At 37.0% G+C, this 144,179-nt stretch overlaps 1 protein-coding gene and 1 pseudogene across 1 annotated transcript; one reads left to right on the top strand and one right to left on the bottom strand.

The window, feature by feature from the left end:
* Nucleotides 1–31,416: 31,416 nt before the first annotated feature.
* On the bottom strand, nucleotides 31,417–32,589 carry LOC138988276 (protein kish-A). Its single transcript, XM_070372915.1, has one exon. It carries the CDS (start codon nucleotides 32,556–32,558, stop codon nucleotides 32,340–32,342), a length of 219 nt encoding a protein of 72 aa, XP_070229016.1. The 5' UTR covers nucleotides 32,559–32,589; the 3' UTR covers nucleotides 31,417–32,339.
* A 14,682-nt stretch (nucleotides 32,590–47,271) lies between these two features.
* Nucleotides 47,272–128,392, top strand: LOC102267074 (14-3-3 protein zeta/delta pseudogene; annotated as a pseudogene).
* Nucleotides 128,393–144,179: the final 15,787 nt, after the last annotated feature.

The raw sequence follows: 144,179 nt of genomic DNA, 5'->3' as shown, positions 1-144,179 counted from the left end.
CAAGCATCCAGTATCTTGCATCGAACCTGGACTGGCATCTCGTTTCATACATGATATTTTACATGTTTCAATGCCATTCTCCCAAATCTTCCCACCCTCTTCCTCTCCCACAGAGTCCATAAGACTGTTCTATACATCATGTCTCTTTTGCTGTCTCGTACACAGGGTTATTGTTACCATCTTTCTAAATTCCATATATATGCGTTAGTATACTGTATTGGTGTTTTTCCTTTAATCCATTTTGAGTTTATTTTTGTGTATGGTGTTAGAAAGTGCTCTAGTTTCATTCTTTTACAAGTGGTTGACCAGTTTTCCCAGCACCACTTGTTAAAGAGATTGTCTTTAATCCATTCTATATTCTTGCCTCCTTTGTCAAAGATAAGGTGTCCATATGTGTGTGGATTTATCTCTGGGCTTTCTATTTTGTTCCATTGATCTATATTTCTGTCTTTGTGCCAGTACCATACTGTCTTGATAACTGTGGCTTTGTAGTAAAGCCTGAAGTCAGGTAGGTTGATTCCTCCAGTTCCATTCTTCTTTCTCAAGATCGCTTTGGCTATTTGAGGTTTTTTGTATTTCCATACAAATTGTGAAATTATTTGTTCTTGCTCTGTGAAGAATACCGTTGGTAGCTTGATAGGGATTGCATTGAATCTATAAATTGCTTTGGGTAGTATACTCATTTTCACTATATTGATTCTTCCAATCCAAGAACATGGTATATTTCTCCATCTATTAGTGTCCTCTTTGATTTCTTTTACCAGTGTTTTATAGTTTTCTATATATAGGTCTTTAGTTTCTTTAGGTAGATATATTCCTAAGTATTTTATTCTTTCCGTTGCAATGGTGAATGGAATTGTTTCCTTAATTTCTCTTTCTGTTTTCTCATTATTAGTGTATAGGAATGCAAGGGATTTCTGTGTGTTGATTTTATATCCTGCAACTTTACTATAATCATTGATTAGTTCTAGTAATTTTCTGGTGGAGTCTTTAGGGTTTTCTATGTAGAGGATCATGTCATCTGCAAACAGAGTTTTACTTCTTCTTTTCCAATTTGGATTCCTTTTATTTCTTTTTCTGCTCTGATTGCTGTGGCCAAAACTTCCAAAACTATGTTGAATAGTAATGGTGAAAGTGGGCACCCTTGTCTTGTTCCTGACTTTAGAGGAAATGCTTTCAATTTTTCACCATTGAAGATAATGTTTGCTGTGGGTTTGTCATATATAGCTTTTATTGTGTTGAGGTATGTTCCTTCTATTCCTGCTTTCTGGAGAGTTTTTATTATAAATGGATGTTGAATTTTGTCAAAGGCTTTCTCTGCATCTATTGAGATAATCATATGGCTTTTATTTTTCAATTTGTTAATGTGGTGTATTACATTGATTTGATTTGCAAATATTGAAGAATCCTTGCATCCCTGGGATAAAGCCCACTTGGTCATGGTGTATGATCTTTTTAATGTGTTGTTGGATTCTGATTGCTAGAATTTTGAAAAGGATTTTTGCATCTATGTTCATCAGTGATGTGGCCCATCACAGCAGGATCCTCTATGACCCACCTCCCAGAATATTGGAAATAAAAGCAAAAATAAACAAATGGGACCTAATTAAACTTAAAAGCTTTTGCACAACAAAGGAAACTATAAGCAAGGTGAAAAGACAGCCTTCAGAATGGGAGAAAATAATAGCAAATGAAGCAACGGACAAACAACTAATCTCAAAAATATACAAGCAACTTCTACAGTTCAATTCCAGAAAAATAAATGACCCAATCAAAAAATGGGCCAAAGAACTAAATAGACATGTCTCCAAAGAAGACATACAGATGGCTAACAAACACATGAAAAGATGCTCAACATCACTCATTATCAGAGAAATGCAAATCAAAACCACTATGAGGTACCATTTCACGCCAGTCAGAATGGCTGCGATCCAAAAGCCTACAAGCAATAAATGCTGGAGAGGGTGTGGAGAAAAGGGAACCCTCTTACACTGTTGGTGGGAATGCAAACTAGCACAGCCACTATGGAGAACAGTGTGGAGATTCCTTAAAAAACTAGAAATAGAACTGCCTTATGATCCAGCAATCCCGTTGCTGGGCATACACACTGAGGAAACCAGAAGGGAAAGAGACATGTGTACCCCAATGTTCATTGCAGCACTGTTTATAATAGCCAGGACATGGAAGCAACCTAGATGTCCATCAGATGAATGGATAAGAAAGCAGTGGTACATATACACAATGGAGTATTACTCAGCCATTAAAAAGAATACATTTGAATCAATTCTAATGAGGTGGATGAAACTGGAACCTATTATACAGAGTGAAGTAAGCCAGAAAGAAAAACATCAATACAGCATACTAACACATATATATGGAATTTAGAAAGATGGTAACAATAACCCTGTGTACAAGACAGCAAAAGAGACACTGATGTATAGAACAGTCTTTTGGATTCTGTGGGAGAGGGAGAGGGTGGGATGATTTGGGAGAATGGCATTGAAATACGTATAATATCATATATGAAACGAGTCGGCAGTCCAAGTTTGATGCACGATACTGGATGCTTGGGGCTGGTGCACTAGGATGACCCAGAGGGATGGTATGGGGAGGGAGGAGGGAGGAGGGTTCAGGATGGGGAACACGTATACCTGTGGTGGATTCATTTCGATATTTGGCAAAACCAATACAATATTGTAAAGTTTAAAAATAAAATTAAATTAAAAAAAATAATGAATTTCATTAATGCAGTGATTGTCTGCCACTTATAGACCAAACTTTAAATGGTAGCTGAATGACAATAAAGCCTGCGTATGCTCTATATGTACCAGACTCTTGGACACAGAGAAAGGGGGGAAAGGAAAATTGGAGACTGGGTCTGGAGGGGCACATTTGTACAGTTTAAAATTAAATAAAAAAGGTAGGGCTTCCCTAGTGGTCCAGTGGTTAAGAATCTGCCCGCCAATGCAGGGGACATGAGTTCGATTCCTAGTCTGGGAAGATCCCACATGCTGTGGGGCAGTGAAGCCCATGTGCCACAGCCTCTGACCAGTGCTCTCAAGCCTGTGAGCTGCAGCTATGAGCCCACCTGCCCTAGAGCCTGCACTCTGTCACTAGAGAGGCTGTCTCAACGAGAAGCCCGAGAACTGCAACAAAGAGTAGCCCCTGCTCACCACAGCTAGAGAAAGCCCGCAGCAATGAAGATGCAGCACAGTCAAAAGCAAAGAAGTAAAAATAGATAAACCTTTCAAAAGAGAGACTTTAAAAAATACAATAACTAAAAAATGAAGTGCGACAGCCAAATCATGACGATTGTAGAAAAATAGAGAAGCCAATCAAAATTCAACAACAACAACTAAAACAAAACAAACTCATATTCTCACAATTAGAGATAACCATCATGTTCAGTTTGGTGAAGAATATTTCAGAACAAAAAAGCTTAATCACTAGAATATTTTCTATTCAAATGTCCTGTGACAGAGCCAAAGAATAATTACTACGGTATAATATTTGTATTTAACTATCTATGTGAGATGTTCTTTAATTAGCAATAGATATCTTTGAAGCAATAGATATCATTATTCTCAGTAGAGAATAATGTCCGCATCAGCATAATTAGGGCTTTCCTAATAGCTCAGATGGTAAAGAATCTTTATGCAATTCAGAAGACCTGGGTTTGATTCCTGGGTTGGGAAGATCCCCTGGAGAAGGGAATGACTACCAACTCCAGTATTCTTGCCTGGAGAATCCCATGGACAGAGGAGCCTGGCGGCCTACAGTCCATAGGGTTGCAAAGAGTCGAACACAACTGAGTGACTAACACTTTCACTTTTCACTTTCAGCATAGTTAAATGTGTTCTATAGTACTTTTAGATATGAATGCCAAAATGATCATTTTAATCAATGAATGCATATATACACCTATGCACATATGTGCATGTGTGTTGTGTATATGTGTGTGTATATATATATGTATACACACACACACATAAATATGCATGGACCATTTTGATTGTTTCTAGTTAACTTCCAAAAACATTAAGGTGAAACACTGCTTAGATATAATCCAAGGACTCAACTGTTTCCTCCAGCTGTTGCGGTGTTTGCATTTTCTTTTTTAAAGATTTCCTTGAAGAATTAGAGCTAATACAACAATTGAAGCAAGAGAGCTGCCTGGGTGACCAGGCCTCTTCCACTTAGACACAGCATGCTTGATCCTGTTCTTATGCAGACACTAGTGGGAGCTTTGCCTGTGTACCAAGCAGAGGAGCATATTTTCAAATTATTGTGAAGAGTTTCAGGGTTGTATGACAAGATAAAGTGGTATCAAGTTGTTTATTGCAGAATGCCCTCTCCAGGATTTTAGCCAAAGTCTTCACACTTCAGGTAGCTTCTCCAGCTTGCCAAGAGAGGAGGAATTTCCCCCAGCTGGGTGCTGCCTTTTCATGGTTGCTGCTGACAGTGAAAAATAATATCTTGTTTTAGAACTTCTCTCCTCAGTATTATATCCCTATGTCTTTTTGATTTTTCTTCACCCCTCTTGAATTTAAATGGAATCAGATCTCTGTTAAACACTTTCATTCTTTTATAAAGTATATCTTTGATATAAAACATGGTGATAATATTGTTAAAAGTGAATCTAGCATAATATTTAATTCAAATTTTCCTTGTTCTTACATCTCTTCATTTTACGTGTTCTCTTTTCTGTCTGCTTTCTTCTCTCCTTCCAATGTCTACCTCACTGAAAGGCATCTTCAGTCAGCCAGAGAGGAGAAAAAACAGAGATTTAAATGGGTACTTGGTAGCTTAAAGACTCAGTTTCAGAGCTGACCTTTCCTCTGTTTCCACTCTTACAGAATCATGCCAGTCTGATTAAACTAAGTGAAGCAAAGATACTTTTTAAGACCAACTCAGAAAATCAACAGTGCAATACAAAGTTTCTCATAATATTAATATCAAAGTTATTGGAGGTATTGCTTCTCTTCCACATTCTCTAACTGGGAAAAGGATTAGCAGTATCTGTGAGGGATGAGAGGAAGTGGCCTAGACTCACTGGATGAGGAAAGCTGTTATACCCATATGATGTGATACCCTTGGGTAGGTGACATTTGGTATCCTATGATATTCCACATCAGACCGTGTGAGAAAATAAGTTTTCAGAAAAAAGCATTTGTATTGTTGCTTATCAAGATTATTCATTACCTCTCTATTATAAAATTTTTGACATTCCCATGTCCACTTCTAAGAATGCCCTTTTGTATTTATTTATTAAATTAAGCTAAACAAAAATATTTTAATTTCTCAAGTTGAGATTTCTGCCTCTCTTTGAATAATAGGAGATACATTGGGATTGTTCAATATGAGGGTTGGAGAACATTTGGTTCTAACTTTCAATATATTTATTTTACTTTTAAGTGATTTACAGAAAATATATATTCATATTTCAAGCTCAGCATTGGGCTAGACACTTCTGGTTTTAATTTATACTTCTCTAATAATGATGAGGTGGAATATCTTATCATGTAGTTTGTCATTCACATACTATCATTAGTGAAGTGTCTATTTAAATCTTTTGCCTATTTTTTAAATTGGGTTGTATGTTTCCTTAATACTGAGCTTTGAAATTCTTTAAAAATTCTGGAGACAAGTCCTGATTAGATTTTACAAGTATTTTTTACCAGACTGTGGGTTGTCTTTTTATTTCTGTAACGGTGTCTTTCAAAGAGCAGACATTTTAAATTTGGTAGCGTCAATGTTGTCAGTTCATTCCCTTCATGCTTTTAGTGTAGTATCCAAGAAATTTTGTTTTGTTGGTTATGCATGTCCAGCTTTCTGCGATCCCATGCACTGTAGCCTGCCAGGCTCCCCTCTCCATGGGATTTCCCAGGTGAGAACACTGGAGAGGTTGCCATTTCCTTCTCCAGGGGATCTTCCCGACCCAGGGATCGTATCTGCATACCTTGTATCTTCTGCATTGGCAGGCATTTCTTTACCACTGAACTACCAGGGAAGTATAGCTTGCTCCTGCTTTTCAGCTGTCTTCAATTATTATTTTTCTTTTGGGAGAGTGTTTCCGTTGATTTTTTAAATTTTTTACAGAATGGTCAATAAAAGAAGGAAAAAAGAAATGGAGTCTCTTAGTTGTTAAGTGTCATGTGAATGTTCGTGTGTATCCTACGTATTTCAGAGCCATAGTTTAAATATGAATAGCATATCTCATTATTTATGTTTTAGTCATTGATTGATTGAAGTGGTGAAGAATACTAAAATCACTAGCAAAACTTAGCTGAGTAAATGTTTTACATGTTTAGTAAAAGATATATTAATCTCATCACATGGGAGCTGTACAACTAACTAACCATGGAGTTGTAAAATGAGCTGTAAAATGGATTTGATTTTAGAATATTACAAGCTGTGTCATTATAGCTAAGATTAACTATATAGCCTATAAAGGTCTATTGCAGTGATGTCACACATAGGAAACTGTTTGATAATTATAGCTGACTTACTGGAATTTAAAGGGCAGAAAAAAGGGCACCTTTGAGTAATTATCAGTAGTAGAAAGACAAATGATTTGTGCAAGGTAATAGAGAATAATGATTTCATAATGATAGATGATAGAAAGGGTTAAGTCCTAAGCAAGTTAGAAGCTTTAATGGTGGAATAAAGTTATAATTTCTTTTGATCCAGTTGAGTGATCATCTAGAGCCTGTATCAGTTAAACAATTTTACTCTAGTGCTCCCTACAAAATGGGATACTCTACCCTAATGATGGAATGTGCAAACTTTAAGTTTGCATTGCATTGTAGGTCTTTGAGATTTAGGTCTTCCTTGTTGATTTTTATTTCATTTACTGAGGGGTGAATGTATGTATTAAACTCCAACAATAATCAAATCTGTATGTCTTTTCTGCTGGCATTTTCTTCTGTTCGAGCACTGTTTATAATAATTAAGTGTTGGGTGATATATTAGGTTTTCCAGGCTACTGTAGGCCACATAAAGCATGGTAGATTGAATTCACTAAATTGTATTTTCAGAACTGACTAGGAATACCATCTCCACTCTTGACCCTCAGTATACTTCTTAGATTTTTTTAATCTATAAAATAATATTACGAAACCCAATGGTTTTCCTGGCAAAAATCTAGATTAATGACCCCCTTCACTTGGTCCCTTTGTCAAACTGAGGAGTGATCATTAGTATGTACTCTTTTTCACTCACTTGAAGGTCAGGAACTGGCAAAGCTAACTCTTGGAACAGTGATTACCTCTGGGAGAGCACAAGCTATTGACCTGGAAGGAGCACATGGAGACTTCTGTGTCAGAACTTTTCTACATCTTGATGTGGAAGTTGATATAGTATGTGCAAAAATTTATTTACCTATGCAGACACAATTTATGCAACTTACTGTATATATGGTATACTGAAATATATATTTAAAAGTATAACTTACAATAAATATAACAATGATATATACATATACACACATATACACTGAATGATTCACCAAGAACAGCACCGAATTATATATGACAAATATTTAAAAATGCCACAATAAGTTGGTAGAAACTCACATTTATACTGCAGAACTTAACATTCCCCTATACAGCAATTAAATATATACAAGATAATGTCAAACTCTAATCACTGCATTAATGCCAGAACCAGAAAAAGGCAGAAATATGATTTTCACAATTATAAGTTAATAGAGTACATTTACAGAATATAATTTAATCCATTTAAAAGTCCTAAGAAGAATTTGGTAAGGTAATGAAATGTAAGAAATTATATATTTCTTATAAAAAGTAACTGTATATAAAGTGCTTTAAAATATTTTCTTATTTGTTAGTTAAAACATAAAATGGGAAAACATAAGACTAATTTGAATAAAATAAAAAATATGAGAATAATCTAAACAAGGAATAATAAGATTATGAGAACACTATAATTTCTTTTTGAAAGATATAAAATGAGTTAATTTGATATAAAGATTTATCATATTTCTGAATAGAAAGAGTCAGTTAAGAGATTTTTTTAAAGTTCATAAGATTTTCCTCATTTCTGATCAATATGTTAGCAAATTTAGAAAACTCAGCAGTGGCCACAGGACGGGAAAATGTCAGTTTTCATTTCAATCCCAAAGAAGGGCAATGCCAAAGAATTTTCATTTGCACTCATTTCATATGCTAGCAAGATTATGATCAAAATCCTTCAAGCTAGGATTCAGCACTATGTGAACTGAAAACTTCCAGATGCACAATCAGACTTTAGAAAAGGCAGAGGAACCAGAGATCAAATTGCCAACATCCGTTGGATCATAAAGAAAGCAAGAGAATTCCAGAAAAAAAAATCTACTTCTGCTTCATTGACTAAGCTAAAGTCTTGACTGTGTGAATCACAGCAAACTGTGGAAAATTCTTCAAGAAATGAGAATACCAGACTATCTTACCTGTGTCCTGAGAAATGTGTATGCAGGTCAAGAGACAACACTTAGACAAGATTGGGAGTGTTCAGGGTGGTATGAATGGCTGGGTCCCTCCACTGTTCACCTGAAATGGTCACATCTTCATTAATTGGCTACGCCTCAATAGGAAATGTTCTTGGTGTTAAAAAACAAATAAACAAACAACAACAACAAAAATCCAGAAGCAATGGTTAGAACCAGACATGGAACAATGGACTGCTTTGAAATTGGGAAAGGAGTATGTCAATGGTGTATATTATCAGCCTGCTTATTTAACTTATATACAGAGTACATTGTGTGAAATGTACTAAATGAACTATTCCAGGCTGGATGGATCACAAGCTGAAAGCAATATTGCTGGGAGAAATAGCACCAAACTCAAATACACTGATGACACCACCCTAATGGTAGAAAGTGAAGAGAAACTATGGAGCTTCTTGACCAAGGTGTTGGAGAAGACTCTTGAGAGTCCCTTGGATGGCAGAGATCAAACCAGTGGATTTTAAAGGAAATCAACCCTGAATATTCATTAGAAGGGCTGATGCTGAAGCTTTAATAATTTGACCATCTGATGCAAAGAACCAACTCATTGGAAAAGACCATGATTTGGGGAAAGATTGAAGGCAATAAGAGAAGGGGGTGGGGCGGTGCAGGGATGTGATGGTTAGATAGCATCACCGACTCAATAGACATGAACTTCAGCAAACTCCAGGAGATAGAGGTGCACAGAGGCGACTGGCATGCCACAGTTCATGAGGTCACAAAGAGTTGGACCCAACTTAATGACTGAAAAACAGCTGTACAGAAAACATTAAAATGAATAAAAATACAGGTCATTTAGGAATATGCTTTTATAGTTTTTTTTTTAAATAATGTCCATGTGTGACTATACACACTTTTATTTCATAAAACTTAAATCATAATGCCATGAAATATAACTATATTCTACTTCTTTCAAGTAATATTATGATCAATTTCCTATAACATTAAAATGTTCAGAGAATATTGTTAGTGGCAAAACAAAGTTACATTTTGTGGGTCATTTATAATTCACTTAGTCATTTTATCAATTTGTACATTGTATTAAGAAGTTCCCTATAAATGGAAACATGGATATCAAAGGTCATCCCCAAAAGAGCAGAACAAAATGACTTACAGAGACATTAAAAATCATCATGGGGCAGATGAAAATGGCTAGAAACATTTTGAAAATAGTTTAAATTTCTATTAAGAATGGAAACACAATTTAATGATGAAATTACACTTTACCCCACAAGTTTGAGAGAAATTAAAAAAAAAATAGCTACTGTTAGTAGAAATGCAAGGAAGGACAAGGTTATTTTTACATAATGCTGATGGCCAAGTTAATTTTTACACCAACATTTCACTAGAAGCAACATTTTGAGAGTGAATTATTCTTGTTCAGTCTCTCAGTCATGTCTGACTCTGCCATTTCCATGAACTGCAGCACGCGAGGCTTCCCTGTCCTTCACCATCCCCCGGAGCTTGCTCAAACTCATGTCCCTCAAGTGGGTCATGCCATCCAACCATCTTGTCCTCTGTCATCCCCTTCTCTTCCTGCCTTCAGTCTTTTCAAGCACCAGGATCTTTTCTAATGAGTTGGCTCTTTGCAACAGGTGGCTAAAGTATTGGAGCTTCAGCCTCAGCATCAGTCCTTCCAATGAATATTCAGGATTGATTTCCTTTAGGACTGATTACTTTGATCTCCTTGCAGTCCAAGAGACTCTCAAGAGTCTTCTCCAACATGGTAGTTCAAAAGCATCAATTCTTTGGCTCTCAGCTTTCTTTATGGTCCAACTCTCACACCTATAGATGACTACTGGAAAAACAATAGGGTTGACTATATGGACCTTTGTTGGCCAAGTAATGTCTTTGCTTTTCAATATGCTGTCTAGGTTTGTCATAGCTTTCCTTTCAAGGAGCAAGGCTCTTTGAATTTCATGGCTGCAGTCACCATCTGCAGTGATTTTGGAACCCAAGAAAATACAGTCTCTCACTGTTTCCACTGTTTCCCCAACTATTTGCATGAAATAATGGGACCAGATGTTATAATCTTTGCTTGTTGAATGTTGAGTTGTAAGCCAGCTTTTTCATTCTCCTCTTTCACCTTCATCCAGAGGCTCTTTAGTTCCTCTTTGCTTTCTGCCATAAGTATGGTGTTATCTGCATATCTGAGGTTATTGATATTTCTCCCGGCAATCTTGATTCCAGATTGTGCTTCATCCAGCCCTACATTTCACATGATGCACTCTGCATATAAGTTAAATTAGCAGGATGACAATATACAGCCTTGACATACTCCTTTCCCAATTTGGAACCAGTCTTGTTCCATGTCTAGTTTTTTTTTTTTAAACTTTACATAATTGTATTAGTTTTGTGAAATATCAAAATGAATCCGCCACAGGTATACATGTGTTCCCCATGCTGAACCCTCCTCCCTCCTCCCTCCCCATACCATCCCTCTGGGTCGTCCCAGTGCACCAGCCCCAAGCATCCAGTATCGTGCATCGAACCTGGACTGGCATCTCATTTCATACATGATATTTTACATGTTTCAATGCCATTCTCCCAAATCTTCCCACCCTCTACCTCCCCCATAGAGTCCATAAGACTGTTCTATACATCAGTGTCTCTTTTGCTGTCTCGTACACAGGGTTATTGTTACCATCTTTCTAAATTCCATATATATGCGTTAGTATACTGTATTGGTGTTTTTCCTTCTGGCTTACTTCACTCTGTATAATAGGCTCCAGTTTCATCCACCTCATTAGAACTGATTCAAATGTTTTCTTTTTAATGGCTGAGTAATACTCCATTGTGTATATGTACCACAGCTTTCTTATCCATTCATCTGCTGATGGACATCTAGGTTGCTTCCATGTCCTGGCTATTATAAACAATGCTGCGATGAACATTGAGGTACACGTGTCTCTCTCCCTTCTGGTTTCCTCAGTGTGTATGCCCAGCAGTGGGATTGCTGGATCATAAGGCAGTTCTATTTCCAGTTTCTTAAGGAATCTCCACACTGTTCTCCATAGTGGCTGTACTAGTTTGCATTCCCACCAACAGTGTAAGAGGGTTTCCTTTTCTCCACACCCTCTCCAGCATTTATTATTTGTAGACTTTTGGATCGCAGCCATTCTGACTGGTGTGAAATGGTACCTCATAGTGGTTTTGATTTGCATTTCTCTGATAATGAGTGATGTTGAGCATCTTTTCATGTGTTTGTTAGCCCTCTGTATGTCTTCTTTGGAGAAATGTCTATTTAGTTCTTTGGCCCATTTTTTGATTGGGTCGTTTATTTTTCTGGAGTTGAGCTGTAGGAGTTGCTTGTATATTTTTGAGATTAGTTGTTTGTCAGTTGCTTCATTTGCTACTATTTTCTCCCATTCTGAAGGCTGCCTTTTCACCTTGCTAATAGTTTCCTTTGATGTGCAGAAGCTTTTAAGGTTAATTAGGTCCCATTTGTTTATTTTTGCTTTTATTTCCAATATTCTGGGAGGTGGGTCATAGAGAATCCTGCTGTGATGTATGTCAGAGAGTGTATTGCCTATGTTCTCCTCAAGGAGTTTTATAGTTTCTGGTCTTAAGTTTAGATCTTTAATCCATTTTGAGTTTATTTTGGTGAATGGTGTTAGAAAGTGTTCTAGTTTCATTCTTTTACAAGTGGTTGACCAGATTTCCCAGCACCACTTGTTAAAGAGATTGTCTTTAATCCATTGTATATTCTTGCCTCCTTTGTCAAAGATAAGGTGTCCATATGTGCGTGGATTTATCTCTGGGCTTTCTATTTTGTTCCATTGATCTATATTTCTGTCTTTGTGCCAGTACCATACTGTCTTGATAACTGTGGCTTTGTAGTAGAGCCTGAAGTCAGGTAGGTTGATTCCTCCAGTTCCATTCTTCTTTCTCAAGATCGCGTTGGCTATTCGAGGTTTTTTGTATTTCCATACAAATTGTGAAATTATTTGTTCTAGCTCTGTGAAGAATATTGTTGGTAGCTTGATAGGGATTGCATTGAATCTATAGATTGCTTTGGGTAGTATACTCATTTTCACTATATTGATGCTTCCAATCCATGAACATGGTATATTTCTCCATCTATTAGTGTCCTCTTTGATTTCTTTCACCAGTGTTTTATAGTTTTCCATATATAGGTCTTTAGTTTCTTTAGGTAGATATATTCCTAAGTATTTTATTCTTTCCGTTGCAATGGTGAATGGAATTGTTTCCTTAATTTCTCTTTCTGTTTTCTCATTATTAGTGTATAGGAATGCAAGGGATTTCTGTGTTGATGTTATATCCTGCAACTTTACTACAGTCGTTGATTAGTTCTAGTAATTTTCTGGTGGAGTCTTTAGGGTTTTCTATGTAGAGGATCATGTCATCTGCAAATAGTGAGAGTTTTACTTCTTTTCCAATTTGGATTCCTTTTATTTCTTTTTCTGCTCTGATTGCTGTGGCCAAAACTTCCAAAACTATGTTGAATAGTAATGGTGAAAGTGGGCACCCTTGTCTTGTTCCTGACTTTAGAGGAAATGCTTTCAATTTTTCACCATTGAGGATAATGTTTGCTGTGGGTTTGTCATATATAGCTTTTATTATGTTGAGGTATGTTCCTTCTATTCCTGCTTTCTGGAGAGTTTTTATCATAAATGGATGTTGAATTTTGTCAAATGCTTTCTCTGCATCTATTGAGATAATCATATGGTTTTTATTTTTCAATTTGTGAATGTGGTGTATTACATTGATTGATTTGCGGATATTGAAGAATCCTTGCATCCCTGGGATAAAGCCCACTTGGTCATGGTGTATGATCTTTTTAATGTGTTGTTGGATTCTGATTGCTAGAATTTTGTTAAGGATTTTTGCATCTATGCTCATCAGTGATATTGGCCTGTAGTTTTCTTTTTTTGTGGCATCTTTGTCAGGTTTTGGTATTAGGGTGATGGTGGCCTCATAGAATGAGTTTGGAAGTTTACCTTCCTCTGCAATTTTCTGGAAGAGTTTGAGCAAGATAGGTGTTAGCTCTTCTCTAAATTTTTGGTAGAATTCAGCTGTGAAGCCGTCTGGACCGGGGCTTTTGTTTGCCTGAAGATTTTTGATTACAGTTTCAATTTCCGTGCTTGTGATGGGTCTGTTAAGATTTTCTATTTCTTCCTGGTCGAGTTTTGGAAAGTTGTACTTTTCTAAGAATTTGTCCATTTCTTCCACGTTGTCCATTTTATTGGCATATAATTGTTGATAGTAGTCTCTTACGATCCTTTGTATTTCTGTGTTGTCTGTTGTGATCTCTCCATTTCCATTTCTAATTTTATTGATTTGATTTTTCTCCCGTTGTTTCTTGATGAGTCTGGCTAATGGTTTGTCAATTTTATTTATCCTTTCAAAGAACCAGCTTTTGGTTTTGTTGATTTTTGCTATAGTCTCTTGTTTCTTTTGCATTTATTTCTGCTCTAATTTTTAAGATTTCTTTCTTTCTATTAACCCTGGGGTTCTTCATTTCTTCCTTTTCTAGTTGCTTTAGGTGTAGAGTTAGGTTATTTATTTGACTTTTTTCTTGTTTCTTGAGGTGTGCCTGTATTGCTATGAACTTTCCCCTTAGGACTGCTTTTACAGTGTCCCACAGGTTTTGGGTTGTTGTGTTTTCATTTTCATTTGTTTCTATGCAAATTTTGATTTCTTTCTTGATTTCTTCTGTGATTTGTTGGTTATTCAGCAGCGTGTTGTTCAGCCTCCATATGTTGGAATTTTTAATAGTTTTTCTCCTGTAGTTGAGATCTAATCTTACTGCATTGTGGTCAGAAAAGATGCTTGGAATGATTTCTATTTTTTTGAATTTACCAAGGCTAGCTTTATGGCCCAGGATGTGATCTATCCTGGAGAAGGTTCCATGTGCGCTTGACAAAAAGGTGAAAATCATTGTTTTGGGATGAAATGTCCTATAGATAACAATTAGGTCTAACTGGTCTATTGTATCATTTAAAGTTTGTGTTTCCTTGTTAATTTTCTGTTTAGTTGATCTATCCATAGGTGTGAGTGGGGTATTAAAGTCTCCCACTATTATTGTGTTATTGTTAATGTCTCCTCTCATACTTGTTAGCATTTGTCTTACATACTGCGGTGCTCCCATGTTGGGTGCATATATATTTATAATTGTTATATCTTCTTCTTGTATTGATCCTTTGATCATTATGTAGTGACCATCTTTGTCTCTTCTCACAGCCTTTGTTTTAAAGTCTATTTTATCTGATATGAATATTGCTACTCCTGCTTTCTTTTGGTCTCTATTTGCATGGAAAATCTTTTTCCAGCCCTTCACTTTCAGTCTGTATGTGTCCCCTGTTTTGAGGTGGGTCTCTTGTAGACAACATGTGTAGGGGTCTTGTTTTTGTATCCATTCAGCCAGTCTTTGTCTTTTGGTTGGGGCATTCAACCCATTTACATTTAAGGTAATTACTGATTAGTATGATCCCGTTGCCACTTACTTTATTGTTTTGGGTTTGAATTTATACACCGTTTTTGTGTTTCCTGTCTAGAGAATATCCTTTAGTATTTGTTGGAGAGCTGGTTTGGTGGTGCTGAATTCTCTCAGCTTTTGCTTGTCTGAAAAGCTTTTGATTTCTCCTTCATACTTGAATGAGATCCTTGCTGGGTACAATAATCTGGGCTGTAGGTTATTTTCTTTCATCATTTTAAGTATGTCTTGCCATTCCCTCCTGGCTTGAAGAGTTTCTATTGAAAGATCAGCTGTTATCCTTGTGGGAATTCCCTTGTGTGTTATGTGTTGTTTTTCCCTTGCTGCTTTTAATATTTGTTCTTTGTGTTTGATCTTTGTTAATTTGATTAATATGTGTCTTGAGGTGTTTTGCCTTGGGTTTATCCTGTTTGGGACTCTCTGGGTTTCTTGGACTTGGGTGATTATTTCCTTCCCCATTTTAGGGAAGTTTTCAACTATTATCTCCTCAAGTATTTTCTCATGGTCTTTCTTTTTGTCTTCTTCTTCTGGAACCCCTATGATTCGAATGTTGTAGCGTTTAATATTGTCCTGGAGGTCTCTGAGATTGTCCTCATTTCTTTTAATTTGTTTTTCTTTTATTCTCTCTGATTCATTTATTTCTACCATTCTATCTTCTAATTCACTAATCCTATCTTCTGCCTCTGTTATTCTACTATTTGTTGCCTCCAGAGTGTTTTTAATTTCATTTATTGCATTATTCATTATATATTGACTTTTTTTTATTTCTTCTAGGTCCTTGTTAAACCTTTCTTGCATCTTCTCAATCCTTGTCTCCAGGCTATTTATCTGTGATTCCATTTTAATTTCAAGATTTTGGATCAATTTCACTATCATTATTTGGAATTCTTTATGAGGTAGATTCCCTATCTCTTCCTCTTTTGTTTGGTTTGGTGGGCATTTATCCTGTTCCTTTATCTGCTGGGTATTCCTCTGTCTCTTCATCTTGTTTAAATTGCTGAGTTTAGGGTGTCCTTTCTGTATTCTGGCAGTTTGTGGAGTTCTCTTTATTGTGGCATTTCCTCACTGTGCGTGGGTTTGTTCAGGTGCCTTGTCAAGGTTTCCTGATTAGGGAAGCTTGTGTCGGTGTTCTGGTGGGTGGAGCTGTATTTCTTCTCTCTCCTTTCGAAGAGCTGGGTTGCTTTTCTGGGTGCCTGATGTCCTCTGCCGGCATTCAGAAGCTGTTTTGTGGAATTTACTCGACATTTAAATGCTCTTTTGATGAATTTGTGGGGGAGAAAATGTTCTCCCCATCGTACTCCTCCGCCATCTTGGCTCCTCCCCCTCTTGTCTTCTTACCAAGGTCTGTGTTGTCATTCACCTTGCATCCTCAGTCCAGGTCCTTGATCCTATGAACTGTGCAGTTTTCTGGTTCTCTGTGTTTTGTTTGTTTGTTTACATTTCAGCTTCTGTGGAATACTTCTAAGTTGCTCCTCATGGAATAAACCTTGGGCATGGGGTATCTCTTCAGGCTGCTTCAGCAAAGCGCAGCCATTGCTCCTTACCTTGGACGAGGGGTATCTCCTTACCCCCATGTCTAGTTTTAACTGTTGCTTCTTTACCTGCATACAGGTTTTGCAGAAGGCAGGTAAGTCATCTGGTATTCCAATCTCTTTAAGAATTTTCTACAGTTTGTTGTGATCCACCCAGTAAAAGATTTCAGCATAGTCAATGAAGCAGAAGTAGATGTTTTTCTGGAGAAGGGAAAGGAGAAAAGGAAAGATATATCCATCTGAATTCAGAGTTTCAAAGAATAGCAAGGAGAGATAAGAAAGCCTTCTTAAGTGACCAATGCAAAAAAATAGAGGAAAACAATATAACAGGAAAGACTAGAGATCACTTCAAGAAACTAGGGATAACAAGGGAACATTTCATGCAAAGATGGGCTCAATAAAGGACAGAAACAGTATGGACCTAACAGGAGCAGAAGATATTAAGAAGAGGTGGCAAGAAGACACAGAAGAACTATACAAAAAAGATCTTAATGACCCAGATGACCACAATGGTGTGATCACTCATAGAGCCAGACATCTTGGAGTGCAAAGTCAAGTGGGCCCTCGGAAGCATCACTACAAACAAAGCTATTCCAGCTGAGCTATTTCAAAAGATGATGCTGTTATAATGCTGCACTCAGTATGCCAGCAAATTTGGAAAGCTCAGCAGTGGCCACAGGACTGGAAAAGGTCAGTTTTCATTCCTATCTCAAAGAAGGTAAATGCCAAACAATGTTCAAACTACCCCCACAATTGCACTCATTTCACATGTTAGCAAAGTAATGCTCAAAATTCTCCAAACTAGGCTTGAACAGTACATGAACCAAGAACTTCTACATGTACAAACTGGATTTAGAAAAGGCAGAGGAATCAGAGATCAAATTGCCAACATCCACTGGATCATAGAAAAAGCAAGAGAATTCTAGAAAAGCATTTACTTCTGCTTCATGGAGAGTGAATAATCTGGATAATGCAGTAGAATAAATCATTGTGGCACTCATTCTGTATAATACTACATAAACATTCAGGGATCTTTAAGATCTATAACCAGTTCAACTAAACCAATGGGTATAGAGCAACTACAAAAATACTCATTCAATTATTTAAAAAAATGTAAAAACGACAACTATTTGTTGTCCTGGCTTGAAATTGTAAACGTATAAATTTTCCCAAGTGTTCTAAGCTTTTGGTGATTTCTCAACTTCCTTGCTGTATGTGGAGATTTTCTTCTCACCTACATACAATGAAGGTGCCAACAGATAATAGGACACATGTCCTTAAAGATTTCCAACAAAAATTTGAATTGTGTTCATGGTTTTTATGGAGTCAACAGACTTAACTTCTTGCTATATCTTGTCTGATATATATATATATACATATATATATTAAAATGAAATATCTTTAGCTTCTATGTCACAAAGTGAGTAATTCTTCTTTAGATGTGTGTCAAGTAGATTCCCTGATAATGGGTTTGGTATTATTCATATAATTATACACTTAATATTTTTCAGTTTTCACATTTATACTGAGAGTAAGTAAAGTTTAGCTAATCGCTGAAAGTTCAGTTATAAGATTTGAGATTTAAATTCAAAAATCCTTCAAAATTCTGGACAAAGACTTCCTACTCTTGCTACACCTTTTGCTGCTCATGCAACTTTTAGCAAAAGCCTCAACTTAGCAAAGTGAAGGCTTGGGGACTCAGGGTATGTGGGATATAGGGCTGGGTAGGGATGGGGAGTAACGAGTCTAGAAAGAGTCACCCTACAGTTTATTACTGGTTTTCTTTGAATGATGACCTCACAGATGATTTTAACTTTTTCTTTGTAATTGTCTGCATTGAGCCTGATGGGCTGCCGTCTATGGGGTCACACAGAGTAGGACACGACTGAAGTGACTTAGCATAGCATGATTGCTATTATGATATAACAAAAAGAAGAAATATTTTCAATACTAACAGCAGCAACAGAAAGATGTGTCCCAAAGATCTAAGCACTTTAGGGTGAGGAGCTGGTTAAAGAAGTTGACTCTAAGTGGTCTGCTAATATGGAAAAACAGTCTGGTCAACATGCCTAACACTACTCTTCCTTCTCTTTCATTTCTGTGACATGCTGACAAGAGGAATCATATATCCACTTAGTTTTTGCTTACACACATTTTCTCTTTGGTGCCTTGGATAAGAAAAGAGCATTTTAGTAATGTTCAATTTTAAGTTTAATAAAGCATGAGGGATCCCAAATGAACATTATTCTCGGAGTTGGTTAATTCCTGACATAGTTATCGGTTTAATCATACATTCCTTTTTTTGTTTTGAGTAGAAGAGTGATGTTAATGATTTAAATGTGTGTTTGGTTAGGCTCATGGTTTGGAAACTGTCATATTGCTAACAACACAAATTTGGACGTGAATTCTGAGTCTCAGTTTTGAGTCCGAGTACAGAGATCATTTTCATTCCCGTTAATGCGGCCAACATTGTGATAGTATGCATGAGATTTTTAATTATCGCACTCTTTTTCCTAGTTTTATAGGACTGCAGTGTCTTTGTCTTAGCACCGTATTGAGAGCTTCATAATAGAGAGGAATAAAAACTCTCAGGCACACGGCTTTGGTAGTAATTAAATGGCAGCACATTTCAAAGCTATGGATATTTAATGTCACCAAAGTATCAGTTTCACATTTGGTTCAATACTGTGTGTGGGAATTAAATGCAGAACAGGGTGTTATCACCGCTTAATCATGTAAATCGTATTCACATGTTAGGCCTCTGTTCTTAATTGAATTTTTGCTTCTTTATTTAGAAACAAAGATTTCTTGATAAGTTTAAATGGTTTTAAGCAGAAGCATATTCTTAAGAAATTAATTTTCATATTTTCTTACTGGTACTCAGTTGTAAGTGAATGTCACGGTGTGTGGTGTGACAAGGCTGAATATTTTATCTTTATTCGGGAGATATAGTATAAAGCTGATGAGCAAAGCTGATGCTGGAAATATACTCATGGAAATTCCTATGGCAGTACTACACATTCATTTTGACTTTTTAAAACTAAAACGGTTTATAGAATTTCCCTCACAGTCTAGTCGTTAAGATTCTGCACTTCCAATGCAAGCGGTACAGGTTCGATCCCTGAAATCCCACATGCCAGAATGGTGTGGTCAAAAGAAAAAAAAGTAAGTTGGAAGGCAAATAAAAGACAACTTTAAAAGAAAGCAATGAGATTTTATTTTTAAAAATAACTTATTAAAAATGGTTTATAAACACCCACCATTAATACAAAGTTGGCACTTAAAATTCTTTTGTAGCTATGCTAATCATTACTTTATCATCTCTCAGTCATTAACTCCAAATGTATTTCCTATGACTTAGTAATAGAAAACACTGAAATGCTTGGGTCTTTTAGGCAGCAATGTTTTTAGTTCAGTTGCATCTAAAGGACATTTCTTAGAATTTAATAAAATTATCTCCTATAGAAGTTACTTTAATGCAAGTGATGAAAACCTTTACGTTCCTGAACTTGATTTATTTTACTTCTTCATCATTCACAGCAGTGAATTGTGAAGACTTGATCAATTGGACTTCTGAAATTCTTTTAGAAAACAATATAAAAACAAACAGATAAAAACAAAAAGATAATTCTTTCATTATCTTACACCAAAAATGCTGCAGAATATATTACAGGCTGAATATTTTACAAGAGAGTAGGATTTTGAGGGATTTCTGAATTCAATTTCCAAATCTTTTAACTGACCATGCAGTTATTAGATAAACATTACTTATTCTCAGTGCAAATGTGAAATCTGAAAAATACTAAGAATAGAATTAAATGGATAACATCAAACCCATTTGTAGATAAATCTATCTGATGGGTGTCTAAAGAAATCAGAACCAATTTAGGACCTACTTCTTTTAATATATTCATTTGGGTGAATCCATGTATTATCCAAGATTTCAGATTCAGAAGCCATCCTCATCCAGGGCACTTTTGAGCTCTGTTAATTTCTATCTTACAGATTTGCCTTTTCTGCTAGACTGAGAGATTTTTATAAGCAGTAACTTTCTCAATCATATCTGTCCTGTAAGCACTTATTTTATAGTACTTCATAATAATAAGTGTTCAATTACTACTCCTTGGCTCTAACTCAAAATTGCTTGACCACTATTTAGTGACTTTAAACTCCTAGGCACAGGAAGTTTTAAAGATCCTTTAGAGCTTCAGGAACTTTCCAAGAAACAACCACAGGAGCAATAACAACCAAACCAAGTGAAATCAGACCATCTGTATTCTATTACCCTCCATCCTCACAAAAGTGGCTGCCTTATGAGTCCAGGAGAAAAAGGAGGCTCTTGGTTGGTTCTTCAGAGAATTATAACTCTACTTCCAGATAACCTGAAGGCAATGTTGGTAGAGAGAGCAGCTGGATTTTTTTTTGAAGTCATATTAAGTATAAGGGAATATGGAGATACTCAGGAATAGGTGGCAAGTTCAACTGCCAGTCTGGGGCACAGGAGAGAGGACTGGGCTGGACTTTCAGATCTAGTCACTATATGAACCTTAGACATGCTTAATTTGTACTCTTAAAAATATGTACGTGTTTTGATAGATGGAACTTGTCTAAAATATATAATTAAACTACCATGTTTATCTGCTTTCTTTCAGGATAGAAATGGTGATAATACAAATAATTTCCTGAGGAATAAACTTTTTATTTAAGAAACAAATACCTTAATTTAGTCTTTTGAGCTAGTCATTTCTTGAGAATTCTTGTTACTTTTTATGCTAAATATAAGGTGTTACCTAGATGAAACCTCATACAAAGGTTAAATATCACAAAATACAAGTGTATAATTCTCCACCAGAGACAGAAAACAGTGTTAGACCAGACCCATCTGTCCTTTAGTTTTCGAGATGCAGAAGTTATCCCCCGTGTTTAGATCACACAAGGAGGTAGGAAAGACACCTTCCGCAGCGACCAGCAGAATCATGGCCAACATGATCAAAAAAGCAGTAGATCTTTTCCCAGGCTTTGGTTTCCCTAGTACTTGAATTTAAAGGCCTGTCACCTGTACCGTCCTCTTAAGTCCTGGATTTATCATTTCAGGCACCTTCACATCCAAATGTATGGGAGTGAGGTCAAAATGTGGATGCTCTTCCTTTCAATAGTCAGAGTGGTACAGTTAGTACTTTAAAATACACTGATGCAGTAGAGAATTTGTGTGTAAATATACACAATACACATTTCTTCAGAAAATTGTTTTCTATAACTGGGTTAGTAGTTCAGTAGCTCAGTAAAATGGGTACTATCAGATTCTTTGTATTTATTTCAAGGGTTTAAAAACACAAAATGTCACCTGTACCCAAGAAGTTTTCTTTGGGGGAAATGATAACTCTTAAGATGGGAAAACTCATTACATTTATTATAAACATTGGGGCTCATCTTGAGCAAAAAAAAATGGAATTATGATAAGGTCCTCTCTGAAGTACATAATGACTCATTTGTTAAGTTATTTAAACTGCTTTAAACACAAGTCACAGTGTAAACTGATCACTTAATAATTAAGCACATTTTAAATGTTTTATTTATCTATGGTTCTTTCATTCTAGCAATAAGTCGAGACAGTGGATTTGGCACATGTAAACTACATATGCGAACATGTTGATCTATCTCTTTAAAATATATAAAACACCCTGCAGAAAGTCTCAGATATAATGTGCTAAAAATGGTATCTCTTATGATGATGATAAAAACAATTACATTCAATAAGAATTTATTATATTCTGGCTTCATGAGAAGCTATATCTTACTGTGTCTTTAAAGATATGAATGGATATTAGAATAGTGACTATGCAGACTGAAAAAAGCATCTCATCTTATAGCAGTTGTGTAATTGTACACTCATACAGGATGAGTCAAGAACTGGAACAAGAAGCTGTGGTGCTGGAAGGGATTCTGTCCTACTTGGGTCAGAAATGGAAGATTAATAAAATCAATGTGAAAATTTTAATCATAAGGAAACTTCTTACTTTAGTCTATTACACAGGGCAAACAAAACAAACAAAACTTTATAAACACAAATTCTTGTGACATTTGCCGAAGAAGTGGGGATAGGCCCTGGCCACAAAACCAGAAGTAGACTGTGCTGCTGGTCTGCTGGAACTGAGCAAATATTCCATTTCCCTTGCTCTCACAACAAGAAAATTCTCTGTCAGGAAACCAAGACTCTATTACAGACTAGGTAGACCTGGTCCTTAGAAGCAAAACATTAGAGAATCTTGAAATCAGAGAGATCTTAAGTGTAAACAGATCTCTGACCTACCTAGGAGATTAAATAGCATATAAAACAATACTGAGATTAAATAACTTCAAAACGGACATATTACAAAGAACACTGAACTCTCTCAATGGTTCCATGTAATTATTTATAGCAAAAGGACAGGGCAAGTTCTTTAAAATCAACAACCTATTTCAACTTTTCAGGGTGGATAGACAGAGCCCCCATCATCCAGAATCTCGCAAGCCCATATGAGGGAACGCATGGAGAATTCTGACCTCTCACTTCCAAGCAACGAACAGGAATGCTAGAGGCGGCACGTGATCAGTTGAGCATCACACAATTAATTACTGGCAGATTTAGTGTAAATCTCAAATACACCAGAATGTCCCTCAAGCCTCTCAGTTCTATTTATTAATGCCACTGGCTTTGGGTCAAAAGAATTCTTGGGTTCTGGTTGACTTTTATTTTTTTTAAATGATGTAAATTATGTTTTTTAAAGTTAAGTTAATGATAAATGAAGTTCTCCTGGAAAGTAAGAAATGAAATCATGAGAAGTGACTTTCTCCCAGCTCTTCACAGCCTGCAGATGCTCACGGGCAAATGAGTCCACCTCAGAGTGTAGATTTCTGAGCCCACTCTCACCTGCCAGCTTTCTGCAACCCCTCCCTCTTTCCCAGTAATAGATCTTAGGAAACATACACACTGCATCTTTATAACTTCTTTATAATCATAAATATCTACCATGCACATTCTGGACATAGCATCATGGGCCCGATTTCCAAATCGTTAGAGAAAATAAAGAATTAAATTATTGAACTGCTATTGTACACAGGCAAGAAAACTCAAAGACAATTTTTGACAGGCATTTCACCCTCTCACCTCTACTGTTCTTAATGGCAGACCAAGACACTATGCACATCACTCTCAGAAACACTATTCACCCATTTCTCTAGGGAATGGCTTCTCCATGTCTAGTGCTTTTTCTCAAATACATCAGTACACTGATATCATTTATTATTTCATTTAGTATAAGCATGGATCTGAAAAGAAGACTAATAAAAGATTAGGTTTCCTTATAAATGCTATTTTTAAATGTTTAGCAATAATTTCATAATAAGGTATATCTGTATCTGCAAAGACTGAGCTGGTTTATCAGGTCAATAAATATGCTCTTCTAACAATGTTTACTTTTGCCTTTAGCTGTCTACCTGTTTCCACTTTAATATATTAAAGTAGTGTGCACTGATGAATGATATGAAATCATGTCAAGGAAATTGTGCCAATGCTAGCAATGTTCTCTGAGGAGCATATGGTGATACAGATTGGATAATGAAGAACTGGTATGGACTAATTACAACAACAAGGGACATACGTATGTTTTAATATCTCAATGATTATGAACCTTTGCAATCTGTTTCTCACATTTATCACATGGGAAAATCAGGTTAGTTTTAATTATAGATATGTGACAAAGAGAGTTGGCTAGGAAAATGGAAAAGTCAGAAAATCAGGGGGAATATCTTTTTTCTCTCCAAAATGAGAATGGTAAGAAAATATATGGTGTTAAATTGAGCATGTGTAAATAGGTTCACATATTAATGCACCATATTTCCATTAATGCCTTTGATTTATGAGAACTAAAATTATTTTTGGGGGGATATGAATTAGTGAGACTTTTTTAAATTAAAACTTGTGCCACAATCTTTAATATGAATCTTACCCCTTTGTGTTTTAATATTAATATCTTCAATTTAAATATGTATATCACACCATTGAAAAATGTATTTAATATGAAATCAAGCTGTTCTTAGAGAGGAAGATGACAAATTTTACCCTCACAAACTTCTGTCCATGGTAAAAAGCAAGTACAAATTTGTGGGAAAGATTTACATTAAAGACAATATTTCTGGAGTAAAACCGAGGATCTTAGGAAAGTTTCTTGATGTGTCCACTCCTCAGTTACACTAGCAATACTTTCAAAATCTTCCTAAAGAGAAAGAAAACCAAATAATTTTGCAATATATATCAACTACTGTACCTATACATAGCATCCCATTTGTCAATCAAATTCCCCATGTGATATTTGCCCCTGTATTAGAAAATTTACTAAGCCATTTTATACTCTACTTAGCATTTTAATAGAAAATTTAGTATCTAATAGACTAAATTTCTCTATGCTTTTATACAAATAAAATAATAAGCTAATACATTGTCAGCGTCCCTTATAATTTTTGAAGAAGTATTTTTAATAGTGTCTATCTAAAAACACATATAATATTAATTAAATATAAGTTTCTTTGAAATACCTTTTAAAAATTCAATAATTCAACAAAAATTTTAGTGGCCACTATGTCCTTGTACTCAAAGATTTTGCAAATTGTGAAGTTGTGAAGACAGACATACAAAAAATTTTACATATTATGCTAGGTAGTATGTTATAGGTACCGTACTGAAAACATTGTCATTTCAATAATGCAGAAAGGTTAATGCTAATAATTACAGAAATTAATTTACAGTTCCAATATGCCTTAAGCATGACTTTTATGTATAGGATTCAAAGTCATGAGCTTTTATTTAACATGTGCTCAACTATTTAATATATATTTAATGGGCTTCCCAGGTGGCTCAGTGGGTAAAGAAGCCACCTGCCAATGCAGGAGACATGAGATGCATATTTGATCCCTGGATCAGGAAGATTCCTAGAGGAGGACGTGGCAACCCACTCCAGTATTCTTGCCTGGAGAATCCCCATGGACAGAGGATCCTGATAGGGTACAGTCCATGGGGTCACAAAGAGTCAGACATGATTGAGTGACTTAGCACGCACACACAACTATTTAATAATTCTTGATAAATTTCCACAAATTCTATAAAAATAAAGCTTACTACTCCAAAATCACTGCAGATGGTGACTGCAGCCATGAAATTAAAAGACACTTACTCCTTGGAAGGAAAGTTATGACCAACCTAGATAGCATATTCAAAAGCAGAGACATTACTTTGCCAACAAAAGTCCGTCTAGTCAAGGCTATGGTTTTTCCTGTGGTCATGTATGGATGTCAGAGTTGGACTGTGAAGAAGGCTGAGTGCCGAAGAACTGATGCTTTTGAACTGTGGTGTTGAAGAAGACTCTTGAGAGTCCCTTGGACTGCAAGGAGATCCAACCAGTCCATTCTGAAGGAGATCAGCCCTGGGATTTCTTTGGAAGGACTGATGCTAAAGCTGAAACTCCAGTACTTTGTCCACCTCATGTGAAAAGTTGACTCATTGGAAAAGACTCTGATGCTGGGAGGGATTGGGGGCAAGAGGAGAAGGGGACGACAGAGGATGAGATGGCTGGATGGCATCACTGACTCGATGGACATGAGTCTGAGTGAACTTCGGGAGTTGGTGATGGACAGGGAGGCCTGGCATGCTGCGATTCATGGGGTCACAAAGAGTCGGACACGACTGAGCGACTGAAATGAACTGAACTGATTACCATTTTCAAAATAAAGACACATCAATAAATAGATTCTTGTTGTTAGGATATCTTTTCTTTCTCTCTAGGGACAAAAAATAGGGTAAGGTGGCTCAGAACTTATAGAGCCAATGAAAGGATCTCAACTGTCTTTACATGATTCAATCGAATCTTTACTCTCTGGCCAATCAGTCAGTTCAGTTCAGTCACTCAGTCGTGTCCAACTCTTTGCAACCCATGAATCGCAGCATGCCAGGCCTCCCTGTCCATTATCAACTCCTGGAGTTTACTCAAACTCATGTCCATTGAGTCGGTGATGCCATCCAGCCATCTCATCCTCTGTCATCCCCTTATCCTCCTGCCCCCAATCCCTCCCAGCATCAGAGTCTTTTCCAATGAGTCAGCTCTTCGCATGAGGTGGCCAGAGTATTGGAGTTTCAGGTTTAGCATCAGTCCTTCCAATGAACACCCAGGACTGATCTATAGAATGGACTGGTTGGATCTCCTTGCAGTCCAAGGGACTCTCAAGAGTCTTCTCCAACACCACAGTTCAAAAGCATCAATTCTTCAGCGCTCAGCCTTCTTCACAGTCCAACTCTCACATCCATACATGACTACTGGAAAAACCATAGATTTGACTAGATGGACCTTTGTTGGCAAAGTAATGTTTCTGCTTTTTAATATGCTATCTAGGTTGGTCATAACTTTCCTTCCAAGGAGTAAGCGTCTTTTAATTTCATGGCTGCAATCACCATCTGCAGTGATTTTGGAGCCCCAAAAAGTAAAGTCTGACACCGTTTCCACTGTTTCCCCATCTATTTCCCATGAAGTGATGTGACCACATGCCATGATCTTAGTTTTCTTAAAGTTGAGCTTTAAGCCAACTTTTTCACTCTCCTCTCTCACTTTCATCTACTGCATTAGAAAAAAAAATTATGAATATAATAGTTTATCGTACTCAGTATGTACTGCTTCTCATCTATGTAGCAGAGAGGATTTATATACCAGAAAATCTTGGTGAAAATTACATTTAAATTCATAACAGCAGTCAGTTGAATTATACCCTCAAAAAGTAGATTTACAGCTTGGTCAAAGAAGAAATCTTCAGAGAAGATTTGTAAATGTTTCTAATTTATCTTTATAAAGGACTACACAGCTGAGAAAAGATTCAAACAGCTCAATTGTGATTCACACCAATCTTATAAATTATATAGGGACAGAATCAGGCAATAAGACCAGTGGGTACACCCTGTTTGAATACGTCTTCCCAGTGCTGACAGAGCTTTTACACTGGAAAGCAGAACATCGGGAGAAGAAGATAAATGGCTGGCTGACAGATCACAGAATCAGGGACAATTTGGAAAGAACTACAAGAAAGGTGTCTGATCTCTTGCTTCTGTGTTGATTTAGAGGAAATAAAGAGCTCTCAGTGTTCTAGCTTTCTAAGGTAAGTGCTAAGTTATGGTGTGTGTGTGTGTGTATTTAAAGCTTATAGAAAAGACTAGCTGTTCAAGTCACTCCCTTCTTCATCTTTCAGATTCTTGAGAGATATAAACAAGATTCCATTAAGTTTTTTCAGGCATATGATAACACATTTTTTCAAGTGCTATAAATGAGAAATAAAAGGAATCATATGAGATTGAAATGGGGGCATTAATGGCTTAATTTGGGAAGTTGTAGACTTTATCTGAGTAATGATATTAAAATAAATATCTCAAGAATGAGAAGTTATTCAGGTGAAGAGTGAGGGCAAGACTATATGGCAGGTCAAGCTCAACTAAATGAATCATGGGAGGCCCATGTGACTGAAGCACAGACAGTAAGAAATAGGATAAAAAATGGGTCATAGAATTGGAGCAGGGGACAGTGTATACAATGTCTGATGGCTACAGTAAGGATTTTGAACTTATTTTATACTAAGTTCAATAGGATTGTATTGAAGAGCTTTATAAGAGGACTGATATGATAGGATTGTCTATTAGAGAGCGTACTCTGACTGCTGAGGGGAGAATGAATTGTGGCGAACAAGGGGAAACAGTATAGTGAAGACATGAGACATTCCCTTCCTTCTCACTATAAGAATTTTGATTTTATCTAGGGTGAAAATTTCCCCAGTCTTCCTTGCACTAAAAGGCAACCATAATACACAGACCTAGCAAAAGAGATGGGAGCAAAGCTGCCCAGTGAAACATTTGGGGAAACTTTATAATATGGAAGATTAGACGTAACAAGCACTTATTTAAAAACAAAGGGATATTTTCGTTCTTTGGTCTCCCTCTTTTTCCTAATGGAATGCAGACATAATTCCTGAAGCTCATGTCTGTGAGCTAGCTTAAATAACGTGAAAATCTCAAAGGATGACAAACAGCTGGGAGCAGCCTGGCTTCCTGATGACACCAGGAAACCACTGTACAAGCACTGGGCTGCCTACCTCTGGGTTCTTTATTTTATGAGAAAAATAATCCCTTAATGAGTTTAAGCCATTGTTCAGTAGAGATACATATTACAAAAAGCCAAACAAGATCCAAATGGATACAGAATTTGGTAACAGGAATTCAGTTCAGTTCAGTCACTCAGTCGTGTCCGACTCTTTGCAACCCCATGGACTGCAGCACATCAGGCCTCCCTGTCCATCACCAACTCCCGGAGCTTGCTCAAACTCATGTCCATTGAGTCGGTGATGCCATCCAACCATCTCATCCTCTGTCATCCCCTTCTCCTCCCACCTTCAATCTTTCCCAGCATCAGGGTCTTTTCAAATGAGTCAGTTCTTCACATCAGGTGGCCAAATTATTGAAGTTTCAGCTTCAGCATCAGTCCTTCCAATGAATATTCAAGACTGATTTCCTTTGGGATGGACTGATTGGATCTTCTTGTAGTCCAAGGGACTCTGAGGAATCTTCTCCACCATAACAGTTCAAAAGCATCAATTCTTTGGTGCTCAGCTTTCTTAATAGTCCAACTCTCACATCCATACATGACTACTGGTAAAACCATAGCTTGGACTAGATGGACCTTTGTTGGCAAAGTAATATCTCTGCTTTTTAATGTGCTGTCCAGGTTGGTCATAACTTTTCTTCCAAGGAACAAGTGTTTTCTAATTTCATGGCTGCAGTCACCATCTGCAATGATTTTGGAGCCCAAGAATATAAAGTCTATCACTGTTTCCATTGTTTCCTCATCTATTTGCCATGAAGTGATGAGACCAGATGCCATGATCTTAGTTTTCTGAATGCTGAGTTTTAAACCAACTTTTTCACTTTCCTCTTTCACTTTCATCAAGAGGCTCTTTAGTTCACTTTCTGCCATGAGGGTGGTGTCATCTGCGTATCTGAGGTTACTGATATTTCTCCCAGCAATCTTGATTCCAGCTTATGCTTCATCCAGTCCAGTGTTTCTCATGATGTACTCTGCATGTAAGTTTAATAAGCAGGGTGACAATATACAGCTTTGACATACTCCTTTTCCTATTTGGAACCAGTCTGTTGTTCCATGTCCAGTTCAAACTGCTGCTTCTTGACGTGTATACAGATTTCTCAAGAGGCAGGTCAGATGGTCTGGTATTCCCATCTTTTTCAAAATTTTCCACAGTTTGTTGTGACCCACACAGTCAAAGGCTTTGGCATAGTCAATAAAGCAGAAGTAGATGTTTTTCTGGAACTCTCTTGCTTTTTCAATGATCCAACGGATGTTTCCAACTTGATCTCTGCTTCCTCTTGCCTTTTCTAAATCCAACTTGAACATCTGGAAGTTCACAGTTCACATACTGTTGAAGCCTGGCTTGGAGAATTTTGAGCATTACTTTGCTAGAGTGTAAAATGAGTGCAATTGTGTGGTAGTTAGAGCATTGTTTGGCATTCCATTTCTTTGGGATTGGAATGAAAACTGACCTTTTCCAGTCCTGTGCCACTGCTGAGTTTTCCAAATTTGCTGGCATACTGAGTGCAGCACTTTCACAGCATCATCTTTTAGGATTTGAAATAGATCAACTGGAATTCTATCATCTTCACTAGCTTTGTTTGCAGTGATGCTTCCTAAGGCCCACTTGACTTCACATTCCAGGATGTCTGTCTCTAGGTGAGTAATCACACCATCATGATTATCTGAGTCATGAAGATCTTTTTTTGTATAGTTCTTCTGTGTATTCTTGCCACCTCTTCTTAATATATTCTGCTTCTGTTAGGTCCCTACAATTTCTGTTCTTTATTGAGCCCATCTTTGCATAAAATATTCCCTTGATATCTCTAATTTTCTTGAAGAGATAGATCTCTAGTCTTTCCCATTCTGTTGTTTTCCTCTATTTCTTTGCATTGATCACTGAGGACGGCTTTCTTATCTCTCTTTATTCTTTGGAACTCTGCATTCAAATGGGTATATCTTTCCTTTTCTTGTTTGCCTTTTGCTTCTCTTCTTTTCACAGCTATTTGTAAGGCCTCCTGAGACAACTATTTTGCCTTTTTGCATTCTTTTTCTTGGGGATGGTCTTGATCACTGGCTCCTGTACAATGTCACAAATATCCATCCATAGTTCTTCAGGCAGTCTGTCTATCAGACCTAATCCGTTGAATCTATTTCTCACTTCCACTGTACAATCGTAAGGGATTTGATTTAGGGCATACCTGAATCGTCTAGTGGTTTTCCCTACTTTTTTCAATATAAGTTTGAATTTGACAATAAGGAGTTCTTGATCTGAGCCACAGTCAGCTCCCAGTCTTGTTTTTGCTGACTGTATAGAGCTTCTCCATCTTTGGCTGCAAAGAACGTAATCATTCTCATTTCGGTATTGACAATCAGGTGATATCCACGTGTCTTTTCTTTTCTTCTTTTTTTTTTTTTTTTTTAAAGGTTTAGTCTTATCTTTATGGCAATTAATAGCTGACAACAGTATCTAATTAAAACTGTAACAGGCAATTTTTAGCTAAGAAGCTCTCCTTCGTTTTGAAATTTTAACTGAATTTTGGTTGAACCTTAAATGTTAACCATAAATGTGTAATAACTGCTCTACTACAAAATCTGTAAGTCACATTTCCAAAATTCCTGTTGCCTGGATGAAAATTACTGAAGGTTTTCCTTTATCAACAAAACTCAAAGACATTTATGTCATGGCATATGGTAAGTAGACTTGAAAGCTGTTTATCATCACTTACTAAGTTACACAAGATTCCAGTTCAAGTTGATATAGAAAACATAAACTAGATTGAGAGCAATGTATTAAATAAACAAAAACACAGTTTGTATTTTGGGGTAATTAAAAATGTACAGACCTCACACTAAAAAGAATGAAAAACACATCCAAGATTATCATTCTGTAATTGTTCTGTTTAGCTCTTTTTACTCTAAGCATGTAGTCTTATTTGGAGAATGACAGCTGGTCAAATTTTTGCTTAAGACATTTATCCATACTTAACCAGAGGTTTCAGAGATAATAACACCAGTCAGGTATTCTGAATTATTTTATGTTAAATAGGAGCATTTTCTCAATAGTCTTAACATTTTCTCTGAAGTCACATCTATCTTCCTCCTTAAGAACTACATAGGCTTGTTTTAAATAGTTTAAACACCTGTAATAAACTACAGATTGCTAAGAGTAGAGGTACTCTGGTTAATGCTCAAAATGGTATGGCCAGAGGAAAAGCCAGCATTATTAAATATGAATGCAATCCTTATACCAACACAAATTGAACCTTTTTTTTTCAATAAAAAAGCTAGTCTGAAAAAAAGGTCTCATTCTATAAAGATTTATCATTTCCAAATCACAGTGAAAGGAACTTGAATAATTTACCAATTTTGTTTTCTACTATGTGCCTTAAAGATACCTCACTAAAGACTGGTATCTAGCACAAAAGAATGACATATGCAGAATGTAATATTGTAGCGACAGTACTGAGGTTGATTGTTACAGACACATTTCAACTCTGCGTATTAAATGTTACATCCTAATTATTTATATAGAACATTGGTCCAATAACAAAAATGGAGAACAGCAGCTGAAAGTGTAGCTCATTCAATGTTGAGAGATAAAAGGGTTAACCATTCTTTCCACTATTTTCGGCAGATCAGTCCTTTTTTGTCATATTTAAATCTGATAGCGACTGGAATTCTGGCGTTGTTCCAAGCTACTGTATGAAAAGGATGCTGAAGGCCATCACGATACAGCACACTGCAACATACGGACTCTTCCGTTCACCAATTCTGGCACACTTCCAAAATATACCCAACAACCCAGTTTTATTTCTGTCCAGGAGGCTGGGTGCCAAGGATCGGATATAAGCACAGGTACATATAAGCAGCAAGATTACAGTCAACAGACTCTGAAAATTGAAAATGGCAGACATAGTGAGGCGCGAAGCCCCAGCCACATCACCCTTCCGGCCCAGGGCCGAGTCTTTTCTTCTGTTGTTGGAAGAGGGTGTTTTCTATGACCAGTACGTTCTCTTGGCAAAACTCTATTAGCCTTTGCCCTGCTTCATCCCGCATTCCAAGAGCAAGTTTGCCTGTTACTCCAGGTGTTTCTTGACTTCCTACTTTTGCATTCCAGTCCCCTATAATGAAAAGGACATCTTTTTGGGGTGTTAGTTCTAAAGGTCTTGTAGGTCTTCATAGAACTGTTCAACTTCAGCTTCTTCAGCATTACTGGTTGGGGCATAGGCTTGGATTACCGTGATATTGAATGGTTTGCCTTGGAAACAAACAGAGATCATTCTGTCATTTTTTGAGTTTGTATCCAAGTACTGCATTTCAGACTCTTTTGTTGACTATGATGGCTACTCCATTTCTTCTAAGGGATTCTTGCCCACAGTAGTAGATATAATGGTCATTTGAGTTGAATTCACTCATTCCAGTCCATTTTAGTTTGCTGATTCCTAGAACGTTGATTCACTCTTGCCATCTCCTGTTTGACCACTTCCAATTTGCCTTGATTCATGGACCTAACATTCCAGGTTCCTATGCAATATTGCTCTTTACAGCATCAGACTTTACTTCCATCACCAGTCACATCCACAACTGGGTGTTGTTTTTGCTTTGGCTCTCTCCCTTCATTCTTTCTGGAGTTATTTCTCCACTGATCTCCAGTAGCATATGGTTACCTACTGACCTGGGAGTTCATCTTTCAGTGTCCTATCTTTTTGTCTTTTCATACTGTTCATGGGGTTCTCAAGGCAAGAATACTGAAGTGCCATTCCCTTCTCCAGTGGACCACATTTTGTCAGAATTCTCCACCATGACCCATCCATCTTGGGTGGCCCTACATGGGCATGGCTCATAGTGTCATTGAATTAGACAAGGCTGTGGTCCATGTGATCACATTGGGTAGTTTTCTGTGACTGTGGTTTTAAGTCTGTCTGCCCTCTGATGGAAAAGGATAAGAGACTTATGGAAGCTTCCTGATGAAAGAGACTGACTGAGGGGGAAACTGGGTCTTGTTCTGGTGGGTGGGGCCCATGTTCAGTAACTCTTTAATCCAATTTTCTGTTGATGGGTTCCCTCCCTGTTATTTACCTGGGCCCAAACTATGGTGGAGGTAATGAAGATAATGGCGACCTCCTTCAAAGGGCCCCATGCATGCACTGCTACACTCAGTGCCCCCAACCCTGCAGCAGGCCACCCCCAACCCACACATCTGCCGGAGACTCCTGGACACTCACGGTCAAGTCTGGGTCACTGCTCCTTTCTCTGGGTCCTGGTGCCCACAGGTTTCTATTTGTGCCCTCCAAGAGTCTGTTTCCCCAGTCCTGTGTAAGTTCTGGCAGCTCTTTAGTGGGGTTAATGGTGACCTCCTCCAAGAGGGCTTATGCCACACCCAGGTCTGCTGCACCCAGAGCCCCTGCCCCTGTGACAGTCCACTGATGACCTGTATCTCTGCAGAAGACACTCAAACACAGTTCTGTCTCAGTCTCTGTGGGGTCTCTGGGTCCTGGTGCGCACAAGGTTTGTTTGAGCTCTCTGAGCTTCTCTGGCGGGTATGGGGTTTGATTCTAAATGCAATTTTGCCTCTCCTACCATCTTGCTGAGGCTTCTCCTTTGCCCTTGGACATGGAGTATCTCCTCAAAATCTCTCTAGCACCGCACAGCTGCTGCTCCAGAGCCTACCATCTTGCTGGGGCTTCTAACAAGATTTAGATGCTGAAAATAACAGAACCAAAAATGTGAAATTGGTTTAGTGTATGTATCCAGTCAAAAATATTTAGAGTCTTTTTTTGTTTGTTTTTTGCCTTAATGGGACCTCGACTGACATAATAATTGAGTCTAAGAGCTATCCCAGGAAACCAAACCTTGATGATTGAAATTTGGGACCTTTTGTCTAATTGGATTTCAAAGCATTCAATTACAAATGGAGGCTTCTCAGCAGTAAAGAATCTGCCTGCCAAGCAGCAGACCCAGGTTCAATCTCTGGGTAGGAAAGATCCCCTGGAGAAGGAAGTGGCAACCCACTGCAGTGTTCTTGCCTGGCAAAATTCATGGACAGAGGAGCAATGGCAGGCTACAGTAAATGGAGTGGCAAGGAGTCAGACATTACTTAGTGACTAAATAGCAGTGGCAGCAACATTACAAATGGAAAATATGATAATGACATCATATGGCATTTTGTGGTAAAAATTATTATCTGTGACTATCAGAGATTGAGTGCCTATTGCTAGCAGGGCTTTGGTAAATAGGGTGGTTGCCATAATGGTGAAAATGAATTCCTCGAACATTCAAGTGACATGGTTGCTTCTGTCTTCACTAGAGGGTTCTCAGGAAGAACATGATAAACTCAGGGCTTTACCTTCTCAGTTTAAGTCAGAGAACCAGAGAGTTTCTATGATGGATTAAGGAAGTGGTTTGCAAGTTTTCTGTAAAGGTCCCGATGGCAAACATTTTAGGCTTCAAGGACTGTGTGGTGGACTGTCAGAGCTACTCAACCCTGCTATTATGATATGGAAGCATGAGTGTGGTGGTTAAACTTTATTTACAAAAACAGGTGGCAGAGAGATGATATATTGAATCATAATATAAAGTTTAAAATAAGATGTGAGTTTGAACTCTTACTTTATGGACTCAGCATGTTTCCCTCATCAGAGTACTCTGCAGCCTTGTTAACATGGGGCCATGTGAAATTCAATCATCAGGCTTGCTCTAGAATTTTCCAAAGGACCCATGACAAAGGAAAGTGCCAGAGTGTCGAAAGTACCCTTATGAGAGGAAATTTATACCATGCTGGTTACAGCAGAAGGATTTCTGAAGGAGTTTTGACCTCTGGGGATTAGAGATCCGAGAAGACTTTTTTTAGGAACTGACATTTTAAGTGAACTCCAAGAGATGAGTAGAAATTGATTGAGTGCTCAGTTACTCTGTCCTGTCCGACTCTTTGAGACCCCGTGGATTGTATCCCACCAGGCTCCTCTGTCCATGGGATTTTCTAGGCAAGAATACTGGAATGGGTTGCCATTTCCTTCTCCAGGACATCTTCCTGACCCAAGGATGGAATCTGGGTATCCTGAATTGGCAGGCAGATTTCTTTTCTTTTTAACCACTGAACCACCTGGAGTAGAAATTACTTGGGGTGAAAAATAGCATGTGTGAAGGCCATGAAGGATGAAAGAGCCCGGAGTGTTGAATGAACTGAAGGTTATTTGGAGAGCTGAACTGTTTATTTGATTTATGGTGCACTTCAGGCACTTTAGTCAGGATACCAAGAACTTGCATAGCACTTAATATTAATCATATATGTATTTCCACATGGCACTAATGGTAAAGAACCCACCTGCCAGTCAAGGAGACACAAAAGACTCGGTTTCCATCCCTGGGTCAGGAAGATCCCTTGGAGAAGGAAATGGCAACCCACTCCAGTATTCTTGCCTGGAGAATCCCATGGACAGAGGAGCCTAGTGGGTTATGGTCCATAGGGTGGCAAAGAGTCAGACACACTGAAGCAACTTAGCAAGCATGCACACATGCACATGTATATATATACATATATATATATATGTATGTACTTATGGCTTCCCTGGTGACTCAACTGGTCAAGAATTTGCCTGCAATGCAGGAGATCCTGGTTCAATTCCTGGGCCTGGAAGGTGCCCTGAAGAAGGGATAGACTACCCACTCCAGTATTCATGAGCTTCCCTGGTGGCTCAGATGGTAAAGAATCTGCCTCCATTGCAGGAGACCTGGGTTTGATCCCTGGGTTGGGAAGATCCCCTGGAGAAGGGCACAGGCAACCCACTCCAGTATTCTTGCCTGGAGAATCCCCATGGGGTCGCAAAGAGTGGGACACAGTTGAGCGACTAAGCACAGATGGAACAGTATATGTATGCATATATGTACACATACATACTTCACTTTGATTATACTTCTCTTTATTCAGTTCATTGTCTTTTGTTAATTATGGATTGGAGTTTCTCAGACATTTTCTACCCTACAAATACATGCTTGGCATGTATTCCGATTGGTCAGATGTTAAATATTTATAACAGTCTATGCAATGATCAAGATATTTTTCATTTGTACTTTGGTTAAATTATGTTATTTCTTTATCATTATGCTGGAATCTTGTGTAAACTTATTAACTATTATGTACACTTATTAATTAAAACAATATGAGTTTCATTGACTAAGTATAGTATAACATAATTATTACTGAGCCAGATACCTCTCAACAATACAATGTATGTTTATCGTTGCAAATATCTAAATGATAAATGCATGCTTAGCTTTTTTGAGTACTTTCCACATGCTGTTTTAAGCACTTTATATGTGTTTTCTTCTTTTATCCTCAAAACAACCCTATGAAGAAGGTAAAATTTTTATCCCCATTTCCCAGATGAAAGTAAGAGGGACACAGAGATGTCAGATACCATCTTGCAGTTCACACAAGAGCTAGGTCTCACTCTCATACTACATATGTAGTCATTTTATAAACTTTTAACTCCTTGCTGCTGCTAAGTTGCTTCAGTTGTGTCCAACTCTATGCGACCCCATAGACGGCAGCCCACAAGGCTCCCCCGTCCCTGGGATTCTCCAAGCAAGAACATTGGAGTGGGTTGCCATTTCCTTCTCCAATGCATGAAAGTGAAAAGTGAAAGTGAAGTCGCTCAGTCATGTCTGATTCTTTGCGACCCCATGGACTGCAGCCCACCAGGCTCCTCCGTCCATGGGATTTTCCAGGCAAGAGTACTGGAGTGGGGTGCCATTGCCTTCTCCTTATTGGGCTATAATTGCATTTTATGATTTTATAGCTAGGCTTTGGCAAATCAGATTAATTACCTTTAGAATAATTGTTCTCCATGTCTTTCTCATGAAAACCACCCACAAATAATTGATCCTGCTTCTCCCATTCTTATTTATCTAGAACTTGTGAATTGTTTCCACTTCTGTCTTTCTTTTTATACCTATTTTGTGTGTATAAAACATTTGGTCAAATAGAGTAATATATCCCATTAGGCCTATTTGAATTTGCTTCAAATCTAATAGGTTGCAAGATGAATATAAAAATGTGCATATTAACTCTGAAAAAAAAAAAAAGAGTTAAGATTTAACATAGAGTCACTCAAGGAACCAAGAGCAGAGCTCAGGTAGATAGTTCATGGCTTTTTTCAAGACTGTGAAATGCATTCTTTTACATATGATCATATACTTAGTAGGGACTCAGTAAACTAAATGGATGTGACTTGCCAAATATATCAAATCCATAACTAACTTTATATACTTAAACACCTTCTCTCCTACAACTTCTCTTTCTTCAGTATTCCTTAATTTACAGAACTGCCCTATGCTACAAATATGGCAGCCTTCTTGACATTCTTCTCCTTGAGGGCATACCACAGAAAATGAAGAATAGATTGTTGACCTTTGCCCCTTCCTAACAAAAGGCTCACACCTGCTCAGCCTGTTTACATTTTGGGAAAGAAAAAAGTGTTTATCATACTTAGAGATTTTATTGGGTTCTACCCAACAAGAAAGTGACTGTGATTATCTATAATGATATAAAACAACTGAGAATGAAATGCTGTAATATACAAATACTTGGTTACTTACTTTGAAGATTTCTTTAGTTATAAACCACTATTTTGGAATGTATGCATGTGTGCTTGTGTGTGTACGTAAGTATTCGCCTAGTCAAAATTTGTTTTAAAAATAGCTACAGGGACTTCCCTGGTGGTCCAGTGGTTAAGACTCCATGCTTCCACTGAAGGGGGTGTGGGGTTTGATCGCTGGTTAGGGAAATAAGATTTCTTATTGCATGATGTTGCAATAAAAATAAAAATAAATACAAACCACACAAGAACGTTCATCATAATATTATGAAAACATAGGTACAAATTACTAGAAAGTTTTTGGAGGTAGGTTAAGGGAAATAATGGAATTAAAACCAATATATGCAATGATTCAAATGCGTAGGTGTCTTTATGAGAGGAATCTTGCAAAATCCAGAAAAGTTACCATGGTACAAAAATTAGTCAGGTGAACTTTTTTGGATAAAATTTTGAGTCTCAGTGACTCAGGTACAAATTTATTTGAATCTTCTGGCACTGTTAGCCAGCTTTTGAAAGACAAATATATTACCAATGTGATAGATATTTCATTTGTATACAAACTATTAAAAATATTTGAGTTCTTCTCAAAGTTTCCTGTAACAAAAGTTAATGATGCTATGATCATAAAAAAAGAAATAATGATTGTTTAAAAAGCAGTTTGGAATAAATGCTCAAAACTACCTTCATGTGTTATCTGTCATGGTTTATCCCTATAAATAGTAAAAGATTCTATTTCAGCCATTCTATGATATTTTTTTCTTATATATTTTCTGCTATGTCCTTTTCCCACTCTCCTTTTTTATCCTCTTCTATCTTCTTCTGTTTCTCTCTTCTCACTTTTTTTCTTTTTCCATAAAATTTATGCTGAAGTGATGATTTTAATACAGGAGATTTCCTGGGCCTACCACGAATGCCAAAGGGCAAAAAAGAAAAAGGTACACCTTGAATTTCAAACAACATGTACATCGAACTCATTTTTGGTATGAAATCTTATGTTGAAAAAGTAGAAATATTTGTTGTAACAAAATAGAATGATTTTGTCACACTATTTCCTGTGTACTTATTACCATAAGGATGATGAAAATGCCTCTAATGATAAAATAAATGGGAAGAAATTATTGTAGCTGCTAGGGCTGGCTGCTTATACCTTAGCATAAGGCAAGTGAATATCTATAGTAACTTAGAGGAAACTGGGACTCTCTCACTTTTTTCTATCCTTCCTCAGGATTATCTATATTCTTTAATACTGAAGACTGGCTTTCTCCAAAGATGATAGACCGATATCATCAAAAATTACCATATGTAAACTATATGACCAGTGCAAGTTTGATGTATGAAGCAGGGCACCCAAAGCAGGTGCTCTGAGACAACTCAGATGGAAGAGGGGTTCAGGATGGGGGAGACACATGTATATCTGTTGATTCATGTTGAGGTATAGCAAACGCCATCACAATATTATAAAGTGATTATCCTTGAATTAAATTAATTTTGATAAAAGAAAGTAATACATTATCTCATCATAAGACTTAATTTAAAAGAAAATCTGGGGCTATTTAGGGACTTTGGCTACCAGAGAGGGCTCCAGTCCTTCTTTTGATAGCTCCAATTCAAATGTTACATTATGTTTAAATTGAGTCAGGTAACTATCACATGACCAAAGGAGTTAGAATTACAAATCATAGAGAAGACTCTCGGAGTACCTTGCCTGTGTCTCAGGGTCTGTTGCAGAGAAAAAGGAAGTGCTGTGAGCTTGTAACAGAGACAGTAATCCACTCCAGTATTATTGCCTGGAAAATCCCATGGATGGAAGAATGTGGTATGCTACAGTCCATGGGGTTGCCAAGAGTGGGAGATGACCAATCAACTTTCCTTTTTTTTCTTTTCTTGTAACAGAATAAACCTGATCCATATTGGATCTATTCTCCAACTCTAAACTTTGTGCTTGATTGCCTATGCTTAGTCATGCTGACTCTGCACCTTTGTAAAGGAATGTTGCCTATGGCTTAAAATAAACATAATAGCCCTTTCTCAAGGTTCTGCTGCCCAGGCTTGACCTTTAAAAGGGTAGTACTTTTCATTCATATAGAGATAAAAAGTTGCCAAACGGAGAATAACATTTGTCTTGATGGTTGTTTATAGGAATGTCTTGAACAAACCTCCATGGACAGTTGTAAGAACCAAGGATTATCACATCCCCTCCAGGGTCTTGCTGGCACACCCTCCCTAAGAAGCCCGAGTTCTAACTTGGGTAAATGTTTCTTTGGGACACTACACTAGTTTGCCTTCTTCTCTGTCCTCTAGCTTCTGGAATTAAGTCACTATTCCTTGCCCCCAAATCTAGTCTCTGGATTTATTGCCCTGTCATGCAGCCAGTTGGTAGGAGCATGGACTAGATAACAAGTGTTGAGGTACTACTCTCTTGGGACACCACAACCTTCTTCTTCTTTGCTTTCTTAATTATAATTCATGTCTTTTCTGGCCTACTTTTTCAAGAAGGTTGTGAGTAGTGGTATGTTGTGAATCCTTGGACATTTTTGAATGTCCTTCAACTACCTCAGCACAAAATTGCTGCTTACTACTCTGAAAGTTCTAGTAGATTCACACTGTGAGAATGTGTGCTTGCTTCTCAGACAAGATTTAAGATATTGTCCTCAGTCTCATCTTTTCTTGAAGAAATTTAAGTTTCTGACATATTAATGGTATTATTTTCCACTTTCCATAAGCAACATAAAAATTCCCTTTGAAAAGAAATTTTCTAGTTTTTAGGCCATTCAATAAAAATACATGTCATCATAGAGATAAATGTATGTATTTTAATCATTTATATTTATACATTAGATGACTTTAATATGAACAGAATATACGAGAGGGATTTTGATGTTTTTCACCCAAATTAAGTTTTTTTTTGTTAGATTTTTTATTGATTAATATTTATTTATGTTAAAATGTTTCTGTTTAGTCTTACCATATCATCTTGTTATATAATTTCTGACTTTTTTTCTTGCTCTATTTCTTCATTTTACTCTCTATTTTGATACATGGATTCTGTTTATCCTAGTGAATTTTATTGTTTCACAGCAGCTATTTGGGAATTATGTGTTCTGTCTTTTTCTCTTCCAGTGGATTTTCTTCAGGTTAAAAAATGTGTGTGTTTTATTCAACTAATAATTAAAAACTAAAACACAACCTACTATAATCAAGATGTATAAGTCATTCGCCTGTATTAGTTGAAATCCTTTGAGCAGATGTGATAGAAACAGCTCAAACAACATTTATTTGGAAAAAAAGTTACTCAATTGGTCATGTCGTTAAACTTTGTGAAAAGTTGAAGAAAACTATTAATAGCTTAGAAATAACTTTAACCAGGGACCTACACACTGTCAGAATCCTTTCTTGTTTCTTTTTCTTTCTAAATACTGGATTATTTTTCATGATAGATATCCCTACTTGTTTGCAACTAATATTTTTAAGTGGCTATGACTCTAATCCTTACAGTATCTTGCCTATAAAAAAGGAATCTTATCCATTAAATTTAGAAAAAATATCAGGAAATTATTCTTTTTGGCCCCAGTTAGATCATGCACCCTCCCCAGTAACTAGAGACACAAGTTTCCTAAGACTGCAAGGCTGTCTATTGTAAATTACAAGAAGGGCATTGACATAAAACCAGAGAAAGGGCTATTCTCTTCATGATAAATGCCTAATGACTTTCCTACAGTTACATAGCTGATAGTTACAGAATGTGATCTGGACATGGTAATTATGATTGTAAAGTCTATAATCTTTCAAAACTAAATTGGCCATCCTCAAAATTATGATCTTTTCTTACATAATAATTGATGTGCTTATCTTCTACCACATCTCAACTTAAAACTGCTTGAGGGCCAGATATATGTTTGATGTCTCTTAAAAACTTACTGCCATGTTACAAAATACTTTGCATTGAGAGTCAGTGTACATATTTGGAATTGACCAACAGCATTGGAAAAGACCCTGATGCTGGAAAAGACTGAAGACAGGAGGAGAAAGGGATAACAGAGGATAAGATGGTTGCATGGCATCACCGACTTGATGAATATGAGTTTGAGTAAGCTCCAGGGAGTTGGTGATGGTCAGGGAAGCCTGGCATGCTGCAGTCCATGGGGTTGCAAAGGGTCAGACATGACTGAGCAACTGAACTGAACTGACTAGCATAATTGTAAAACTTATTTCTTTGGTGTATCTGGAAATTTTCTTATTTATTTTATGCAAGTTTTAATTTATTTCTTAAATAAGGGAAGAGTAAAAAAATAATATAGAAAATATGTTTGTTTTGGGGTTCAAATTCAATAATAATTTGAATACAGTCCACACACAGAATAAAATATGCCAATTTTAAAAAATATTTTCTCAAAACACACCTAAAAATAATTAATATCCTTTGTTCAAACATCTATTTTAAAATAATTTAATATGTGTGTGACATATGCATTAATACACAGTAGGACAAGTTTATTTTTTTTCTTACTTCTCCAGATTCAAGTTACATCTATGAAATCTTAGAAATATAAAACTTCCTATTTCCACTCAATGGTGGTAGAAATGTTCCTAAAATTAATATGTTTTGATATAGAATATCTGTACCTAACAAATCTCCATTGCAGTTTCCAAGCATAGATATAAACCCCACCAAATAAATATTTCTTGGCATATTTCCTCAGTTTACATTAGTCTGCAAAACAACGATTTTTGTGCATGTGTGTTTGGTTGCTTTTATTTCAGAGGTCACCATACTTCCATGTAGCATGGGCCAGGTTTTCAGTCACTGTTAAACCTGTTTGAATATATCATGGCGTTGCCTGAAAAGATTTACTTTTGTGAAAGGCTTTGAACTCTTAACACTGGGACTGGAAGCTTTATGCAGTACATGGGACGGGGGGGGGGGGGGCGGGGCGGGAGGCGGGGCGGCGGGGACGGGGCGGGGCGGGGCGGGCGGGGACAGGGGTGGATCTGCTGCCACGCCAATTGCCAGCTTCACTGCAGCTGTGACACAAAATCTGAAAGCTTGTGTTGGAACAGCAGCAATCAGCACAGATGTTGGAAATGATAGAAAGCACTTTTCAGTCACCCTTATGGAGATGACAACACACACACATACACACACACACACACACACACACGAGCTTGCAGAAGAAGCTGTTTCTTCCGATGATCCCCATCTTGTGGGGGTTGGTTACTTAAGAATTAGAGGAGTCTTTGTCATTACTGGACTCCTTCCTGCCTTTGCAGGGACTGATGACTTGGAAAATCCAAATTGCTTGTTTTGTATCTTCCAAGTCTACAGCTGAGGTTGGGCATGCTTTCAAGATGAGCTACTTGAACAAATAGAACCGCAGGCGCTGATCCAACATTTCCCAGGGTGCACTGCAGTCTATTTAACAGAGTGAGCTTCTTAGCATACAGTGAATGGCAGGGCATCTTATTTACCTTCACTTCGGCTTGTATGTTTTATGCACCCAGAATAGACAAAAGGCAATATGACTACTAGGATCTGATTCACATTAATTTGTAGCAGATGGGAGAACCCGTGTTCTTCCAAGATGTTTGTGGTAAAGCAACCCTTACTGTAGAAGAAAAAAAAAGAAATATGGTATTCAGCTGTTTGCTAAATTGGTCATTTATATTAATGTATTTTAGAAGCAATTATTTTATCCAATGACTTTAATATAGTGGGTATATGGGATTAGCGTGGTGTTACATTCAGCTGGCCTAAATTAAAGCTGTGCAAAACCAGTAAAAATTTGATGTAATTGGCAAAATGTCTTTTCTCCCCTTTGAATGAGGTTTTGAAACCTACCATGTCTTTGTATTTGCTCCAAATGGCCTAGGAAATATACATTTTAGAAATGTTCATGCTGAAATATCAGTGCTTATGAAACTGGAGTGACTTCCTCAAGGGCCCCTCTGATGTCTTTCAAATTTTTTTTGCCTCAGCTTTTTGTCCTGTAGCTTGCTTGGCTCAAGAATCTCTAGGGCATCTGGTTGGCATTGCTCTAATTACACAAAAACCATAGATGTATGAGTTAGTAGCATTTGCTACTAATCCTGACCATTCAGACATAGCATTAAGTCAGCATGCTAAAAGATACCCTAATCCTGCATTATAGCCACCAAATATATATGAAACAGTTGGAAAAGTCTCTGCCCATTAAGTGATCATTAGCAACACAGACACTGAATTTATTTAGCTATTCTCTCTACAAATAGAGGGAATTTTTAGTGTAAATTATTTATTACTGAAGAGTCGTCTTAGGTATATTTATTCCTAAATATTCACATCACAACCATGTTGTTAAAGCTTTCTTATATGATTATTTTTTCCATTTTCGAGTAAGGCCAAAACTAACTCTCATGTTCTTTATATCAAACCAACAGCCATTATTTAAACATATAAGTCATGAAGTGGTCCATTTGTTTTTAGAATTCACAGTGTCCATAATTAAAAAAAAAAAAAGATTCATTTGCCTTAGGGGCAATTTAGTACATTATAAAAAAAAAAAAAAAAAAAAGATATTTCTTAGGGAATGAAGTGTTCTCCCCCTGAGTGAACTAATACTGATCAGCTTTATAATACCAAGTGTGCAAAAGACCTATAATAATCATAACAAGTAATTTCTACATCTTGTATCACATTTATTCTCAGAAAACCCAGATAATGTTGACTGTCGTATCTTTCTTTTGTAAATGTGTCCACCTACAACTCAACGTAGAGTTGATGTTCAACAAGTTGACCTCCCTGAAAGATGCTGGTATTCCGCATATTCTTGCACTTTGTATATTGGTGTGCTCAAGAATTTAGTCTTTGAACACTTCTGTATGTAAAATGGCTACCTTTGGGGTTTTGTGCATTCACTTGAAGCCATATGATCCTATCAATCTCTTCTTCCTGAAACATCTTCTTTAAGATGCAGTAACATCTGCTCAGTCCTTGGGGTCTCGAAGAGTCGGACACAACTGAGCGACTTCACTTTCACTTTTCACTTTCATGCATTGGAGACGGAAATGGCAGCCCACTCCAGTGTTCTTGCCTGGAGAATCCCAGGGACGGCGGAGCCTGGTGGGCTGCCGTCTATGGGGTCGCACAGTCAGACACGACTGAAGCGACTTAGCAGCAGCAGCAGCAACATCTGCTCACCTGATTAGATACTCTCCTCTCTTTATTTGCCCCTTCTCACTTTGCTTTCCAAATTTCTCTTCTTTGACTTTCCCATATGAAATGGTCCTACATGTCTTGTCATTGTCCTCTCCTTGGCATATCTTCTCTACAACATGGCATCTGAAAGTAAAAGTGAAGTCGCTCAGTCGTGTCTGACTCTTTGCGACCCCATGGACTGTAGGCTACCAGGATCCTCCGTGCATGGGATTTTCCAGGCAAGAGTACTGGAGTGGGTTGCCATTTCCTTCTCCAAGGGATCCTCCCAACCCAGGAATTGAACCCGGGGTTTCCACATTGTAAGCAGACGCTTTGCCGTCTGAGCCACCAGGGAAGTCCATGGCTTCTGCTGCTCTCTATATGCCAAAGAATCTCAACTCTATACTGATGGGTCATTGTTTTTAGCCTGAATCATTGTAATAAACTGCTATTTGATGAACCTACATCACTTTTGATCTAATACAAACAATTCATCTCCTGAGATAAAAGTGATTTTTCAAAACTGAATTCTGAGTATGTTAGTCTATGCCTAAAGTCCTTCAATGAATTCTCTTTGATCATATATAAAATTTTAAATTTCCTAGCTATTCTTTGGAAATATTTCCAGGGACAAAAGAAACTGCATCTACACACTAAGGATTCAAATTGTTGGAAGAGAAAGATAAGAAAATGTACTATTAAAAATAAAAGAAAGAATAAAGTCCTTGAGATCAAGACCAGAGAGTGTATTTCATTTCAAGCCTAAGTGGAGGACTAGCTTTTAATACAAGAGTCTCAAGTCCTCTACAGGCTGTATGAAGTATGAGGTTGCTGCTGCTGCTGCTGCTAAGTCGCTTCAGTCGTGTCTGACTCTGTGCGACCCCATAGACGGAAGCCCACCAGGCTCCCCCGTCTCTGGGATTCTCCAGGCAAGAACACTGGAGTGGGTTGCCATTTCCTTCTCCAATGCATGAAAGTGAAAAGTGAAAGTGAAGTCGCTCAGTCGTGTCCGACCCTTAGCGACCCCATGGACTACAGCCTACCAGGCTCCTCCATCCGTGGGATTTTCCAGGCAAGAGTACTGGAGTGGGGTGCCATTGCCTTCTCCGGACGTATGAGGTTAGTGAGAGGAATATAGGAAGTTAAAGAAGTTGCAATAGACAAATATATCATATCACTTATATGTGGAATATAATACACATGAACTTATTTAGAAAACAGAAACACACTCACAGACTTAGAAAACAAATTATGATTGCCAAAGAGGAAAAGTGGGAGGAATAAAGTAAGAATTTGAGATTAATATATGCACACTACTAAATATGTAAAATAGATAATGAGCAAGGACCTACTGTACAGAACAGGGACCCCTACTCTATATTCCTCAATAATCTATATGGCAAAAGAATTTGAAAAATAATAGATGCATGTATATGCATAACTGAATCACTTTGTTGAATATCTAAAACTAAGACAACGTCATAGATCGACTACACTCCAATATAAAAGAACACTTAGAAAGTTTTCAAACCTAAAAAAAAAATGTTTTAAATTAGAATAGAAAAAAAAAGTGTATTAGGTTGATGCAAATGTAATTGCAGTTTCAGACCTTGGATTTTAAATCATTATAACTAGGCTCAAGCACATCTTTATTAATCAAAATAAGAACCATTACAATCAACACATTTTTTGCCAAGGAAAAATAAGTTTATTCCTGTAGCATAAAAATCCATGTTTCAGGATTCAGTGAACACTTGGAAAACATTTTCTGCATCCTGCTGGTTGTGGAAGTATTTTCCCTGCAAAAGTTTTCAAGAAGCTTAAAAAGGTGGTAGTCGGTTGGTGAAAAGTCAGGTGAATATGGCGAAAGAGGCAAAATTTCATAGCTCAATTCATTCAACGCTTGTGTGCGGCATGTGGTCAGGCATTGCTGTGGAGAAGAATTGGGCCCTTTCTGTTGACCAATGCTGGCTGCAGGCCTTGCAGTTTTGGGTCTATCTCACTGATTTGCTGAGCATATGTCCCACATGTAATGGTTTTGCCGGGATTCAGAAAGTGAGCCAGACTGACAGCGGACCACCAGGCAACAGTGACCATGACCATTTTTTTGGTGCAAGTTTGGCTTCGGGAAGGGCTTTGAAGCTTCTTCTTGGTCCAGCCACTGAACTGGTCATCTCCTGTTGTCATGTAAAATCCACTTTTTGTTGCACGTCACAGTCCGATACAGAAATGGTTCATTGCTGTTACACGGAACAAGAGATGACGACATTTCAAAATGACAATTTTTGTTTGTTTGTTTGAATTCTGGTGAGCTCATGAGGCGCCTACTTATCAAGCTTTTTCACATTTCCAATTTGCTTCAAATGCTGAATTACCATAGAATGGTCGATGCTGAGTTCTTTGACAACTTCTCTTGTAGTTTTAAGAGGATCAGCTTTGATGATTGTTCTCAATTGGTCATTGTCAACCTCTTATGGCCAGTTACTGCTCTCCCCATCTTCAAGACTCTTGTCTCCTTTGCAAACTTCTTTTTTTTAAATTTTATTTTATTTAACTTTACAATATTGTATTGGTTTTGCCATATATCAACATGAATCCGCCACAGGTATACATGTGTTCCCCATCCTGAACCCTCCTTCCACCTCCCTCCCTCTACCATCCCTTTGGGTCATCCTAGTGCACCAGCCCCAAGCATCCAGTATCGTGCATTGAACCTGGACTGGCGACTCGTTTCATATATGATATTATACATGTTTCAATGCCATTCTCCCAAATCATCCCACCCTCTCCCTCTCCCACAGAGTCCAAAAGACTGTTCTTGAACCAACACTGCATTGTACATTCATTAGCAGTTCCTGGGCCAAATGTGGTGTTGATGTTGCAAATTGTCTCCGCTGCTTTACCACTTACTTTGATCTTGAATAAGAAAATCTCTCAAATTTGCTTTTTAACATTATTTCCATAGTCTAAAATAAATATAAAATACACAGCAAGTAATAAGTCACCAGCAAAAAAAAAGCAGGAAGCAAGAAATATGCATTAAAATGATGCATAACATAACCACATGTATTTAAGAATTCCAATATCAAATGGCAAATTTCAGCAGTGCAAAAAGACTGAAATTACATTTGTATCAATCTAATAATTAATCAGATCAGATCAGATCAGTTGCTCAATCGCGTCCGACTCTTTAGTTATCACCAAATTAATAATAACTATCAGAGGAAAAATGACCTATTTATAGAAATGTAATTGAGCTTTTGGATTTCTAGGCTATGTTGAAAGAAACTCAATGGGAAACCTTTAGACTTGGGTGTGTGATTTTTCTCCAGCTACAATTAAGCATTTGGGTGCAGGCAACAAAAAGGCAGATCGCTGAATTAGTCCAGAATACATTTTGAAAACACAATGTGATAAATCCTCTGCCTAGAGGCAAAAGAAGGCCAAGTAATTCATATTGCTGGGGATCAAAGAGGTCTTTCGAAACTCCTTTGGGGAGTTTTTTTGGTAAAGGAGGGTTTGAAGAAAAAGTATAATGGGGCATTTCAAGCAAAGGAATGCACATGTGGCCAGATTCAGGCACGGAATGGAGCTTGACATGGTCCATGATATGTAAGGAAGAAAGCTGGGATGCTTGGAGCACCATCATAAAGTGGTGGAAAGCTATGAGTGCAGTGGCCAGATCCTAAAGGACTTTTAAGAATGTGTTATGGAGATTATACTGATACCGAAGATACGGGATGCTATTAAAGGATTTAAACAGAAGAGTGATGCTTAGAATTGCTCTGGCAGTGGGGTATAAAATGAATTTGAGTGCAGGAAGCATGTAAATGGCATAACTTCAGTTGTCCACTTAGGGGAAAAAAATGAGAGGAATTGAAATAAGGTGATGATGATAGATATTATGATGATGATGACGATGAATTGGATTATACTGAAAAATTCTCAGAGAGATTAAATGATTTATGTAAGATCCCACAAGACAGTGGGGAAAGTAAAAGTAATGCACAGTGCTGACTCCAAGACCAGTGCTCTTCTCACTACATTAATGGGAAGTTCCTCAAAGTTGGAAATGATATATTATTCATCATTTTTATTAATTTCTATTAATTCATTTTATTTTTTAAAGCAGTTTTAAATTTATGGCAAAAGTGAGCAGAAAGTACAGATATTTCCTATACACCCCCTGTTTCTTGTTGTTGTTCAGTAGCTCAGTTGTGTCCAACTCTTTGTGACTCCATGGACTGCAGTACACCTCCCTGTCCTTCACCATCTCCCAGAGTTCACTCAAACTCATGTCCATTGAGTCAGTGATGCCATCCAACCATCTCGTCCTCTGTCATCCCCTTCTCCTCCTGCCCTCAATCTTTCCCAGCATCAGGGTCTTTTCCAATGAGTCAGTTCTTCACATCAGGTGGCCAAAGTATTGGAGTTTCCAGCTTCAGCATCAGTCCTTCCAATGAATATTCAGGATTGATTTCCTTTAGGATTGACTGATTTGATCTCCTTGCAGTCCACAAGGGACTCTCACGAGTCTTACTCAACACCACAGTTCAAAAGCATCAATTTTTCAGCATTCAGCCTTCTTTATGGTCCAGCTCTCACATCCATACTTGACTATTGGAAAAACCATAGCTTTAAGTATACGGAATTTTGTCTTCTGTATAACTTTCCTCATTATCAGTATCCCTCACCAGAGTGGTGCATTTGTTACAACTGCACATCTACAAGTGTCTACAAGTGACACATCATTAGCACCCAAAGTCCCGACTTTACATGAGGGTTCACTTTTGATATTGTACATTGTACATTTGGACAAATGTATCCACAAGTAAAGTTATCATCCACAGCAATTTCACTGCCTTAAAAATCCTCTGTGCTCAACCTGTGTATCCATCACTCCCTCCAACCCTTAGCAACCACTGACTATTTTATTGTCTCAAAAGTTTTGTCTTTTCCAAAATCTCATGTACTTGGAATCAAACATTATTTAGCCTTTTCAAATTGACTTCTTTCAGTTAGCAATGTGCGTTTAAGTTTCCTCCGTGTCTTTTCCTGACCTGATAGCTCATTTGTTTTTAGTGCTGAATAGTATTCCATCGTCTGGATGCACCACAGTTAATTCATTCAATCACCTTCTGAGGGACATCTTGATTGTTTCCCAGCTTGGGCACTTACGAATGAAGCTGTTATAAACATCTGTATGCAGGTCTTTGTGTGGATTTAAGTTTCCAATCCCTTTGCATAAATACTGAGTTTAATTTCTGGATCATATGGTAGGCATATGTTTAGTTTGTTAGAAATTTCTAAACAGTCTCCCAAAGTTGTTGTACCATTTTACATTCCCCCCAGCAATAAATGAGTTCCTGTTGCTCTACATCTTCACCAGCATTTGATGTCGTCAGTGTTCTGTATTATAGCTGTTCTAATAGGTGATGTCTTTTTAGTTTAATTTTCACTTTCCTCAAGACATAGAATATAGAGTATCTTTTTATGTGCCTTATCTTCTTTGGTGTGGTATCTGTTGGAGGTCTTTGGCCCATTCTTCTAATTGGATTGTTTATTTATTGATTGTTGAATTTTAAGAGTTCTTTGTACTTTTTGAGTAAAATAGTATTTTATCAGATTTGCCATTAAATAAATATATATATATAATTATATATATATGTATGTATATTTCCTCCCAGTCTGTGGCTTTTCCTCTTATTCTATAAACATTGTCCTTTGCAGCCTTACTTTTATCCTCAGTGTCCAACCCAGGCATAGACACAGAAGAAACTGAATATTAGGGAAATAAATTATTCTATGCTGTTCTGGGCAGAAGCTGCAGAGATGGTTTATGTATAGTTTAACAACTATTCTTTATCCTGAAGAAAGAAGCACAATACTGCAATTTGGAGTCTTAACATAGAAGTGAAAGTGAAGTCACTTAGTCATGTCCGACTCTGTGACCTCATGGACTGTAGCTGGCCAGGCTCCTCTGTCCATGGGATTTTCCAGGCAAGAGTACTGGAGTGGGTTACTGTCTCCTTCTCCATATAGAGGAATAATCTGATTCTTCTTTATGTAATAAAGTAATACAACTTTATTACAATTACAACTTTTAAGAAGAATAATTTGATTCTTCTTTATGTAAATGAAGTATTACAACTTTATTTACAATTTTTAAGTAATACAAATTAAAAATATCAGATGCACTTTATTTTTCTGCCACTTTTTGTTTCTACTGAATTAAATAGGGATATTTTTCTACCATATGTATGTTAATATCTATGTGGAATATAAAATTCAAGCAACACCATGTAAACAAAGAGGAAAGCTTTAACTAAGAGCGTGGACTCCCTGGTGGCTCAGTGGTAAAGAGTTTGCCTGCAATCCAGGAGATTGCCTTCAATGCAGGAGAAAGTGAAAGTTGCTCAGTCATGTCTGGCTTTTTGCGACCCCAGGGACTATACAGTCCTTGGATTCTCTAGGCCAGAATACTGGAGTGGGTAGCCTTTCCCTTCTCCAGGGGACCTTCCCAACCCAGAAATCGAACCAGAGTCTCCTGCATTGCAGGCAGATTCTTTACCAACTGAGCTATCAGGGAAGCCCACAATGCAGGAGATGAGAGTTCAATCCCTGGGTTAGGAAGATCCCCTGGAGGAGAAAATGGCAACCCACTCCAGTATTCTTGCTTGGGAAATCCCATGGAGAGGAGCCTGCCAGGCTACAGTCCACAGGGTTGAAAAGGAGTCGGACACTACTTAGTGACTAAACCACCGCCAAGAATGTTCAAATGTTTTCAGATATTCTACAGTTTATCTATTAGTTTTTGCCACTCATTTGTTCACTTACTTTTCTGTCAGATACTACTAAGAATCAAGCACTAAAAAATGGAAAAGGTTAAAAGGTAAAATATGCAGAAAAATAATTGAGAAATTCTAATGCCTTTATTTTTTCTACAAGTTGGAATAAGACTTTTAGTATTCAATTTATATTCTATTCAAGTCAAGGACTTAATAGTATTCTGTTATAGTATAATTTCATAATTACTACCCAAGGAAAAGTCAGGTCTATAAGGGGAATGTGTATTCATACTTTGGATATGTTTTGAAGATTTCTAGTAAAAGAGAAATTATATTAATTAATAGCTGTCACAGTCATAGTGTTTACTATGTAGCAAAAAATTTAATTTGTTTTTCATATGATTGTATACATGAGTTTGCTCAAGCTCTGGGAGACAGTGAAGCACAGAGAAGCTTGACATGCTGCAGACCATGGGGTCACAAAGAGTCAGACATAAATGAGCAACTGAACAATAAAAAATTTTTAATACTCATTAAAATGAGTATTAAGAAGTACTATGAGTAATATGAAGTAGGTATCCAGTTCCCCTCTATAGGCTGCAAATTTTCAATTTCACATTTTAACTTTATTTTAGATGAGAAAACATATATTAAAGAGGTTCAGCACTTGCTTAAGATCACATGCAATAATAAAAAATGAGTAATAGAGACAGGATTTGAGTATAAGAATTTCCAATTCTATAAATATATAACATAAAAAAACTATTTTGCAACAACATAAAATGATTTTCCACTATGATCTGTTATTCAAGCAGAGAAATATCTAAAGAATGATTTATAAAATATCCTTCTGAACATCTGAGCTGAAAAATGTATACAATTTGACTGACTGACATCATTTGGTCAGAGGAAAATAATGTGACATATAAAGGTTTACCAAGCGAGGTCCAAGAAAGAAAGTATTTGATATTGGAGTGTCCTGTTCAAATATCTCACTTTTGAGCAATAAAAAAATGTCATAAATATTATTTTAAATATTACACATTTCGTTAATTTGTGCATAGTACTCGCACTGAAAGCAAGATTCTTAAAGGTGTATAAAGTTATACAAACATAACATCTGTGAGGAAGGGGGAAAGTGCCATTATAAGACCACTAATAAGTGTGAAGCATTCTATAAGAGCATAAATTTTTTTATCTTTCTGAAATATTATCTATAATGTATATGTACGAGTTTTCAGATTCCTAATATAACCCTACCTGCTCATTCTATTTAAGAAACATGAGGCTGAAATGGAATTCTACATGAGATTAATAGAAAAAAAGATAATGAAACTGTGACTTCCATACAAAAGTCATCTGATCTGGAAAGAAATAGAGCCTTGTAGATTTGCTGCTTTGTGCTTATGAACGTTATTTCTTTTCAACCTAGAAGTATCTATATTATTAATGTGGAAAGAAATATTTCTATGAAAAGAATGTACAATAAATGAGTCACTTTGAATGAGAATTCTCTTATAAAATAATCTACATAATAACCAAGCAGAATGTAGAGGGACAATAATATTTATTAGCTTAAATGTGGAGAGAACTTTTGTTATATAAAATAACTTTTTAAAAGGAAATATTTTTGATACAACTAGGACATCAATATTAGATAAACCTTACAGATTTTATGGGCTTCCTTGGTGGCTTAGAGGGTCAAACATCCGCCTGCAATGCCAGAGACCTGGGTTCAATCCCTGAGTCGGGAAGATCCCCTGGAGAAGGAAATGGCACCCCACTCCAGTACTCTTGCCTGGAAAATCCCATGGATGGAGGAGCCTGGGGGGCTTCAGTCCACGGGATCGCAAAGAGTCAGACACGACTGTGCGAATTCACTTTGACTTTGACTTTCACTTTGACAGATTTTATATTATATCAACCAAACAGTGGGGGCTTCCCTGGTGGGTCGATGGGTAAAGAACCCACCTGCAATGCAGGAAACATGGATTTTATACCTGGGTCAGGAAGATCCCTTGGAGAAGGGCATGGCAACCCACTCCAATATTCTTCTCTGGAGAATCCCATGGGCAGAAGAGCTTGGCAGACTACAGTCTATAGATTCTTTACAAAAAGTCAGACATGACTGATGTGACTGAGCAAGGATGCATGCATGCATGCAAACCAAACATTATGGTATAAAGGTTATACATTTAAACAAACCAAAGAATGAAAGATCAATTAGTGTATATATGTCAATCCCAATCTCCAAATTAAGAAAACATTGTAAAGCAACTATACCCAAAGTTTTTTAAAGAAATGAAAGACCAAAGCTGTTATAACAGGAAATATAAATAAATGACTCACTTGAAAATCTAAATAGCATAGAAAAGTTAGAAATTCATGAAATGTTACCAGATCATCAAAAACATGAAAAATTTTATATTGGTTTCTGTGGTATTTACAAAGTCAAATTTTGTTTTACCTCTCATCTTCATTAATTTTATTTTAAAAAACAAAATGCAGGCAAGAAGGACTCAAATATCCACTTTATTTTCCAGCATTCTGGAATCACAAAAGCAAACCAATTCACCCACATAATCAACTAAAAGAGTACTTACAATAATTCATAATCAAAGAAATACATAATTCTAAAGCTGAAGCACCAAATTTCCTGAATGCAGTGAAAAGTAAGTTTTTCATTGTTAAATCTTAAAAAATAGTTTGCCTTTAACATCCAGGATTTCTTCTATTTTATAGGTATAACCCATAAAATATCTCAGATTTCAAACTCAACTCATTTTAGTCCTATTTGTGATTTCCAAAATGCCTTAATTGATTTCAAATTAGAAATAAATGTATTTCTGCTTCAAGATCTGAGTTGCTCTATTATGTGTATTTTAGTTCAACTTAGTATCTGGACAAAACATGGAATTTTAATTAATTTAATCATAATTACATATAAACTATAAAATTAGTTTCTTTCTTCACTGACCAATTAAAATAGTGAAATAACTAGTAAGAAAAAAATTTTATGTAGCTCAACATTTGTTCCTTAAGAACATAGGATCCTTTCAAATTATATCTTCCACTGCAGTTAAAATTAATAGGACAAATTATAGACTACTACAGCTTAAAAGAAAATTGGAAAATCAGTTTGCTCACTCTTACCTCTACACACTTAATATATTTTTAGTAAATCATTACTAGACATTATAACATTTTTAGCTATCTACTCTTACCATTTTACTACCATGAAATGTGTTGCTGCTGCTAAGTTGCTTCAGTCGTGTCCCACTCTGTGCGACCCCATAGACGGCAGCCCACCAGGCTCCCCTGTCCCTGGGATTCTCCAGGGAGGAGCACTGGAGTGGGTTGCCATTTCCTTCTCCAATGCAGGAAAGTGAAAAGTGAAAGTGAAGTTGCTCAGTCATGTCCGACTCTTCGCGACCCCATGGACTGCAGCCCACCAGGCTCCTCCAACCATGGGACTGGCTAATTATAATAGTGTGTGTTAGTCACTCACTGTGTCCAATTCTTTGGGACTCCAGGGACTGTAGCTTGCCGGGCTCCTCTGTCCATGGGGTTTTCCAGGCAGGAATACTACTGTGGGTTGCCATTCCCTTATCCAGGGGATCTTCCTGACCCAGAAATCGAACCCAGGTCTCCCTGCATGGCAGGCAGATTCTTTACCATCTGAACCACTAGGGAAGAGACAAAAGATAATAGAAAACTTCCTAAATGTTGAACTACAGACAGTTTTAAAAATCATGTTACCTAACATGTGTTTCCATGAAATTATTAATTCTGTAGGACATTAAAAGGATTTACATGAAAAAAATAGTCATTGACAAAATAAAGGTGAGAAAGTCTGGGTAATCAAAATTTAGACAATTTCTTCACGCAGAAGTACATGATTAATTTGTATCCCATGAATCTTTAAGAAAGGGATTATATTATGGTATTTTTACAAGTGTATGTAACCAAAAAATATATTCCCTTGTCTTTTTTTCCAGAACACCTTATGGGTTAATGTTTTGGCAGGACTTATTTGGATGAAATCAAATTCAATAACCTATAGCACATGAAAACAATGACACATTGGACAGTCATTAAAAACTCAACAGAAAATTTTGTTCATTAGTTAGGTTGATTACAATGTATGGTAATATTTATATTTACTATGTATCATATAGTATATGCTTATATATCTCTATTTCTATCAAATCTATCAATTTCAATTTCATAAAATTGTACAGTTCTCTTTTTAAAAATGCATTAAAATAAATGACCTACACACTAGATTAAAAAAAATTCTATTTTAAATCCTGATATTAAAAACATTCAGGAAGTTTCCACTGAATTCAAGGTTCAAATAGTAAGCATGGGATAAAATGACATCTACATTCTTTCCATAAAACTGTTCCTTGGATTTCGACTCTCCACCTAAGTTTTCACTCATTTGCCACAATATGTTAGAGATTATGTTTTCCTTTACCCATTTTCCCTTTAAAAGACAAAACCTAAATTCCCTACAGCAAATTCTCTCCAGTTTTTGGAATGATATTGTCTGAAATTATTGGGGACAGATTTTAATACTATATGTTTATCAAGTTACATTTTATTTGTTCCCATAAGGAAAACTGAATCTGGAAATAATTTGAAATCACGTATATTAGAAGGAAGCTATTAATCTAGATCTGATTTCCAAGTTGAAAAAAAATCAAAATATCATGTTAAAACAAGTATTATTATAACTGAACATGAGTACTTCAGTTGCCAAATTTAACTTTTCTTCTTTCTTGTTTCATTTTTTATAAAAATGTGAAAAGTGTAAATGGACATCTTTGTTTGAAAAGTCCTGTTACATCAATTTTCCTGGTGTGATTATTAGCAGCATCCTTTTTCACTTTCATAAGTGTCCTAGCATGGATGATGAATTATGTGGTCATCTGAGTTAAGAAGAGCCACTGTTCCCACCCATGACTGATACATGCCAATGTATGGCAAAACCCACTATACTATTGTAAAGTAATTAGCCTCCAATTAAAATTTTTAAAAATGTTGTAGAGACTTTATAACCTGATCAAATGAGCTTAGGAGCCATTATAATTTATTATTTGTTCTCTAAATTACTGCCTAAACTGTGCATCTAATAATTCTGTCAGGTAACTTATTCCTAAAAATACAGAAGCAGAAACTGGTTAAAGAATTTCAGATATTGCCTACTCCACTACCTCTATTATAGATACTATTCATGGTGTATATATATGTGTGTGTGTGTGTGTGTATGTGTGTATTTATGTATATATATTATCTCAGAATAAATTTTTTATCCCAGTAACCTCCTACTTTTCCCTTAGAGGTATTCCACTACTTACAATATTTTTGGTTGGTTTGTTTCTTTGCTTGTTTTGACTTGTTACATTGCCTCAAAGACAACTAGCAAGAAGACTTTAATGCTACTAAGGTTTGAAAATGTTAAAGAGTGTCTTTCAGTGTATTTCTGCTCTGCCATTTCTCTCTGAGGGCATAAATCCCAAAAGAACAATAAAATTAAAGAAGTCAGGAAAAGGGGAGGATAAGGAGAACATACTGAATGAAAAACCAATATTTAAAGAATTATAGTTCTACCTCATATTTTTTCAAGCAAATACTTTTATCATCAGGCATAACAAATGGATAGAGTTTTCCTATTGAAAATAGGAAAAACAAATATGTGAATAAATTTTGCTTAAAGAAAAAATTATAGCCATAAAATACTTTAAAAGAATAGTTTGTTGGTAATGAGACTTTTGTTTTAATTGAAAAAGTGTCTTGTCACTAAGTGCAGTTATAGTAAATATTCAAATAATTATTATGAGATCACTACTGAAATGCAATGTTTGCCATCATGATTGTACTAGTTAAGATCTTTTGGCTACAATAAACAAAGAATCCTTGTAAGGTTTATTCAAAAAGGTTTTATTCAAAGTAATTTTGCTAGTAATTCCCACACTCCATCCTCTGTACTAGATATTTCATCTATTAACCAAGATGGACCATCATGCAGCTAATCACCCTTATTTGGAGCGCCTAATAGAATTAGTTTTAATCTATTATACTTTGGTACGTTGAGGACTATTTTAAGAGATAGGTCTATGAATTCTTAGCCATAATTTACATTATACTTGCTATTTACATCGGATATTAGACTATATATTATATATATTATACTTACTTTATATTTATCATATGCATTACACAAAAATTTACTTTTAAAATTCTATAATTTTTAAAGTAAAGAAATAATACTGCAGTTTTATAGAACTAATTTAGTCACTGTCTTAATTAGCATGCCTTTACCAAGAAACATTTATAGCAACAAAATTGATTCTAATGTTCTTGTTGTAGACTGTAAAATAGCACTCCACGTGGAGGCATATCTAACAGCTGTCTTATGCCAGGAAAGCCTATGCATTGTAACTTCTGCCAGCTGGGGTGTAACAAAAGAAAAAATGTGTGTAAGAATAAACATATATATTTCATGTTTACATATCTTTTGCCTTTGTTTCTTCAAGTGAAGTCATTGCTACTATTCCAAGAACTAGAATAACAACTATCAGCATAACTTACTTTGATAACTCATAACTCATGGCTTCTGCTTTACTATTTAAAATGCCTTTGTTGTTACCTCTTTATTGCAATTGGACCTTCAATATGAGACTCTCTAGAGAGTCCAAAATTTAATAAACATAAAATTAAACCCAATAATTCTAATTAAGTAAACAACTCATAATGATGGGCACAATGACAAGTGCCCACACAATTCAGTTTGACAGATGGTTTATAACCATAAATAAACAGAATAATGCATTTGTCTATGAGGGATTGGATACTCCTGATCTTTCTACACGAGTTAACATGCTTGGGTCACTGCTTATGGAACAAGAGGAGAACAGAGCTTAATTCTTACTGTGGTGGGTAACACCGGCCACACTTTGATGCAGAGCACACATTTAGATGTCTGCTTTAGCAAATAGTAACTTGAAAGCAAAATTTTGTTTGAACATAAATTCTCAGAAAATCATGTCTTGTAGGAAGATTTGAAAATCTCGACTTCTTTATGAGCAACAAGAGAGTATCCAAATGTGGTGGTAGTCAAAAAAATAAAGATTATTGACAATCTATTCTTTAGTCCAGCACATCCTCCTAGATAGTGGTCACTGTCAATGCATCATCTTAAAATAAAATCAAGACCTTATAGTTCATGCAAAGACATGCATTTAAATGTTTATCAAGAATCCATATTAATATCTCCTAGAACTCCTACATGTTCAAAAATAGCCCCAAAACAGATGAGGATTATTTTATCATCACCATTTTACAGATAAAGAAAACTGACTTTATTAAGTCCTAAATCTGAAAAAATAGCAAAGACTTAAAGATGCTTGAAGACCTAATGAATGACACGGGCCACATCACACAATCATCTGACCAGCATCCCCTTGCAAGACAGATTTCTAAACGCTGTTTGTGGTTACTTTACGTTGGAAGATAAGGAAAAGATGGCAAGTGTCTGTTTTAGATGAATCAAAACTACCTCACTTAAAAAAGAGCAAAAGTTTAACATATTGTATTCATCAACAAGACTGCTGCAAAATGTTTTAATTTCTGGTATTACTAAACTTTGTCTCCTTAGGCAGGATAGAATAGATTGAGCTAATTCCAGAAACATCCTCACTTTTAATTAATGTGTCTGATGTGTAGATAAGCCACCAGCATTAGCTCATGATCTTGCTATACTTTCCCATCCATGCTTCCTCCTCGAGTCCCTTGTCTATTCTAAGAAGATCATATTTGCCAAATCACTTATACAGGAAACTGAATGGATATCTTTAGTTTCTCCCTTTTCCTTCTCACATGCAGTCTACGTTCAAATGGCCCGAAAGCCCTGTTGAAACTACTTTCTAAACATCTCTCTAGTTTCATTGTTTTCATTCTGGGTTATGTCCTCATTGTCTTGCATCTGGACCGTAATAAAATATAGCATCCCAAATGTCTCCTATCTCCTTTTTCTAGTCCATATTCCCAATACTGCTGGTATTATCTCCATAAAACATAACTTTAATTATGTGAGTTTTATATTTAATGAGTGCCTGTGTAGTCACTCAGTCATGTCCGACCCTTGGCAATCCCATGGACTATAGCCTGCCAGGCTTCTCTGTCCATGGGATTTCCCAGGCAAGAATACTGGAGTGGGTTGCCATTTCCAGGGGATCTTCCCAACCCAGGGATTGAACTTGAGTCTTGCATTAGCAAGTAGATTCTTTACCAATGAGTCACCAGGGAAGCCCGATGTACCATCTGCTTACTGACAAACACACACACATACAGTTAAAACATTGATAATAAGTAACTTTTTTCATTCAAGTTCCTCATCATGCTTTATATACCAGCCATTCTTTTCATAAATGGTGTCATCAGGTAACAGTCTTTCTTAGAGCTACATGATTCATTGAGAAAAACAATCAAGACTGCCAATCAGGTAAGTACCTTGTGGACATGACATAACTAAATAACTACACAGAACCAAAGTGCATGTTCTTACAAATAGAACTGTTCAACTGGGGTATATATGTTTAGGAGTAGAATGGGAAGGATGTATCTGGTATTCATTTGGAAAATACATTAAAGAGAAGCTATTATTAGAGGTTATGGTTTGTCTTCTTCAAATTTATAATCTTTCTGGAAGAACTCTAAGTTGTCAGACTGAACTGGCATATTTCTCGCTATTTTGAATCAAGGAGCTCTAGGCATTTCTGTTATCCTCCTCAATGTGTACATCTTATTTCTGTTTTTTGTGAAAGTTGATGTCTAGAGCTAGGCAAAAATGGCATTTCAATTCATGTGTTTTTGTTGATGGATCTGGAAAGGGAAGAAACAAACTTTTTCATGCTACAGAACTGATTGCAGCCATATGATTTTTTCCACACTGATGTGATGAACGGAGCGGGAAGCATGGTTAGCTTTATACAGAAGAGATTCCATTAAAAACATGAGCTGGGCCATCCATGGTGCATAGCATCAGGTACTAATCACAGGCACATACTTCGCAGGTTCTGGTGTTTTTGTTTGAAAGCTCAGCTGCCACAGCATCGTGCAGTCGCCGCCTGGACATATTGTTGACAAGAACTGCCAGGCACTTCAGCTTCATTTCTCACACAAGAAAGTGACAGAGGGTTGGAAACGCTCTCCGGCATGACACCGCGTATACTTTTTTCAGCTGGAGCACAGATACTCCTCCATTTGTCCCCTCTTCACTGACTCCCAGACTTTTTCAACATTCCTCTAGTTCTAGGAAATGTAAATAAAATAAGAAATGTGTGGCTGTGACACCATTTTAAACATATGTCATCCATTTCATACTGAAACTCCTATTTTCGGGGGACTTTGGGATATCACTTTTGTTTTGTTTTTAAATATTCTTCAGGTACAAAATATGAGAGTGAATTTGCACAAACTAAACAAAATATTGCTTTGTGGATTTTTTGATTGTGATTGTGAAAAAAAATGTTTCGCAAAATATGGATTATGTGATTTACTTATGAATTTGTAACTCTAGATGATTTCTTATACATATTGGATATACCCAATTAACTCTGATCCTAAAATGAAAGTGAGTCTTCTCTAGTCTCAGACCTTTTTGTCTCCCAAAGCCAAGATTATTCTTGCTATTGAATAGAATTTCTCTTCCAAATAAGTCGCCTGTGCAATCTTGGAAGTGGGCTAGGAAAGTGTCCTGGTGGGCAAGGACACTCCAGGATACATAACTCAGAGTTTTTCACCCCTAATACCTAGGGCACTATATGATATCAATCTGTGTTATTGCATTCATGTATTGACTATCTTAGTAATTTAAAATAGTCAATAGAACAATAAAATATTCAATACAAAATAGATGTGGCACCATTTTACAATGACTTTTTTACTTTTGTCTTTTAAATGAGGGACAATATAGTGATGACTACTAGTGATGACTACTTTCTTGCATCAGGTATTAAGAAAATATTATAAACAATATAATGGAAAAGATTAGAGATCTCTTCAAGAAAATTAGAGATACCAAGGGAACATTTCATGCAAAGATGGGCTCAATAAAGGACAGAAATGGTAGGGACCTAAGACGAGCAGAAGATATTAAGAAGAGGTGGCAAGAATACACAGAAGAACTGTACAAAAAAGATCTTCACGACCCAGATAATCACGATGGTGTGATCACTCACCTAGAGCCAGACATCCTAGAATGCAAAGTAAAGTGGGCCTTAGGAAGCATCACTACAAACAAAGCTAGTGGAGGTGATGGAATTCCAGTTGAGCTCTTTCAAATCCAAAAGATGATGCTGTGAAAGTGCTGCACTCAATGTGCCAGCAAATTTGGAAAACTCAGTAGTGGCCACAGGATTGGAAAAAGTCAGTTTTCATTCCAATCCCAAAGAAAGGCAATGCCAAAGAATGCTCAAGCTACCACACAATTGCACTCATCTCACACGCTAGTAAAGTAATGCTCAAAATTCTCCAAGCCAGGTTTCAACAATACATGAACCGTGGACTTCCAGATGTTCAAGCTGGTTTTAGAAAAGGCAGAGGAACCAGAGATCAAATTGCAAACATCTGTTGGATAATTGAAAAAGTAAGAGAGTTCCAGAAAAACATCAATTTCTGCTTTATTGACTATACCAAAGCCTTTGACTGTGTGGATCACAAGAAACTGGAAAATTCTGAAAGAGATGGGAATACCAGACCACCTGACCTGCTTCTTGAGAAACCTGTATGCAGGTCAAGAAGCAACAGTTAGAACTGGACATGGAACAACAGACTGATTCCAAATAGGAAAAGGAGTACGTCAAGGCTGTATATCGTCACCCTGCTTATTTAACTTATATGCAGAGTACATCATGAGAAACACTGGGCTGGATGAAGCACAAGCTGGAAACAAGATTGATGGGAGAAATATGAATAACCTCAGATATGCAGATGACACCACCCTTATGGCAGAAAGTGAAGAGGAACTAAAGAGCCTCTTGATGAAAGTGAAAGAGGAGAATGAAAAAGTTGGCTTAAAACTCAAAATTCAAAAAACTAAGATCATGGCATCTGGTCCCATCACTTAATGGGAAATGGATGAGGAAACAGTGGAAACAGTGGCTGACTTTATTTTGGGGGCTCCAAAATCATTGCAGGTGGTGATTGCAGCCATGAAATTAAAAAACACTTACTCCTTGGAAGGAAAGTTATGACTGAACTAGACAACATATTAAAAAGCAGAGATATGACTTTGCCAATGGTCCATCTAGTAAAAGCTTTGGTTTTTCCAATAGTCATGCATGAATGTGAAAATTGGACTACAAAGAAAGCTGAGCACTGAAGAACTGATGCTTTTGAACTGTGGTGTTGGAGAAGACTCTTGAGAGTCCCTTGGACTGCAAAGAGATCCAACCAGTCCATCCTAAAGATCAGTCCTAGATGTTCATTGGAAGGACTGATGGCTGAACTTGAAACTCCAATACTTTGGCCACCTGATGTGAAGAACTGACTCATTTGAAAAGACCCTGATGCTGGGAAAGATTGAAGGTGGGAAGAGAAGGGGACAACATAGGTTGAGATGGTTGGATGGCATCACCAACTCAATGGACATGAGTTTGAGTGAACTCTGGAATTTGGTGATGGACAGGGAGGCCTGCAGTCCATGGGGTTGCAAAGAGGGGACACAGCTGAGTGACTGAACTGACTGACTGACTGATTAACTATTTCATATTGTATAGATGCGTTAAATTAAATAATTACTCAAATCCAAAAATGCAGTACTAGTGAATGAAAAGAAATATGGAAAGTGCACAGGAGGTTCCCAGATTTGACCTGGACTAGAATGAAAAGGTAAGGAGTGTTTCTTATACTTCTTACAAGTGAAGGAAAGAAGATGCAAAACTGGCTAAGGGTGGATTTAAGTCAAAACAATTTCCAAAATTACCTGTGAACATTCCCATAAGGATCTGAGTTCAGCAACATAATGCTCTGTAACTGCTATTTTTTTTTTTAATTTGTAGGAATGAATGAGATTTAGGAAATAATTTAGGCAGATAATTGTGTATTTGAAACCATGCTTGTGACACAGAACCTTTTTTGCCCTCTCTTCCCTTTATTGAAAGCCAATCACAGACCATATTCCACTAAGAACTTCTTTCAAATCGATGGCATGTAGTTCCATAAGATACAAAATGTGCACCTATGCTTGTGAGAGAACGTTTTAGAATCTGATGTTTACTTTTATCAATAGCTTTTTCTCCTAGTGTTCCTTACTGATGGATTGTAACTTTTTACCGCTAGCTTATTTTAGACTATAAAATATATTCTTCAAACACTGATAAATTCTTACTATGTATTAGTAGAGTCTTAGAATATTACTTTGATTTCTACCCTGTGTTGGTTATACAAATATACAAATGAGCTAGCCTTGAAGCCACCCACATCCTGGTACATGCTAAACACAAATCAAGCCTCCATTATGAAACAAGAATCAAATCCACATCCTCTGTGCCACATATTGAAATTCTTGCCTTTTTTAGCTAATATGTGTGTCAGCTCTTTTTCTTTTTTTCTTTTTGTGAACTTGCAGCCTCAGATGTTAGTTAAGTTTTACTATTCTTCAAAAGCATTTATTTGAAAAACATGTGAATGGAAAATGAACATGCTAAACTAATTAGGATATGCAAATGTGGTTGAGTGGGACTGCTTTTTAAGTGAATCATACTTATTTGAATACACAAATAAAAGAAAATTTGTTTCAGTAACAATCTGGAAGTTAGTTCATGTGGAACGAATAAGGGTTTAAATTATAAGGATTAACTTTTCAGAATCTACTTTGCAGTTTACCTTTTTAATAGAAGGAAATGTAGGCTTGAGCCAGAGGCCCCTGTTGGCATTCAGAGAGGTTTGATGAGCCACAACATACTTACCAAATTCTTGTCTTCATTTAAAATGAATGAGGAGACTGAGGAAAGGGGGCCTTCTGAGGATTTATTTCCTTTTTTTCAGAACAGTTTAAAGACCAGCAGGTGCAAATTTATAACTCTAGACCATAGGTACTTAAAACACCTTTTTGAAAAAAAAAACAATATTTTAAATCATAGGATGGAAAATATGTGGCATGTTCATTCCCAACACTCTGTTCCTGATGCAGAAAGAACCACACAGGATGTTAAAAGAGAGAAATAACATTAAAAGAAAATGGAAAAGTGACATTAAAAATGAAAAGAAATCAAGGCAAAATCATATATGGAGGAAAAGGATTTTGAGGATATTGAATACTGAAAACATACCCCCAAAGAACGAAAGTTATAATTAGTATTTTGGATTCATTTAGCACATATAGAAGGATTGGAATTTATTAAGTCATGGTTAAATCCAAGAATAAACCGGAATGACTAAAAATGTTATTCTAGGTCACTTACCACTTAATCACTGTGTACCTTTTTTGTAGGGGTACTCTAGTTTTACTTGTGGTTACTTAATAAAACCTGTTTAATTTAAAACATTGCATTATTTTTATGAGATAATCCAAATGCTTTATATTAGATCACCTACCTTTAGAATTTATATTGTTTCATTTGTTCCTCATTCAAACTAGAAATATTTGTTCAGCTCCAACTATCTGCTATTCATTCTCAAGGTGCCTTAGGGAATACAAAGGTGAGTATGACATGCTCATGACCCACTCTTAGCCAGCAGTTTTCATGGAGGAGACCATGTAGAAAAACTTATTCTCCAAAGAAACATGCTGAGCTGCAAGTCTCTATGTGTCTATCTATTCGAGTTAATATGTTTGAGGACCTCCTTTTTGACTGGATGGAAGTGACAGAAATATGGTTATACACATGGCTGGAGGACAGAGGAAAATAGAGCAGTGGCAGGTAGCTAACTAGCTAACTTGTTGATTACCTGTTGGTACCAGGGGCTGATTTTGAGTCCCTGTGGAGATGAAGAATACAGAAGAAATCAAAGGAAATATTTCCAAGAGACTCAGAGAGTTTGGGACAAAACAATGTTGTCTAAAAGCACAGATATAAAAATGTAATCCAAAGTTAGGGAGAGTCCAAGTCTTTTCCTTGGAATATTAGGATTATGTCCACTCAGTGGCCCCAAATGGGATAGGTTGCATAGAGTTGAGAAGTCCTAGATTTGGCCTTCTCAGTACAGGGAAGCCTGGTGTGCTGCAGGCCATGGGATTGCAAACAGTTGGACACGACTGAGCAACTGAACTGAACTGAGGTTAGTTACAATAGACATGTTAACATACTGACATGGCACATCTGCTGCAGAAACTTAGTGGATAAACAGGAGAGCTTAAAGTAATAAGTGTGCTAGAGAGCACTCAGAACCCCCACCGCCCCCTCATGAACTCTCTGTCTTGACAGGACAAACTCTGTAGGATGAGATTGACTTGAAGCCCTGAAGTCATGCAGGACTAATCAATTCAGGTCAGTTCAATCACTTAGTCATGTCTGACTCTTTGCGACCCCACGAACCGCAGCACGCCAGGCCTCCCTCTCCATCACCAACTCCCAGAGTTTATCCAAACCCATGTCCATTGAGTCGGTGATGCCATCCAACCATCTCATCCTCTGTCATCCCCTTCTTCTCCTGCCCTCAATATTTCCCAGCATCAGGGTCTTTTCCAATGAGTCAGCTCTTTGCATCAGGTGGCCAAAGTATTGGAGTTTCAGTTTCAGCATCAGTCCTTCCAATGAACACCTAGGACTGATCTCCTTTAGGATGGACTGGTTAGATCTCCTTGCAGTCCAAGGGACTCTCAAGAGTCTTCTCCAACACCACAGTTCAAAAGCATCAATTCTTCGGTGCTCAGCTTCCTTCACAGTCCAACTCTCACATCCATACATGACTACTGGAAAAACCATAGCCTGGACCAGACAGAACTTTGTTGGCAAAGTAATGTCTCTGCTTTTGAATATGCTGTCTAGGTTGGTCATAACTTTCCTTCCAAGGAATAAGCATCTTAATTTCATGGCTGCAATCACCATCTGCAGTGATTTTGGAGCCCCCAAAATAAAGTCAGCTACTGTTTCCCCATCTATTTGCCATGAAGTGATGGGACCAGATGCCATGATCTTAGTTTTCTGAATGTTGAGTTTTAAGCCAGGTTTTTCACTCTCCTCTTTCACTTTCATCAAGAGGCTGTTTAGTTCTTCTTCACATTCTGCCGTAAGTGTGGTGTCATCTGCATATCTGAGGTTATTGATATTTCTCCCCCTGCTCTAGATTCCAGCTTGTGCTTCCTCTAGCCCAATGTTTCTCATGATGTACTCTGCATATAAGTTAAATAAGCAGGGTAATAATATACAGCCTTGACATACTCTTTTTCCTATTTTGAACCAGTCTGTTATTTCATGCCCAGCTCTAACTTTGCTTCCTGACCTGCATACAGATTTCTCAAGAGGCAGGTCAGGTGGTCTGGTGTAAGAATTTTCCACAGTTTATTGTGATCTACACAGTCAAAGGCTTTGGCATAGTCAATAAAGCAGAAATAGATGTTTTTCTGGAACTCTCTTGCTTTTTTGTTGGTCCAACAGATGTCTGCAATTTGATCTCTGGTTTCTCTGCCTTTTCTAAAACCAGCTTGAACATTTGGAAGTTCATGGTTCACGTATTGCTGAAGCCTGGCTTGGAGAATTTTGAGCATCACTTTCCTAGCGTGTGAGATGAGTGCAATTGTGTGGTAGCTTGAGCATTCTTTGGCATTGCCTTTCTTTGGGATTGGAATGAAAACTGACTTTTTCCAATCCTGTGGCCACTACTGAGTTTTCCAAATTTGCTGGCACATTGAGTGCAGCACTTTCACAGCATCATCTTTTGGATTTGAAAGAGCTCAACTGGAATTCCATCACCTCCACTAGCTTTGTTTGTAGTGATGCTTCCTAAGGCCCACTTTACTTTGCATTCTGGATGTCTGGCTCTAGGTGAGTGATCACACCATCGTGATTATCTGGGTCATGAAGATCTTTTTTGTACAGTTCTTCTGTGTATCCTTGCCACCTCTTCTTAATATCTTCTGCTCGTCTTAGGTCCCTACCATTTCTGTCCTTTATTGAGCCCATCTTTGCATGAAATGTTCCCTTTGTATCTCTAATTTTCTTGAAGAGATCTCTAGTCTTTCCCATTCTGTTGTTTTCCTCTATTTATTTGCATTGATCACTGAGGAAGGCTATCTTATCTCTCCTTGCTATTCTTTGGAACTCTGCATTCAAATAGGTATATCTTTCCTTTTCCCCTTTGCTTTTCACTTCCCTTCTTTTCACAGCATTTGTGAAAATTAGTGGGAGTAATGGGTCAATGAAATACAAGCCTAGGTGTTTAAGTGAATTTCAAGTTTACAGTTATTTAACTTGACTGCAAACTATGATGTGAATCAGAGTGCATGTGGTATGAACTGTGAGATGTCTGATACCAAACACCTCGTGTTTCCAGAATGTTTCCTTCCTTGCCGAATGATGATTTAGACTAGGTCACTTTCAGCACAAAACCTCCCAGCAACATGGAGCTCTAAGTTTAGCACATAAGAGAACAATTAATAATCAAATCAGGAATGGATAAGTAATGCCAACATTGAGTGATATTTATATTTAATAAATTTTGACAAGTAGGCAAAGAAGGTAATATGCTGAGGGAGGAGTAACTGCAAATGAAGAAGAGACACACAATTATGTTAGGTGTGGCAACAGTCTCACTATATGAACTGTGGACCACAGGTCACAAAAAAGATAGATTTGTGCTGAAAAAGTAGGCTAAAATCAGCTCTTATAGTTACTTGACTGCCATTCTCAGTACTTCAAAATTAATAGTATTGGTAGCAGGGGATTTTGAAAGTCTTTGAGTTGGCAAGTATGAAAATTTGTATTGTAGGAAGAACATCTTTTCTTAGTGGAAGGTGGCTATTGTAATAATTCAGATAACAAAAATTAGATAACGATCAAACTTCTGAAATGGGATCTACAGTGCTTCCATAGGTATGGGGATCGAAGAAAGGGCAGAAGATAAAGATAACTACAAGGTCATCTGGGGGACTGGAATCCACACTCATGACTTTGTTAGTTAAGTTGGTGTGGAAAAATGTAGGTGGTATTTTGGGGGAGGTTTAAGTAAAACACCATCTTGATCTTGCGATGATCGAGAGAACATCCAGCTCTGATGCACATTGCTAGCACGAGAATTTCTAGCTCTTTGAATCTGTTTAGAACAGTTGGCATCATTTCCATCACACTCTCCATTTTCTGATGGAGGTGGGCAAACAAACAACAACAACAACAAAACGAGGTCATCTAAAGTTGTTACTTATTATGGATCAGATTGAGCTCAAACCCTTAGGCGAAAAATAGATACAGGACGTGTGTAAACCCATGGGATTCCCTAATTTGCCTACATTAACCACAAGCCTAAACCTCTTACATGATTATGCATATATTTGGAGTCACACTTCAAATGTCTCAGAGTGAGAACTGGTCCTGAGTGGGAATTGTCCCCAGGTTTGTTTCATCATTTTAACCGCACACAGTTTCTGAAGGGAAAATTAGAGTAGAAAATAATCATCAAAGACAAAAAGCATAGCAGGCCCAAAGAAGTGAATAGAGACATTGATAAATGGCTGCAAGAGCCTTTTAATACTAATATCAATACCAATAGTTTGGTTTAACAGTTGCTTGACCTCTATCCCTCTGTAAATCAGTATACCTTCTCTTTATATGATAAGAGGCTTCCCTCTTAAAAGTTCTAAGATCTGAGCTGAAACTGTATTGTACTTCCTTATCCCCAGGCACCTGGGAAGGCGGAAGTCAAAGGTGCAAGTGCATCCTATAATTTTTAGAAAGTGTTTGCATTTAAGGTTCAAAGTTCAAGGTGATGAATCCAAAGAGTAAGGGGCACAAGCCAGACAGAAGTAAAATTAATCAGGAAGCACATCAAAAAGAAGCAAGTGACTGTAAATGCAGATATAATATTTGAGCTCATTTTTATTGACAACCAGAGCAAGGACCATGGAGATATGGACAGGCTCAAATGTAGAGAAGTAAAGCAAAACTTAGAAAAGGGAGATGTTATTGAAACTCAAGGTAGAGTTTTGGGAGCTCATTCTCCCATTTGATGTCTCTCCTTAATATTTATGGAGGAATTCCAAAAATAAAAATATCCATAAACAACAAAACATGAAATTTATAAACTGAGATGTAGATTTAACAATTACTAGCATATAGATAATAGAACACATAGGAAAGAAATATGTTGATGGAAAGAGAAAAAACTATATGAGATATTTTATTTCTCTCTAATAGGATATGGATTATGTATTTATATTTTAATCATTTATTTGAGAATGGCTAAAAAATCCCTAATCCTTGGTTTAGGGATTAGCATAGAGATATAGCCTTCTGCACACTGGGAATTCCATGGCAATGAATATATAATCCTAACCATAAAATCAAACATGCTCAAATAATAGGGATGCAGAAAGGATGCATACCAAATTTTAAAACTTTACCAACAAAATTTGGCACTAAATGGGTATTTAGAGTTTATTTTACTATATTGATGCACGTTACATGATCAGAGAAAAACAACAGTCTGTGTCCAGACCAATAGATGAGCTCAAGATGTCTTCCCGTGTGGCAAACTCATGGGATTTTCAGAGCACTATAAAAGAATTTTTTTGTTGTTGTTGGTACACTCCACCGCTGTCATCCACAGTTAGCTAACAAATATGATAGGTTTTTAATATAATCCAACCCGTCCTTGCCAGTGCTCCTTGTCGGTTACATCATCTTCTGTGGGCCAAGAGTTTGTTTTCCCCAGATGGCCCTTATGAAACTGCTGACAGCCTTTCTGACTGAGAAACTGTAGAACAGCAATCTTCCGATTCATTTGGTAGTTCTGACAAAGAGAGAGCTGTTGATATCCTGATGCAAAAGCGCTCTATCAGGCATTACATAGTGTCTGTGTTCTCAGCATGTTTGGGGCGTGATAAATCATAGCACATGCTTTTTGACATCTCTCTGCATTTCACTGCCGTGTAGAGTTTCCTGAAGTTGAAATTGGGGTGACAGAATGTAGAAAGCCAAGTGTGACATCATCAGCAACTGGTAGCAGTCACTGTATCATAAATAATATTTTGCAGACATGTAAAAAAAAAGGAACTTGTGAAGAGTTCCCTACAACCCCTTTGAGGAAAATTTGAAATCAACGGTTTCACTCATTTCCACACACTGATTTTTGCCAAGTAATGACAACATACAAAATATCTGTAATGTTTTACATTGATAAGTCAAAGGACCAAAATCTTGGTAAATCTACTCAGAGAAAGAGCTGGGATTTTCTTTTAAGCAAATTGAAAAAAAGTTTTATTTTCCTTTGTTTTGTTAGAAATAGCTTTTCTCTTTAAAGTGGGATCATATATCTGCATCTATAGGTCCCACAAAGCAATGGGTGGCACCGCACAGGAGGTGGCTCTGCCGTGCACGGAATGTCTCCTGATTATGATTACGCCTCAGTATTAATAAGGATGGCAGCTGCAGCAATCTGTTCAATTTTATGCAAATTAGCCCTGGCCCTCTGGCTTCTGGCTAGTGGCCAAGGCAGCCTTTGGCTGGGCAAAGTTTGGATTTATGCTTTATTCTACTGCTGCAAAGGTTTATTTAATTATCTGTATTTATTTAAAGCAGAATAGTACAAAGCAATCGTGCATGTTGGTCAACTTTGTGATGGCTGAATTGTGTAGGGTTTCCCACACAGCCACAAGCTAGTTTGAATCACTGACTATGTGAGTCACTGATGGCGACCCTGAAGAACAAGTAGGGGTGACTCTTCTCGTTGCTTTCTTTGGTAATAAAGGGCTCCAAGTGGTTTCTCTCTGCTGTACTACTGAAGGTCTGTGAAATCAAGTAAGGCAGCTATCTTTTAAATGACACTGTAAATCTTTAGTAGCTGGGACTTGGTGGGGAGATTATCTGAATTAGAGAATTTGATATACATGATATTTTAAAAGAAATGGGTGAAAGTGGTCAAAGCAGTAACCAAACAAAAAGATTTAGGTATATAATACACAGACTAGAGACTGCAGTTAATAGTGCTGTATTATATACTTGGAAGTTGCTTAAAGAGTGGATCTTAAAAATTCTTATCACGAGAGAAAAAATGTTAATGTGTGGTGGTGGATGCAAACTAGACTTATTATGGTGATTATTTCACAGTGCATACATATCATGAATATGTTGCACTCCTGAAATTAATATTACATGTCAATTATATCTCAATAAAAACATTTTCAAATAAATTCATGTCTACTATTTCCAAATATATGTACCTAGCAGGCCAAAATAATCTAGCAAGATACGCTCTTAGTGGCCATTTTCATGATAATGATTTGTAATTTTCATCTCAATTTCATATACCTGGTATATAAAATGTTAAAAATAGTTTACTGTCATCTTGTGTGAAATAATTATTCCCTTTTATACTTGCTTATAATAAAATTAATTGGTCTACCAAACTGATTTCTTCCTGAAGAGTATATAAGAGAACCTGGGCCCAGCTCACATCTTAATCCTCAAATATCAGAATTAATGAGGTTATAGCAAATTTTTAAAATGTAGTTACTGGATACCTACAATTCATTGATTTTTTACACAATCAGTTAATATGAGACATGGGTTGGCAGCCATTTCTGAACTTGCTCTACATGTTTTATGGTAATTTTATTTGTGATCCTTCTTGGTTTTCATAAACTCAGTTTTCATAAATATTACCAAGGAAATATTTCATAGAGCACTTGGGTTAGGGAAATTCTATCTCCTATTTTATCAGCTAAGTCTTCTGCAATCATATTAAAAGCCACAAAATATGCAGAGATAGCACCCACCATTTTCAGCTACTTGTACTAAGGTTTCAGCCTCAGATCGTTCCTCCTTCCTGTTAATCTAGGCTCTTATGAGCCTCCTTTTATTTTAAGCACAGATTCAGCTGACAGCCAGCACTTGTTCTGGTTTTGAATCAAACGCTGGCAGTGTTCCCAGAATATGAACCAGTTGTTTCTTTACACACTCTCTCATTGTCCCTCACCATCCCAACTGCTTTCAAAGCAATGTGCCATAACCAAACTTACACTTGCTTTAATGAGAATTAAAGTGCATGAATCAAAGCAATGCTTCCCATGTGGCCACTGACTATCTCTGGGGTAAATTAAGACAGTTGATCTGCAATGTAGTAAAAGAAAAGGCAGAAAAAAAAAGTGCGTAGAAGACATCTCCTCTTTCAAACTGAAGCATAGAAATTATGTATGTATAAATAAGTTTTCTCTGAATTATCCAGTACCCGCTCCCCCACATTTTAGCTATTAGAAACTTGATCTAAGAGTTGCTCTAACTATGCTCACTGGAAATAATAACAACTTTTCCACTTTTGCCTTTAAATATCCCACCATTCTTTCCTTCTTCTGATAATGACCAACATCTTATTTCCAATTTCCCATCCTCTTTATTGCTAAAATTTCTTTTTAGTACAAAATTATTTCTGCTCTTATGGTTGGTGAAGTTTACTATAATCTGTGTCTATTCTGGATCCTATTCAATGAGACTACTTTCTAAAGTTCTGAGAAGATATTTTCAAGTAAGATATTCTTGGGCAAGGATTTGGAAGACTGTGTAATAACAAGATCTTATGGAAATATGAATTTATACTTTGATGCTAAAATGCTAACCATTATTTTAATTAATAAGCTTTTATGTATCTAATCCTTTAATTTTGTGAAATACCACCATCTAATTTAGCTTTTGAAAACTGCTGATTTTAGAATGTTCACACTTATAAAACAAAAAAGCAAAGAATATAAATGTCTAACAAGAGGATTAGTTAAATAAGTATGGCATATTTAATATATGATCACATAGACCTGAAACTAGAAGACATAGACAGACTGTGACATTTTACAAACTGAAAATAATAAGTTCTATTAGTTTTTATTTTATATACACACACAGAAAGATTCACATGCATGTATTGGAGTTGCATACTGAACCTCTGCTCCACAGATGGGAAATAAATTTAACTTCTTTATTCTCTACAAGCAATCCAATTTCCGCACTATTTCCCGTGCTGCTGGGCTGGTGGAGATAGATATATCAGGATAAATTTACTTGCTAATAGCAGTGAGGTTTTCCACTTTGAGCCCATTCAAAAGTTCTAGTATCTTTGGGGCAAATGCTTAGCTTTTGGGATTTTCCTCTTCTCCCTCACATCCCCATGTATACTGATTCTCTGTAGGAGATATATGGGTAGATGGAAAATTATATGACTTTCTGGCTGTTTAGGAAAAAGACCTCCTCTTCCCACAATGGCTTTTTATCTGTACTGATCTCTGCAGCTCAGTTCTTCCTGCCCTTGCTCTGGTGTTCATCATGGAGACACTAGTCCCATCTGCTCTGTTGGGATTTCAGGTTGTTAGCAACCATTCATGTTCACAGCCTTGACTACTCATGTTGAATTTCAGTGTCCCTGATCACTGTGACCTCCTTGTCCATGCACCTTGCTTCTACCGGTACACCCAACCAATCTTAAAATTATGCATCCCTTCTAGGAAGCTCACTGAGATTTCTGCACCCCAGGTAACCTTTCAAAGGCCATGGGAAGCCAGCAGTCCTGTGACAGGGTCATCTCTTACTGTCAATGCTATGTTACTGGTCATTTACTTTGTTGGTCATGGTACCAATCTGGACATGGGCTTCTTCTAGAAGGTTGCATGCTTTCCTACATTTGCTTAAGGAAGTGGACACCAGTTCTGATGACCTCAAGATCATCCCATCCCATTCTTTCAAGGTATGTCCAAGGTGGGATGGGAATAAAGTGCTACTCAAGTTCAGAGGAGGTGGGCCTTATAGTTCCTCCTCCTCTCTAAAAGAGATATTTCCTCTTCTTTGGGAGCATTAGACCTCACAGCTTGTCCTTAGTAATGGAAACTCTTTGAGACTCCATGGACTACAGCCTGTCAGGCTCCTCTGTCCATGGGATTCTCCAGACAAGAATACTGGAGTGGGTTGCCATGCCCTCCTCCAGGGGATCCTCCCAACCTAGGGACTGAACTGGGGTCTCCTGCATTGCAGGCAGATTCTTTACTGCCTGAGCCACCAGGGAAGCCCTATAATGAAATACCAAACTCCTAATCAAATAAGTTCTGCTCTTATGATCAATGTAGTAAGAAAATTAGGAACTAGGGATTTCTAAAAACAGAAACACATAGTTTGCAATAAAAATTCATCAGACCTATTACAGAGAGGCATATTTACATATACATTTATATATGTGAGTAGAGGCATATATAGGAGAAGGCGATGGCACCCCACTCCAGTACTCTTGCCTGGAAAATCCCATGGACGGAGGAGCCTGGTAGGCTGCAGTCCATGGGGTCGATAAGAGTCGGACACGACTGAGTGACTTCACTTTCACTTTTCACTTTCCTGCATTGGAGAAGGAAATGGCAACCCACTCCAGTGTTCTTGCCTGGAGAATCCCAGGGAGGGGGGAGCCTGCTGGGCTGCTGTCTATGGGGTCACACAGAGTGGGACATGACTGAAGCGACTTAGCAGCAGCAGCAGCAGCAAAGGCATATATATGCCTCTACATATATAACATGCTGGTATATCATGAAAGGCATATTATATACATTTTGTATTTTATGGCATACTGAAATGTTACCACTATTCAATCTGTGGATAAGATTATAAGTGATTTTTAATTTTCTTCCTTATGCCTTTTTAAAATATACTTTAAATTTTCTAAAATTAGTACATATTATTTTATAATAAAATAATTTATCAAACAAAATAATGTATTTTGCAAAAATACCTGTACTTTAGCCTAAGAATTTGGTCTCATTTGAGTGGCACTTTCCATAATATTTAAAATCTTTCTATTAAAGCATCAATAGAAGAATCACTTTAAAAGTCTAATTTAAAATTTTCAAGGGCTTAAATGTCTGCAAACGATGACTGCAGCCATGAAATTAAAAGATGCTTGCTCCTTGGAAGGAAAGCTATGACAAATCTAGATAGCATATTAAAAAGCAGAGACATCACTTTGTTGACAAAGGTCCACATAGTCAAAGCTATGGTTTTTCCAGTAGTCATGTATGGATGTGAGAGTTGGACCATAAAGAAGGCTGAGTGTTGAAGAATTGATGTTTTTGAATTATGGTGCTTGAGAAGACTCTTGAGAGTCCCTTGAACTGCAAGTTGAACCAGTCAATCCTAAAGAAAATCAATCCTGAATATTCATTGGAAGGACTGATGCTGAAGCTGAAACTCCAATACTTTGGGCACCTGACATGAAAAGCTGACTTATTGAAAAAGATCCTGATGCTGGGAAAGGTTGAAGACAAAAAGAGAGGAGGGTGGCAGAGGAAGAGATGGTTAGATAGCATCACCAACTCAATAGATATGAATTTGAGCAAACTCTTGGACATACTGAAGGACAGGGAAGCCTGGTGTACTGCAGCCCATGGGTCACAAAGAACTGGACACCAATTAGTGACTGAACAACAATAACAACACAAATATTTAAATAATTCCCCAGGATGCATATAATGAGTTGATTATAATATTTGATTTTGCATTTTACACTTAGCAGAGTTAGCCCCTGCTTTCCATTTGAAGATGGAAGCTCTGGGTAGTTACCTATGGATGTGTCTAAGAGGCTCCTCTATCTTTCCTGCAGCAGCTGTCTACAGAGATTATTAGTCTTGCAGACTGGGCCTTAATGGGCAGTTGTCAAGAATGTGGTGTCTACCAAGGCTACCAATAGCTGATCTGCATGTAGAGCTTTGGATGCATTCGGCTTCCCTCTTATAATCTTCCTCTCCTAGGTACATACTTAACTGGATCAAGACCGCTAAGTAGCCCCATCTTAAAGCCAAATAGCCCCAACATAAAGGTCTTCTTTCCCATCTGTTCGCTTTGGATCAATAGCTTAGTTCTATAAACGCATTTGCATACCACCAAAACAAACCTATGCTATGTATAAATTGTACACTGAAAACAGATTTTAACAAACCTTTCAAAATTTGAAACTAAGCAAGTCTAATGTGCATATTCAAGCTTAAGTTTGGTTTCTTATAGTTAATCATTATTTTCAAAAGAGAGAAAGTTAAGTCTAAACTTAAGAGCTAAATCTCATGAAAAGTCTCTGAAGTCAGGCTGAAAGATTCATTTCAGATACCAAATAACAGTACTAAGCTGTGCTCTTTGAAAATAAAGAATATTTTTATTCTTTCAGATCAGTAAACATTAAAATATACAGTGCTCTGTCCCTATAGAAATCAAGCAGAATATTACAGTATTTCATTTTGATCAAAAATTCTACTTTTTGGAAACACAAGATTACTTTCAGCAATTATTTGAAAATTCACTTTATACAGTATCTGCTGGACATCTTATATTTCATAGAAAACCATTCTGTGAGATAGTCTGGAGAGAGGGAAGTAAAAATTAGTGCAGTTTGTGGAAATGCAAAGTTTTATCTTAAGAAGATATACCCCGTTCTTTAGTATACATGGATGACTATCTGGCATTTCAAGCACTGTGTCAAGTGTGATGAAATTAAACTGAATCCAGCATTGTATTACTATTTGAACAAAGTTTTTTGCTCTTTGGTGCACAATCTCGAAAATAAGTCTATCATTCCTGGGTGGTCACTGTAGATAGCTTCAAGCATACAAAATACAAAAAGCATGCATGAAATATGCCAGTCTATTAAATTAACATCTTGCAAAAGCTCCTCTCCAGAATCCAGATGCTTATATTACTTTTGACAGACTGTAGGCAGTAAAGTTTTAACTTAAAAGAAGGGGCTTTCCGTTTCTGTTTTCAAGTTAAAAATAATGAAAGGAAAACACACTGAAATTCCCACATTATTAAATAAAACATTTAAGTGGCCAAGGGCCAATCATTGTCACGCCATGAACAAATGCCTTACGGTAATATGTTCCATAACTGTTCGCTAAAAAACTACCAATTTTAACACATTTGCACATGATTAAACACCATAAAAAGTTGCTTATTGAAGCCAGTGTCATAACACTGTTACTCATGCCCAAGGGTAGGGAAGCTTCAGTGCAAACCTGAACAAGAAAGGTGGTGTGAAATAAGTTCCACGTTGTGAAAACAGATCCTAAGCAGATTTGCCGAATAGCTGACTCCATTCAATGGTCAGAAGTTCATATCATCATCACAAGACTGCAGGGCTAAGAAAATGTTAACCGATGAATTTTCTCAGCAATGAAAATATGCAAAGATAGATGATTAAAATTAAGTTTTGAAAAATCTATTCGACCCCTGTAATCTCCTTACCAAAAAACATAAATGCTTACTGAAAAAGTAAACTGGAGTTGGCTTTCTTCAGGTAAGCTCTTGCAAAACCTTTTAAAAGGCAAAAGAAATCTTGTATTAGAGCTAGTAATTAGTATGCTAAGAGAAAAAAACATAGCAGGAAGAACTTTTCAAGTTTTAATATAATCAGAAGTTACAACTTTATAAAAAACAAAACAATAGCTAAGTGAAAAAGTAATCCTTTGGGACCTTTAGTGTCCCTGTGCTCTCAGCTCCATCACAACAGTCTCTGCCTTCATCATCATGTGATGTTTTCCTGTGTGTCTTTGTCTTCATGTGGCTGTCTTCTTATAGGGACACCAGCCATATTGGATTGGGGATATATTCTACTAAGTATGACATCATCTTGACTAATTACATTTACAACAATCCTCCTTTCAAACAAGGTCAAACTCTGAGATACTTGGGTTTCTTTTTTCAGGGCACATGACTCCACCCATAAGAGTTAAGTATTTGTGGAGTTCTATGTTGGTGTTCTAATTTTGCTGCTGCTAAGTCGCTTCAGTCGTGTCCGACTCTGTGCGACCCCATAGACGGCAGCCTACCAGGCTCCCCCATCCCTAGGATTCTCCAGGCAAGAACACTGGAGTGGGTTGCCATTTCCTTCTCCAATGCAGGAAAGTGAAAAGTGAAAGTGAAGTCGCTCAGTCATGTCCGACTCTAAAAATCTCAAATTCAGTGAAGTCCATGCTCAATGGATGAATGGATGAATGAGAAATAGTTAAGTGACAGAATTACTTCTTTATAAAGGAGGACTACTAATTAAACCAATTTAGAACATGTGTTAATTTATATAGTGTTACATTATAAAATCGGAGAAGGCAATGGCACCCCACTCCAGTACTCTTGCCTGGAAAATACCACGGGCGGAGAAGCCTGGTGCGCTGCAGTCCATGGCGTCGCGAAGAGTCGAACTCAGCTGAGCGACTTCACTTTCACTTTTCACTTTCATGCATTGGAGAAGAAATGGCAACCCACTCCAGTGTTCTTGCCTGGAGAATCCCAGGGACGGGGGAGCCTGGTGGGCTGCCGTCTATGGGGTCGAACAGAGTCGGACACGACTGAAGCGACTTAGCAGCAGCACATTATAAAATATTGAACATTTATTTTCAAATCATGGAAAAATAATTTTAGATTTGGGTGGCAGATCTTTAAAAGTTTTATTACTGAATTGAGATGCCTGAGAAGAATTTCTAAACATAATTGACCTGTTGAATTTCTCTACTAGGCAATGTCTAGATAATTAAAGCTTCTACATTTCTGAAAGATGGGTGCCTTGCAAAATTACACCTGTTTAGGTTGTACAGTTAAAAATAGTGTTAACAGAGTCCAAAAGACTGTTCTATCCTGGGAGGGAGGAGGGAGGAGGGTTCAGGATGGGGAACACGTGTATACCTGTGGCGGATTCATGTTGATATATGGCAAAACCAATACAATATTGTAAAGTTAAAAAATAAAATTAAAAAAAATAGTGTTAACATTAAAGTACAGCCCTAGTTCCTTCATTGATGAAGTAAACATATAATTGCTACTTTAGTTTCTACATTTGTAAACTAGAGACTCTCAAATTGACTCCAGATATTTATTTAAGTCTGAAGATAACAAATACTTTACATAGTAAGATAAATTTTCATAAATGATTAGTAGTACAATTCAGTTCATTTACCCCAGCCGCCCCAAGAGAAGTCCTGTTAGACAAGCAAGGGAGAAGTCTTTCAAATAGAATTGAAATTCTATTTGAAAAGAGGGGATTGTCTCTCTATTCTTTTCTCTTAAAGGTACAAACATCAAATGTTTAAAAGTGGACCTACCCAGGGGAGTGAGGCTGGAGCTGCCCACGCCACCTTGCCCCCTCCAGGGGAGAACTTTCTCAGGCCGGAGGATGAAGCAAGCAGTGGGGAGAAGCAGGGAGAGAGCGGAGTCCTAGTGGGGTCAGCTGAATGCCTGCATTGAGGCTGATTCATGTCAATGTACGGCAAAAACCTGGAAAATCCCATGGACAGCTCAGCCTGGTGGGCTGCCGTCTATGGGGTCATACAGAGTCGGACACAACTGAAGCGACTTAGCAGCAGCAGCAGCATGGCATAAACCACTGCAGTAGTGTAAAGCAATTAGCCCCCAGTTATAATAAATAATTTTTAAAAAGTGGACCTTTCGGGGGGCGGGGAAGACTTTAAGAGTTATTGTATGCAAATATTTTCTCCCATTTTGCGGATTGTCTTCTCATCTTGTTTATGGTTTCCCTTGCTGTGCAAAAGCTTTCAAGTTTCATTATGTCCCATTTGTTTATTTTTGTTTTTCTTTTTTATTACTTTCAGACGTGGGTCAAAAAAGATCTTGCTCTGACTTATGTCACAGTGTTTTCCTCTGAGTTTTGTGGTGGTTGACCTTACATTTAGGCCTTTAATCCATTTTGAATTTATTTGTGTTTATTGTGTTAGGGAGTGTTCTAATTTCATTCTTCTACATGGAGCTGTCCAGTTTCCCAGCATCACTTATTGAAGAGGCTGTTCTTTCTCTATTGTGTATTCTTGCTTCCTTTGTCATGGATTAATTGACCATAGGTGTGTGGTTTTTTTTCTGGGCTTTCTACCTAAATTAATTTTTTAGTGAGGCATGAGACAAGACTTATGGTTCTTGTTTTACACAGAGACATTCAGGGTTTCTAACACCATATGTTGAAAAGAGCATCGTTTCGTAATTAAATTATTTTGGGTGAAAGTCAACTGACCACATGTATGTGGATCTACCTCTAGACTCTATCATGTTCCATTGATTTCTTCATCTTTCCGGTGGCCAATACCACACACTCTGGTTTATTGTAACTTTAAGCCTCTAAACAGTTTGTGTTTGCTCAGTCGCTCAGTCCTGTCAGACTCTTTGAGGCCCCATGGACTGTAGGCTGCCAGGCTCCTCTACCTATGGAGTTTTCCAAGCAAGAATGCTGGAGTGGGGTACCATTTCCTACTCCAGGGGATCTTCCTGACTCAGAGATGGAACCCTCATCTCTTGCATCTCCTGCATTGGCAGGCAGATTCTTTACTACTAGCACTATCTGGGAAGACCTCTAAACAGTATAATTCACCCATTTTTTTGTCCTTTTTCAAAATTACTTCAGCTATTTGTGTTCTTTTGCATTTCCATGTAAAACTTTGACTCAAATTGTCATTTTCTTAACAGGAAAGAAAATGGCCTAATGATTGAGATGGTATTGAATTCACAGATAATTTGGGGAAAAAAGGGCATCTTAGCATTATTGAGTGTTCCATATTTCCTCTTACTCCCTATTATTTCCTTAATAGCATTTTGTCTTATTTTCAGGTTTGGATAATTATGGCTAATGCTGCCATAAACATTCTTACATAGTTAATTTTTCTTTTTAATATAAATCTAGAAACATCAGTTAATTCTATTTGATTAGTATTTAATTCAAATCTATTTACTTATTTTTTGTCTGTTTGTTCTAATAATAACTGGTAGAAATTAAAATCTGAATCATTGTGGATTTTTCTGTTTTTCTTTCAGTTCAGTTCAGTTCAGTCGCTCAGTCGTGTCTGACTGTGACCCCATGAATTGCCCCACGCCAGGCCTCCCTGTCTATCACCAACTCCCAGAGTTCACCCAAACTCACGTCCATCGAGTCAGTGATGCCATCCAGCCATCTCATCCTCTGTCGTCCCCTTCTCCTCCTGTCCTCAATCCCTCCCAGCATCAGTCTTTTCCAGTGAGTCAACTCTTCGCATGAAGTGGCCAAAGTATTGGAGTTTCAGCTTTAGCATCAGTCCTTCCAAAGAACACCCAGGACTGATCTCCTTTAGAATGGACTGCTTGGATCTCCTTGCAGTCCAAGGGACTCTCAAGAGTCTTCTCCAACACCACAGTTCAAAAGCATCAATTCTTCGGCGCTCAGTTTTTCTTTAGTTCTTTTAAATTTTTGCTTTATGTACTTTGAAAAACGGTGATTAGGTGTATGCACACTTAGGAGTCTTATGTCTTATTGGAAACTATGTTAGTTATTAATTAGAAAATGATCATTTGTGATTATATTTGATTTATTCGTCTAATTATCTGATATAAATATAGGCAACTCATCTTTTATAAGTGTATTGTTTTTATGGTAAATCTTTGTATATCATCTTAATTTATTTGGTGGTATCCTTAAATTTTAAGTGTCTCTTTTGTCCTTGTGGGCCAGTGGCTAAGACTGTGTCCTCAGTGTAAGGGGCCTGGGTTCAATCCCTGGTCAAGGAATTGGATCCTTCACGCCACAGTCAAGATCCAGCACAGCCAAATAAATAAATGTTTAAAAGATATTAAGTAAAAATCTGCACTTTTTTAGAAAAACAAATTAAAGTATCTCTTTCGTAAATATTCTTTACATTTGTCTGTTATTCATTTTTCCCTTGTTCCTTCTTCTTTGGATTAGTTGGGCATTTTCTTTGAGTATTTAGTTGAGTATTACCTTTCTAAGTGTATCTCTTTGTATTATTTTTGGTGACTTTTCTATAAATTGCACTCTGAATTACAATTTATCACAATATTATATTTTAATAATATTATAACATCAAATGTTTGATATAAGAAACTTAAGACAGCAGAACTATATTTCCCTTTCACAGCCTTCCGTTTTTATGTTGCTATTGTCATTTACTCTATTTCTCTACATCTTATGTACTCCATATGCTTTGTTAGGTTTGCTTTATCTAAGCAGTTGAGTTTTAAAAGAAAATTAGTAAAAGAATATTTATTATTATTTCTTGTGATCTTCCTTTTTTCTAATAAATCCAGTTTTCCATCTGGTATCATTTTATTCTACCTGAAGAACATCTTTAGCATTTTTTTTTTTTTATCATGTATCTATGCTGGTGACAATTTTCCTCAGCTTTCATGTGAATGCTGAAAATTCCTTATTTCACATTAATTTTTTGAAGGTTTTTTTTTTTTCCAGGGTAAAAATCCTATGCTGATAGGTTCTATTTTTCCTGCGTTTTAAATATGCCATTTACATTTTTTTATGCTCTCTATTATTTCTAATTCGAAGTCAATTATAATTCTGATATGTTTCCCTTTATTTCATTTGTCCTTTCCTTTTGACTGCTCTTAAGACTTATTTCTTCAGCTTTTATTTTTAGCAATTTGACTACAGTGTGTGAAGGTGGGGTCTTCTTTATGGCTTATCTAGATACTTTGCTCCTTGGGATGGTATTTTTACCAAATGTGAAACATTTTGGCCTATATTTATTAAAATACATTTTTTTACATCATTATGTTTCTTCTCAACTCTAGGAACCAATTATACAAACGTTAGAAAATAGATGCACATTACCTCATAAGTAATAGATTGAGCCTTTGTTTCCTCTATGGTAAGCATTTGCTGAAAAATCTGTTCCCTTGGACTTTTGGGTTCTTGCCCACGTGTGCATAATCTACAGTTGAAGACACGGATTAGAAGAAAACCTATACTGACATTTTGGAGCCCTTTCCTCTGTAACTCCATTGTATCCAGATGATCCTTCTTTAATTTCTAACTGCTTTTGCAGTTGCAAATATCTCCTGTTACTTCTATGGCCAATAAAACTGGCTTTCTGTTTAAGTTCTAGCTGATTCATTTATCTGTGTTGTGAAATGCCCTTTCAACCTACATATCATTCATTACAGTTTTCTTCTTTTAAGGGTTAAACAGAATACAGTTTCTGCCAGATTTTGATACCTTCAAAGAGTTGTTTTTTATATTTTGTCCAGAGTTTATAATTATTATTTGTGGGAGAATTAGTCTAATAAATGCTTTCCCACCATTATCAGAAACAGATCCTCTGGGCCAGTGATTTATAAACCTGCTCCTTTGAATCATAAGGATTCAGAGAGGATATACCACAGTCTGGTAAGAGATGTTCTGCTACCCTCCATCTATATTTGTGGATCTTTAAATTATCTATTTACATATTGATCTTTCTCTTAATGTTTTACTAGAAGAAAATATTCTACTATTTGATAGTCATGTTTCCAGTCTCAGATTAGTTTCCAGGAAACAAAATAATGTTTTTAAATCTAATTTTTTTTTAATTGTGTATGCTAACAAAGATTATTTTATGCCAGAATCTTTGGGGATGTTGTTCATTCACTCCTGGGTTATCCAGAAATGTTTCTGATTCATGTTTGGTTCTAAATGCTTGAACCTTATTAGAATATCTTGGAGCTATCAAAGTCAATGGTAACAATGAACACTGGGTTATGGGGAGTGGTGGTGAGTGTCCTTCAGATTGTGGAAGGACTCTCTTAACCAGTTTAAATGCTCAATATATGTACATCAATGCATCAAATATTTACATGAGAACTGTTTTAGTTTTTATTTTCTTAATGATGTTGTTTTTAAGGCTTAGTAATAATGGTCAATCTTTTTCTTTTGATTTAAAAATTCAAAACTAGCTCCTGGTTAACCATAACAAAAATGCAAGAGATGCAGCTTCGATCCCTAGATCAAGAAGCTCTCCTGGAGGAGAAATGGGCAACCTGCTCCAGTATTCTTGCCGGGAAAATCTTACGGACAAAGGAGCCTGGTGAGCTAGAGTCCATAGGGTCACAAAGTGTCGCACACTACTGAGACTGAGCAGGCAGGTAACCATAACAAAATATTTATCTGATCGTAAAAAATTGAAATCTAACTACAAGCGCTTGTCACAAGTTGTTTTACAATGTTTTACTAATGCAACATTATAAATCAATTATACTTCAGTAAAGAAGAAAAAAAATTTTAAGAATGAGTGATTGAAAGGATTCCTCAATTTTTTACTACTCCTAAAATATTGCCCTTGTTCAGAGAAAATACAAATGTAAAATTCAGTTAAAATGTTTGCTTATTCATTTACAGTCATGACTATGAACTACATTGCATAATTCATTTGTATGTGAGTACCAGATACATGGTATTTTGTGAAGTCATCTCATACCATCAGCAAAAGTCAGTGTAATAAAATGACATCCTATAATTGAGATGGGAGCTGGAGAAAGGAGAAAACCTTTATGTAGAGACACATGTTTTATAATCTCTTTACTGTAATATTGATCAGTATACTATTAATTTTATGTGTAATTTTGCAACCTTTATTTCTAATGTTATAATAAAGTTGTTATAGTCATTCACCAACAATTATTGAGGCAATAAATTAAGAACTGAATAAGAAACAGTCCTAAACTGGTGGCGTCAATAATGTCCTAATGTCGTAAAGTGATAAACTTAATGTCCTGAGGAGATAATCTTAACAGAATGCAGTTACTGTTATAACAGATGCTTGTGCCTCATGCTGTGGTAACATTAAGTCTGCACAGATAATACACTCTGAAGTACTTTTGTTGTGTAGTATTTTATACATGTAGAAAATTATAGAGACTACATATTACCAACACAGTGTAGATTTATTTATTAGAAATTCCTAAAATTCTGAGTCAAAAAATTTTAATAAAGTCTTATAATAAATTTAAACTCCTTTAAAGGAGCCTTTCCTTTAAAATAAACCATCTAGAGAAGTTTTATTAATTCTTTATATGTTTTTGAAACTTTGACTATATATGTTTATATCTAGGAAAAACACGTGTCATGGCCTGGCATTTTTTAAAATGTTCACAATCTATTTTATCATTCAACATTATCTTTGAGAGATTAATCTGACATAAAGTCTATTCATTTTCATGGCTGAAAACACACCTGGTTACTTGAATATACCATTATTACTGATCAGTTTTCAAGTTGATAAATATCGATTTGCTTCCAACTTTGTACAATTACAAACAAGGCCACTATGAACCTTATTGCTTGTTTCTTTGTCTATAGTTCTGAGTGAAACTATCTCTAGGGTATTTATTGAAGTGTAGAATTGCTACGTCTTAGGTGAAAATTCTCAGTTTTACCAGATATTGCAAAAATCAAGTCTCCAAAATTTGTTGTAAGAATTTTCACTTCCGCTCAGTATTAAACTATGATTTTTCCTACATTTTTAACAATATCCGGTATTGTCAGACTTTTAAATCTATTGGGAATAATGCTGCTTACTGTGAATTTTCTCTTTACTAATGAGGTTGGTTGATATATTTATTAATCCTTTAGGGTTCTTCTCCTGTAAATTGTCAGTTTATGCTCTTAGATCATTTTAAAATAAATTATTTGGGCATTTTTTTTTATTTGTAGTTTTATGTTTCTTAAGTCAGTCTCACTATCAGGATTGAAAACAATGATAGCACATGTGGAGAAAATTGTATTCAAACCATTATCTGTAGAACATGAGTAGGTCTTCAAAGTCCCACCTACACTTTCCCTTTTAAAGTGAAATTACATGAACAGATGTGTGCACGCACACACACACATAGATGCAGAAACTTCTTGGATCACACCTTAGGACATAGGCATCTCTATAGAAAGAAGAGATTTGTTCATTTATACAATCTGATGATCTGGAAAGGAAACAAATACATCTGGATTTTCCATATGAAAGAAACAGATTAATCATGAACAGTGCTAGGGAGGAGAGACTTTAGGTGATGGTACTCTAGTCTAGGGGTGTACAAACCCAGACAGAAATTTGAAATAATCACTTTGCCTTTGTTGTCCATCCATCTCTCTGGTCTTCTGCAGTTTGAAGCCTTCTGGCATCTCATCTTTTCTGCTCTATGATGTCTCAGTTTTCTGCTCCACTCCACTCCACTGAGCACTGAGATATATTGCTGTAGGTGTCAAGAGAATAACAATGTGATTCACACTAATGTGAGAGTTACTGATTACATTCCAAGATGGTTTATGTGTAAGAGGCTGTCAACGGCTAACTGATAAAATTTAAAGAAGGACAGGATATGCATGAAATGAAATAGTGCTGGGCTCTAAGCTAGCACAAAGTATCATATGTTTTAATTTTTAGCTCTCAGAGTACTTGTGAAAGAGATATAAATATACATACTCTTTCCACAATGTAGAAGCAAATTTAGGACATATGTGGTAGGAGGTTGGCAGTGGGAATCTGTCTTCTGCCCATCAATTATATTACTAGGATAGGCTACATAAAAGACCTCTTTCTTGCCCGGATGCATGTTGGTACCATATGTCTTTCTGGTCCTCAAGGATAGAATCTATCTCATTCTCTCAAGTCACTAAATTCGTTCCTATTGTCTACCAGGATAAGAAGGAGCAAAAATTTGACACAACCTTTGGAAATTGCATTGACTATGTTGTACACCAATAAAAAACTTTTATAAATTAGAAATTATTTAAAAGAAAGAAATTATTTTCAAAATATTAACCATATCAGATATGATCACAGATTGAAACAGTAACTAAATAAAATACAGAGTTTGACTTGTGTAGCAAGCTATCTATAAGAGTAAAAATGGCCAGATCAAATATTGACTAAATTGTAAAGTCAGCTTGTCTTCAAAGCTTCCTTAAAAATCCTTTTTTATGTATTTACCAATGTCTCTTTGAAGCTACTCAATTTTATTAACCTGAATCAACTTGATTTAATTGAATGTTATTGGGTTGCTTACTCCGTACGACATTCTGTGTCAGGCATTGTGGAGTATAAGAAGAAGGCACAGTTTCTTTCTTAAGTTGCTTGCAGCCATGCAGATGGGAAGGTGACATGAAGTAGGTGGTGGTGTGAAATGACATGAGGTAATTGGGCCTCTAGTAAACTGCAAGCAGAGGCAACCACGCAACAGGGTAAACCAGCGAGCTCCAACTGATTATTGCCATTCAGGAACATAGGCACACGGTTGTCAGATTTTGTGATTTTTTTCCCTCCAGAGCATTTTTATGTGAATTATGATTTTTAATCAGTGACACTTTTTAAAATTAAATGCTAATAAATACTGCAAGTTGAGTATGGCATACCCAGTGAAAAAATTTAAAATCTTAACTGTAAAGTGGATGTCCTGGAATATTCAGCTCATTTCAATGAAAATAATTAATCAATCTTCTTCCAAGCACTACCATTCAATTGAAAATGACTCATGATATCCAGGTTACCAGATCTGCTATGGATTGAATTTGTTTTCCCAAAATCCATGTATTGAAACTTTAATCCTCAGTGCTAAGGTATTTGGAGGTGGGAATTAGTTCATGCAGGAAGGGTCCTCATGAATGAAGTCAGTGTCCTTATAAAAGAGACATGAGAGAAATGATTCCTCAGCTACATGAGGCTATGGTGAAAATATGACCATCTGAAGACTGAAGTGGGAGTTTTCACAATGAATGCTGAACTCTTGGACTTCTAGATTCCAGAACTTTGAGAACATAAATTTCTATTGTCTCAGTCACCCAGTTTATGATATTCTGTTATGGCAGCCCAAGCCGACAAAGATCCAAAACAAAATAGCATTTTTTCCTATTTCCATCTTACATTTTACTCCCCATAATTTGCCAAACATGCCCATTCCTTCCTTGTGGTGACATATTTCTTACCTTCCCTACCAATACATTTGCAACGCCTTCCCAATCTCCTCTGTACCATCATTGTGAATGATGTTCAGACGTGGGTGTTACTTACTTTTGTATCTCCAGTGTAGATCATTCATTTGCGCCTCACATCCAGAGATTCAGTTGGATGTCTCATAGGTATTTTGCCCAGAATCTACTCTTGATTTTTTTTTCCTAATCTTATTTCTTCTTGACTCGCTTTCATTGCAGCAAATTGTGTCAGTCACTTAATCTACTCATTTCCTCAAGATATAAACCTATTCATCACTGATATTTTCCCCTCAAAGGTATCCATTTCTCTCTGTATTTCCTGTGGCCACATGATCCCTGTCTACCATCATCTTTTATCTTTCAACATGCTTCCTTGAATGAATGCTTGCTTACTCTCATAGAGCAACCAAAAATCTTTGCAAAACATGAGTCTTACCATATACTTCTCACTTTAATATCTTTAGTGGCTTTCTAGGCCCTCTGTGTGAAATTCAAAACTCTTAAATGGGCTGCTGCCTCCAGGTGACACAGCTTCTGCTAGACTCTTAACACCACAATGTGTCTCATTCAGTGCGCTCCACCCTCATTTATTTCCTCCAGGAAGCCAAGCTTCTACCCATGTCTCAAATACAAATGTACACTCAAGTATTTAGAAAGGTTTTCTCTGTCTAGCTGCCATAGGATTTTCTTGCATCCCAACCCTTCAAGTAAGTTCTCTTTGTCAATGTCAAGGTCAGGAAGTCCAGTGAAATGTTGGTGGGCCCCTATATATGTCGCCCTTAGTCACCATCTAGAACATCACTGAGAACTGAATACATTTTGAATAGCTTTTTCACTCATGTGAGTAGCCTTTCTGATATCAATGTTTTCCTATTTTATCTTGATATAAACATATTTTATTTATTGCTTTATTTTTTTTATAAAGAGAGCCTTTCCCAACATAGAACTACACAAATCCCTGCATTGCACATTCCATTTAGAAGATCGTATTCTCTCAAAATGTATCTAGGAAAGCCCAAGGAAAGTATGAATGTATTTTATTTTTTTCTGCAAATATTTATTGAATTCTTACCATATGAAAGACATTGTACTAAATTCCTGGGATACATTAATAAGGAAAAAATAGAAGCCTCTCATAAGCTTATGAGGAGATAGATATAAATCAAATAATCACGCAGATAATAGATATTATTATAAACTGAGATAAGTATTATGAAGAAATGGGTTAACATGCATTGAAAGAATATGACAGAAAGTTGGCACAGTTTAGGGGGCTTAGGAAAGCCTTCCTTGGAAATAATCTCTGAGTCAAGATATGAAAGATAGGAGGAGATTAATCAGATGGAAAGAATTTAGGAAGACAGAAAGAAGGAGAGTTTTCCAGGGGTGGAAATAGCATATGCCAAGGCCCTGAACCCAGAGAGTTGGTATGTTCGAGAAGCTGAATGAAGACCAGTGCGCCACAACCAACAGAAGCAAAAGAAGATTTAGTGGAAGTTGCTGTTGGGGGAATAGGCAGATATAGGAGGAATGCAAGCAGATGACCCATATGTTGTTCTGCAGTTCAACAGACAGCTACTTAAAAATTCTAAATATCTTGTCTTACAATTTTTCCTTCATCACTTATCAAAATTTTATATTAGTAAGAGAAAGAAAGGCATAAATAGAAACATATATGGGATATGCCCATTGTAAAACTGACACAAATTAAATTAGAAAAGTCTAAAGGTTGAGTAACACAGATTTTTTAAAGGCAATATTTTGCCTGCAATTTTTTTTTTAAATCTTAGTGAGTACACGTGGGCTGATTTCAAGGTGAACTCTCTAGTCAGTACCAGTCTGAACTAGCTATTCAGAAGCAAAGTCAAGTCAGAAGCAAATGCAACCTGTTATTATATGTTTTACCTAGAAATCATTTGAAAAGAGTAAATTTGCTTCCAGACCACACTTACTGCATTCCTAATGTGGAGGGAAACCATGCCACTTTGGCTTTAAAATTCCTACTTAGCACAATCACAAAGAGCTTTTCAAATATATACCAGTGTAAAAGTGAGGAATGTGGGGAAAAATCAGAAAGTGCACGAGAATTGACCATTATGAGAGCTATTTCATCTACTCTTTTCATAATATATGAGGCTAAGTGAGCTTCCTGAACTAGAGTGTTTAAACAATGTGTTTGAACCAAAGGCATAAACATTGATACAAATATTGATAAAGCAACCTGACTTTGGGAATTTAATACATGGCAGTTAACAATGACAACAAAATACATTGTTGTTATAAAATTCTTCACACGTATGTATACATACACACACACACACGCACTCACGCGCGCATAGGGCTTCTCTGGTGGCTCAGTGGTAAAGAATCTGCCTGTCAGTGCAGAAGAACAAGAGATGTGGGTTTGATCCCTGGATTGAGAAAATCCCCTGGAGGAGAAAATGGTAATGCACTCCAGTATTCTTGCCTGAAAAATTCCATGGACAGAGGATCCTGGCAGGCTACAGGCCAAATAGTCAGACATGACAGTGCCACAACACAAACATATAATACACATATGTACATACACATTTACATATGAGACTATATGTACAAGAATACTTATAGCAACATGGTGAGGACAAAAATTCAGCAACAACCTAAACTCTCATCAGTAAAAGAATGGTTGCAAATTATAATAAAGCAAGGGCATCAAGTTAATGTTTACAATATGAAACATGTCTATGTGTTTAACTGGAGAGATGTCCACAAAATAATGTAAATTAAGTGAAAAAGAAATTGATTGGTGTCTGTAACGCAATCTCATTTTGGTAAATAAACAAAATATGTGTATACACATAAATGTTTAGTATAAATATAAAATGTGTACAAGGATAACTATTTTGTTAGATGAGTTGGGCTAAGTATGATTCAATCGTGAGAAAAATTCTTTCCTGACACTCCTTATTGAACTATGCTGACACTTTCTTTCCCAGACCTGTATAGAATTTCAAGTTGGTCCCACAGGTTTTACAGACCCTCTAAGATAATTTTTAGAAGTCCTCTGACAATGGACTGCTCCTATAAGTCAATAGGAAGTTAAAAAAAAAAAAAGCAATGTATGAAACGAGTCACCAGTCCAGGTTCAATGCAGGATACTGGATGCTTGGGGCTGGTGCACTGGGACGACCCAGAAGGATAGTATGGGGAGGGAGGAGGGAGGAGGGTTCAGGATGGGGAACACATGTATACCTGTGGCGGATTCATTTTGATATATGGCAAAACCAATACAATGTTGTAAAGTTAAATAAAATAAAATTTTTAAAAAAAGGAAAAAAAGACTTTAAAAAAATGGGTAAAATATTTTCTAAATATACACACTACAAAAGAGTATATCAAAATGGCCGATAAATATATCTAGTAAAGTAGAAAATATCTGTATCCTGTGACCAAGCTATCCTTAGTTTTATTTACCCATCAGAAATGTGTACATATGTTTACCTGAGGACATATACTCAAACACTCATAGCAGCACTGTATGCATTAGCCAAAAGCTGGAAACTATCCAAATACCCATCAACAGTAGAATAGATTGTTTTAAAGTTAGCTGGAACACAATTTATGAACAGACAACTTCTGTAGACAAGCCAGAAAGACTTGTCTTCCTCAAATCAGCATTGCATTTATCTACTTCTCTATCTTCATGACATCTTGTTATGCTGTTACTACCTCTTGAGTCTCCCACTGTTCCTCCAGCCACAGGAACATGTACACAAACTTTAAAGCTAACTAAAATGTTACCCACAGTACTAAGTATTCTCTGATGCAGCAGAAACCTTCTCATGATCTGAATTCCCATTATGTTTGCTTTGTTCCACCTCCCTCCGCACTGATGGCCTAAGAAAGCAGCTGCAAGCCATCCTCAAAACTCGGTGTTAATAGACAAGACATCCTTGAAGAGCAGAGATGAACTGCTTCCCTCCAGACTGAAGTGAGAGAAACACTCTTTTTTCTTGCTTGAGCTGTTGGTAAATGTGGTCTCTGATAGAGCACTCAAATAAATAACATAGCCGGGCCAGTATTCTAATGTTTAACTGATCCACCAGGATTGAGAGTCAAGAGGGTTTAATCTTCCTTTGTTACTGCTCAAGGTGTCCAGTTTTTAAATGTCAGACAGCATTCAGTTCAGTTCAGTCGCTCAGTCGTGTCCGACTCTTTGTGACCCCGTGGACTGCAGCATGCCACGCTTTCTTGTCCATCACCAACTCCCGGAGCTTACTCAAACTAATGTCCATCAAGTCAGTGATGCCATCCAACCATCTCATCCTCTTTCATCCCCTTCTCCTCCTGCCTTCTATCCTTCCTAGCATCAGGGTCTTTTCAAATGAGTCAGTTCTTCACATCAGGTGGCCAAAGTATTGGAGTTTCAGCTGTAGCATCAGTCCTTCCAATGAACACCCAGGACTGATCTCCTTTAGGATGGACTGGTTGGATCTCCTTGCAATCCAAGGGACTCTCAGGAGTCTTCTCCAACACCAAAGTTCAAAACCATCAATTCTTCAGCGCTCAGCTTTCCTTATAGTCCAACTCTCACATCCATACATGACTACTGAAAAAACCATAGCTTTGACTAGAAGGACCTTTGTTGGCAAAATAATGTATCTGCTTTTTAAAAATGCTGTCTAGGTTGGCCATAACTTTTCTTCCACGGAGCAAGTGTCTTTTAATTTCATGGCTGCAGTCACCATCTGCAGTGATTTGGAGCCCAAGAAAATAAAGTCTGTCACTGTTTCCATTGTTTCCTCATCTATTTGCCATGAAATGATGGGACTGGATGTTATGATCTTAGTTTTCTGAATGTTGAGTTTTAAGCCAATTTTTTCACTCTTTTCTTTCACTTTCCTCAAGAGGCTCTTTAGTTCTCCTTTGCTTTCTGCCATAAGGGTGGTGTCATCTGCATATCTGAAGTTATTGATATTTCTCCCAGAAATCTTGATACCAGCTTGTGCTTCTTCCAGCCCGGCGTTTCACATGATGTACTCTGTGTATAAGTTTAATAAGCAGAGTGACAATATACAGCCTTGACGTGCTCCTTTCCCAATTTGGAACCATTCTGTTGTTCCATGTCCAGTTCTAACTGTTGCTTCTTGATCTTCATACAGATTTCTCAGGAGGCAGGTCAGGTGGTCTGGTGTTCCCATCTCTTTCACAATTTTCCACAGTTTATTGTGATTCACATTGTCAAAGGCTTTGGCAAAGTCAATAAAGCAGAAATAGATGTTTTTCTGGAACTCTCTTGCTTTTTTGATGATCCAACAGATGTTGGAAATTTGATCTCTGGTTCCTCTGCCATTTCTAAATCCAGCTTGAACATTTGGAAGTTCACAGTTCATATACTGTTGAAGCATGGCTTGGAGAATTTTGAGCATTGCTTTGCTATAGTATGAGATGAGTGTAATTGTGTGGTAGTTTAAGCATTCTTTGGCATTGCCTTTCTTTGGGATTGGAATGAAAACTGTCCTTTTCCAGTCCTGTGCCCACTGTTGAGTTTTCCGAATTTGCTGGCATATCAAGTGCAGCACTTTCATAGCATCATCTTTTAGGATTTGAAATAGCTCAACTGGAATTCCATCTTTTCCACTGGCTTTGTTGGTAGTGATGCTTCCTAAGGCCCACTTGACTTCACATTCCAGGATATCTAGCTCTAGGTGAGTGAGCACACCATCATGTTTAATTGTGTGGTATTGCATCATCGTGTGCAATCTTGTGCATCGATGGTCTCAAGACCATCCCCAACAGAAAGAGTTGCAGACAGCATTGCCTTCACTTTAAGTCACACGTACTGTCTCGCTTAATTCATTTATCTAACTCTTTCTAAAGAAGAGCCCATTGTTAGGCTAAAGTTGTTTCAAATAGGATCCCCCTCCACCCCATCCAGCTCTAAAACACTTCTTTTGAAAAACCTGTATTGGAAATTTATCTTAGTTTGAGATCTGATATATTTTGTGTTAGCACCTTAGTTTAAACTAAGGGAGGAACAGTTCTGACAATTTTTTTAATACTCTGTGTTACAGCTTTCAAATGTATGAAAGCTTACAATGACTTTTTAGGTAGGGGTATGTATTTCATTCGGAGAGGCAATGGCACCCCACTCCAGTACTCTTGCCTGGAAAATCCCATGGATGGAGGAGCCTGGAAGGCTGCAGTCCATGGGGTCGCTAGGAGTCAGATACGACTGAGCGACTTCACTTTCACTTTTCACTTTCATGCATTGGAGAAGGAAATGGCAACCCACTCCAGTGTTCTTGCCTGGAGAATCCCAGGGACGGGGGAGCCTTGTGGGCTGCCATCTATGGGGTCGCACAGAGTCGGACACGACTGAAGTAACTTAGCAGCAGCAGCAGCATGTATTTCATTAACCATTATGTACAGCTCCAGACATAAAGCACCTTCTATGTGCCAAGAACTATATGCGGTAACAAGGATACCAATATTATTAAAACCAGGTTCCAACCCCATTGATATTTTCATGATTTTGGCAAAACGCATATCTAACTCTGAAATATCATTTTAATAATATTGAACCATAACTTAAAAATTGTTAACATTGTTTAAAAATAACTTCTATCAGGAAAATTAGCAGCAAAGAAGCATCAGCATAATTTTGTTTGTTTGTTTTCCTGCTTCATTTGATACCTGCATTCATATGTTGATTCTCATTTTCTTGAGTAAAAGTCCAAAGAAAATAAACTTCCTTTATAAACCCTCTATTTATAAAACTTGCTCTTTACTTTCTATGAGCTTGGACTCAGCATTGTTTTAAATACTTAAAAAAAGTTTGTTGGCATTTTTAAACATGCTTCAGAGGTTGGAAAAGATCTAGTTTAATAAAAGACATTATCAGAAGCCTGAAGGATTTTCTGACCCACAACATACTTCTGGAAGACAGTGTAGAGTCATGTAAAAAGAATTAGGGATATTCGGGTTACAGCAAAATTGACTAATTCTTTTAGTTCTGAGACTCTGGCTAGTTTATGAAGCTTCCAGAATTACGGTTTGCTCATCCTGAAAAAGATGATAATGTAGCCTACTTTATGAAGCTGCTTAGTGGATTCAGAGATAAAATATACACACTGCTTAGCATCAAATACTGTTAGTTTTCTTTCTTATCCACTTATCTGATGGTGTTAATGTTAAGACTCACTCTTTTCTAAATATTTAAAATTTATCTAGTTTAAAAACACTTTGAGTCTTAAAAATTACTTCGGCATTGTAATTATACTTTAAAGTATTAAATAAAATAGTTCTGGGATATGTGAATGTTTCACAAGCTCTGGAATCCAAAGGACTGGTCAACCTGGGCAGGAAGCAGACGGGCACAAAGGAAACAGGCCCCATCTTCCACGCTGCTGAATTTATGGGAATAATTAGAGCTTCACGTGGAGTTGGCCATTTTATCAGAATCCATACTATATAAAAAGAAATAAGTGCATACCTTAGATTGGAAAATGATTCTCTCTCAAATGATTAAAAAAAGGACACCTCTTTTTTTTTTTTTTTTTAATCTTTTTGACAACTTGGTTGGGGGAGTAGAGATGGAAAATGGCCCTACTTAAGAAAAGTAAGCAAACTATTGGCAGGCAATGACTTTAAATTGCACATTAAACTAATCCAGGGCTATGCCTTAATAAAGGCTGGGGCTGGGAATTCTTATGGATTTTCTAGCTCATTGCTGGGACAACATCGAAAGGCAATAAATGTTCTATTACTTACACAAGCTGCTAGTTTTCAGAAAATTAGTCACTAGTGACCTTTTACCCTTTGTCTTGCTCTCCTTCTCAGCAACTGTACCTGATTTGAATCAAATGCAGACCAGTCCATAGAGAAGTTTCTCTGATAATCTGCTACAAATCTAAATAGCTGGATTTTGGTATCAGCAATAATGTTGATCTATTAAAGAAAAACACAATTCTATACCTTTATCTGACCTTGAAACAAAAACTGCATTCCCAAGTTACTGTTTTAAGTTATTGTTTTAAGTAGATTAAATCTCATTTCCAACAAATACATCTCAGTCCAAACAAGTTGAATATGAAAATGACATTCAACTGAAAGTTCTTGATTCTATACAGCTAATGAAAAATATAAGATTCTTACAATTTTTTGGTGAACATTTGCCTACATGTGGGACTCTGAGTGTATGAGCCATGGAGGGCGAAAACCATGAGGTGGAGGAGGTTGGCTGTCTTAGGGTTGGTAGTGGAGGGGAACAGAAAAGGAGAGAAGTTATGTGATTTGGGTGCACCAGTCCTTACATTGAATTATATTGATTAGTTTTCCAGTTAGCAGGGAGACCTCCTTCTGACCCTATTTTCAGGGTCACTAGATCATAATGCAATCTCACAAACAGGCTGGTGTCCCTCCCCATATTGCTTTCCAAGGAAAGTATGGACCTGAAAATCACTCATTTGAAGCTTTCTTTTTTCTTCCTTTTCCTGGACTCCACCTAACAAATGCATATATAAATTGCTTATACAGTGTAATAACACGTAATGCAATGGACACAAGATAAGATATAAAAATGTTCCAACCTTTTGCAAAAGGTTCCAACCTTTTGCCAAATGCTATTTTAGAAATTGAATCTTGTGAATAGCATTTCATCTGAATCAGGAAAATAGAATGATAATATGTGACAAACAGGTGGGTCTGCTATAAGATAAACTCCTTATTAGAGAAACCTTAAGGGTGTATTAAAATCTAGTTGAAGCATAACACTAAATATGAAAGACTTGGAGGAGATATTTTTGGTTTATTCATGTGCATTTTCATCTTAAATCAAACATGATTGATTAAGTGGCAGACAAAATAAGTACGTTTCTATGAATATTTATGATTAAAAATACCTGTTTTTTAAAAGATGATGGACTAAGTCCAATAAAAATTTATTTCTATGAAACATCCTGGAAAGTCTATAGTTTAATGAGGCATTTACTGTAGTTCATGAGAAACTGACAAAGAGACATCTTGACGTCATGGGGACAAAGCAAGTGACATTTTTCACATTTTAACTAATTGTATTGAAACTGGATCAGTAGTATGATGTCTTTCGACATGCTATTACAGCTATTTACTGGGGCCTGTGGATGCTTTGGAATCTGTTTCCTTACCTGCTATGCCTCTATGTCTTATCTTATTCAACTAAAGCAAGCTGAGTTCACCTAAATGTTCTCATCTTTGAACACTGACTTGTCTATAATGTGGTAATTCAAACTTCCGGCTCTGTACTGAAGTAGAAGGTCATTCTCAACCCCACTTATCCCTTAGTATTTATATACATACTTATTATTAGTTTATTAATCTGTTTTTCTCTTCATTTAGAGACATCTTGGGCTACTAACATTTTTCCATGAATTGAAACCTTCAGGTGACTCACTAGACTATGCCAGTTCATATCATCTGGAAAATGCCTACTTCTTTTTATTAATTCAAATCATTCTATAATGTATGGATATCAATACAGTATATGAGATGGAGTTACTGTTGAAAGAGGATAAATAATAGAATTGTTAGAACCACGTAAGTGCAGTGTGATAGAATAATTCTTATCAACCAGTAAGCAAGACCCAACCCGTTCTACCCAAGTCCTAAAGAATCTCCTAGAGCATGCCAATTCTCCAGGTCTACTCTCATTGTTTCAAACTGTCAGAAACATCAACGAATGGAGATTAGAATGTTTTCCATTTTTAAAAATCCTCCTCCCATTGAGTCCTTGATGCTTTTCCCCCAGAAACACCAATGTATATCCATCAATGTATTTTTCCCTGTCAAACATGCCATAAGCCTAGACTCCCTAGATATGAGATGACGGCAGCCCACTGACAGTTTGATAGTGTTAGTTTCTTAAGCAGGTCATGCTCAGTAGAGCGAATGTGATGCCCAACCTCGGAAGCTGGCTTTGCAGCTGCTGTTAGTGATGTGCCCACAGAAAAGTATGTTGAAAGTAGCCAAAGCGTCTGTTGAGACTTCTGTGGAGAGTAAAGAGAGAGCTATGGAGAGAGAAAGACATTTTGCCAGAGCTCTTTTTAGCCTTATTTCCCACTGAAGGCCTAGAGTGTCTTGTTTTATTTATATGACTTTGATTATGAGTAAGTTACTAAAGAAAAGAGATTGAAGCCCAGATAGTGAATCTACAGATATAATTTAGATCTGAGTTTGATATTTATATCTTGAGTCATGCATAGAGGTTTGTCTTCAGCAGAAAATTGTATGCCTGTCATTCACCCATGATACCATAGTAATTATAACGTGATGCATGCTGTCTTGTATGCTTCACTTTCTGATTTTATATTATGTTTTATTTATTATGTAATCTATAATATAATCATAATCAAGAATGAATAGAAATAATCTTGGCTGACTGTCTTGAATAGCTTATTCGTTACTCAGACTCGTGGTGATTTAAAGTCTCCTTTTTATAAAATAACAAAATTGGTACCTCTTAAAGAGTTTCACTTCATGTTGTTAGTGAACAGGACTAGAGAAGACAAAATGCCACCAGTTTTGGCCAAAATTCCGAAGAAATTATCTTGCAATCATTATCTAATGCTTCCAGAACTCAAATTTAGCTATATACAAATTATCATGCAAGTGGCTCAATACTTTCAGTCTTCTATTGAATTCTCTTTAGTTGTCTTCATGGTTTGCCTGGAATGGTTGCCTTTCATATGGAAGAAATTGTTGTTGGTTAGTGTATGTATCACAACTGAAAACAGAAGAATTAGCTAGTCAATTTGTTACACAGAACACCAAGAAATTTTAAAGATTTAAAAAATCAATTTGGGCTTCCCGGGTGGCTCAGCGATAAAGAATCTGCCTGCCAAGCAGGGGACTCGAGTTCATTCCATCCCTGGGCTGGGAAGGTCCCCTGGAGAAGGAAATGGCATTATTCCACTCCATTATTCCTGCCTGGAAAATCCTATGGACAGGCTACAGTCCATGGGGTTGCAAAAGAGTCTGGCATGACTTAGTGACTAAACAACAACCACAGTAGACAGAGATTTAGGGCAAGAATGTTCTACAATGCTAGAGGAATGGGACTTCCACAAGGACCCCAGGAAAAACTCCCAGAGCCCCAGCACTGGGTAGGGGTGGGGGACATGCCTTAGAATCCTCAGGAGTGTGGGGCACAGGGAGGCTGCAGGGGAATTGCATTCAAGAGAGTTCTGCCAGAGCTGTTTTCCTGGGCCAGGAAGTTCTGGCAGCTACCAATGCCCCTCGACAGTCACTGAGCTAGTGACAGACACACGAATGCTCAGGCAAGGCTACCCGAGGTCTCCAGGGTCACGCCTGATGGCAGCATCTACTGAACTAGTGGGATGTGGTCTTTTAGGTCTGTTCTTAGAAATCTCATGCAAGTTCAGGCTGCTGGGATTCAGAGGTGACTCTCAGTGGGTTAACTTCCCATCCTTCCAGGCTTTGGCACCTGGGGATGTCCATCAGAAGAAGACATGGATGGTGGTGGCATGTCAGCATATCAAATCTCCCACAAACTGTGCTTGTAGTAAAATTCTCAAAATTTTCTTCAAGATGTTTCAGTTAATTAAAATGCAAAGGTATTCAATGTGCGTATGTCCACGAGGCATAAATATTTCTCGAACTTTGTGTTCCCTGCACAGTGAGTTATTGCCTCTAGTGCTCTTTTCTGGGATAGACATTCTCTTACCTCTTTCTGGAAAGCCTAAAACCCACCAGACTTTGCTTCCTCCAGGATCCTATGGACATTCCACCAGAGGGTGTGGGCTTACCTAGGTCACAGGACTTTATAGTCTATGAATAAATTGACTTTTTATTGTGTGTTTCTCTGACATGACTATAAGCTCATTGAGAGCATGAAATGGGCCTTGTGTTCAGAGTAACTAATTTATTGCCTGTTACGTATTACACATAAACAAATGAGGGAGTAATTTTGAACATGACAACTTATTTTATTTTATGTAAATGTCATATTTTTTCATGACTAACCTGCTTCATGTATGAACTTTTTGTGCAGGCACTGATTAACAATCTGCTATGTGTATTGCATTGCTGATTGTGTGTGGTCCTTGAGATACTTTGACTGTAAATTGAAACCTATCTCTATCCCTGATTTTTAAATGGTATAAAAAGAGAGCTTATTTCCTTGACCTTTTTATATGTTTTAACTTTCCGAGCATGCTACATAACAAATTCTTTAAAAATAATCTCATTTGTTTGCAACATTTTAGCTATGAGAGAAAAGAACTAATAAGAGATACATAATGAAAAGTAAAAAACAGGAAAATTATAAAGCATATTTTAGTTCTAGCTCTCAGTGATCTGCTTCGCATTGTTGAACAAATCACTTGACATAAACATATCACAATTTCTCCATTTTCCAAATAAGCCTAATTTTAGTTTTCATTGCTTACTTAATGGAAATCTCAAACTCCTTGAAATCTTAACAGAAAGGATGAAAACAACAATAGAAATTTTCTCTGAATTCTTTAGAGATTGGCCATATAAATTTCATTAGGATATTATCATTATCACATCAAGCTGTTTTTCCTAAGAGAGCAACATTGTTTTTTTGCCTAGATTGCCTTTAGTTCTATGAAAATGTCTCACATCTCACTCCCATAGCCACTTATATTGTTGCAATAGGTGCTCAGATGCAGCCCTCCCCCCCCCCAAATAAAACACTTGGCATGTATACACAATCCAAATTACAGATGCATATTTAGATACAGAGACCTAAAATAAAACTAGCGAACAAAATTTTGTCATGTATCATATTAGCTGAAAACAGGTAGGTGTAGTGGAGTCTTAAGTAGAAAACAGGAAGTAGAAGATACAAGGTAGTTATAAACTTAACATTTTGAGGGAGCATCATTAATATCTTTCCTTTATCATACTTCAGTTCAGCCACTTAGTCTGTCTGACCCTTTGCGACCCCATGAACCACAGCATGACAGGCTTCCTGTCCATCACCAGCTCCTGGAGTCCACCCAAACTCATGTCCATTGAGTCGGTGATGCCATCCAACCATCTCATCCTCTGTCGTCCCCTTCTTCTCCTGTTCTCAATCTTTCCCAGCATCAGGGTCTTTTCCAATGTATCAGCTCTTTGTATCAGGTGGCCAAAGTATTGGAGTTTCAGCTTTAGCATCAGTCCTTCCAATGAACACCCAGGACTGATCTCCTTTAGGATGGACTGGTTGGATCTCCTTGCAGTCTAAGGGACTCTCAGGAGTCTTCTCCAACACCACAGTTCAAAATCATCAATTCTTCGGCGCTCAGCTTTCTTTATAGTCCAACTCTCACATCCATACATGACCACTGGAAAAATCATAGCCTTGACTAGACAAACCTTTGTTGGCAAAGTAATGTCTCTGCTTTTGAATATACTGTCTAGGTTGGTCATAACTTTTCTTCCAAAGAGCAAGTGTCTTTTAATTTCATGGCTGCAATCACCATCTGCAGTGATTTTGGAGCCCCCCAAAATAAAGTCAGCTACTATTTCCCCTGTTTCCCCATCTATTTGCCATGAAGTGATGGGACCAGATGCCATGATCTTAGTTTTCTGAATGTTGAGTTTCAAGCCAATTTTTTCACTCTCCTCTTTCACTTTCATCAAGAGGCTCTTTAGTGCTTCTTCACTTTCATACTAGACATATTTAATTATTTATGATTCTCATTTATAGATAGTGTTTGTCTTTGTTGGTTTCTTTTCGAATCTTCTACATGTGTAGAACTGACATGATAGCTAAGTTTAAGAACTAAAACTAGCATAGAAGATGAAGTTCATAGCCTTCCCAGGTGGCTGGTAAAGACGCCCAGGCAGGTAAACGTAAGAGATGGGGGTCCAATCCCTTGGTGGGGAAGATCCCTTGGAGGAGGAAATGACAACCCACTCACTCCAGTGTTCTTGCCTGGAGAATCCTATGAACAGAGGAGCCTTTTGGGCTACAGTCCATAGGGTCAAACAGAATTGGACACGACTGAAGCCAACTTAGCTCTTAGCACAGGGTCATCTTCTGAGTTGAAACTATTTTAAATATATTTACATGTTTAAAAGTTTGTGGACAAAAATAACCATTTTAATTATATATTAAATGGTTCAAACAGAAAAGAGTAGCTGTAACTGTTTGTTTTTAGTCTCCAATGAAATACAAAAATTGAGTAAATGCTTACAAACGTTTATGACAACTCAACAGAGTAGTTTTACGCTAGTTAAATCTAACAGTTAAAAAGGAATAACGAATTTTGTATGTTTTGACTTTTCTTTCTTTCAAAAAATATTTAGAGTAACATTCATGAATTGTATTTTACAAAAGTAGAGTCTGTGATGTATCAGAATAAAAACATATATACATGCCTAAGTACATTAATGCCTGATCCTGTCCTTTAAATAATGTGAAAAGTGCTGCTCTAATTTATTTTATTCAGTGGCTCTATTAGACATGTAGAACAGAAACTATTAATCCTCACTCACATATAGAAACTATTTATCTCTAAGATATTACATGATATCACCAAGGTCACAGAGAAAGCATTAAAATCAAATACCAAGTTTTATTATCCCATAGCTTATGCACATCTGCTTACAGTACATACCATCAGAGAAAGTGCTGCTGCTGCTGCTAAGTCACTTCAATCGTGTCCAACTCTGTGCGACCCCAGAGATGACAGCCCACCAGGCTCCCCCGTCCCTGGGATTCTCCAGGCAAGAACACTGGAGTGGGTTGCCATGTCCTTCTCCAATGCATGAAAGTGAAAAGTGAAAGTGAAGTCGCTCAGTCGTGTCCGACCCTCAGCGACCCCATGGACTACAGCCCACCAGGCTCCTCCGTCCATGGGATTTTCCAGGCGAGAGTACTGGAGTGGGTGCCACTGCCAGTGCTACCCTGTGCTAAAAATCTATTTACCTAGGTACTCTGACCTTGCTTAGTAATTAGCGATGTGGGAAGAAACATCAAAAAGTTACAAGTTAACATCATCTATCTATCTATCATCTCTCTCTCTCTCTCTATCTATCTTTCTATTTGGAGACAGACCTCAAAAGGAACATTTAAAAGTCGCCTTTTACGTGAGTATAAGGAAGAAGAGCAGGTAAAATGTGCATGTGTGTGCATGTGTGTTTGTGAAAAATGAGCAGAGAAAACAGCTATTAAGCAAGAAGAGTACCCAATTGATATAATCAAAGATCACACCTTTGTTTTGTGACCACCGATTGAAAATTGGTATGGCGGTAAAATCCCAAAGTTAGATTTTAAATCCCCAGAATTGGACTTGCCTTGATCTGGGGTCAGGGTTTCAATTCTACTGTAATTGCAAAAACTTAAAAAAAGAAAAAATCTTCCTGGTTTATAATCAACTGTTTCATGGAATAGCTTTGTCCTTTTTATTTGAGAAGAATTGTAAAGTTTAGGGCTATCTTGGAGTGAAGTATTCCTGCCGAGGTAGTGTTCCTTCTTTGGTATCTGAGATGACCCTCCATTGAAGACGTCACTTGCATCTATACCACCTGGGGAACTTTGTCCATGGTCTGAGACAGAATTTTTCACAAGATCCAGAGATTCTAAGGATGTCCAGAATTTTTCTGAGAAAATCTAGAGCCAATAACTTGGACATCTGTAATTAACGTTTGCAAAATTCTTCCAAACTGATGCTGACTAGAGCTGTAATATGAGGAAATAAATAAAAGTAAATTATAATTGAGTTTCCGAGCTGGCTCAGTGGTAAAGAATCCACCTGCCAAACAGGAGATAACGGTTCAATCCCTGGTTCAGGAAGATCTCTGGAGAAAGAAATGGCAACCCATTCTAGTGTTCATTCCTGGGAGATCCCATGGACAGAGGAGCCTGGTGGGCTACAGTCCATGGGGTCGCAAGAGAGTCAAATATAACTGAGCTACTAAACAACAATAAGTTAGAATTAATCAGAAGAGTAAAGTAGGAAGAAAAACAACAAAAAAGGCATGATGCTTGCAAGGGGTTTAGAGGTTTGAGGCTGCCCTCAGTCAGGCAACCTTGTAAATAACCCAGTTTTTGAGATTGCCATTGTGAAGTCACCTTGGATTTCTCAGTCATTTGGAGAGAAGTCTGCATGAGATGTGTTAAATACATTGATGATAGCCAGTTAATTCAGTGATGAGGCCTGCATTTGCAAATATGGAAAGTAAGTCTGAATTTAGTTTTACCTCCCAATATGTCAAATTCCCTGGCTGGAGGAATAGTTTTTGGCACTAAATAAGGCACTTCAACTATCTAATGGCAGCAACTTCGAATTTCTGAGCTAGGGTGCCAAGAATTTTAAATGAGTTACTAGCTGATGTCTGGGAGAAGGAAATGGCAACCCATTCCAGTATTCTTTCCAGGAGAATCCTGTGGACAGAGGAGCCTGGAGGGCTGCTGTCCATAGGGTTGCACAGAGTCGGACACGACTGAAGCGACTTAGCATGCATGCATGCATTGGAGAAGGAAATGGCAACCCACTCCAGTATTCTTTCCTGGAGAATCCTGTGGACAGAGGAGCCTGGAGGGCTGCTGTCCATAGGGTTGCACAGAGTTGGACACAACTGAAGCGACTTAGCATGCATGCATGCATTGGAGAAGGAAATGGCAACCCACTCCAATATTCTTGCCCAGAGAATCCCAGGGACAGAGGAGCTTGGTAGGCTGCGGTCTATGGGGTCGCACAGAGTTGGACACGACTAAAGCGACTTAGCAGCAGCAGCAGCAGCTCATGTCTTGTTAATAAGCCTCATTTTAGTGATATTTGTGCTTGGTTGCTCAATCTTGTTCCACTCTTTGCAGCCCCATGGACTGTAGTCTGCCAGGCTCTTCTGCCCATGGAATTTTCCAGGTAGTAATACTGGAGTGGGTTGCCATTTCCTATTCCAGGAGGCCTTCCTGATCTAGTGTACAGTATACATCAAGTCAAAGAGCCATTACTCTTTTTGGTGGAGGGGGGCACAACATCAAGCTTTTGGATCTTAAGTTTCGTGACCAGGGATTGAACTGGGGCCCTCATCAATGAAAGAACTGCACTGCCAGGGAATTCCCACCCTTAATATATTTTTTGATGTCATTTGAAAACCTACCACAGTTTTTTAACCTAATGAAATAATCTACTCAAAACTTTTCATTTATAAAAATGAGATTTATAATACTTCCATAAAAACATCAGTATATTCAATTTGTTATCATTTTTAGTGCATGGACTTGTTTCTCAAGAATGTAGAATTATTTATTTAAATTTGTCCATTAACTATTAGGTATATGACTGTATATTTTACCTATAATTTCTTAAAACTCAGAAAAGGCAAAATTTATACTTCTTTCTTTTGTAGGATACTTCTGATCTAAAGAGTATACTTAAGGGTTGTGTTAATGCTTCTTTCACCCCAGTGACCTGAGCCTTTTAGAAAATTCTGTTCTGATATTAGTTTTCCTAAGTCAGGAAACATTTTCCATATGTCACGAAGCATTATCCAAAGGGAGTTCACAGCCACAGTGCTCCAGCTTTATCATCATCATTCTGGCTGTAATGAAAGCCCTTCTCGGTGATAGCACCCATCTGAGAAATCAGACAAAAGCATTTTTGGTACACCATTGTTCTTCGGTTAGCCTCATCCTTGGACTGGAATCGTTTCACAGTTTTTATTAAAATTATTATGAAAGAACAGCTGAAAAAATAAACTAAGTTGTCTGAGTGAATCTTATTTAGTGTCATCAAAGAAAAATTATCTGTCCTAAAGCAAAAAAGTGCAATGTAACAGCTGAAATGAACATCTAAGCAGAGGCATTAGAATTTGCTGAGGACCCCAGAAGTGCTCTACTTTCAGAATACTTAAAACACAGCAGAGAAAGAAAAAAGAAGGGAGAAATGTCAAAATAAGAACATTATTAAAAATTATAAAAGAAAAACCACTGTAAGGGCTATTATAGCATGTCTATGAGCGCAAAACTAAAATAAATTATCTAAGACAAATAATTAGAAAAAAATCAAGACTGTACAATTATTAATGTATTCATATACATGAAAATGTAGTTATGTTTAAAGACATTGAACAAGTAAATATAAAGGGAAAAATCAGTTATTAGGTGTATACATTTTGGATACAGGCAGATTCTTATAAGCATTTAATTTTATCACTGGGGAAGGGAACAGATTTACGTGGACATTATCTTTGAATTGTTGTTTTGAGAACTCAGTAGACAGGAAATTTGTGTCTGTCAAAAAAATACTCAATAATGCCTTTGGTGTTGTTTCAGAAAAGTTTTAGATTGTGACCATGTCAATTTGAACACTAGAACTCAAAACAAGTTTAGTTCAAATAGATCAATCAGATCTTACAGAATTTAATAATTTTTCTCAAATCAGGAAATAAAACTATGTGATTAATAGGCAAATGCACAAAGTAGAAGGAAATGCATTTGTTTTAATAATGGCTAAAAACAAAAAACAATAACATTCAAGATACTTAAAACTGTAAGTAAATAATTTTTACAATGTGTATGGTTGCCATGAGCAATATCCATCATAATATGACCATTTATTAAACGGGGTCTTTTAAACCTAATTCTGTATATAATAATGCATTTGCAAAAGAATATTTTCTTTTCTGCTCTTTACTCTTCCTGCTGTAGCTTAATCATGAACAAAATTCAGATAATAGAAATTGTTCTTGCCCATGGGGTTGTAAGCTAAGTAAAATAGAGGGTAAGAAATTTATCCCTTGAGTCCTCTAGATTAGAAGTGCAAATTTGATTAGCAAAACATATACCTGACAATAAGTGTGTTAGGCTACTCTGAATCAAACTAAATATTATCCTCAGGGACTAGCTGAGAGCGGGGCATTGGTTGAGGCTCAAAGCATATAAATTATAAATGGAAAGACTTGAATGACACAGCTATTTTATGTATATATAATCTTAGCTAGCTGAAGACTTTTCAACAGTTTCACAGCAGCTGTTCTCAGAATAGTAGGATTCTGATTGTTGACCAAAAAGAAAAAAATTACCTTTGCTAATGAATGCCAAGAATCGGAAACAAAAGAATAACTAACAAGAATTAGAAGGTTCACTTAATAATACACCAAAATTTTTTTAAGTTGCAACAAACTTGTAAAAGTGCTATCATATAATTTGTAAACTTTACAACTCAGATATAACATTTATTTAAAAAAAATTTTCCTACTCAAGGCATAATTTGAAATTTTGGGTGAGTAATAAAACCAAGAGATGTATATATACATATATTCCAGCTCTCAGTATAAAGGTACAAAACATTTGACAAATTAAGCCCGTGTTCGAAACAGCACAAAGAGGTACAGGAACTGGCAATGCAAAATCAGCCTGTTCCACACCATATCCAACACCTTAATTGGTTGCTTGTCTTTCATCAGTAGTGAGGGTTTAGTGTTTCATTTTGCCAATTATCAAGATAATTGGACATTTTAAAGATACAAAGTGACAGGTTGAGATTATCTAAGGTACCTAAAAAATGCATTCAAAATGAACATCTATGGAGATTAATCTCCTTTTGGACTAACTTGCTAAATCTGAAGGGCAGTGTCTGCCTAAGAAACCTATCTAAATTCCCTGGAAGTCCATGAAGGAGGTTCACGGCCAAAATCAGCTTTCTCCCTGTGAGAAAGTTCTTTGCAAGACCACATATTTCACTTTTAGAATTTGTATAGCATGTAGATGAAAATACGTGCATGTACAAAACTGCCTAAAATGAAGCATTTCACACTAATAAAAATATTTATTTATTTATTTCACACTAAACAAAATATTTATTTATTTTTAACTTAAATTTATTTATTTTAATTGGAGGCTAATTACTTTGCAATATTGTATTGATTTTGCCATACAGCAACATGAATCCGCCACGATATATTCTTCCCAAACAAGTGATTTAGAAGAATAGGCAAATGTTTTTATATTTCATGTTGGGTGTGCTCTTTTTCTACCTAGACTAGAAAAAAAAATCTTCTTCAAAAGAAAACATAAAGTTGGAGAGAATTAAAACAAATACCAATTTTATTTTGTTGACAGGAACAAGATAGAGAGAAGAGAGACAAATAAAACATTCTGCATCTTTGGACCAGTTTGCAGTTACTCATAGGTAGATTGCCTCACAGAAAATAGAGCCAAACTCCTGGGAGAGGTACAGAAGAATATGCAGGATGTTTTAGCAAGTAAATGATGACTTGTCACTAATCCTGAGGTGAGGACATATGTTAGGATAGCAGACATATCCTGGTAGGCAACATGTTTGTGCTCAGTCACTCAAATGTGTCTGACTCTTTGAGATTCCATGGACTGTAGCCCGCCAGACTTCTCTGTCCCTAGAATTATCCAGGCAAGAACACTGGAGTGGGTTGCCACTTCCTACTCCAAGTGAGCTTCCCAATGCAGGGGTCAAACCCACATCTCCTGTGTCTCCTTCATTGGAAGGCAGTGGCTACGAAGCATCGGAGCAGCTAGATGTTGACCTATGTGGAACTGTGCTCTCCTTCTAAAATATTCTCTTATGTGCTGTGGTGGAAATTCTAAAGAGTTGCGCTAATCTTGGTAACTACTTGTTGATTGACATCTCAACCAGAAGGCATCCAGGAATAATCTCTAAAGACTATTCCCATCGCTCTAAAGAAGTGATGAGAGCAATAGCTTTCCCCAGCACCCCAGAGAGTGGATTTCTTGCAAGTTCTGCCAGCATGATGTCATAATGATTTCCCTGTCATCGGTGGGCGTGGTCATGGTCTCGTCAGCATGATTTGGACTGAAGCCCTAAGGAAGCGTCAGGTCATCTCCCTTGGGTATGCTATCTCAGCCTTAATGGTAGTGACTGTTCCTTGTAACTGCCATACTCCTATAGTCTTTCAAGCTGTCTTCAGCCATTATATACCAGCCCCTTGTTGCTCCAATCCCCTGTTATAATTAATAGCTTCTTTGGAGTATAGTTGCTTTACAATGTTGCATTAGTTTCTGCTGTACAAAAAAGTGAATCAGCTATATGTGTATATATATATCCACTCCCTCCTGAGCCTCCCTCCCCTCCCCACCTCTCATTCCATCCATTCAGGTGGTCACAGTGCATCAAGCTGAGCTTCCTGTGCTATACACTAGGTTCCTACTATCTGCTTTACCCACGGCAGTGCACATATGTCAGTTCCAGTCTCCCAATTCATCCTACCACCTTCCCCTCCCATGTCCACACATCAGTCCCCTGTGTCTCTGTCTCTATTCCTACCCGCAAATAGGTTCATCTGTACCATTTTTCCAGATCCCACATGCGTGCATTAATATACAACATTTTTTTTCTCTTTCTGACTCTCTTCACTCTGTATGAAAGACTCTAGGTCCATCCATGTCTCTACAAATGACTCAATTTTGTTCCTTTTTTAATATTAAACTTTCTTAGTCAATTGTGTATAGTTTCTCTGTTTTGATTGCACCCAAACTGACTTCTCTGCCATCTGATTGGCTACTAAAGGCTTCAAAATGCACCTTACTATACTGAGCAAACCTTTCCCTGAGCATCTACTGCGTACCATATCAGCGTCAACGACGAGGGGTACACAGCAAACAGCATGGATGCAGACACAATTCTGGTCCTCAACAAACTTAAACCTCACCTACAGAAACATAATGTAAACAGAACACTACAGTAAAATTTGATAAAGTTCTGGTGGAGGCATAATGCATACTGAATTGATAGGAAAGACGACAGGATGATGGTGGATGGAAGGTTATGTCCTGAATCATGTGGAAAGACTTTCTACCTCCTTTAAGTAGGTGTGTGCACTCTAAATAGCATCAGAAGAGAGTTTCAGGGATGGACAATAATAAATTATTTTGAAATTTTATGTCAAAAAAATAACATTAGATCTCTCAGGCACGATGCTTTCTGGTACTGGAGATTCTAAACAGAGACCAGATGGCTATCCTGAGGGTAACTTTGGGACTTAAGTCATTTTTAAGGTGCCAGTCAGTCTTTTGATCCTATGATTATAAAGTCAAGTTACTTGATCACATTGTACCTGCTTTTCCTCCTGTGTTCCATAGCTTGCTTAATTGTATTTTACTCTTCCTTGACAATAATTATAAAAATAAACAGTATATTTTCAATTTCTTCTTATACTATATTTTATACATGGGATTATATATCATTTCCTATTGACAAGGTTTCGCTTAAGCCTGTCCTGTAATTTCTTTGTAATTCCTTGTCCTGCATCAGACACTCATTCTTCCACTTCTATTAATAATAATTACACAATAGCTGTCCCATTTATTTTATGCTAAGACTTTTCTCTAACTGGTGACCTATTCTTTACTTTTCTAATGTATATCTGTATGTTAGAGTTTACAGTGCTCTGGAACAACCAACCAAATTTTCAATGGCTTCAATCTGTTAATAATATGTTCTTTTAGAATTGTAATATATAGTGGAACTATATGTAACTTTGCTCTGTGTTTTCCAAGTCTCCTGTAAATGTGTTACCATATTTTCATAATTTAAAAAATAAAAGAGAGAAAAAAAAAAAAATAATATATTTTTTAGCATTTTCCCTAGAGATTATACCATGCTTTCTTAATAACAGAAAAATATAAAGTATTCTCTCATCTTCTGACAAAACAAATGTTTGTCTTAGAAACATTAAAGCATTCTCTCCTTTGCATCTTTTACATTTTTGTTATGTATTTTAGTTCTACTTATATTTTAGAATAAACTATTACAAGTATTGTTTTGTGGAGGTTATATTCCGTTTTATTTATCCACAGTATTTATTTACCCTTGCTGGTGCTTCATTCTCTTCTGCATTTCCGCATTTCCACCATGGGCTCTGAGCAACCCTGCTTGTTCTTGGCCCAAGAGTATAGGGGCCTGACAATATTTTGCCTGTGACAGTTTCTAGGGTTGTGTTTTCAATGAGCAGTCTTGAGGACTGAGGTAGCATCTACTGCTGGACAAAGATCCAGGATATCGCTGCTTGCTAGCAAAGCGGCAAATCCTCTAGATCAGTGTTTATTTCCTGAAATGCAGTGTGGCATTGTGTGGCCATCCACATGGGCGACCTCCCGCATTACTCTGTGGGCTTGTAAGGCATCAGGCACTGGTACAAAATGAAGTTCATGCTGTATGCTGGGCTGTGAGTAATAACGTTCTTTGTTTTGGACTCAAGGATCTCCTGTCTTCTGCCAGCATCCATGAAAGACTAGCTAATGAACTTCTAAGTAAGATAAAATCACTCTCCAGCATAGTTCTTCCCATTATAATTCACTAGTCTGTGTTCTTCTCTGTCTGATATTTTTTAAATTATGAGTTTTAATCAAATTACAATCCTGAGTTTTTACTCTAGATCTTGCGATTTTCAGTTCAAGTATTCCAGTTTACAGTTTTTATTTTCATACACCTTGATTCTCTATTGAAAGTTTTCATGCTTTCACCTAGTTTTTCCTTTATTTACCCAATTTGCCCCCTATAACCTGATTATACAGGTCATATGAATCAGCTCCTTGTATTTGATTTTCTTCTGATCATTGATCATATGGTCTTCCCTCTTGGCATATCTATTTATTGTTTATTATGTTAGATTTTTTGTATTAAAGACTTGTATAGACTTCAGATATTGTTATTTGCTACCAAAGAGAGTTTGTAAGGCAGAGAAGATGAAGATCTGATCACTATAATATGCTCAGAATATATAAAACAAAAAGATAAAAACCTAAGGCAATAACAGAACAAACTGATAGAAGCAGAATATACAAAACAAAGGTTGGTAAAATTAGTCCCACTGAATTTTGCTCTAATGATTCTGCTTAGCTAGCCATCAATATCATAAAATTCAATTTGAAGTATAAGAAAGAAGAGACATTACTTTGTCAACAAAGGTCCATCTAGTCAAGGCTATAGTTTTTCCAATAGTCATATATGGATGTGAGATTTGGACTATAAAGAAAGCTGAGGGTCAAAGAATTGATGATTTTGAACTGTGGTGTTGAAGAAGACTCTTGAGAGTCCCTTGGACTGCAAGGAGATCTAACCAGTCCATCCTAAAGGAAATCGGTCCTGGGTGTTCACTGGAAGGACTGATGGTGAAGCTGAAACTCGAATACTTTGGCCACCTGATGTGAAGAGCTGACTCATTTGAAAAGACCTTGATGCTGGGAAAGATTGAGGGCAGGAGGAGAAGGGGACAACAGAGGATGAGATGGTTGGATGGCATCACTGACTCAATGGACAAGAGTTTGAGCAAGCACCAGGAGTTGGTGATGGACAGGGAGGCCTGGTGTGCTGCAGTCCATGGGGTCGCAAAACAGACATGACTGAGCGACTGAACTGAACTGAACCACTTCCCCCACTCTGAACTATGTAATAGGAAAACATAAGATGAGGGGTGATTGAGGCACTCACAATTATAGATTCAGGATCTTCATAGAGTGTCTTTAACCCTTAGTTCTGTCATGTATCAGGCTCTAAAGGATCTTAGGTTTCAAATTAAGAAAGTAGAAGTCTCCATGATATCCTTTAGTCAACAGTTAATAAAGGGACAATTCTCCTTCCCAGGCTAATTCTAAAAACTTGAAGCATTTGAACATATACTAATCATTTGATATGAGTCTCAGTGAAATCTAAAATCACCTAAGACTCTAGGTTTTCCTAAATCTTTTAGAATATTCTATTTTACTCCAAGAGGGAAATCAGTAGCTAGGGAAAAAAAAAAACACTGCCAACCCATGCATGAGAAGACAGGAAAGCAAAAAAATAGGTACTTTTTTGGGAGACTACTATTGGAGTATTTTGTGTGTGTGTATTTACTGTTAAAACAAAGATCTTTCAAAAAATAGAGTAGTTCACAATACTTTTTTTAAAAGCTGTGTGTATTCACAATGAGGGCTTCCCTGTCATACTTCTACTATGTAAACCTAGCTTAGGTGAATCCATGGTCCTTAGCCATGACAAGAATAGATCCATGCAAGAGCACCAGATATAATTATAACCTCTTTAACTGTGTCTTTAAATACAGCCTTCAGGACAAGGCTGTTGACAATATTCTGTAACAACAGAAATATTAAAAGATATTTCCATTTGCTTTTTTAAACTTTCCTTTTAGCCCAAAGTTGGAGTTCTTGGTCATAGTAGAAGCAGTTATGGAAATAAATTTTGAGTGCATATTCCATGAATCCTAGGAATTGTACTAGGAAAAACATTTATTATTTCCAGTGATCTCAGTTCAACACAAAGAAAAGATACCATTGTCCTTATTTATAGATGAACAGAGAAGGAGTAGAAGAACTGAAATCTGAACACAGATCTCTTGACTCAAATATCCATGTTTATTTCATATGATTATTGCACCTTTATGACTGTTTTGATCCATGGTTATGGTTGCAGAGATTGTTGAAAGATTATGGTGTATGTCTCAGTGTCAGATTGAAGACTTTGTGTTGAATTTGTCATTTTTTATGGGCTGAGATACAGCAAGTAGATAGATGTCATCAGGCATAGCGTGTATGAAGTAAGTATAATTTACCCCTTTGCAATGCTAGCTCATGTTCTGTGTTGCTCGTGAAATCCCTGATTGTGGAGTCTGCCCTCCTTTGAGTCAGAAACTCATTTCAAGATGCAAATCTTCTTTTTTTTTTGTAAAGCTTTGACAAGAAAATTAAGCCAAACTTTCTCTAATTGATAGCAAAATCTGTGGGATATATATGTATATATATATATTTATGAAGCAGATGTGAGTATTTTGCTGTTTCTTATGGGTTATGCCTCCAAGCAATTGTCATTTTCCCCCCACTTTTTCTAAAAATTATTTCCAAAGATATAAAAAATATGAATTTTTAAGGCTGACATTTGCTCCACATTGCCCTTGGCATAGAAGGCAATAGGGAATGTACATGAAAAAGCACCTAAGTGTGTGTTCAAGTTAGAGACTCTTAATCCTGACCCATTAAGGAAAACTGAAGTGATTTAGTGGGGCACAGATCAACACCTAAAGAACACACAACGTGACTGAAAGATTGAGGATTATATCATAAAAAAAGGGAGAGGTAAACTAACAGTTTTAGAAAAGAATCCTGGGGCAAACTTAAGAAATGATCAAAGGGAAGTGCTGCTAATGGCTTTAAAGCTTTTGGTAAATTAATGAGAATGACCTAGGTTAACCCATAAATTAGCTAAGTCAACTATCAATGTTATTTATGGGAGCAACACATTGCCAGAAAACAAAATTTAAGTATTGATGTACAGGCCCATTTCTGTGTGTTCAAGATGGATTTGTGCTTTAAATATCTTCCTAGTATATTTTGTATTTCTGCTTCAATACCTGTTACTGCTCTGCAGTTTATAATCACCCATTCTCTCTGAATGTTCTTTCTTTTAGCACAATATTCAATTTCAGGCATATTCCTGTATGATGCACATTTATTTTTCTTTTAAACTATATACATGTTGTGGCATGATCTAGACAGATTAGTCATAGCAAATGTTTCCAGAATGTTATTAGTACTATTTCTAAGTTCTGGATATCTTTCTTAAAGATAATTCCTAATCAGCTCTAAACCACCAAAATGTAACAAAACATATATATGCAACTAAATGTATAAAAATATATATTTCACGTTCACTTCAGAGTGATATTTCTAAACATCATTATATTACAGTTCTGTTTAATATCACTGGTTATTTGTGATTACAAATTAGGTTTCCAATAATTTAAGAAAATTAAGCAGAAGTAGCTCTTTTCTATATTTCCAAGCATTCAAATCTCTTCGGAAATTCAAAACTTAAGTCAATACATTTGTTCATATAGTGTGAAATACTATTATTCCTAATGAAAGAATTTAATTAGAAAACTCTTTCTGAACTTACTGACAGTAAGGCATCAAAATATAATATCCTGTCTTTGTTCGTTTTCTTGTATTGCTAAAATTTGTTTAATATTATTTATCCTTACTCAGATTCATGAAAACAACTTTTTGTTTGCATTACCACTGCATATAATGAGCAGTAGCTTAATGATACTTACATTTAAAACATCAATTCCTTTAATCCTTACTATTTCTTGATCTTTTAGTTCATATAATAGTTAATCGACTTATTTAAAAAGAAAGATCTGAGTATTGGGTATAGAAAAAGGCATGAGCACATACATAGGTAAAAGCATATCGTAAACACTTTCTATTATCAATGCTCTAATTAAAGATGATAAATGTTAGTAGACCTATTATATTTAGACTAACCAAACTAATTCAAGTCGATCAATGGAAGAAAATAAGTCCATGCAAGTTTTTATGTGAGATGAAATCTAAATTTTTGATTAAACTTGTAAAAATTAATTTGCCTTAAAATGTTCTGAGATTCAGGCACATACAGAACTCTGTTTGAAAGTTGGCAGAATTATAGCTATACCCCCTCCAATTATGACACAATTGTTCTCAGATTACTATCATGAAATTAACTGTGAAGAGTCATGGGGAAAATGTGCAATACAAATACATAGCTGATGAGCTAGAAAGTATTTTTAATTTATTCACTAAATCTAAAACATCACTTCTTTGGTTGTATATTACACAGTAGAAATAGTGGTCAGAGGTGAAAGAAATGAGAAGACAATGGAAAAAGGAATAAGAATTCTTTCAAAAATACTGTGATGTAAAGCATCTATGTATAAAACTAACCTTGGAGTATCAATCATCTTCAGTTTGGCTTTTTCTCAGATTCCATTAATTCGAATGAGCATCAGTCAGCTGAACAGAGAAAGCATTTACAATGGAGGGAAATGCTTTTTCAAAATCAGGATATAAACCCTCTTTTGACAATTTGAAGTGTGATTTTCTCAGAGATAATCCATTTCAAACCAACAGTGACTACTCATTTTAATTAGTTGTAGGCAGTTTTGCAAATTAAATTCCCACCTTGAAAGTCAAAATTCCAGAAGGAGAATGCTTTCATTTTGTTAATTGCTCAATGAGTTTTCCGGACAAGATAGAATGAAGAAGGTGGGGAGGGGTGCTAGACAGCAGGCGGATCTCAAATGGCACACACCTGTGGTTATGAAGCGGCCTCTTAGTAGGGCTAGAATGTTAGTGCTGGGTGTACAAGCACTCAGATTACTCGTCTTCCAAGTAAACCATCCTAGTAGATTCATTTCAAAGTAAAGCCAATCTTTTTTCTCTTTTCAGTCATGTGCCTTCATGATTCTGTCTTGAATTGGACATATGTGAAGTTATTTGAATTAAAAGTATGATCTAATACCCCAATACAAGATGTGATGCTATGAAGTACAGCATGCTAATCCCTTTTGTGATATTCCCTCCCTTAGTGGCCTAAGGCAAAAATCTTTGTCTAGGTTTCAAAGACATATGAAAGTGCATGTAAGCGTACAAATCACACGCACCCTCACAAGCCCCTCTATTTCAATCAAAGGGAAAGACTTGCTTGAGATTCAGTTCACGTTTGAAAGAAAACTTAGCACTGGTTTCTCTATGCAAGTAAAATTCTTGAAGGCTTCTTCCTACCTGAGAGCCTGCGATCCTTAGTAGTGGCTTTAGGCAATTCGGGGAAGGATTTTCAAGGAGAGACTGACCCCTGGAGGCAGACAGAGCTCCCTTTTGGCTAGATCTTGCTTTTGTAATTCTTGGAGCTATTAAGTAAAAGACTGACAGGAAGAGAGGACATCCATGGCAAATTCCAGTAGGTGTCTTGTCTGCCTTTTCAAGTCCTCCTTGACACACTTTAACAGTTATAGAAGAGCTAATAGAATCATAAATGGTGGAATGTAAAGATTTCCAAAATCATACACTACTGAACCCCCAACTCCATGAAGATAGAAAGTTATTTTATTCAGAATTCTATCCTCAACTCTCAGCAAATGGCTGACACATACTTAGAACTAACTAAAAGTGTGTGGGAAGATTAAATGAACAAATGAATAAATATAGTCTAAGTCTTTTATTTTACAAAGATTAAGGAAATTTCACAAGGTCCCATACTTAGTAGAAGACAGGAATGCTGATTAAACATTCGTTGAAACAATGTGGACAGAATGAAAAAGATTTAAAACATTCCCCCTAAGATAAGAGTCAGAAGGAGCCTGTGGAACAGATAATAGCGATAGGTATTTTATGTCAGCCCCCAAACACTGATCCCTGTATGTCCATCTTTGGAATGACATTGATAATTCCCTTCAAAAGGAATCCAGAAACTTCACTGACTTCCTGTGAACAAAGAAAGGAAAGGGGCCTGAGAGAATTGTTTGCTCTGTGTGACTCACAAGCTTTAGGTCAAAACAGTCACCATGAGAAAGCTTTAGTTTCTCCAAGGTAACTCTCCTCCCAACTGATGATGCGAAATTAATCTGATTTAAGACAAAGAGCACTATTAACTGACATTATTTTTGGTAAGGTCTGGTTTAGACATTTGATAGGTTACTTAAATGTTAATGCTTATAAATGAATCATGTAAAAGAGACTTTGGTGTGGGAAGAAATACGAAGCCGTGATAGTTTTGACTATTAGACACTTGTCAAGGCACTGGCAAAGCAAAGGCAGGAATTTTTTCCTAATAATTCTACAGATTTGCAAAAGAAGGTATATAGCTTAAGAACAAACAAACAAATGAAAACAAAAAAAGATATTGACTCAATTGGAAGACAGACTTTATAAACTCCATTATTTTATTAGACTCAATCATGCTTTTATCTCCATTTAAATTGTGCTCCCAGGAGCAGTCTTTAAATTCAGAAAAACACAGCTGCAAATATAAGCTATATTCTCCTCTTTCTTGCCCCACAAGTATGTACATCTTTTTATAATACTTCTGAATTCTTGCTTCAAACACTTCAGTTCTTCTCAAATTTCCTCAACTCTTTGTTTCTCTGCCTCACAATCTAGAATTAGTCTACATCAGTGGCCACATTTGCTTCTGCTCTTTTTAAAATAAAACCTTATTTTCTGACTACGAATGTAATTTTGTACTGCATACATAAAACAAAGACAATTTCATAGGAAAAAAAACAATTTATAATCATACTGCTAAATACAACCACCACTAACATTTTGGTTATTTGTTATTGAGTTGAACAATTGAGTCTATATCATGTATTTATTTTCACAGGCTTCTTGCTGTACTAAATAATGCAGTATTCTAATGTCATTAAAATTTTATTTAAATATTTTCTTTCTTTTTGTTTTCAACATGCTTGCTTTTCCAACTTTTTAAGTCTTTAGCACTTTAAATTTTTAGAAATCTATTAGTCATATTTTAGTTTTATTTTTAAAGTTATTTTTAATTGGAGGACAATTGCTTTAGATTATGTTGGCTTCTGCCGTACAACAACATGAATCAGCCACAAGGGCACATATGTCCCCTCTCTCCTTGACCTCCCTGCCACCACCTACCCCATCCCTCCCATCAATAGATAAGTGGATAAGGAAGCTGTAGTGCATATATACAATGGAATATTACTCAGCCATAAAAAGAAACACATTTGAGTCAGTTCTAGTGGGGTGGATAAACCTACATCCTGTTATACAGAGTGAAGGAAGTCAGAAAGATAAAAAACAAATTTTGCATAATATATTAACTCATATATGGAATCTGGAAAAATGGTGCTGATGAACCAATTTGTAGGGCAGGAACAGAGACACAGGTGAAGAGAACACACTTTGGACACAGTGGGGGAGGGAGAGTGTGGCACAAACTGAGAGAGTGGAACTGACCTCCACACGCTGCCAAGCGTGAAATAGCTAGTGGGAAGCCGCTGTATGGGCACGTGGGGCTCAACCCCGTCCTCTCTGAGATACTTTATGCTTAAAGAACATTTTAAACATATTTATCTATTTATCAAAATCAAGAAGGGATATACTTTGAGACAAGATAAACTTATCTTTACTCCTTTCACATCTTTTCACCATCTTTCTTCACTTTCTAGGTTTTGGGAGGAATTAGGAACAAGAACATCATTCTGTCTCTGTTAATTGCTCAGTCATGTTTGACTCTTTGAGACCCCATGGACTGTAGCTCACCAGGCTCCTCTGTCCATGGGATTCTCCAGGCAAGAATACTGGAGTGGGTTGCCATTTCCTTCTCCAAGGGATCTTTCTGACCCACGGATTGAACCCAGGTCTCCTGCATTTCAGGCAGATTCTTTACCATCTGAGCTATCAGGGAAGCTCAAGAATATCATTACTAACATTTTATTTTACCATTATCCATTCTGTCTTTAGGCATACATTCTAAAATTTTGAACACTTTTAAGAACAAGTTTCTAATGAATATCCCATTTGACTAATTTAATGCACAGCATCATAACTCTTACTATAACATTTATCACCCCCTCCTTTGATTCCTTAATTTTGTTTCAACTCATTAATGACAATGTGCATTTAAGCTTTTCTCTTGTCTCATTTCTGGTAAGTTTGGGATTAAGATTTATTAATTTTGAATTTTTACCTATTTGATCTATAAAGCTTAATTGTAACAAAAGAAAATTAACTTAAATCATATATTAAGTCCCTCTAATTCCAGGTACTTTGTTTTTCCTCGTCATTCTTCTCTTAAAAAGAAAAAAATTAGTTATCTTATTCCAGTAAGAACACTCAAGATCTACCTTCTTAACAAATTAAGTGTACATTCCACTGTTGTTGATTTAGTTACAATGGATATAGCAGATCTCTAGAGCTTATTGATCATAATTAACTGAAACTTTCTGCCTTCTGATTAATAACTCCCCATTTTCCTGTCCCCTCAGCCTATGGCAATCATCATTCCACTATTTGATTCTATGAATTTGGTGGTGTTAATTTTTCCCCCAAGAGCACATCACATACAATAACAGAAATCAATTCCCATTTACTTGTTTTTGAGGTCTTTACTCTTAAGGGGAACATATAACTCAGTAGTATTGAACTTAAAGTCTCAACCCATAGAAATCTTGGTTTACCTACACTAGAGATGTCATCTTTCCCTCCTCATACCTGTCAAACTCCTGCTTCAACTTTTCCTTCCGTAATCTATTTTTCAGTAGCTCAGTATTAAAAAAAATAAGTATTAGAAAAATCTAATGTCAAAGATTGAAAGAAGCCAAAAATTGGAAAAGAATAAATCCTATTCTTTAATGCTTCCCATATTATTTTCATATTGCTGTTAAATTTTTAGCTTTTATGTAATTCTACTTAGTTACAGTAAACTTTTTTTATAACATCAGGTTGATTTTAGTCTTCCAGCTTTTTCTTTAGCTTTTTCTTTCCACATCAAAGAACCATAGATCTTTGTATATTGAGAATGACAAATAATTTTATAAAGTATTCCTTCTCTGTGTCATTTTGTTTTTTGAGGTCTATTCCTCCTCTTAGTCTTCCAATTGGTCCTGGCTTGTTTTTATCTTGTTTTTATAATGGTGTATTATTTCTTTTTTACTTATTCTAAAACTAGGAGAAATAAGTTTGATCCTCAGAAAATGTTAAATCTAAATGCACTTAGAATCAGTCCATATATGGTCTTAACCAGATTCACTCTCTGTGCATGATTTACAGTTTTAGATCTAAAGCTGGAGGCTATGCAAGAATATACAACTGCTGTTCCAAATCTGACCTTGGTAGGCATGTATCTTGTGAAGTTATGATATCCTGAAATGAGTTTCTCCTATTCTGATGAAACTCAGGTTGACAATAAACCCCCAGTATTCCATCTTACCTTCTGCCTGGCGAACATTTGCTCACAGAGAATAAACTAATGGGGGATTTGTGGAGTTGAAGAAAAAGGAAAGAGAGAAACAGAGGTACCAGGCAGTAGAAAATGCTCCTAGAGTTTTCAGGTTAATTTAGAGCCTGTTTATCAGAAAGAGGAAATGGTGCATGAGAATTATTTCCATTCACTTTGACACAATGAGGATTTTCTTTCTTTTTTTTTTTTTTTTTTAAATATTCTGTAGTGCATGATGATTGGTATTTTTCAGTTCTGTTTTTATCAACTTTACTGCTAGTGGAAACTCTTTCCAGGTTCTGGCAATAGAATCATCGGATCAGATCAGATTAGTCGCTCAGTCGTGTCCGACTCTTTGCAACCCCATGAATCGCAGCACGCCAGGCCTCCCTGTCCATCACCAACTCCCGCAGTTCACTCAGACTCACGTCCATCGAGTCAGTGATGCCATCCAGCCATCTCATCCTCTGTCGTCCAAAGAAATCCCAGGGCTGATCTCTGTGCTAATTTTCAGTGTCATTTAGACTTCACTAATTTTGGTGCTTCTTAAGCATTACATTGGGAATTGGAAAAGATTGCATCAGGGGCTACTAATATCACAAACCAGAATCTACTCTATAATTAATTTTTGTTAGGTATATCTTCAATCAATGGATAAGTGTGTTTACTGTTGAATTGTGGCAATGGAAACAATCTCAATTCAATTTAATTCAATTCTGTTTATGTGGTAATTACTGAATTTATATTATTGGAGATAGAATCCCAAATTGACATAAGTGAAAAAGGAAGTATATTCCCCCATATATCAGAAGAGCTCATGAATAGAACTGTTTTCATGTATGGATAGTCCATGAGTTCAAATACGTTCAGTTCTCCAGTTTTTTCCATTTCCCAATCTCTCAGATCTATTTTCTAGTGTTGATTTCATTTCAAGAAAATTTTTCCAATCAAGCAGCATCCATAAATTTTAAACTTTAGTTCTTCTAGTACATCCTGGGTGGCTCAGATGGTAAAGAATCTGACAGAAAGAAGGAGATTCTAAGGTAAAATCTGAGAGAAATAAGGAGGTTCAGAGGTAAAAACTGACTGAAAGAAGGTTTTTTTTAAATTTTTATTTATTTAATTTATTTTAATTGGAGGCTAATTATTTTACAATATTGTATTGGTTTTGCCATACATCAACATGAATCTGCCACAGGGCTATTGAAAAGGGAACTAATAATAATTACACAATATTCATCAACTGCTTATTCTGTGTCAAATACTATTTTAAGTCTTTTATTGACTTTACACAATGCTATGAAGTGTGTTACTATTTCCATTTTTATAGATAAGGAAACTGAGGCAAGAAAAGGGAAGTAGTTTCCCATACAATTAATAAATGACCACACTATTTAATATTGAAAAACCACTTCTTTCTATTTTGTCACTAAAAGAAAGCTGACATATAAGATCATCTTTCAGCATTTTCCTGGAGGCTTCCCTGGTGGCTCAGCATCTGCCTGCAATGCAGGAGACCTGGGTTTAGTCCCTCAATCAGGAAGATCTTCCTGGAGAAGGAAATGGCAACCCACTCCAGTACTCTTGCTTGGAAAATTCCATGGACGGAGGAGCCTAGTAGGCTACAGTCCACGGGGTCGCAGTAAGTCAGATATGGCTGAGCAACCTTTCTGGTTCACTGGTTTCAACATTTTACAACTTGAAGTGAAAGTGTTAGTCACTCAGTCGTGTCAGACTCTGTGATGCCATGGACTGTAGCCCACCAGGCTCCTCTGTCCATGGAATTCTCCAGGCAAGAAGACTGGAGTGGGTTGACATTTCCTTCTCCAGAGGATCTTCCAAACCCAGGGATTGAACCCAGGTCTCCCGCATTGCAGGTGAATTCTTTACCATCTGAGCCACTAGCAAAGCCCTTTTACAACTTGGGAAACACTCTATTTATCTGAATTGGTTTTGGCATTAAACAACACTCTAGATCACTGGTCAAAATACATCAAATTGATGTCCACTGCCAAATATGCATACTTGAATTTTATTTTTATTTTGAATAATTATTTTACATGTTCTAGAAGTTGTTCTCAATAATTTACTTATTTTAATATTTTAAATTAAAAATTAAAATATATTTGTCATTGTTTAGTCACTAAGTCATGTCTGACTCTTTTGCAACCCCATGGACTATAGCCTGTCAGGCTCTCTGTTCATGGGATTTTCCAGGCAAGAATACTGGAGTGGGTTGCCATTTCCTTCTCCAGGGGATCTTCCCGACCCCAGGACTGAACCCGAGTCTCCTGCATTTGCAGGTGGACTCTATCACTGAGCCATGAGGGAAGCCCTTTAAAAAGCATACGATGGTAGAAAAATAATAAAAAGGAGCCCATTTTAAACCATCACATAGCTTTTAAAAATATCACATCAAATGTGTTCATACAATCCCTATTTTTCTTACTACTTCTAATTTTTTTAAAAAATTGGATATTCTTTTGCTTTTACATTAGCAACAATAAATAAAAATGTGTCTGATTTTCTCCCATATATTATATTTGAAGACTTCCTTATAGAAGGTACATTAAATGTGATGTTTATTTACTTATTGGTGAAAACACGCTATTAATTTTTTAAATATTCATATATTTTAATAGTTTCACTAGGACAAAGCAGCCTGGAATTTTTCCTTTGATTTTTCAACTGTAATGATCCAAACTATTATAGTATTTGGGTAATTCTGACAGTTTTGTCCTTTGTGACGTGATAATTGTGTCATGAGCAAAATATTTGGACAAATGCCAAATGGCATTACCCAGAAAATGATAATCAATAAGAGCTTATTTAATAAAGCACTTGTCCAGAGAGTAGAACCCTATATGAACCAACAGTCAAGAATTCTGCATGACCTCACTTTGTGCCGTGACTTGTTTTGTGAATTGGAAAAATCAGTTAACCTCTCGGTGCTTCAGATCAGTCATCTATGAACTGAGAAGAGTAACATTTGCCACCTAACTCACCAGTATTTTATGAAGGTTAATGAGCTTCAGAGTTTATGAAATGACTTTTCTTCTTGGATTGAAAGTCTCTTGAAGAGTATTAAATAGTACTGCTATATTTTTCCTAATACATAAATATTATTTATTACAATATAATAAATAAACTATCCTTTGAAAGACCCATGAAGTTACAAAATACGTGAGAAGATACTTCCAGTAGGGTTACCCGACATTAACCATGTTATCTGAGGGGTGAGAAAAGTTTCAGTGTCACTGCCATCAAACAGAATTCGCCTCTGTTGTTAGTTTCTCAAACTTCTGTGGCCCAATAACACATGCAAGTTAGAGTTCTTCCAACTTCAATTTAAAATATCTTAGTTCTAATCAACCTGTTAAACTCTGTTATCTATTGGTACAGCTTTATGAGTTGAATATTAAAAAGAAAAAAAATTTTCTCCACTGAACAAATGTGACTGCTCTTTATTTCCACATTGAATGAATAACTAAGTTTTGACAGAAATTCACAAAAGTAAGGTGATTTGGTGAAAGGGGGAAATGTGTCCTGTCACTCTGCATTTTCTGAAACAGTTTTGCCAAAGCTTTTCATGAGATAAAGAGCATTTTTAATAGCACAAATTTGATAGGATTCTGAATTTTAGGTGTAATGCTATAAATCCTATGTTTTATGGATTTTTAAATTTTATATTATTTTATATATTATTTTCAAATTTGAAGGAAAATTATGTAATTTTCATGCTGTTAATTTTTTTTTTAATTTTAGAAAGAGAGGAGTCAACATATATGCTATTTAAGCAACATTTCTTAAATGATAGTTCATCTTTTTCCTTTGAGTACCAAATAACTCCTATTATACTTTCCATTAGGACAATGTTGTGTGTCCTCAGTTGCTTCAGTTGTGTTAACTCTTTGCGGCCCTGTGGACTGTAGCCCGCCAGGCTCCTCTGTCCATAGGATTCTCCGGGCAAGAATCCCGGAGTGGTTTGCCATGCCCTCCTCCAGGGAATCTTCCTGACCCAGGGATCGAACCTGCACCTCCTGTGTCTCTTGCATCGCATCTTTACCCCCTGAGCCACCTGAGAAGCCCATTAGTACAATATGTATGTGTAAAAACACATCTCACATGTTTCCCCTACTTTATTTTAGAAGCATAATAAAAGGAAACCTAATAGGGAAAGTACAAAATACATACATTTTGCTCTTTTTATTTCTCTCCCAATAGGAGAAAGAGCCTATGTAAAAAGAAAAGTATGCTCTTGGTTTTTCCTGACCATGGAAATCAGAGAAATTACCTGATTGCATTTTCAGTCTAAAATAAATACAAATTTTAGAGCACATAGTCTTAAAAGTTCACAGAAAAATATACAAACTAATTTTAGAAGTGTTGGGGTATCACCCACCCAAGGACTGTCACTGATATGGAATTCACTTCTTTGGGCTCCCGAAGTATATAACCAAATAAAGATGAAACAGAGATTTTGAAGAACATTCACCCACTATAGACAGTATGTTCTTCTTTGCTCTTTCCTAAGCTGTGGAAAATTCTGAAAGAGATGGGAATACCAGACCACCTGACCTGCCTCTTGAGAAACCTGTATGCAGGTCAGGAAGCAACAGTTAGAACTGGACATGGAACAACAGACTGGTTCCAAATAGGAAAAGGAGTACGTCAGGGCTGTATATTGTCACCCTGCTTATTTAACTTCTATGCAGAGTATATCAGAGAAACGCTGGGCTGGGAGAAGCACAAGCTGGAATCAAGATTGCTGGGAGAAATATCAATAACCTCAGATATGCAGATGACACCACACTTATGGCAGAAAGTGAAGAGGAACTAAGGAGCCTCTTGATGAAAGTGAAAGAGGAGAGTGAAAAAGTTGGCTTAAAGCTCAACATTCAGAAAACGAAGATCATGGCATCTGGTCCCATCACTTCATGGGAAATAGATGGGGAAACAGTGCAAACAGTGTCAGACTTTATTTTTCTGGGCTCCAAAATCACTGCAGATGGTGATTGCAGCCATGAAATTAAAAGATGTTTACTCTTTGGAAGGAAAGTTATGACCAACCTAGATAGCATATTGAAAAGCAGAGACATTACTTTGCCAACAAAGGTCTGTCTAGTCAAGGCTATGGTTTTCCAGTGGTCATGTGTGGATGTGAGAGTTGGACTGTGAAGAAAGCTGAGCGCCAAAGAATTGATGATTTTGAACTGTGGTGTTGGAGAGGACTCTTGAGAGTCCCTTGGACTGCAAGGAGATCCAACCAGTCCATTCTGAAGGAGATCAGCCCTGGGATTTCTTTGGAAGGAATTATGCTAAAGCTGAAACTCCAATACTTTGGCCACCTGATGCAAAGAGTTGACTCATTGGAAAAGACTCTGATGCTGTGAGGGATTGGGGGCAGGAGAAGAAGGGGACGACAGAGGATGAGATGGCTGGATGGCATCACCGACTCGATGGACGTGAGTCTGTGTGAACTCCAGGAGTTGGTGATGGACAGGGAGGCCTGGCGTGCTGCGATTCATGGGGTCGCAAAGAGTCGGACACGAGTGAGTGACTGAACTGAACTGAAAGTACAGGCAATCTTCCCAGGTGCAGCCAACCTTCAGCCCAAGTCCTTGTGGACACGTCTAGACTGCACTTAACCTGAATAGCCACGTATGTTTTCTTGCTCCTGCAGGAAAAGATGTAAGAAGTCTGTCTCTTAAAACACTCCAGGTAGAGTCTCAGCCTTGGCACTGCCGCCCAGAGACTGCTGAGTCCCATCTGTCTGCCATACCTACTCCAGACACAGAACATAGATAAAAATATACTGGTGCAGGAGGCCAAACTGGCCGAGCAGGCTGAGCGAGATGATGATATGGCAGCCTGTATGAAGTCTGTAACTGAGCAAGGAGCTGAATTATCCATTGAGGAGAGGAGTCTTCACTCAGTGAAGACTTATATGCTTATAAAAAGGTTGTAGGAGCCTGTAGGTCATCTTGGAGGCTTGTCTCAAGTATTGATCAAAAGATAAAGGTGCTGAGAGAAAACAGCAGATGGTTCAAGAACAGAGAGAAAATGGAGACAAGGCTGAGAGATATCTGCAATGATATACTGTTTCTTTTGGGAAAGTTCTTGATCCCCAGTGCTTCACAAGCAGAGAGCAAAGTCTTCTGTTTGAAAATAAAAGGAGACTACTACTATTCCTTGGCTAAGGTTGTTGCTGGTGATGATAAGAGAGGGATTGTGGATCAGTCATGGCAAGCATACCAAGAAGCTTTTGAAATCAGCAAAAAGTAAACACAACCAACACATCCTATCAGATTGGATCTCTCCCTTAACTTCTGTGTTTTATTATGAGATTTTGAAGTCCCCTGAGAAAATTGGCTCTCGTGCAAAAACAGCATTTGATGGAGCCATTGCTGAACTTGATACATTAAGCGAAGGGTCACACAAAAACAGCACGTTAATAATACAGTTACTGAGAGACAACTTGACCTGTGGACACTGGATACCCAAAGAGATGAAGCTGAAGCAGATGAAGAAGAAAATTGCCCAGCCTTCCAAATTTTTTCTGACTCATTGTAAAACTTGCACCATAGACCATCTGTCATCTATGCTATCTACTGATAATTATTTATGATTTCTCATAGGTTAATGTTACTGCTGTTTGAATTTCTATATGTCCCATGTGTTTTTTATGTTTAATATTGAAGGAGTAGAGCCAGTTAACAGGCTTCCCTAGTAGCTCAGCTGGTAAAGAATCTGCCTGCAAAGCAGGATACCCCAGTTCAATTCCTGGGTCAGGAAGATCCCCTGGAAAGGGATAGGCTACCCACTCCAGTATTCATGGGCTTCCCTGGTAGCTCAGATGGGAAAGAATCCACCTGCAATGCAGGAGACCTGGGTTTGATGCCTGGGTTGGGAAGTTCCCCTGGAGGAGGGTATGGCAACCCAGTCCAGTATTCTTGCTTAGAGAATCCCCATGGACAGAGTAGCCTGGAGGGCTTGGTGAGGTCACAAAGAGTTGGACATGACTGAGTGACTAAGCCCAGCATAGAGCCAATTAACATATTGGGAGTTATCTGTTTTCATCTTGAGGTGGCCAATATGGGGACATGGAAATTTTATACAAGTTATAAAAGCTTGGCTTCTGTTTCTGAGTAGTCATGTATGGATGTGAGAGTTGGACCGTAAAGAAGGCTGGGCACTGAAGAATCGATGCTTTTGAACTGTGGTATTTGAGAAGGCTCTTTAAGACTCTCCTTGAAACCCCTTGGACTGCAAGGAGCTCAAAACAGTCCATCCTAAAGGAAATCAATCCTGACTATTCATTGGAAGGACTGATGCTGAAGCTGAAGCTCCAATACTAAGGCCACCTGATGTGAAAAACCAACTCATTAGAAAAGACCCTGATGCTGGAAAAGACTGAAGGCAGGAGAAGGGGATGACAGAGGATGAGATGGTTGGATTGCATCACCAACTCAATGGACATGAGTTTGAGCAAGGTTCAGGAGATGGTGAAGGCCAGGGAAGCCTGGCGTGCTGCAGTCCATGTGGTCGCAGAGTTGGACTCAACTGAGTGACTAAACAGGAAATAAAAGTTTGGCATCATACTTTTGGTACATTGTGGCTTCACAAGGGCCAGTATTAAAACTGCTTCCATGTCTAAGCAAAGAAAGCTGCCTACACATTGGTTTGTCCTGGTGGGGGATAAAAGAGATAGTTGGCTCCAGTCACAGGTGTAGCTGTGGGTACTTTAAGATTCGAAGCACTTATGTGGCTGTAGTAGAAATGGATGTCCCATGGGCAGTACACGTTAAACCAGGTGTTATCTGTGGAATACCCATTCTCAATGTGCTCACTGTTGACAACAGTTACAGAAGTGTTCGTTTAGCTGTGACCCAATTTTCCCAGGATAAGGGCAGAAATAATTCACATCCCATTATTTGTAGTTACCTGCCATTTGTTTTCATTATTTTTGCTATACTCATTTTATTTATATTTAAATGTTTTAGGCAACCTAAGAACAGTAAAAGATGCAGTAAAAATGAATTGTCTTATATCCATTGCTTCATGTATATCAAGCAGGGCAGTAAAACACAAAAACGTGTATTTAACTTTTCAGTTTAGTTTTTTTTAATTATTCTTGCCTAACATGTCTGTGCTATAAAACTAGTTAACAGGGAAATAACTTGAGATGATTGCTAGCTTTGTCTAATGTCTTAAGAGATTGTCAAGAATAATCCAAGCATAATTGTTAAGAACATGTGTATTAAGTTTGTGTAAATGGAATAGAAGTTTTATTCCATGGACTTTTCAGCTACTTTCTCTACAGCTTTTCATGTAAATTAGTCTTTTGGTTCTGAAACTTCTCTAAAGAAAATTGTACATTTTTGTCTATTTAGTTCTTTGGCCCATTTTTTGATTGGGTCATTTATTTTTCTGGAGTTGAGCTGTAGGAGTTGCTTGTATATTTTTGAGATTAGTTGTTTGTCAGTTGCTTCATTTGCTATTATTTTCTCCCATTCTGAAGGCTGTCTTTTCACCTTGCTGATAGTTTCCTTTGATGTGCAGAAGCTTTTAAGGTTAATTAGGTCCCATTTGTTTATTTTTGCTTTTATTTCCGATATTCTGGGAGGTGGGTCATAGAGGATCCTGCTGTGATGTATGTCAGAGAGTGTATTGCCTATGTTCTCCTCTAGGAGTTTTATAGTTTCTGGTCTTACGTTTAGATCTTTAATCCATTTTGAGTTTATTTTTGTGTATGGTGTTAGAAAGTGTTCTAGTTTCATTCTTTTACAAGTGGTTGACCACTTTTCCCAGCACCACTTGTTAAAGAGATTGTCTTTAATCCATTGTATATTCTTGCCTCCTTTGTCAAAGATAAGGTGTCCATATGTGCGTGGATTTATCTCTGGGCTTTCTATTTTGTTCCATTGATCAATATTTCTGTCTTTGTGCCAGTACCATACTGTCTTGATAACTGTGGCTTTGTAGTAGAGCCTGAAGTCAGGTAGGTTGATTCCTCCAGTTCCATTCTTCTTTCTCAAGATCTCTTTGGCTATTCGAGGTTTTTTGTATTTCCATATAAATTGTGAAATTATTTGTTCTAGCTCTGTGAAGAATACTGTTGGTAGCTTGATAGGGATTGCATTGAATCTATAAATTGCTTTGGGTAGTATACACATTACAATAAAATTTTTTTGATATATGGCATTTTCTAATTTAGGAAGCCACAATGTTCTTGATCCATCATCATGGCAACTGGATAGCTTTAACTGCCAGTTTTGTACTTTGAAATCACTTTTGTTTTTAAGACTTTCTGGATACTCGTAGCCTGCCTTCAATTTTGATACATTATTCTATGTTCAGGAGCACAGGATTGCTTCTTTTTTAGCCTTCTGTCTGTCACCAACCATTCCTACTTGGTAGTCATATATTGATGTTACATAGGATGTTATGGAAAAACCTGAATGAACTTTTTGGCCAACCCAGTACTTGGGAGAAAGATTGCATGGTCTTTCTGGCTCCACTCTGTTCAAGGACACCCTGCTTCCTTTGCTTGCATCTCTCAAACTATTTCCTTCTTTCTTTTCACTGCAGCAAGTCTTTCCTTAGTTGATGAGACTGTTTATCTCCCTATAAACCCTACCTATCTTGAATCATCTGTCATTGTCTTTACCTTTAAAATCCTGCCTCTTCCTCTCTTTAAATACTGATGGGACTAAGTTATACCCAAAACTCACCCTTTATTTCCTCAGTACCTTGCAAAAAACATCAAACAAAAATATCATTTTTAGAGAGGTATACTTTTTTCCTTCTAGAATGTAAGCTCCCTGAGAGCAGGGACAATATTCTCTGTATGTTCTAAGGTGCCTAGTATACCATAAATGATCAATACATACTGATTATGGGGAAAAAACTCCAAGTATTATAATCATGAATAGATAACCAGACAGCTAAATAGTTAAAGCAGGCATCCTTAATTCAGAACAGGTCTTTTCTAAAGTGCAGAATTTATGCTTCATTTTCTTTCTCCTCTTAAGGAAATGTGACGCTGTGGTTCCCATATATCAGTTCTCAGACCAGGGTTGGCTTTGAGCAAATCTTCACAAGTTCAGGACCAAACAAGAAAAATAAAGACAAAATTTTTATGTGTGTGATGGTAAAGTTGTCAATTATTTTGTCTTGTGAATATAATTCTTTTAGTCCGAGCATTTGTCTTCCTAATTTTTTGTTGTAATGAAGTGACTCATCTAAAATAGTGATGTGGGACAGACTTTCTTAATACATATATTAAAAAATAAGTTAGCAAACCTGCTTTGTGCCTGGTTCTTCCCCAGGTCCACTTTTAGAAAGGGAATGTTCTGATTTCCATCTGAAATCCAGAAGTTTAAGACTCTTTGGTTTTAGATATCTTTATAATAGTTTTAGTCAGCAGGAGAATGAAGGTTCATAATATCATTATAGGTATAACAGAGATGTTTTATTGTTATTTAGATCATGGCATCTGGTCCCATCACTTCATAGCAAACAGATGGGGAAACAGTGAGAGACTTTTTTGGGTCTCCAAAATTACTGCAGATGGTGACTGCAGCCATGAAATTAAAATACACTTGCTCCTTGGAAGAAAAGCTATGACCAAACTAGATAGCATATTAAAAAGCAGGGACATTACTTTGCCAACAAAGGTCCATCTAGTCCAAGCTATGGTTTTTCCAGTAGTCATGTATGGATCTGAAAAGCTATCTGAGTGCTGAAGAATTGATGCTTTCAAATTGTGATGTTGGAGAAGACTCTTGAGAGTCTCTTGGACTGCAAGGAGATCAAACAAGTCAATTCTAGAGGAAATCAGTCCTGAATATTCATTGGAAGGACTGATGCTGAAGCTGAAACTCCAATACTTTGGCCACCTGATGCAAAGTGTTGACTCATTGGAAAAGACCCTGATGCTGGGAAAGATTGAAGGCAGAAGGAAAAGGGAATGACAGAGGATGAGATGGCTGGATGGCATCACCGACTCAATGGACATGTTTGAGTAAGCTCCAGGAGATGGTGAAGGACAGGGAAGCCTGGCGTGCTGTATTCCATGGGGTGTCAACGAGTTGGACTTGATTGAGTGACTGGACTTAACCAAGAATTTATTAACATTAAAAAATAATAAATAGCATTTATATTGTCTGCAATACTGCTAAAAAAAGATTTTTAAATGAGCAAATTTGGTAGGTGACACATAAATTTGGTTCCTCTTTTTTTTCTAGATGAATTATGATTGATTTTAATCATACCTAATCTGTGACTGATATGACAAATTTCTTTTAAAATGCATTAGACAAAAATACTGTTGGGGAGAAAAACTGGGGACAATATGTGAAATGAAAGCTTATGCCATAAATTAAAGACAAATTACTCTGGATAAGGCAAACCAACCCAGACAGTGCATCAGTGTCATTTGACAACTCAGTCAAAGAGCCCAAGTCAAAGACCTGTAACAACTGACTCGAATATTCACAAAACATTAAGATGTTCTTTTTGGAATGTGACATTTCAGAATGAAGCTTACTGGGTTTAACAACAATTCTGTGTTTAGTAAAGGAAGAGAAATGTCTGTGGCTTGTAGAAAAATTTTGGATACCTTCTAGATACTTAACAAACACCTATTGGAATGTAACTCTAATTTTGTTGTACAGCCTGATTTCAAGTTTGTTTTGTTTTTAATGATTTCTTTCAGTTATTAGGTAATCATGCATCTTATGAAATCTCATACAGCAGTTTTAATATTTTCATAGGAAAAAACCCCACTGCAAGCCATCACAGGTTTCTGGCTTATTACCGTGTTGACCATTGTCTGCCCAGAGGAAATGTTAATGTCCACCACTAAATAGATAAAGCAGAGTCCTTACTGATCACCGAATGACAGTTTTACAAGGCCACATTTTTTTTTGAAATTTGTATTAAGTCGATGGGTTGGTTTCGCCCCTGTGTAAGTAAGGAAAGCTTGGTAACATTGTGGAATCTTTGCTGGGACTAACTTTATCTGCATATTTTTGGTCTCTTTAGACCAAAAAATGTTAGTGCTGGAAAATTCCTGGACAGTGGTTTTAGAGGTACATGGCTATAAAAGAGAAGTATTTCCTTCTTTTTACTGCTTGACTTAGCAAAATAAACTCATTTCAGTTTTATAAAATGCAGGCAAGAATTCAATTGTAAAGGACCCTTATTTTTACTTTAAACAATTTAATCTTTTGCCTTTACATAACCTTTTAATATTATCTTTTAATAAAGAGAATAGGCTACATAATGGTACTTTTGGCATTGCAAAGGCTTTGAAAATATAATTTTAAACCCAATATATATTGCATGCTAAGTACATGGACAGGAAGTTTGGTTTGGAGAGTAATTATATCAGACTACCAATCAGAAGGTTGAACGTACTGTCCTCATTCTTTGGTTGACGTAATTGTTTTTCCAAATTTATTGTGCTATCCCGAGATTTCTCACCTGTGACAGAGGGCTACTGAGAAATAAAACGGGTGTGGGGGGAAAGGGGGAGGGAGGAAGTGGAGAGAGAGAATGATGTTTTAGAGTATTACTTACATAACAGTAGACTTCACATTTTCCCCAGTGTTTAGTAATGTACAAATACATTGGGAGGTCCGATCTCAAAATAATAACCAAATACGAGGAAAATGGGCATAGTAAATAAATCTGTGCTTATGTAGTGTCCCTATTAAGACTGGAAAATATTAACCTATGAGAAAGTATTCCTTTCATAAAGGGAGTCCACCGTATATTTTTCCTTTTTGGTAGGTCAATTTAATTTCAATTTGTATATTTAATGTTGGAGGAAAAATATGTTTTGGTGAGGAATAAATCAATTCCATCAAGGAAATGGTATCAGGTACTTGATAGTCAAAGGGGCTCATTTTCTGACACAAATACAAGGTCATTTAGCTATCTGATCTTCTAAACTAATTCTGACTCAGATGACCCAGTTTCCTTGAAGAGAGAATTAGTTCTGGGGTCTTTCCCAGGCAAGCCTCTGAATAATTTGACTCAATTAGCTTTGTCACTGCATTTTGGTGAGAATCTTCTATTTTGATAAAGCAGCTAAGAAAAATCTATATATCCAATGTCAAGTCTCAAGGAAGAAATTTTCTTTCTTTAACAAAGAAGGCTAGTAGGGTACTTGCCCAAGGATATGTAAAATCCTGTTCATCAAAAGACCTAGAATGTTCTGGAGATTTCAGGAATTTTCTGACCCTCTGTGTCAGACTCTCAAGCAGAGTTTGGTCTACTCCATCACCCCAGAGATAAAACCCTTCAATTCTAAAGAAAATCAACCCTTGAATATTCATTGGAAGGACTGATGTTGAAGCTGAAGCTCCAGTACTTTGTCTACCTGATGCAAAGAGCTGACTCAATGGAAATGACCCTGATGCTGGGAAAGATTGAAGGCAAAAGGAGAAGGGGGCAGCAGAGAATGAGATGGCTAGATAGCATTACCATCTTTGACTCAATGGACATGAGTTTAAGCAAACTTTGCATAAGAGTAGACAGAGGAGCCTGCTAGGCTATAGTCAATGGGGTTGCAAAGAGTTGGACATGACTTAGATGAACAACAACAATTACCCTAGATGTATGTTCAGGGAAAAGATGCAATTACAGGAGACTTAAGGTTCCTCAGATGATTTTATTCGTTGCCTTTTTTATTATAAATCAAAGGATAAAAAATAAAAGTTTGATAATATATGTTAATCTGTGATCACTGGGTGTAATAGTTGGTTAAAACTGCCATAACAAGTACCACAAACTGGATGACTTAACCAAACTTCATTGTCTCAACAACACCAGGAGTAGAATTTTGAGATGAGGTGTTGGCAGGCTTGGTGCTTTCTGAAGGAGGGGAATCTGTTCTGTGCCTCTCTCCTAGTCACTAAAACTAGCTCGCTAGTCTTTGCTGTTCCTTGGCTTACAGACACATTACCCAGTCTCTGCTTCATGTTCAAAAAGTGGTCTCCTTTTGTGTGTATCTGTATTCAAATGTCCCCTTTTTATTAAGGACACAATCATACTGGATTATGTCCCACTCTAGTGACCTCATCTTAACTTGATCATCTGCAAAAAACCCTATTTCCAAATAAGGTCACCAGAACTGCCTTAGATTCTCAGGCAGCACAGTGGTAAAGAACCCACCTGCCACTGCAGGAGATGCAAGAGACGCAGGTTCAATCCCTGGTTTGGGAAGATCCCCTGAGTAGGAAGTGGCAACCGACTTCAATATTCTTGAATGGAAAATCCGGGGACAGAGGAGCCTGGCAGGCCAGTCCATGGAGTCACAAAGAACTGGACACAACTGAACATGCACACATGCCAGAACTGCATGCAGGGAACTTCAGCATCTTTTGTGGGCATGCAGTTCAACCTATAAGGCTGGGTTTATCCAGTTTGACATTTGCATTTCAATCATGTTACACTCTAAGATGTACAGGTTAGAATACTGCTGCTGCTGCTAAGTCACTTCAGTGATGTCCGACTCTGTGCGACCCCATACGGGCAGCCCACCAGGCTCCCCCGTCCCTGGGATTCTCCAGGCAAGAACACTGGAGTGGGCTGCCATTTCCTTCTTCAATGCATGAAAGTGAAACGTGAAAGTGAAGTCGCTCAGTCATGTCCGACTCTTAGAGACCCCATGGACTGCAGCTCACCAGGCTCCTCCATCCATAGGATTTTCCAGGCAACAGTACTGGAGTGGGGTACCATTGCTTTCTCCGTAGAATACTGGGATCTCCTTATAAGGATTACATTATATAAAAAAGAAGAGGATAGACAAAGAGATGCTAGAGAAAGCATTTAAGACAAAATCAACTTAGTTTTGAAATAGTCACTTCCTTTTAGATTAAATACATGCCTTTGAAATTTGTCCCTACTGTCACTGTTTAGTTCTTACCCTACTCACTTAATGAAATTTCTATTAACAGATAACCCAAATTTTAAAAAACTTAATTTTGGCCAAAGTTTGGTGGCTTTTCAATCTGATCCATTTTAATAATCAAAGACATCCTAGGCAATGTATGTTTGTTTCTCTGCTAGACTTATATATACATTTATAAGGACAAATATAGAGCCGAGAAATGCCTCAATATAAATAACACATTGGTTCTTAGATAAACAGGCAGGACTGTACTGAATCCCCTGGTTTTCTTTCCAATCACTCTGCTGTATCAACCGATTTCTTCACTATTGATTGAATCAGCTGAGCAGACAATCTGATTTTGTCATTAAGACAACTGAAAATACCAGATTGACTCTTTTTGATATGTTTTATTTAAGCATAATTATTGTCAGAGTGTTCTCCAATCCTCTATTTGACTGCAGAACAAATGAAAGGCATTTCCCCCCCACATTTTACTAAGAACAAAAAATAAAGTGGACTTTATGGTTGATTTACCTAAATAGTAGTACAAGTTTGCCAACAATTTAAAAACTTAAACCTAGGAGCCTAACTTGACTGTGTCTGGAACTAAACAGATTCACAATTAATGAGCTAACGTCTGGAAATACTGAGTTTCCAGGAAAAAAAAAAAAAAAGGCAGCATTGCCTTTGGCATAAAGACAGTGATTAAGAACAACAAACAAACAAAAATAAGATACACGAATTTCAGACATTCCAATGACCCATGTACTGCCTCCAAATTTTAGTCTACCAGAGTGGTGAACAGGGTGTTCTTGTTCCATTGTGTTCACATTTATTCAGTTAAAGTATATCTGAGTGAAGACCAATGATCATATTGGGTGGTTAGCACCCTTCCTAGCTCTACAAGTTCCCTGCAAATATCATCTATTACTCTTCAAAATGATCCAGGCAAGAAATCATACATCTCATCTCAAAAACTGTTCTTGAAAATGAGAATTTATATCCTCCAATAAGAGTGTGTACTATACATCTATGCACTTAAGTTTTTCCTCCTAGTTTTTATTTTGGAGATCTTGTCAGCGAGTGAGCAATTAAAAAACCATCTAAACTAGTCAGGAAGCAACCCCCTGTCAAGATGGTATTTATGGACGACTCTCTGACATGTTTGTTTTACAAATTAACATTAAACCTTCAAATAACAAGAGCTTGGTGTGATTTTCTGTGAAGCAAACAGGAAGCTTTAAGTCTCTCACTGTATTGAGGGTTCCCTTTTTTATTTACATAGTGATATATTATGTTTATCTTATTAGCACAATGAAAATATTAGTAGCCACCCATAAATACAGCTCTGATAAAAGGTACTTCATTTCAGAGTCACTAATCTATGTTAATACCATTTGGTCAAGGTCCTGTAACAGCTGTTAGGATTTCAACCCCTATAGGTCAGAGAAAGAAGATGGGAAAATCCTTAATAAAATGTTGTTAGAAGCTACAGGTGGGAAATAAAGAAGCTCTTGTGACCTGTAATCTTATTCCCTCATAAAGTCACCAAGAGAGCACAGCAGCTTCTGCAGTTGAAATTAGACAACACACTAGTGGCTTTTCAATCTCAACTTTTACAGTTCGATGTTATCATTTTCAGTGAAGAACAAATGAAGGATACAGCAGCTCTGCCCAAGATGCTCTCTCTGGGTTTAATCAGCCCACTCAACCACATGAGTAACTCTGCCTTAACAGTATTTTTTGTATTCCCACTTATAAACAATGTAGGCTTCTTTCTGATCTGTTCATAAACAAACATCAGATTCTCAACATGCTGTATTTGGGTTTTATCTTTTTTTTTTTATGCCAAATACATCTGAAGAAAATAATTTCCTTTAAAACATTTAATACTAAGTCAGATCAACTTAATAATGGGAGTTGACATGAGATCATAAAATCTACCTGAGACAGCAGCTTTGGTGTCAATGTACGGGCCTACCATACTGACACTCCGTATTAAAAAAAAAAGAAAGAAAAGGGCTACAAACAAGTGTCTGACCAAATAAGAGTCCTGGTGATAACTGTACCCCTTTAGAGATGCGTCCATGAGCTCCTGCCCAAAGAGTACTAGGCTTTCACTTTGCCCCGTCCTCACAGTCATTAGTGATGGCGAAAAACTGCTATATGTTTGCTGCATACAACTGGGTCCTGAGGGGTATAAGCTTGCTGCTTCATTTTGCTCAGAAGAGTCTGTGACTCTTTTTTTTTGGCCCCAAAGGGAAAATGAATGCTTGCTGGGATATCACCACTGACATACTGTTCTTTCTTTCATAAAACTAAATGTTTTATGTTTTTTCCCTTTGATTTAGGAAGAATATTTAGCAAAATATAAAATAAAGGGGCCAAAAAGAAAAACAAAATATTCTTGTAGGAACAGTTAGGAAAGGGTCAATAGCAATTTTCTGTTTTATTTTTCTCCCCATTTATAAAAAACATCTCTGGATTTACTACATCACATCAAAGTCACATTTTAAAAATGTTTGGTTAATACCAAAATGGTTTTTTTTAAACATAGCTTCAGATTATCCGCTTTAAAATTTCTGCCATAGAATAATAGAACAAGTTAAAATAAGCTCTTGGTGTTCTGGGTAACACAACTTTTTTTTTTTTTTTTTTTTTTAAACACACAGATACACTACATTTTTGTTGTTGTTGTTGTTGTTGTTTTTTGCTAAAAGTTAACTATGTAGTAGAAAGAGTAGAATTTAATATTGTTATTGGAGGAAAATAACATTTCATAGATTTAATTTGCTATCAGGCATTTTCATAATATTAAGGTTTGGATTTAACATAAGCTTAAGGTTTGTCATACGCAATTTCCATTTATTTACAATGTATAGGACAACTTGTCTAAGATCAGTTGGCTCTGTGAGCAGTTTACTTGACAAATTATGTCAAATATTTGCTTTCTGAAATCCTGAGAATTGGTTGAGTATAAGTGTACTTCATGTTGGCAAAAAATAAATAAATATGGGACTAAGAAAGTCCTATCATTAATTTGTCAGAAACTTCAGTTGTCATTTCTGAAAATTTAATGTCACTGAAGCTCTATTTCCAATAGCAAAGGAGCACTATTGCTAATAGACTTCAGAGCTTGAAATAAATAAATCTTCGGAATCCTGTTGCATCTCTTGGGGTGTGACATTTGACAGTCTTTTATAGCACAGAACGAAACAAGTTTGTGAGCTGGAATTCAATTGTGGCGTATTGATTCCTTGCATCAGTCATTATTCCCTGCTGATTGACAGCTGAAAATTGGTTACGTTAAGTATTTCATATGTTATATTGGCTGACATTTGCTTGCCTGCTCTTGTGTCAATATTGTTGCAAAGATCTCCAGCTTTATGAGATAGCAATAGACACTGACTGTGGCTTTTGTGTGATGTTCCAGTGTTTTTCCTGACATAATTTAAGACATATTAAAAACCAGCAGCATCTTCCCTCTTGAGAAGCTTAATGCCAATATTATTGTCTTCCAGGGGAAGATCATGTATGCTCATAATCGGGTGCTAATTTCCAACCGTCCGCTCATGTTTAGGCATTAGGCACTATAACTGTAAAATTGAGCCTTCTTGATTGATTCATGTCAAGCCTCATCTCGGCTCCTGCAGGGGAAGTCATCGGCTGACCCTTTTTACACTAAAAGAAGAGATTTGTGTTCCTTTCTTTCACCTGGAACCATCAAATTGACTGAATAATCTGTAATACATTAGTGCTGACATTTGTTAGGGGAGAATTAAACAAGACACAGTAATCATTCCCTAGAATAAAAATTGTGTTTGATTTCCAACAGAGTTCTATTAAAGCGATGACAGAATCAGTCTCTGCCAAGGTGGAAAACTGTGAATATTCTCTGCATTAATGAATCAAGTTAACACATTAATTGCTTATAGGACCCAGTTCTTCAGTATGAGTGTTAAAGGGTGAGGAGGCTCTCATTTATGTTCAGTGTGTATTTGTAATCATGGTGAGCTTCTTCTGGAAACCAATTCTTGCTGTCTTTTTATTTGGGGTAGTCCAAGATGTAAAAGTTGCATTTTTCCCTGAGATATCTAAAATTCCTCCAAAAACATCCTCCTATGTCTTCTTCAACTCACCTAGGAAATATGATGAAAAGACCGAGTGAGCTAAGTACCCAAGTACTGAATTTGATTCCTGTTTTTCATTATGTCATTTAAGTTTGCAATATCTTTTAATTTAGACCAAGAAATGTCCACACAGTTCACTCCTCCTGTTCTAAAGCACACAGGAATCGTCTCCACGAGCTTCATTTGCAACTTTCCCTGAACAACTGTATTTCCTATTCCCTGGCCTTCATTCCCAGCACCTGCTGCCAACTACGACTGTCACCAGGAAAGGGATCTTGTTACACTCATTAGAGCTCACATGTGTGTGCTCTGTCAGAACCACGGTGTTTTATATCTAACCTGTGTAGGACTCATTTTCAAGATGATTCATTTGTAAGTGATTATGTGAGTATGTCTTCCAAGATGAGTTCACACTTCTCAGAAGTACCACTTAAAAATGGACCTTTCCTACTTTTGATGATATTTGTTGAAGTAGTTGTCAACTTTGTTAATTGGGGTCATTTCAAAGTACTCATAGGTCTGTTCTCTAGATACTCCATGCCGCATGGAGCGATTTGGGAAAGAAAACTGAACAGCCTTTGCAAAGAACTAACACAGATCAAACAAAATTTTGCTCTTCCTTGAAATATTGGAAAGATCTTGAGACACTTGTTAAAGTTAAATGAGCAATCCATAAACTAGTAGGAAACACCTACCCATTTCTCCAAAGAATAAACTCTTAGTCTAAGGGGATAAATGAAAATGGTCTCACCACATTTATTTTGGGAAATGTAGTAGTTTGGTTGCCTTGCATATAAGAACCTTCATGAACAAACAAAACATATAGCCTCGGCCAAGAACCTTATTAGGAATTAAACCTACTACCATGAAGGTCATAAGATGATCAAACTGAAATCAGATTGATTATAGTCTTTGTAGCCGAAGATGGAAGAGCACTGTGGAGTCAGCAAAACCAACATTAGGAGTTGACTGTGGCTCAGATCGTGATCTCCTTTTTGCAAAAACCAGACACAAATTGAATAAAGTAAGGAAAATCACTAGGTCATTCAGGTATAACCTAAATCAAATCCTTTATGATTATACAGTGGAAGTGGCAAATAGATTCAAGGGATTAAACCTGAGAGAGTGTCTGAAGAATTATGGATGGAGGTTAGTAACACTGTACAGGAGGCAGTGAGCAAAAACACCCCCAAGAAAAACAAATGCAAAAAAAGGAAAATGGTTATCTGAGGAGGCCTTACAAATAGCTGAGAAAAGAAGAGAGGAGAAAGGAAAAGGAGAAAAGGAAAGATATACCCATCTGAATGCACAGTTCCAAAGAATAGCAAGGAGAGATAAGAACACCTTCCTAAGTAAACAATGCAAAGGAATAGAGAAAAACAATAGAATATGAAAAATTAGAGATCTCTTCAAGAAAATTAGAGACACCAAGGGAACGTTTCATGCAAAGATAGGCACAATAAAGGACAGAAATTGTATGAACCTAACAGAAGCAGAAGATATTAAGAAGAGGTGGCAAGAATACATAGAAGAACTACACATAAAAAGATCTTAATGACTTGGATAACCATGATGGTGTGATCACTCACCTAGAGCCAGATATCCTGAAGTATGAAGTCAAGTGGGCCTTAGGAAGCATCACCATGAACAAAGCTAGTGGAGGTGATGGAATTCCAGCTAAGCCATTTCAAATCCCGAAAGATAATGCTGTTAAAGTACTGCACTCAATATGCCAGCAAATTTGGGAAACTCAGCAGTGGCCACAGGACTGTGAAAGGTCAATTTTCATTCCAATCCCAAAGAAAAGCAATGCCAAACAATGTTCAAACTATCACACAATTGCACTCATCTCACATGCTAGCAAGGTCATGCTCAAAATCCTCCAAGCTAGGCTCAAAAGTATTTGAACCGAGAACTTCCAGATGTATAAGCTGGATTTAGAAAAGGCAGAAGAACCAGAGATCAAATTGCTAACATTCCTTGGATCATAGAAAAAGCAAGACAATTCCAGAAAAACATCTTCTGCTGCTTCATTGAGTACGCTAAAGCCTTTGACCTTGTGGATCACAACAAACTGTAGAAAATTCTTAAAGAGATGGGAATACCAGACCACCTTACCTGCCTCCTACAAAACCTGTATGCAGGTCAAGAAGCAACAGTTAGAACTGAACATGGAAAAACAGACTGATTCAAAATTGAGAAAGGAGACCGTCAAGGCTGTATATGGTCACCCTGTTTATTAACTTATATGCAGAGTACATCATGAGAAATGCTGGGCATGATGAAGCACAAGCTGGAATCAAGATTTCTGAGCAAAATATCAATAACCTTAGATATGCAGATGACACCACACTTATGGCAGAAAGCAAAGAAGAACTAAAGAGCCTCTTGATGAAAGTGAAAGAGGAGAGTGCCAAAGCTGGCTTAAAACTCAACATTCCATAAACTAAGATCATGGCATCCAGTCCTATTACTTCAAGGCAGAAACGATGGAAACAGTGACAGACTTTATTTTGCGAGGGGCTCCAAAATCACAGTGGATGGTAACTGCAGCCATGAAATTAAAAGACGCTCCTAGGAAGAAAAGCTATAACAAGCCTAGACAGAGCACTAAAAAGCAGAGACATTACTCTCCGACAAAGGTCCCTATAGTCAAAGCTATGGGTTTTTCCAGTAGTCATGTATGGATGTGAGAGTTGGACCGTAAAGAAGGTTGAATGCTGAAAAATTGATGCTTTTGAACCGTGGTGTTGAAGAAGACCTTTAAGAGTCCCTTGGACAGCAAGGAGATCAAACGAGTCCATCCTAAAGGAAATCAGAGGTGAATATTCATTGGAAGGACTGATGCTGAAGCTGAAGTTTCCAATATGGCCACCTGATGTGAAATGTTGACTCACTGGAAAAGACCCTGATGCTGGGAAAGATAGAAGGCAGGAGGGGAAGGGGACAACAGAGGATAAAATGGTTGGATGGCATCACCAAGTCAGTGAACATGAGTTTGAGCAAACTCTGGGAGATGGTGAAGGAGAGGGAGGCCTGGCGTGCTGCAGTCCACTGTGTCACAAAGAGTCAAACATGACTGAGCGACTGAACAACAACAACCATGAAGATATGAAGTTTGCTCTCATGGGGTCCAGTCTCCTGGAAGAGATGGAAGAATATGCTTAGAATAAAACTGGTTAAGTGTTGGAAGAAAAATCTTTACAAAGTTCTCTTTTAAAACATTTAACTAGTTTGTACCCATTTTATAAACAAGAGCACGTGCATTCGTATTTTAGAATCATTTTGCAGCACACAGAGTAAAACTATAATGTAGAAGAGAGAG

The sequence above is a fragment of the Bos mutus genome, chromosome 6 (assembly GCF_027580195.1).
Source record: "Bos mutus isolate GX-2022 chromosome 6, NWIPB_WYAK_1.1, whole genome shotgun sequence".
Classification (NCBI taxonomy): Eukaryota; Metazoa; Chordata; class Mammalia; order Artiodactyla; family Bovidae; genus Bos; species Bos mutus.
Note: the sequence above shows the minus strand (reverse complement) of the source record. Positions and strands in the feature narration are given on the sequence as shown.

What these genes read in the sequence shown, in the direction of transcription:
- LOC138988276 (XM_070372915.1), bottom strand. Translation starts at nt 32,558, where the DNA reads ATGTCTGCCATTTTCAATTTTCAGAGTCTGTTGACTGTAATCTTGCTG.